Genomic DNA, 116,779 nt, shown 5'->3' with positions numbered 1-116,779 from the left:
TTCTATGTTATGTGAGCAGTCCTCTCCGTCACCCTCAGCCTTCCTCTGTGATGCCCCCGCGAGCAGACATTTACACCAACATAACGTGGCACAGCAAAGAGTAAAAGTCAAGAGTCAGGGGCAACCAGAGCAGTGTAGCCTGAGGTCGGCGGCAGGTGAACACTACCACATCACGGAAGCTGACAGCAGCCGAGCGACCCGCAGGTTTCCCATCTGCGCGGCTCAGTGGCCTCTAAAGTGGCGATAGAAATGGGTCAGAACCATTATCGGAAGACCACTCTAGACCAGGGTATCAAACTGATCCACAAAAGGGCAGCAGTGGGTTTTGGTTCCAACCCTGAAGGTGAACCAGTCAGGTGCCAGCTGAGCGGACCAGACTGACAATGAACGGATTACAGCCATCAGACGCCTGCTTGGTTGGAATAAAGCCCTGCCTCCACTGCGGCACGTTGAGGACCCATTTGACGGCCCTATTCTCGACCAGTGATTCTTAACCCTAGGGCCGAGGCCCATGGTTAGGCCACCAAAAGGTTTTTTGTTTTACACCTTTGGGCCACGAGAAGCTCAGTTTTAATACATTAGCCACATACGTGTCACTGCATTGACTTGGTGGCTGCAAATCTGTGATAGTTACCAACTATGGAGAAGTTAGAATAGAAAAATGACAAAGAAAGTGATGGCGCCCCCAACAGTAAAAACTGTGCGTGAAAGCACCTGTCGCAGTTCTCAAAATGATTTATAAAAGTTGCGATATTTTTCATTTAGACTACTTATATCGTCTTTGAAAATAAAATATAGTATCCATACATATATAATACCTTTATTATATGATTATTATTTTATTTTAAATTGTATTCATGACATACAGTTTTTTTTTCCATTTTTCTCAACAGTTCAGTATCAAATGTATTTTTTTATTTATTTGATGGATATGACTTTCACTTACTTCTGCTTCTGGTTGGACTTTTCAATGGCAAATAAATATCTTTGCTATGATCACATGGTTTCATGTCATTTCATATGGTTTTGGTTTGTTTACATGTGAGAAAATTAAATATGGTTATTGAACACATATGAAATCAAGAGTCATGAATCAGTTCTATTATCTATTACCATGTTGAAAAAGGTTCAGAACCCCTGCACTACACTGAACTATGACCTGGAGTGCACTGAGAAAACCCATCGACGGATGGCTTATATTCGATGACGTAACACCACTGAAGTAGTCAACGGTGACCCAAGGAAAGTCCGTCATCTCCAGCGAAGCGAGTCCGGATCCACCCTGATATTCATCATCCTGTTGCAGTCATCAATCAGTCCAGCAGCCGGAGGAGTTGTCGGCAGTCTGCGAGGCAATTGACGGATTCTTCCGATCATTATATAATTTGACGCTGATCAGGACGGGCGTGTCGCAGGATCACTGGTCGTGTGTTTACGCTCAAGGACTCCACACCCTCCTCACACTACAGTGTTTCCACTGTACTCCACTTGGGTGTAACAGGATTCGTCAAAACATCTTCAGCCATCAACAGCAAACTTGCACTGTCAGGCAGGATGGGAAACTCTTCCTTCAGAGAGGAGTTTGCTGAGGTTTTGGTCACGACTGAGGAAAGGACGGAACAAGAGATGGACAAGGGTCCACAGTGGTAATGGGCTGATGAAGCTTCACGAAACACCATCGAGGCTTACACCATGACCTGCACCAAAGAGGCGATGACTGCTAAGTCATGGAAGGATATTTTCAGAAAATGGGGCATGGAACAAAAGATTCGATTTTGGGATGGATCTGGACCACCGTTTGATCCGGGAACCTTCTTCAGGGTCCTTTAACCTTGGGAGAGAGGACCTCCCCTGCAGCTTCTCCTTATAGAGAGAAACTCGATGAGTGTCTCAGAGGACACCTGCCTAGTGGCAGGTACTTGGGAGGAGGCCCTGGGGCAGACCCAGAACATGACTCAGCAACATAAATTCATCCGTTATGTTCCCAGTCAGTCATGACCGAATGAGTCAGTTTGATAAATTCCTTTGTTCCCACATGAGGTCGTGAGGGGAGCAGCAGAAGCCTAAACAAAGGATGCCATTAAAGGAAAAAACCAAGGACAAAGTGGACGCTCGGAAGTGAGGATGGTCGACACTTTGTCAGTGGTTGACCTCAGGTCCAGATCTTAGCAAAGTAGACCAGTGATGCGTTTCCCTGCTCGAGGATGATGGATGTTCCAGCCACTTCTCCACCGCTGTCTCTGGTGAAGCCGTGAGTTGGGAACTGCAGCTCTGCTGTAAAACTCCCAAGAAAAGCCGACACAATTGAAGGACGGTCAAGTGGGACACTTTCCCGTGGGACCAGTTCTGGGAGCGTGTCAACATTCGGGATGAATACGAAAGAATAAACAGCATCATTAAGAGTGTCACCACCTGACATCAACTGGATGACCAAATACGAGGACTGTGGCAGAAACAATGTGTCACTCCTGCTGACAGGTTCCAAGATAAGCCCACCCTGGCTGAGCGCAGGTCCCAAGATGGTCTCGTAAAAGTCCTCACTCAGCTCGGTGGAACCCAAAGAGAGGAATAATTGCGCTGGATCCGGCTCTGCGACCTTCAGAGTGTAATTAGCCCGACTCAGATCCAACAACTCGCCTCCCCGCAGACTAAAAACAGGAGCGACAAACAAAAGCTCCACTTTGGTGCGGTGCCGCTGGCGCTTTTATGGAGTTGGAGAATTAAGAGGATTCTAAAATTACAGCTGTGAGAGACGAGGGAACGCCACTTCACTTCGTCGCTCTCAGAATAAACAGTCAAGAGAAACATTGCAAAACACAGATGTTACTTTGAAATGACTCACTTACGGAAACGACTGCCCCCATTTAAGATGGAAAGTGACTTGTTTGAGTCGTGCTGACTCAGCAACACAGTTATACATACAAAAGATAAACATTTAATTGTAATGTCAGTCCATTGAATAAAAGTCTTCTGTGAGATGTTTTCAGAAAAAAAACTGTAGCCAAGAATTCTGAGGTACAAAAAAATGGAATATTGATTCACTTCCTATAATAAGATGATCATTCTGGAGATGGAAGAAGAGTGAGAAGAGAGGATGGTTTAGGTGGAGGATTGAATGGGAAACAACCAACAAAGAAGACGGGTGAGTTTCTGAGAGCTGAGAAATGAGACCAAGACAAAAGGCCATGATGAGCTTTAAAGTTCCATCCGTGTTCAGCCCAAGCACCTGAGTCAATTGTAAAAGCGACTTTTGACACTCCCTCTTCTTCTTTCTCTTTGGGCTTCTCCCTTCAGTGGTGGCCACAGTGGATCATCTTCCTCCATCTCACCCTGTCCTCTGCTTCCTCTTCTCTCAAACCTCATGTCCTCCTTCACCACCTCCCTCAATCTCCTCTTTGGCCTTCCTCTCCACCTTCTGCCTGGCAGTTCCAACCTCAACATCTTCATCTACCAATGTACTGGCTCTCTCTCTCTCCTCTGTACATGTCCAAACCATCTCCATCTAGCCTCTCTGACTTGGTCTCCTAAACACCTGAGCACATGTGCTACCTCTGATCCTATCATCATCCTGCTCACTCCCAGAGAGAAGCTGTGCATCTTCATCTCTGCTACCTCCAGCTCTGCCTCCTGTCTTTTCCTCAGTGCCACTGTTTCCAAACCATCCAACATTGCTGGCCTCACCACCCTTTTGGACACTTTCCCTTTCATCCTTGCCGACAGCCTTTTGTCACACATCACACCTGACACTTTTCTCCAATGATTCCATCCTGCCTGCACCCGCTTCTTCACCTCTTTCTCACATTCTCCATGGCCCTGGACAGTTGAGCCTCAGTACTTCAAACCCTCCACCTTCTTTATCTCTGCATCCAGTAACTTCACCTGTCCACTTGGCTCCCTCTCATTCACACACATGGATTCCCTCTTACTGCGGCTAACCTTCATTCCTCTCCTTTCTAAGGCAAACCTCCACCTCTCCAGCTGATCTTCCACTTGCTCCCTGCTCTCACCACAGATCTGTGACAGTAAATTTAATAGTTACTCTCCGACGGCACCGACATTTGCACAGAGTTTAAAGCTCCTCCCGAGCGTTGACACGGATGCACACTGACTCGTGAGATCATGGGAACGACCTGCTGAAGGCCGAAAACTGCGTCACAGCGGGGCGACATGAAAGAGAGTCGGTCAGCCGAGTTAACGTCCAGTGGCGCTTATGAAAACACGTCTAAGGACACAGACTCATTGGTTACTGTGCTGGCTGTTGTCATAAACTCAGAGCGCTGTGGGGACTGCAACGCCACATGCGTGAGCAAACTCCCCTCAGGCGTCATGAGGAGAGCAAGTCTGCATCTGTGAACCCAGGAAAGCTGTGACTTGGCAAGAAGACAGGAATAAGCTCATTTCAAAAGGTCAACAGAACATTGTGTCAGGACTGGAAAAGGGTAAAATCAAATCAATAAACCATGCAAATGACATCATCTGTCCAGTGTTACTGTCAAGAACTTTGATCTCATGCTACATTTTTGCATCTGACTCCCAGCACATTATCAAAATTATCATTGTTTCAATTATTGACCCAGAACCCAGGATCGAACACTGCGAACTGCCTCATTTAAAAATTGTTTTTCAATTTATTTATTACAAAGAATAAAAAAAACATTGGTGTAAAACACAAATGCAAGCTTTTCATATTAAAAAAACCCCCATCAAATTAAATAACATTAAATTGGCTGACAATGTTTTGACATAATTCATCTAAAAATACATATTTTAAATTGACTTCTAGTAAATGATTTTGGAGAAATTAGATACAGCCTTTTGAATAGAGGTTTTATTTAAAATGAGCTCAGTATTATACATTGTGTGACCGTGAGCAAAAAATAAAAAGAAATATCTGAGCACATGAAAGGCTAAAATGACCACGCATCAAGTGAAGCTCAGCTCCTTGAAAACACATCAGTTTTTGTGGGTAAAAAAACAGACCTCTATTTCAGATGAACCTGTTCTTTGCTTGACCAGTCATAAGTCGCGTGTAACCAAAACCACTTTTATTTATTCAAAGCATCTTATTGTACAAATAGAAACAAGTTCTTCAGTCTGACACTCGACATCACTCTGATCCAGAAGTGTCAGCGGGGGACTCGGACTTGTCAGCTGCTCCGCCCACTGAGCGGCTGACGTGCGCGCTGGCATGGCTGACGCTGTCCTCGCCCAGTTCTCCTCCCCTCTGCTGCTGATCTTCGTCATCGCTACTGTGCGTCACCTCGCCCTCCTCCAAGTCTCCTTTCTCTCCCTCTTTCTTGGCCCGTTTTCTCTGCGGCGATACAGATTCCGGGCTGGTTTTCGAGGTGGCAGTGCTTCCTATGATATGAGAGCTTGGCGGTGACACTTCCTCCGTTTCCTTGCTCCTCGTCGTGTCAGTCTCAGCTGAAACAATATCAGGTGATTGGTACAAACGTATTCCAGCAGGAGCGGGGGTGGGGTGGGGGTGGGATGAGGTGAAGGGGGTGAACTGACATTTACAATGCAGCGCCAGGTTCTCCAGCCAGGTGCGTGAGGATGGACGCACTAGGATGAGCTGAGCCAGCAGGTCGGAAAATCTTACAAGGAAAAGGGAGACATTCTCCGAGTCTTCAATGGCTGGATGTCGCGTCCGTGACTTTGATGTGAACGAATCACACAGCTCTTTTATGCAGGCCATACCTTTTCGCCAAGTCTTTCAGTGGTTCGAGTTTGAATTGACCTTTTTAAAGACATGTTTATGCTTTAAAAAAACACATGTCTCAAGCTCCTATTCCTATGGAATTCTGGGAGCCAGAAGCAGGGAGCAGCCAATGGCAGGCAGCACTCATGGCTGCTGTGTAGAGTTCTGCTGTGTCCATCAACGTTCCTCCTCTTCCACTTCCCAGGAGGCGTGCGGAGATGGATCCGCTTCAGACGTGTTTAATAAAAGGATCAATTCTCGCAGGGTGAGATCAATGTTTGCTTCTCAGTTCCATAACTTCAAATCACATTGTTTACTCACTCTGCTCATGTTTACTACGACAAGCTTCAACGAAAGACTTGATAAAACAGAATGTAAATATTCCATTGTTATTATAATACTTCACATTTTACTCTTATTTCTCAATAAGGGCTTTTATAGCCAGATTTCACCCCAAAAACAGTTTGTGAAATTAGCATTACCTGGAGTTGGGAGACAAACAGCCAGGGTTTTAGAGGAAAAGGTTTGTGATCAGAAACTTATATCACAAACTAACATGAGTTTTACAACCTGGGAGGTCGACTCTCATCTTTTCCTCACCAACAACACATTCGTCCCTGACATTGGCTCAGAGCGCCCCTCCTCCATTTCCATGATACTGTATCCACTGTTTCCAATCGCCCGCTATCGCTTCCCCTCCCGCTGCCTGGAATGTCTCTCTGACTCACCTAGGAGCAAAATAGCTGAACAACAAGGCCTTATCAGGAAAAGCACCCTTGAAAATACCCTTATTTGTCATCTACCCAGCCTCTGCTGGAGAAGATAAAGTGTCTCAGAAGCAGACAGAGACCGCAAGCGACTGGGACGTGCTGATAAGACGGAGTCGGAGGGAACAAAATTCTGACAAGTTTCATTGGAAGTGACATTTCTCGGACTCATCCGCGCCAGGCTATGAGGTCTCTGTCCGACAGCATCGGATGGTTCTCTTGGCCGACGTCCGTGATGATTTGCAGAAAGTTTCCGTTATGATGGTCTCCATGGTGAAAAATAAAAGGGGCACAGGGTTTTTTTTTTTTTTTAGGAGGGTGAGGGGGAGAACAGGACGTGACACAGTTCTGGGGCAACCAGAAGCACGCAGAGGTCAGAACTCGGTTCTGTTTACTTGCAGAATATTGGATATTCATGCTTGGCAGGTTTCAAGTACAAATTATGGCTTCAACATGTCTGTGGTTCAAGTGGCTCTATTGTAACCATGGCGACCCCCCAAACTGTCTGAATATTGGAGCGGCGCTCTGCTGAACACATCGCATCATGTAATCCTAAATCAGACACTACGGACGATGGCTATCTCTGGGTTTTGGACGCGACTTCATGGCTCAGTAGGTGAGCCAGGTTTATGCTCCTGCCTGATCCTGTAGTGACATCTGCACAGCTACTGTGAATCCAACTGCTCCAGACCGTGTCAGTCCACAGGCCTGCTGCCTCCAGGCTCGAGCTGCCTCTGATATACTCCTCTCTGCTCTTGACCTTTCCATTCACACCGGATGAGAACCTCAAGCATCTTCAACTCTCACTCCCCTAACTCTCATGCCTTAAGTGCGGTCACCTGTTGAGTTTCAGCTCCACCGCAACCATGGTTCTCATGATGGCCTTGTGGGGTGAGAGGGCTCTCGCCATAAGGGAAGTGTCTCTGTCGCGCGGTTTCATTTGTAATGAAAGAGTCGAGCAGCTGCAGGTGGAAAAGCTGCGAGACACACGGCATGTCGGCTCTAGCTTCAGTTGTAGCCATGAGTTCACTTGTACTTTTAGCTGAACACTATGAAGACCTCAACGCTGAAGACCTTGACTTCGATACGTTGTGTGATAAAGACTCAGTAGACTCACGAGGTGACACTCAGTCAGAGGGGTTTGAGGGAGAGGACCTTTACCTGGCCCCTTCAGTGGATAGTCCCTCCAGTGTTCCCTCAGGACCACGTGCAGCACCGGGTACTCGATCAGCATTTTGTAGCTCAGATTGTCCCTCAAACTCTTCTGCATGTCTAACTGGTGGAATCTGTGGGAGACAGAATTGAAAGTTAACTTGACGTGACATGGATTATTTAAAAGAAGAGCACAACAGGTATTTGGGTGCTAGGCTACAGCACAACATTTGTCACACCAGATGGCGCCGAGTCTGGAAGAGATTGATGCAGATTTAAGTCATGGCCGGACACTTTGAGGATCGTGCTCCGAGTCAGACTTCAGAGATAGAAAGAGACTTTACGAGGATTTAAAATCATTTCTCACGAGTGCACGGCACAGCTCACCCTCCCCTCCACCCTTTTGTTCTTGGTTTCTATGACATCAGTCATGTGGTGTCTCTCAGTGACCCTGTCTTGTAAATCAGCAGCCATCAACGGTAACTGGATTTCTGGGAGGGACGGTGCTGCTCAGAACACACACACACACACACACACACACACACACACACGCTTCCACTCCCAGCTCAAAATATGATTGTACAACGCTGTTACTCAATGTTCTGTTCCTCGGACACGACAGCGGCTTCAACATGTCAGCAGACTACAGAACCAGAACCACTGTGGACCTTGATAGGAATCAGACAGTTTCTGTCTGGAACTGAAAATAGGTTGCACATTGTTCTGCCTTCAGGATTTCTCATGAAAGTTCTGCTCTGAATCCCTGTCATCCTGATCCTCACATTGTGATCTGAAGCTGTGTCAGGTGGGCTGGACTGAGTCGGGCCACGCTTTGTGTCGTGGCACACTAATGCCACCGTGAGAGACTGGCAGGTGAGCCGTGGGAAAAGATTTAACCTCATTTGTCCAGAGACAGAGGTGGGCGATTTTATGACATGAAATCATAACAATGAGAACGTGTTGAAGATCAACCGTGAGGAGATCACACGGATTCAGCCACATTCCTTCTGCACACCTTCTGATCTATGCGTCGACTCGCCATCACTCGCAGCAGTGCTCACAGCGAAGAGGCCGGTCAGATGTGCAGCATCCAGCTGCGACAGAACAATGGAGCAGCGACGCCAAAGACTAACAGAGCTAATGGCTAACGCTCCAAAACCTGGAGTTGGTTTTCCACATCCTCTCCTCCCTCTCTAAACCTTTTGTGGCAGCAGAAAGCCAAGCGCACATTTACATACTCCAGGGGGAGAACTTTGAAGAGGAAGCCTCCTAGTTTGGGTTGAAATATTATACTTTCTGACGCAACTCTGCGTCTTAATATTGTAGAACTGAGGGACACTCCCAGTTGTCAAAAGTGAGATCCAACTGTAGATAGGCTCTGAATGGTTTAGAACATAATGGCTGAAGAAGTCAAAACCCTGTGGCCAAGCGTTAACAACATATATTCAATTCAAGTCCTGCACCAGGTAAAAGACAGGAGAACAAAGGGGATAAGGAAGTGCATGGGTATGGTAAAACTGTGGCTGCATTACTTTTTACTTCAAAACAATCAAGAATTGAATTCCAACAAACATGACTTCAAGAGATCAAAGGCGGGCAATAAGAAGTGTAAATATGCAATGAAACCTATTGAAATATTTTTTTTCATATGCACTTAATTTGAATATAAATCTGCATAACTATGGACAAGATTTATTTCAAATTATATGTTAAATATTCCTTCAATGCATTTTGAGGAACAAGAAAAACACAAAAAAAAAAGAATGATTTGGTGGTGGTGACTAAAAGAGAAAGAACAAAAAAAAAGGCAGAAAAACACATCAGTTCTAGTTTTAGTCTGATGTCGAATGGGCCAGGAAAATACAGGCATCGGGCTGCATATGGCCCCCGGGCCACACTTTGCCCAGGTCTGCTCAAGAGGATGACCAGAGAGTCATTCTGTCTAATGGGTCACTGCACAGGAAGTGAGAGTGGAGGTGCACCTAAGCAGCATCTCAACATGGATGAGAATCAGTACAACCTGGAACTTGACCTTCAAACAAGCTCTCCACCCATTTATCATGAAGACAAGATGCTTTCAGAAACACTGCTACTGCGATCATTGGTTTCTATTTAATACCAACAGCATTGCCAATGGAAGCCTGTGGTTCACATAAAAGCAGGAGAACAAGAGCTGAAGGGCAGCAGGAAGGAGATCATCACAGAGAGAGAGAGGAGTTTCTGAAAACAGACCACTTTCTGGTTTTTAAAAACACACAGAGGTTTGCTTCTTCGCTTGGTTCTCCACGACAGGCGTGCACAGGGCGTTTCAGCTGACCAAGAGGGAAAGAGGAGGTAAAGCGGGAAATGAGCAAAGGGCTCGCAGGGCATGAATGAAAAAGAAAAAAACAAAACAAACAAACATCCCCAGGGTGTGAATGCTTCTCTTGATGTCTCCTTTCCAGTAAGAGGATGCTGACTGCTTACACTGAGATGTTTGGTCACGTACAAAGGTGCCGTTATTGAATGGGCTTCATTCGACGCCTCAAATGAGCCTTCCAATAAATACCGCCTAGAATGACGACGCGACTCTAAACATAATCCTCAAAAGAAGGTTTTTGAAGAGTCAGAGCTTCATAATTGCAATCCAAACATGACTCGAACTGACCCTCAGCTGCTTATTCATTTCCCGCCATCCACCTGAGCGTGTTCTCATACTCCACTCTTGAACTAATAACAGGAACTTCTTGGCTTGGACATCCATGTCCGAAGAGCTAGTACAGGGATCCAGCATCTTCCTGTCGGGTGCTTCTCCCATTAAGGATCCACACATCCTGGCTATGACCCGCTTCCAGGCTAGATTTCCTGGGAGGTTTTGACGGGCTCAGCTCTCTGTCCATGTCACTTGTCTTCTGGCCCCATCTGGTGGAGACAGAGACTTTTGGTCATGGCCTCCTCTACTGTGCCTTCATGGGATCTGGGTTAGGGTCCTGATGGTGGCGTGTCAGGCTCAATGGGCAGCAACAACAACTACAGAGAAGGAAGTGCTGGGTTGACATGATACCAGAATGAGTCCCTGCACCAGTGTCCCATCCATTCTCTCGTCTCCAGGACAACCTGGAAGGGTCACCCAGTCAATGTAGGAACAACTCTGTTATCCTCTTTGAAGCTCCGCTAAACTTGGTGTTGGACAGAAAAGCTTGGTTTTTCCAGTTCTCATTTTACAGTATGAAACATGGGGCGGACTCTTTTGGTTTGGACACGCTCGGCATGAATTAAATGAAAAAGCAACGAATGCGGTTCTTAGATTCAGTGAATAAGGACACTGTGTACAGTGACTAGACAGGGTGATCAAATGGTGGGAGGAAATGATCAAGAAAAAAGACTAAATGCCATTTATTCTTAAGATTGCTGGCTACTTAAGATTTAAATTCAAGCAGGGGTCAAAAGCCGATATCATCCGTGAAGTCTGCCTCAACTCTGGAAGCCAGTTCCATACAGTCAGACAAGTCTAAATTCACCTTCACAAACCCTAGAGCCAGCAGCCCTTAAACTGCCTGTTCACTGCAGGATGACATCATCAGTAAAGGTCAAAAGATATAAGAATCTCATTCATCAATAACTTAAGCAACATTTTCCTAAAACCCGATCCTCGCATGATTAACTACGCTCCTCTCCACTGGAGGGTGACGCCACGTTCTCCTCCACGTATGGAGCGGTGATGTTTACAAGCTCTGCCACATCTGCCTTTGAAGAGAATGAACAACAGTTTACAAGAGCACGCGGCAGGTTGTTGGTGAAATCATAAAACATCTGGACACTAGTCCTGCACTCTTCACTGTCACAAATGAGAAGGAATCCATACGAAGCACGGAAACTACTCATATGTCCAAGAATGCGAAGGCAACCTCCGGCCAGAGCTTATGTAACACTCCAGAAGGTCACAAGTTTGGTGCTTATAGCTGCCCCTGACGTGATGTCAAATATTCCTCTGAGAACGACTTTGAATTCTGCTGCCTGCAGACACGAAGGCAAACACGCTGGTCGAAGACTGGAGAGATTTGAAAACACCAGTTTCACTTATTCATCCGCATGATCACACCGATGGTGTCACGGCCCCACCTCAGTAACTTCAGTCTTAAAGTCGTCACTTCCTAACTACAGTGGCAGACTATAGAGCAAAGAGGAAATATTAGCCCAGGCTCCACCAACCCATCCACACTTCTCTCAAAACAGCACACCTCTTTTGTTCTGCTTTCACGAATTTTAGGTTCCAACCAGTTCACAGCAACAGTAGCTTACGCAGCACTATACTGTGTGGCACATGCTGCAGGACAAGATCACCTGCAGCTGCCGACACGCACGCGAGAAACAGTGCATTTTGAGTGTTTAATGTCAATACAACGCCTGTGATTTCATTGGATTGATGTGACAAGGCTCAGTATTTGGATTGTTGTCTCGAAATTACAGTGTATATTTCTTTTTGGGTAATTTTTTTCTGCTTCTACAGTGTTGATAGTGTTGTTGCTTTGTTTATGGCTTCAATGTTAGTATGCTGCCATAACAACTGTATTCATTCATCCCACAATTTCCCCATGGTGGGAAGAATGAAGGCAGCCGTATCTAATCTAACAAAAACAAACTTCTGCTCCTTTTATTAGTCACTTTGTTCTGCCAGTTGATAAGCACAACGCCTAGGCATCTTAGCTATTGAGGGACGTCCAGAGCAGCCAGGTGGTCTTCTCACACGCACTGACAGTCTCAGCATGGTTCTCAGAGACACTCATCCTAAAAAGGGCGCAACAACGCCTTCTAAATGAACCACATATTTTGTAACTGTTCTGAGCCGCAGCTTAAAGGAGAATGTTATCAACACCAGGTTTGAGTTTACTCATCTTTAGTGAGATTGAGACTAAAGATTTGAATCTATCCTAAATCAGAAAAGCACTCCAACAGCTCTCCCCCTGGCTTCCTCACAGTAAACTTTTGATCTTTTTTACAATATAAAAGAACATATCTTGAAGAGAACCAGTACCATTGCAGGTTATAAAAGTCAGTGATGATATAACAGAGTCTTAAAACAATCATTTTGTTAATGTTTAGAAGAGTCTGACTGTAACATGTCAGACAAGTGCTTGAACGAATAACATGGCTTGACAGTCCTGACGTCATGAAAGGAATCTTACCTCACAGAATTGGCTTTTCTTCCTTCTCCCTTCATGAAGACTCTGATGTCCTCACTCGGAGAATGGACATAGAGTTTCAACCTGTAACACAGAATCGCACAATGTAGATGGAATGGGCCAAACTCAAGCACAGATGCTATGAATATGGACCGTGGTGGACATATAAATCTGTCAGCCAAGTCAACACGGACGCGGAACACATGTTTTGATTTTAAAAGCACATCGAACACCCACCAAACTTCAGATGGGCCTCGCCTCGAAGATGTTGTCACAGCATTTTGCTTCCTAACATTTTACTCTTTAGGCTGTTAATGGAGTTGAACTCCTCTAATCTGGTTTGAAAGAGAGATGGAGTTTCAATTATGTGCCTCAGTGGTTTCATGCTATGTTGACTTTATAACACCCAGGAAACCTTAAGTAACAAAAAGCTCAGGAGGCATTTTGATCTTTCCTTCAGTGACCTTTTGAAAACACCCATCATTCCCCACTGTAAGAACCGATCTATTTGAGGATTTTATGGGAGAAGTGACCTTATTCATCTCATAGATGCCACATCGCTCCAGCAATGACAGTCAAACCTTCAAACTCTGAAGCAAAAATATGGAGGGAAATGCAAAGTGAGGGTTTGCAGAGAAGCTAACAAGTGGTTGGTTTAGGAAGTTAAAGGAGCAAAGGTGAAGCTGGTGTATTGCCACCACGACGGCTGCATGAAAAGACTTGACCACGGCAAGGGGAGCAGGTCAGTCATTCAGAGTGGATAAGGGATTGAAGAATCAGCAAGTACTGAAGAAGCAGCCACCAGAGACGTCTACAAGGACCTAAACTAATTGAATCGACATCAAGAACGCAGGGCAAAAAACAAATAAAGAAAACTCATTACACAACACTCCAGTTGGTTTTGATGAACATTGTGTAATCCTGCTAAAAGTACATCCAAACGATGGGCGGCCATAAACCTCCTTGGAGAAGGAAACAAAAACAATTGGATTTCTGCGTTGGCGAAAACAAGACCATTAAAAATACGGCATTCATTACCCCTCATCCATGTCAGTGCTCCTGTCCGTGCAGGCTGATCTGTAGTTAGCCTGGAACTGGGGCATGATCCTGACACCAAATTACAGGGGCATTTGTCTGGCATGCATGGGAAGGAAAACCAATTACATGTAATAAAAATACCTGCTGCGCTACCATCCCATTACCTCCTGGATATGGGCCCGTTGGTGTGATTTCGGGAGAGTCTGTTTAATAGTTTATCTTGAAAACAGAAGTTCCCACTCACACACAGCAACAACATGAAGATGTCCCACAAAAAAGCTGGACTTCAAGCAAAACTGGGCCGAGTTGTGTTGTCAGTTTCAAACTGACATAAACATAAACTATTATGTTTAGACCCAATTTGCTCTTAGGATGTGAAAGACTGACACACGGCTAAAAAAAATCTGTTGATGCTCTTATGACCCACAAATCAGCACATCATCTTTTGTCTTGTCTTACGTAACTCTTGCCTGGCTGGTCTGCCGGCATGTGCCATCTGACCTCATATGAAGCCAACGTGCACCAGTCCCAATCTCTCTGTGTGATGATACCAGTTGAATTGCGCTGTAAGGCGCTGTTGTAGCACCAATACCCGCGCATGAGCGATGGCTAGATGAGGTTTCATGACACAGGGTTGAAGGGTAGATTGCACTGTCTGCTGAAAATGTTTGGACTTGAAGAACTAATTCAATGATGCCTCACATCATTTCAAAACCAAGAGTGCCATCTTGTGGCCTCTGAAAACAGGGACACTGTTTCATCAACCCTGCAATACTGTTTCATGATGCCTCATCTACCCATCACTGCGGAGCACATCCTGAACGTAGTAAAGCCTCCACGGTGGTTGACTCACTTTTGAAGGTGGTACTGGATAAATCATTTGCATGCAGACATGCCATGAAATGAAAGGGTTCTTTATCTTTCAAGTTAATAAAGGAAACTGGCCTAAGAAAATGTGTTTGGTCAAAACTGTTTAAACAAACTGACTTCAGTTCCCAGTAGTGCACTGGAGTGAACCCCCAGCAAACATGTGAAGTCGGAGCAGGAAACATCAGTGACTAGTCAAAATCCAAATATTAGCCAACATTATGAAGTGCTACACTGCAGATTCTGCTATATAAATATACTGGGATCAGGTGGCCAGTGAATGAGCCTTGTTTTTCTCATCCTTTCACACACAAAACTGCCCACAAGCCTTTCGCTAACTCAACACAGCTTCACAGTTTTCAAACCAATGAGAGAAGTGAAAAAGACTTTCCTCATATTCCATCCAACTGGTGTTGATCTTTTGGGCACTTATCACATTGTTAAATTTTCTATTTCTATTTGTGCGACGGGGACTTAAATTCCTACACTTGAATGCAACACTAATCCGGGGGTTTCTGGTCTTGATCCCCTCAGTGGCAGGAAGTTTAGTTGATGGCTTCAAATAAGCCAAAATACTTGCAAAAAAAAAAAAAATAAAAAAAAAGAGTCACCGCAGGACTTTGGCAGCAGCAGATAAACCACAAGACCCTGGTCAGTGCTGGATACTCCCGGTTGCTGAGGGCGGGTTCAGACAGGCATCTTATGATCATACAGTATTCACACCTGTTCGATTACAGGAGCATGACTCACATGGTCAGTGGGCCGGGTGACCTCTGAGTTTGTCAAATCTTGTCAAAGCAGCAATATTACACTCCATTGATGCAACAGGAATGAAAGTAGGGTGAACATGGGGGGCTTTTTGATTCACTACTTTTCAGCCCCAGCTCTCGTAAAGAGCGAGAGCAGTGCCAAGGAGCTCAGCACACGCTGCTCGGATCATCTCCAAGTCCAGCACTACCTGGAGCATTAAAGTGTTTAGCAAAATAAAGAAGCACACGTGAAGGTCCACAGCTCTCATGAAATCTCATCCCGCAGGACTCGAGTGCAGTGGAGCCGTCACACCCTCCGGAGCTGGTACCGACGTGGAACCACCAGTGTTTTCTTTGCACTTTTGCGTTATATTTCAAAACCGAAACTTTATGCTACTAATTACATAACGCGACTCACTCAAAGAAAACACAAGTTCATAATAATAAAGCTCAAATATGACGCCTGTTTGCCAGATAATTACATAATCAGCAAGATTACATAATAATCCATGCAGAAAACAGATGGCTCAACGAGGACAGACGTAAAAACATTAAAACGATACAATGGTACTGGAGTCAATAATCCGGAGTCATGACTGGAGGTGAATTCTCCAAGTACGTGCTGACTGGCAGGGCTTCACAGTCTCACAGAACCATTAAATATAGCTGCGGCTTCCATTCAAATGAGTGGCAGGTCACACACTGTCCTGCTGTCCTCCTCCACCGCGACACATGGGAGCCTCTCGCCACGCTGAAAACACCACAACAATCACCACGCCAGCTTACTTTTGCCGCATCACAGGGTCCGACTCTGTTGGATGGATGTACCGGGTCAGGATCTGCTCCAGGCTCTGTGTGTCTGAAACCCTGAAAAGTAGTGTGGGAAAATGTGACAAGGGAACTTAAAACATTGTTCATTTTGGGTCAAACAGTGTGCAGGACTTTTCTGGAACCAGATCAGAGTCTGAACCAATGACGTGGCAATTTGCACAATTAGCGTTCAGATTAGAGCAACATCTATGTGAGACTTTTGCAGGGGTCAGTAACCCCACGAAGGACAGACATCCCCATAGATCGAAGGGACAACTGATGTAGCTTAAAAGAAGATCACATGGGTGAGTGATCTTGTTGCATTTGGCCAACGGTCCTCCGGTCAAGATTAGAGATGTGAACTCAAAACACACTGTTGGATCCCACCCAGCCCTGAACGGGGAATCCTGGCTGGTCCACTGCTGCAACCAGGGACACAGCAGAGCGCTAACATCCCACAGGGATACAACTCCCAATGAGGCAGAGGAGGTGACTAGGACATGAGGCATGATGAAAGAAACCAATAACTCTGTTCAGCAGCTTCCTCTGAGGAAGAAATGTTGGAGATGTGCATGAGCAATGAGGACGTGGAGAAGTTTGGAGACAACGTTAGGGAGGTTAGATGGTTTTGACACATGAAGACGAGAGACATGACTAGAGGACGATCAAAACTAGGGGTGTACTACAACATTGATATGCTCAAATAGCCACGATATTGTATCAGTATTTTTGCTGAAATATATCACTACTTGATTGTGGTGCCGTATTATCGGATTTACCTCCTAAAATGAAGGTTCTTATTCCAATATATCGCTGAACATACAGTATCACAATGTATCACATGTACCGTTGCCTTGCTGCAACTCCTAGCATGACATTCTGAAAGAAAATATCTTTTGCCTTCAGCTTTGCGAAGCAATTCTGATCTCTTACAATGACTCCTATACGCGACGACGTACTTTACAGTATAAAAGCAGGATGAATTAATCTGATGCAACATTGTGACACTTGCCTTTTATGATCATTATAAAGATCCTTTTTATATATATATATATATATATATATATATATATATATATATATATATTTTTTTTTTATAGAACAAATATGACAACTTTAACATTCTTAGGTAGCTGCTTTTCTTCTTCCTGCTGAACCAAATGACAAAGTGTAATACGGACCAACTCTAGTTCAGTTCACTTTTGTATATTTGAAGTAATAACAAAACAATGGCTGCCATCAGCAGAGAAACCGCCTGTTTACGTGACAGCGCCTTAGACGGCCGTGTGTGTAGCCATCAGGAATTATGAAGAGAATTGTAACATTGTGCAACTCACCTCCTCTGAGAGATCTCAGTGCTGCTCTGGGGAAAAATGAGCTTGAGGTGCCAGTAGAACTGCTTCTCTCTAAATGGGACACAGACACACTCATGTCAACGTTTCAATTGTGTCAAACGTACAAGTGCGTGTTCTTATTCTCAGGACAAGACAAGATGAGGTCACCACAACAGCATCTCCATGACGAGTCAACAAGAAAATCAGAGCAATGAGTCCTTTCATCCTGCGCTGACCAAGACAATGCGCCTGGTTGCCTCCTGAGATCCCGTCCATCTGTGTGTAAATTAATAAAGCCAGTAGTCATGGAGACGGTGACAAGCACACTAAATAGTGGGACACCAGCTGGCAGATATCGCAGGATGATCACATTTCCTGGGGTAATGCTTTGGCCCACAACATATTAAACATTGGTCAGGACTTTTTTTTTTTTGGGAGTCACTGGGCGTTTCCTACAATTCCACCAGCAGCTGCGGTCGTACAACCAAATGTCAATATCATGTTGTCATAGCAGTGTAATAATTGATTCCCTCCTAATCTGATCAAAATCATTTCTCCTTTCTCTTTTTTCATAACATGTTCTTCAGTACATCCAAGGACGGCCACAGGAGAAAGCCAAATACACCGAAACGTCACTAAGGATGATCAAAGGGATGCCTCTGCAGGATGCCCTTGACCTTTATTCTTTTGGACCTTCCCAAAGTAGGACAGAAGCCCTTGCAAAATCCATGTGTGAATCACAACTTGGTGCTTCCGCGACAGGTTCCTCACTTTCAAATAGTCAGCAGAATATAGTGGAACCATTAAGCCAACCAGAAACATGAGGTTTTGAAAGCCAGAGTATGGATGAACCTATAAAGATATTCATACGGTAGGTCTCCCATGTTTGGTGTTAACCTGGAAGAGACTGACAGATGAAACGAGTATTCTGCATTATCCACCTCTTTTTTCTTTTGTCTATCGGCATATGTGAGGTTGGCAATTGTGGAGAGATCATCACAGATTTTTGAGAAGTCACACCTACCGATTTTTTTATTAACTGACAGACACCTTCAATAGCTGAAACTTGTTTTTTGTTTACAGCAGTTCTATGCTTTAAAAAAGTGCGGCAGTATATAAAATGACATTTTAGAGGACAAAATAACAAAACTTGATAACTCAAATAACGTGTTCTAGGTGTCTATCAGGCTGCAGATGCTCAGTAGAGCCAGCAGCGCACCACTGAAGGTCTCAACTCCCACTAGCTTGACCAGCTGTAACGGCACATGATGACCAACGTGGAGATGAATGAGATTTGTTGATTTGATTTGCCGCCACTCCAGGAGTTTTGAGACTCCTGAAAAGGTGACCCTGCTCTTGTCCAGTCAAAAAAATAATTACATTCTTATTACCCCTATTTATCTTTATCTCCTCTGAAACACAAGGTTTTGATGGCCACTGAGTCATAAACAAGTGGAGCAGATGCCTCTCTGAAAAGAGTCTCTGCTGGATCTTGTGAAGGATGAAGATGAAAACATGACCTCAGAAATGGGCAGCGGATAATTGCTAGGCACCGAGGAGAGCTTGTTATTAGGATCCAGCACTGACCAAAGAGATGTAACCAGAAGGTTTTCTTTTAATATCTGCGAGTATTTATTTAGCGCCCTATGATTTCCGTGATCAAAGAACTGGGGACAGAATGGTGGAACTGGCCGATTAAAATGGAATATTGTAGAACGTGACATAATCTGCCTGACCAGCTGTTTATGAGTGGAAGAGGGATGTGTTTTACGGGACAATTACACAGAAGGAAACAAATGTGAAAGGCACAGCAAGCCTGCTACACAGACGGAGCCCTTTCCTTTTGTTGAAAAAAATGGAACATTGTAAACAACAGGCACTTCACTTTCAGAACCTTACGTTGACTGTTGTGTCACTCTTATGTGACTCAGTGTAAAACAGATGAAGACACTGGGTTGGACCCCTTTTCATGCTAAATATTAGGCTAAATTTAGAGTGCAACCTTACCAACATGCCAACAAAACATGTTTTCAAATGATTAGCATCTGTGTAACACAAAATATCGTCCCAGAGCCAATGCAATGGCCGTTTAAATATCCAGGAATTGTGCATATACACAGCTATCTCCGACTTAATACCATGATAGTGACAGGATCGATGCCAAACCATAAACACACAATAGGAAAGCAATAGAACTTTTGACTGCAATTGCTTTTGAGATTAGATGAATCAGTTGCCATGCATGGCAGTAATCTGCTGAACTGAAAGTTCAATGAAATTCATTTGGATTCAACTGATGGCCAGACTCTTTAATCCAAAACCCATCTCACTGTTTAAAAACCTCAACATGATATTCAAGAGAATAACTAGATTTGATATTTCAATTGTATGCTTTTTTTAAGAATTTGGGAAAATAATTGAAATATTATTTGAGAAACACATTTGGGAAACACATTTCAAAGGGCCCTATTTAGAGTTCAACGCTGTTGCAAAAGTCAATTCACACGTACATTTTCACATTGACATCTGGTTGCCATTTAATACTATTTAAAGACATTTGCATTGGTTATTTGTGCTTGTCACCAAGATTCTGGTGTCTTGAAATGGCCTGACCCATAAAATGGGCCGTAGGGGGTTTAGACAAAGGCGACACATACTACTGAGCTCATCTGGAAAACACTATGCACTTGACTGTATTTCAAAGGGGAGCTGCACATTTAATGAGAGACTTTTAGAGGAAGGGAAATGTCTTTATCACCAATAGCAGACAAGAGCAGGTGGAGGATGGAGGGGATGTGTACGAACCTGCCAAAACCCCCAATGACAGGTAGTAAAGAGAGTCTAGAGGGAGGGCTGCAGGAACTGAGGGGTATTAGGCTAGGAGGGGATTCCCTCCTACACTGTAGAAGGAAGCAGGCAACTCTCAACCCCTTCAAAGAATTTCAGGCTGAATCTCTCACTTCTTCAGCGTCTCCACGTGTACACGCGTGCAGGCTAGCAATGTGTTGGTACGTGCAAGAGAATGAAGGTGGAGCACCAGGTGTGATGCCATTATTCTGTCATGACAGCCACTGGAAACTATGTATCTCTCAATGGAAAAAGGGGCTTGTCCAAAGAGGCAGCTCACCATTTCTGACAAGGTCAAAGTGCACGGCAAGGATAAGGGTCGTCAATCATTTTAAGGGAGCAAAAAAGTAGAAATGAAGCATAGGCTACAGTTCGAGAGGAGTAAGGAGGAGCAAAACGAAACTTGGTATTTCATGCATCAGTCTATGAAGCAGTGATCACAGCTAAAGTCAGCATCAGTGAAACGTATCTTAAGACAACATTCTGTGACGCACTATCATGTCTTGGGGTCTGGTTCCTGGGAGGCATCATCAGTAGATGCCTGAGCCACCTCATACATAAATGTGAAGCAGATCGGAGTCTGCCATCGATGACCAAGCATCTATCGCCTAGACAGACAGACACACCCCGCAGAAGAAACTCCATGTTATCGGCTACATTTGTTCTTTCAGTCACTGCCCAAACTCTGTGACCACAGGTCAGCATAGGAATGTCAATAGACCTGTGAGCTTTACCTTTTGGCTCAGCTCTTTCTTCCCACAGCAGCTAGAGTCCTTGCGACTGAAGATGCTGGTGCTCATGAGCTTCCCTCACTTGTGTACCAAATGTGAATATACTTCAGCTCCTCCATCTAGAGAATGATATTTCCCTCATCTAAGATGCTCAACACAACATACGGCCACATTGTGGCTCCTACCCATCGATCAGAAAGAAAGAATCCAGGGAAGGCTTGGTTTCTCAGCGGGAGAATGAACTCTAACACCAAAAATAAGAGACCGTGGAGAAAAGGGATGCACAATACTATGACTCACACATTCAACATCACATTTAAGAACAACTGAAAACACGAGTGCTGCACTGTGATGACACATTCTTGGTCCAAAGAATCTCATGGATGATTTTAATGAATAATTTTGAGGAAAAGAATCATTAGCCAGGTGTGCTCCAAAGTGGTGGAGTTATGAATTATTCTACCCCCCACTCTTGCGTGTTTGGGCATGAGAGTATTGATGTGGTCTGTGGACAAGCTACTAACAATTGTCACATAAAAGCTGGTATTTATGACCCGAAATGTACAAGCAGTGACGTTTTGGAAACTACAGTGAGTCAAAAATAAAAGTTCTGTGTTGCACCGAAGATAAATAAAATGACTCCTGGGAGAATGCAGACCCCAGTCACTGTTAAAGCTGCATGTATGAGATTTCACTTCGTAAATGACTGCAAATAAATCCTTGGAAACTGTCTGATACTGTGCAGGATATAAAACAGACAGAAAAAAAAAAGAATTCATTAACAAGGACAAACATTTTGCCATCAACACTCTGGAGTGGAGACGCTGACTGGTGGTCTGGCACCGGGTGCAGAAATCCATCTGGATGAATTTGGGATTAGACCCATCCAACAGAACATACAAAAACATCTGTTCAGGGTATCTGCCCATCACGGGGGCATGCCAGGAATTGGGTGGCGAGTGGGTGCTGGTGGAATGAGATGACAGAACTCCAAGGCCTGCTCTGCTGAAATACAACAAACAAGGGCTGTTTGGCAAAGCCTTGGTTGAGAGACCTCAGCAGATGGCATGGAAGAGCGCGACGGGCGAGAGGCAGAGGAGATTACAGGCAGCTGCATCTTTGCTTTCCCTTGAGTTTTTCCTCGTGGTCGAGGCTTTGGCTTAAGACCCAAATACTGGACAAGTGTGACATTGACAAGTCAGGGGGTTTAACTCCCATCAAAGGCTGGTTTAAGGCGCAACACGTGTGGGGCACGAGCATCAGTGAGCACCTCATCACAAGCAGAAAACAAGCTCAAGCCTTAATTCAACACAGTTGAAGCAGCATGTACGTTTAATTGAACGGTTAACGTGCAACCTCAGTCACATAGTCCAATCATGCAGTCAAAGTGGAAAATGCACATATTCATTCAGCAGCCTGCAGTGGTCGATGTATCAGGAAGGCATTCGAAAATAAGCAGGAAAAATACATGAGTAACAGGGCTAAACTCAGCTTTCTTAAACATGTGTCTTACTACAAGAAAGAAAGGTCTTGTGAGTCCTTTTTATGAAATATTCTCAAAGACCATTTGAAGTACTGAACAATACTGACTCATAAAGCTTTGACAGTCACGTCGCAGTACCAAGATCCAAAGCAATGACATCCAGTTCTTTCTACAGCGGACGCAGAGTTCTAGACTGAAAAATCTACAACGAAGAGGCTGACTTCCTTCCATCACAGGAGAACAAGATCAATGAAGATACTCCCACCTGGAGAAGGATCTCATCTCCTGGACAGGATATCCAGCTGCTACTTCACTGAATTTTCACAAGCAATGATTACCACTAAAACCTTGTTAAGACAGGTTCAGTTTGAACAGAGAGGATGAGTGTGTGATAGTGCTTGAAGCCTTTAGTCAGTGAGGAAAATCTACTTCAAAATGGGTTTTTGTGTTGTTCCACTTCGCTCCATTTTCTTAAAATAAACCCAATTGAGCTCCTTTGGTGTGTCCAGGACGGCATTTTGGACTTGTAGGCGTGAACGGAAGTAAAAATTCAGAAGACGAGACACTCTCCACCCCTGCTCAGCTTCGTTTCCGTCAAAAGGGTGCAGTAAGCCGTCATAATAACAGACCAGACTGCAATCTCAGCCTGAGTCATCTGGCTCACTCACCTTCTCAGATACTGGAACTCCTCGGGGTTATGCACTCATCCCTTTCCTGAGAATGAAAACAAAGCTTTGATCCTGATCCTCGCTTCGCACTATGATGCAACAGGTTTCATTCCCCGGAATAATCCAGTCTCATTAGCCAAAAGGACACCAGCAGTGGGAACTAAAAATGCTCACTATGGAAAGGCTAACAAGGGCTCTAAATAAAAGGAGCGCCATCTCACTTTCTGCACTTGCGTGCCATTCAGTGATGAACAAAAAAATGAACTTCCCAAATGTCCTGTTTGGATAACAGAGGACATCTTGAAGGAAAATGCCCAGCAATGCCAGGCTGCTGGCCTCCAAAGCCTGCCAGTCCTCCTGCCAGTGACAATATACAATAGATGCTTGGTGACAAGCGTTTGCTCCGCTCCTGCCTTGTTTTTAAAATTACTCACCTCACCATCAGGAGGTGGAAAGAAAGGCGCTATCCTGCGTACAAGCACTTGGAGAAGTGGCTCGTGCACACGCTCTGTTGCCATGAAAGTCCTCGTGTTGGTGTGAACGTGTCACAGCTGCCGTCTCAGACATCTGCTTTTTATTTAACGTAATGCTGCATTGCAAGGCACGTTCTCTGTCCCAAGCGATGCATTGTATATCGCCACTCCTCGGCGGTCCACTCGGTGGTCTGTGAGGAAGACGTGATGTGGATGGCTGCGAGTCCACACGCCCAGACATCAGATGGGAAATCAGACTAAACAAAGACACACACTGTACAGCTGCTTCTGCATTCCGCTGATTCCTGCGCAGTTGTGGGAAATCTAGATCTTCGATGGAACATCAAGGAGAAGAAGTACACCCCCCCCCCCCCCCCCCCCCCCCCCAAAATTGAGAGTGTGACTCCATCCAAAGTTGGTAGTATCATGACTATTTCTTGCACGTACAGTCCAGGCCATGACATTGGAAGCAAGCAGCAACACAAACACTTGCGCTACACTCCCAGCAAACGCTCCATACAACCTGACTCTCAATACCAACTGTGCACCCGGACAGCTTCGAGAGGTGAAACAAGTTTCTGTTCAATGCGTAAAAACTACTGGCCTCCATCATATCGTCCCTGCCGATATTTGTCAAATGCGCCCTGTTAAGAATATAGCCTGTCGCTCATTTGTGCTTATCGCAAAGTGCACGTGAAATCTACACCCCTTTTGGATGTTTATGCCAATTCATGTTTTCATTTCTACCTTTCATCCTATAACTGTTGGCTAGGCCACTAACTGCATTACATGCTCCTTGTAAGGGTTATTGAACTGTTTTTGCATGTTCAACCCAAGCAATAAAACCACTACGCATAAGAATGTATGCTGTCTCTTTTCTCATGGAAGGTTTGTAAACAAATCAATATCTACACAATGTAATTTTCTTCATACCAAAGACACATTTGATATCGGCCCAGAATATCGGCCTGACATGAGTTACTGTCTTTCCTAAACCACCAGATATTGATATAAGTATCAGCCCTAAAAAATCATGTTGGTCGACCTCTAGTTGCAACCTGTTATGTTGATGCAAATGACTTGTATCATCTCCTGAGTTGAAATGATGGCGGCTTAAAGGGGTATGGTTCAGCATCACAGGATTTTATAAGGAAACGAAAGCTCTTCGGTTCAGGTTGAACAACTGAAATATCAAAAGTCGACAAACCCAGATATTTTCGATCCATGACATGTCCATGTTTTGGGATTATTTCTATGTCAGGACAGGGGTTGCCACAGCCCGACCACCTTAACCCCAACCTATCCTGACTACTCCCCACATTCACCACATCCATGAAGCTCACTGGCTGTCTTACTTTTCCAGCCATTTCCAACACTCCTTGTCCAACTCTGGCTCTCCTCTCCACGTGTCCAAATGTAATCAATACATTTACAATAAAATGACTTTGCCTCCTCTGATATGAAATGATAAAAATGAACTAGCCTTTAACAAGTACTTCTAGTTTAAAACTTTCTAGACAGAAAAACCTAAAAGCCCAAGGTCCCTCAGACTTTGGTGAGACAGTGCTTAACAGTCCACCATCAAACAGTTAGAAACCACCAAAAATGGAAAGAATATCACAATAAAACAACTCATCAGCCCTTGGTTACAGATATGATTCAGCCAACAATAAAAACTTTATACTAGAGGCCCAAGTGCATTTATTTTTCTGAAGCCATAATTGAGTCAATAGCGGTGAGGAGGTCGTCCTTTGTTGGTGTCACACAAAGGCTCGTGGAGAAGGTTGGCAGATTGTTTACAGACGCCCTGAAGGAACAGCACTCAATGCGTATTTTATACCTCAGGCAACTTCACCCCGACTTCTCTTTTTAGCTGCATCTAAGCGTCGCTGGGACACAGACAACAGCTGCCAGGGTTCTGCAAGAGTGCCATCCTGTGGCAAAAAGGGACAATGAGCCGCTCTCACAGCTGCTGACTCAGCAGGTCTTTCAAATTAAATTGCGTCTTGAGCTCAGACGTTCTGGAAACTTTACTGAGTGCATCCATTGTTGGTGGTGTATGACTCTTCGTGTTTATGAGGATGGTTTTGAAAACTGGTTGAGCAATCCACACGAAAATCTGAGTAAGACTGTTTTAAATATGGGTTGACCCACTTCGACAAACAATAGGAATCAACCACATGGCCACACACTTAAAATGTCAAATGTTTTGAGCAAACATGGAGCGAGTTTGAAGAGCACAAGTCTCGGAAAGTTGCCCTCCCACCTGAAAAGCACATTTCTAATTCAACTACATACTGACAGGAGCGGAAATATTACCCACAGGAACCGATTAATCTGCAACTACCCGTCCATATGATATTAAATCTATTCATCCTTTGCTTTCTGCTTCTTATTCCCCTTACCGTGGTGCCGGAGTTTAACCCTGCAACCAGGTGAGACAGGCCTATAGTTCATTACAGGACACACACAATTTAGTTCCATCAACATCTGCCTGAAAGACACCACACAAGCTCGAGGACAATCCACTACTTTAGGACAGGAGCCAGGTTTGCATCTAAATGAGAGAGACTTGAACGCACAGACCCCCTTCATTTACCAGTACGGAAGCGTGCTCACCTCAGATCTATTTCAGAAGCATTTAAAAATGCGCTTGAAGCAGAAGGAGCACGTCACACTTTTGAAACTCTCTCCAAAATCTACTTAGAAGAACAGTCTTCACTGACACTTTGGCTTCACCCTTAAACAGACATATTCACAAAAAAAAAGAAAAAGAAATAGAACATCATGACATAAATAGTGAGGAAAAGCACTGCCTCTGTTGGTCTTTGGGCTGAATAAAGTCGCAGTTAAATGACACCTGAGCTGAGCTCAGACACTGAAGGCCAAAGAAAGACCAGCTACGTTTCCATCCTTGTTCGAAGCCGAAATGGAAGGTCCGTTACTTACTTCTTATGGAAGAAGGTGGAGTTCTCTCGGCTCCTGGTGAAGGTTTTGGGGAGGCTCCTCAGCGTGATGTTCATGGACCGAGCTTTGGCAGCCAGATGTTTCCCCTGAACGCAACACAAATGTTACACATAAAAAAAAAAAATCAGACTGGTCAGAGGTGGAACGACTGGCATCCTTGTGAAGCCAGAGGAACCTCAAATGACAGTTTAGATGATCATAGACATTTGGAGAACACCAACCACCCTGAGCCCCATCAACCTGAGCGGCTCTACTGCGGACAGCAGCATCTTCATCTGATGAGGAACATCAGGTAGTTAAGAAAGTCTGGATGCACTTCATGGGTCAAAAGTCAATCCATAAGCAGGAATTGATACTGTTCCACAGCCCCATATTGGAGTCCCTCAGCTCCTCCATCAGAGCGCGGTGTTCAGCTGCAACTATCACAGACTTCAGACCTCTTCCAGCCCTGCATGACAGCCGAGTCGGCATATTTGTCATTTTAAAAGACCCACTAAGTCTCACAACGCCTCACACGAAATCCATGCAGGTGAGTACAGAGACTCCAACAGTGTCTCCCACACCCTGACAGACAATTTAATTCGACCATTTTAACAGTCTAAATTGTCGCAGCCTTCATTAACAAGAATGAGCCAATGCAGTCTGGAATATGAGCGTGATGCTAAACAATGCGTTGCCTCTTTTGCAGTATTGTGATTTATGAGCATCACTAACTGGATGATATTTCAATTCTAACTCTGGAAAGCAAAGAGAATCCCACCGTTTCCTGGGGCGTCCTCATGGAACCTGACAAAACAGGCGCTCCACTCGCTCTGGCTTCATGACGAAACACATCGAAAAATACCTGGTTTTATGAACGTGGTCTTAAATAAGATCAGGGCACTCGCCTGTAGAAGACCTGGAGCCACACTATCTCTGCCTGCAAATAAACTAGCTCCATTATTTTTGATGAACAAGCCACCTTAAAAGTCCCGTAAAAGAGAGCGCAGTATATTAAATATGAGTGTCGGGATGACCCAGCTGGAGGAACCGCAGAAAAATGGAATTCTTCTGAAAGCAGCGTGGTTGGGTTACAGAGCGTTGTTAATTCCCACATTTCCTGTCTCTGCTCTGTCGCTGAATGAGACGCATGAAAATAATCATTACATAACAACAGCCACGAGGCACATCCACAGAAGGAAGCACAAACCTTTGGTTCCCACTCTGACGAAAACAAGCCCACAAATGTCATGCGCTGAGCTTAAACAGAGATGTCAGCGGAGAGCAGATGACAATATCAATAATGGAGATGAAAACATTTGGCTGCCTCTGCGATAGGTCCAGATAAGTTTGACTCAAACACCTTAAATTCCCATTCACGCGAGGGTAAAATGTGCAATATTGTATCATATAAACTGTATATATGGGATATTGTGTTGATATTTTAAGTTGGCTATATTAATGTTTTATTTATAAATACTTGGATATGTTGCTGCATTTGCGTCATGTGTTAAATAACATTTTCTTTCTGAACCTTGGAGTTATTTTATTGTTTAGAGATGCTGTTTCCCTCTGTTGGAGTTCGATACTTAACTGAGAGTCTTGCTGGACTGAGTTCAGCTTATTTTGCCCCTTAAAATCAAGGCTCTTGTTAACAAATATTAATCAACATATTGCTGATCTTGCAGTATCGTAATCACCATCACCGCACCTCTATCACGATATGCATCATATCACAAGATACCTCACATATGAGACATCTCTTACTTGCATGAAGGAAGTAGACTTGTCAAACAAGGCTCAGCTCCAGTTCCAGTGGCTTGTGTGGATTGTAAAGCTCTGAGGAAAAACTATCAACTAAGCCTTAAGCTCATTTACCAGTGGAGCTGCAGGACAGCTCCGGCTCAGGACTGGTACCTATGGCACCACACGCCAGGAGCTGAGGAAGCTAGCAGACCTCCGTGACGCCACGGAAGCTGATGGGACAAGGCACACGGGTGGACGAGGATCTCCACTAACATCAGGTAGTGACTGGACTTCAAGTTCACAACAGAGCTCTGTAGTCACCTCTGAGGCCAACAATACCCTGTGCTCCCTCCCAGGTGATCACGCAAGAGAAGTAATGGAGGCAGCCGACGGAGAGGGTCATCAGCAGCACAGGTCCAAATATTTTGTTTGAATAATAAAGTAATAAAAGATGGTTTGAATAACCGTGATCAGAATTGTTGACACCATCATCCAACCAAATTTCAGTGTCTTACTCTGGGGTTGTCAGGTCGAGCTCTGATGAGTTGGTCTCTGTTGGCAGCGTCAGCAAACCTCCCAGTGTCCTCCAGGAACCTGTAGTCTACAGAGAGATGGCAAACAGGATGAAGACCGATTCATTTATTTGTCCCTGCTTCTACGCACTCACCGCTCAGGAGCGTCATTTCATCAAACTGCGTGAGCTTCACGAAGGCCGTTTTGTCTCTCACACCGCTGCACTTGGACGCCTCCTTGTGCTTCTTCACACAGTCGAAGCTTTGAGGAAGAACCAAGTCAGAAAAAAAGCATGGGTTTGGTGTTGGCCTTTTCATCTTTGCAATGTGACTATAGTTCCTGCAGTGGTCCAGTTACGATGGTACCAGTTTACTTGGTACTGGCACTAAGTAACAATAAAGTGACGATAGAGGAACAACAAAGCGGAAGGGAAAGTTTTGGGATTTACTGAATCGGTGACAATAAAAAGCTAGTTTTAAATCATGAGAAGTGAATGTGTCTCCAAGCTACAGACCGTCCCTTCATTTGTCCAGCCAGAATGCACAACTTCAGTTTTGCAAGCAGCGGACTTCCGTCATTATGTTGCTTTTGGGATTTTTCCGTGGAGAAACATGCCAAAAACCGTCACGATGTTGTCCAACTCCATGATGTGTCATGTATTTTCTGTTTGTTTTGATGTTTCCATTTCATTTTAATACGTTGGCTCACGTGAGATTTCATCCGGGGCAGACCAACTAGAGCAACTAGTGCCACATCATCCGCCATAAACCATAATGGAGGTTCAAACAAAGACAGCAGTGCAAGGTCTGAAGATTTGCTGCCAACCTTTGAGAGCCGAAAGAGCAACTAGAGCTAACTTCTCTCAAGATGAGGAGCACCATGGCTGGCGCTGATATGCCTGGCGGCACCAAGCAACAGGGTCAATAAGTGGAAGCCAGTGCGTGTTTGAGAAGGTCAGCATGCTCTAGCGCATGTGGCAGGAGATGCCCCTGATCTGATGTCAACCATCGTGTTCCCAATCCCATCGTGTGTTGAGCTGGAGCCCAAAGATGAGATGTTCCACGTGTTTCAGAACGTGGGAACACACGCACGACCATCCGGTGAACACGAAGAGTGTTCCCTATGTTTGGTGAGGTTATGTAACGGATCGTTTTTTTTCCAAACATATAAAAGTCAGCACTGTTTAATAGTGACTGACTGCTGGACAGTGATTCATCACAGATGGAATACAGATCTACCTCGGATGAATCGCTATGAGCTCAGTGCAGAGACGCAGCAGGAGGGAGAAGACTATTCTTGGAGAGTCATGCAAGACGACATTTGCTGTCGCGGCACTATCTTCAGGAATATCTGGGTATCTAGCGGATACTAGGAATATCTATCTCCAGCTGGAAACTTTGAGTCGAGGAAAGACATGTGCGTTTTTGCAGATCCTTCTGTTCGCAGTGGCAACAGTGTGGCGCACCAGGTGTCACGTCAGACCCACGTGTGCTACGTCTTTTATTCAAAACATGATCCAAGAAGTGTTTTGAAATGCAGCTCTATGAGGAGTTTGAGGAGCAAAAGTAACTGTATCCGTAAATGAGCTATGAAAGCAGACGGTGTTGGCTTGGATCGAGTGCCATTTGGGTCCATTATGAAAACCGTTGGCATGAATATTGTGGTTTGTAAAACTGGATTTGAACTACATAACTGAAAGTGCACTAATTGAATTTGAAGGCAAAAGTAATGGGCTCTATATATTAACTCAAAATACCAATGTGGCACTGAGCACCCTCCATACAACCTTCACTTAACCAGTAGGATTTTTCACACAAACTCTGGACCATAACGTGTGGTAACACAAGAGTGGCATAACTATAGAAAACTACAATTCATCTGAAGAAAGAAGCTCAAGGTTTGGAAGGTCAGACTGAGAGCTGGGATGTTTCCCAGCCGCTCTAAAACATCTAGTCAACCCTTTAACTCGTGAAGTACTCACAGAAATTTAAACTTAAATCTACATCTGCAACCTTTTGTTTCAGCTAGTTACAAGTCGACATCCTGACTAAGCTTCTTTGAGCACTAAGGTTCCCTCCCATTGTCCAAAAACAGGTCGACTCTAATTCAGCGTGTGAGTGGTTATAAGGCCAACTAGCACTGGGCGGGAACTGGCCACCTGTCGAGGGTGTTCTCTGCCTTTTGGCTCCATGTAGCTTCAGTCAACACTGCTACAACACTGGTACCCAGCAGCAAAATAATGACTGCATCACACTGACATCTTCCTCATGATTCCTTCGCAGCAACAGGATGTACATATATCCCTCAGTGTCAACTGTCCCTCATAAAAATGAGGGGTCTTGTAAACAAATATTACAATATATTGCAGAACATATATTTTGGAATGTATCGTATCACCACTCCTGTATAGGGATACGTATTGTATTGCAAGATACCCGTGGATAACAGCCCTATTCTCCTGCCCACACACGACGGTGTCACAAATTTAAATTATTGTGACATATGCAGGCTAATTTATCATAATGTCAGAATTACAAAGACTGACCAATTCAATATTTGTAACACACTGGCTGGCCAAAAACAAAGTTGAATAAATGTTTACAGATATAATTCATTGGAAATTTGATTCAGACAATAACATTGTTTTTATCAGCCATAATGACACCACTAAGACATTTGTGCTCAGATAGTTTTATTTAAATTTCAAAACTAGATATTAAAAACCTTAGAGAAACAATTATACGATGAGCTACCATACATTTGTACTGTGGAATATTGAGTACAGAGTATGGAATGGGGGACTGTTTTATGAATGGCAGGTCAAACACTCAATGTATATCGCTCACACTTATGCAACATAATTGAAATATTATTTACATGTTGCCCAAAATACAATCTCTATTGAACTATCTGTGCGACACCAACAAACACACAATACATGTCCAATAATTAACCACTGCTGAGCTTGACATCCCTTGTTTTGGGGGGCGACACATGCTCCTCAGGGATTAGGATTCGTAAAAGTTCAGTTCAGAAGTGAGGCAACTCTTACCTGCAAGAGTAAGTCAAACAACCGGGACACCTGTATTTCGCCTCATCGGAGCCACAAACTCCACAGCTGTAATAATAATAATAAAAACAAAAAGCAGTTAATAATGAAATCGTCATTGCACATAAGGCTGAAAGCTGAACGACACAAATAAACATTTAACACATGTTAACTTCAGCAGTTTCAAGACTTGAGGTTAAAAAGAGGATGAAACAGCTCGCTATTAAACGTCGCATTAAACGAGTGTTGTGTGATGGTTACTGTGGTATTACTCGAGTAACTTGGTGTCTCGAGTCTCCCACGAGAAAAGAGTAGAACCAGTCGCTTCAAACGATGAGTTATAGTTGTCTAAAAACTCACTGAGACAGCGCAATCTTTCTTTTCTTTCCCCTCAGCTCATCTTCTGGGCTTCTCTCCTCAACAACGGAGGACATTACGTCTGTTGTCGGCAAAGCGACAGAGCACATTGCTGCAGCAGAAGAAAGTCACGCCGGAGCAGCGGCGGCATCAAAACACATTTACTTCCGCCGGCGAACAAGAGGTAGATCCGAGTCACACTGCGCTCACCGGCGCCGCCGTGTGTCCGTAGGTCACAACTGCAAGAACAACATACAAAGTGGGCGTCAGTTGGTTGTTCAAATGAGCAGCGTTGGGGGAAATAAATCGGTACGCATTATGAATGACACGTGACTGTGTCATATCAGCGTGTATTAAAGCACTACTTCTGTGTGAGGCACCACACTTTTGCATAACTGACAAAAATCAAATCAGGATTTGGTGCTCTGTTTGGCATTAATGCAGCAGGTGATATGGTTTTATGACACCAGTGACTGTAAAAGCCAATAACTCTGCAGTATAACGGCTGCTATTATCGCTTGAGTCTTGTGTGATCATTATATACACATTTTTTAAATTTTTGTATTAGTCCCTTACATTCACTCCCATTGTAATTGCTGGGACTAACTTGAAAGACATTCAACTGTTTTCACTTACAAAAGGTCAACTGCTGTGTCAGCATTTTGGTTTTTAAATGATGCCTGTATGTGGAAGTTTGGTGACGGGACAATGCCTCCAGCAAAATCACATACAGGCATGTTGACATCCATTTATAGGGGGAAATTTAGCAACATTTCTGGGGTTTTGCATCATCATGACAGAGATGCTGTCAAGACTGCGTCAAGACCGTAGACCAAATGAATGCTTGTGCTTCGGGTTCCAGTTAGGTCTCAGTCTTGGTCCACGTGCTCCGGTCTCCACACCGTCTTGACTACAACACATTAACAGTATCTAGTAGTGACCTCGAAAATAGCCTGCCACCCATGACACACATCCGTGTACGCCATGAGGCGGTGCCACTAAAGAAGACGACTTCTCTTCTCACTTGTAACTGTTCATGAAAGCGTCAGGAAATGAAACACCACTGGTGGATAAAATGTGACATTTATTATTTACATATTCGACATCAACCTCTACAGACTTTAGATATTTGTGATATAATTTAAAGTGTGTTTTCAGGCCGTCTGTAGCTGCCAGTCACTCGGCCCTCCCCGCGCACACTGCTTAAATACTTTGAATCTGAGAGTATAATTTACTGCGGTACAGTAATGTGATAACACAAAGACAAAAGGTTATAAATTAACATACAGTATGTTGCCAATATATACACAGGACAGGTGAGTGATAACTGACGGAGGTTGCAGCACCAATGACAGGTTTCCCCTGAAGAATCAGAAACGTGACGTGTGTTAAAATCATAAATTACAAGTGACCAGATCAAAACAAGAACACAAACAAATCTCGATGTAACCGGTACATACAACACAGTTAAAATATATTTTTTTATGACGTCAGCAACTGATCCAGGAAGCACAAGAGCAGGTAGAGGTAGAGCGCCATCTGTCGTGACAAGCAGGACCGGGCGGGGCTGGAGACTGTGGGGAGTCGGTGGCAGCATGTCCACATGCTGTTGGCACTGAACCTTTGACAGTGCTCATCCGGAGGGCTCCTTCGGTGGCGGCCCCCTGCTTACGCCAGCGACGATGAGAGGTTGTTGTGTCACGGAGCTCATGTGGGTCCGTGTTCAGTCAACCCGAGCACCACTTGACTGCCAATGACTCAGCACGACTAACTGATAAATAGCGATACACACTGGTCTGTTTTGCTTCCACCGGGTCGTCAGTTTTGTCCAAAGCGGGTCCTGTAGAACATCAAAGGAAGCAGACCGGACCCAGTTCTATGCTTCGCTGACTTTTGGGGTGCGGCGTGAGAGGTTCCTCGACGCCGACGATGGGGAGCTGATAACTGTCCTGAGTGTGGAAGAAGAAGCGTGACTGGTGCCAGCTGCCGTCTCGGATCTGGTGAGGAGAGGAGCGGATGGACATCTGAGTCACTGGAAGGCAGGTCCCTTTTCGCAAACTCCCTCTCGCTCTTCTTACCTTGCACTCATCCTGCAGCACATGTGGTTCAAGTAGTGTGTCTTTTTCAAACATCTGTTTGTTCCAGCCACGAAACCGAAGTCTGACGTCCTCCGTTGGTTCTGGTCCAGTGGCGCTGAAGCTGTCAGTGGTGCTGTTGGCAGGATCCGCTCGGCAATGGAGCGTGATGCTTTGGCTGGCTTCGGAGCTCAGTAGATGGAGAAACTTCATTTGGACTTTCCCGGCAGCAAATACCATCTGCGGCAATAAAACAGACACGAGAGTCATTAAATTTGAATCACAAGACCAAACGAGCAGCTGCAGGATCACCTGAACGTGAACTGTTATGAAGCATTGCGCACAAAGGGTCTCCAGAGATCCAACACCAAAGACAAGAAATGAAGACCCTGAAAGAGGCTTTGTCCATGTTACCGCTCTGAAATAACCACCACAGTGTCCTGTCTTCAAATAACAGAAGACTCTCAGTCGGGACACCTGGTGCTCCAGGGTCAGGTTGAAGAGCAAGAGTCGGCTGCTTCACTGCCCCACATACACGTGTAGACAGGACACAGTCACATGGCGGCTCAGAAAACCAAATCATTGTGTTAGTCCGGCTGAGCTCGGACTTTTAAAATGCATGTAAACAGCTTAGTACGACGACTGGAGAGAATTTTGAATTTCTCTTAGTCGCACTTCGCAACCTGGATAATGGGATTAATAGCTGGACTAAGCTAGCATGTAGCCAGTAGCTGGACTAAGCTAGCATGTAGCCAGTAGCTGGACTAAGCTAGCATGTAGACAGTAGCTGGACTAAGCTAGCATGTAGTCAGTAGCTGGACTAAGCTAGCATGTAGCCAGTAGCTGGACTAAGCTAGCATGTAGCCAGTAGCTGGACTAAGCTAGCATGTAGTCAGTAGCTGGACTAAGCTAGCATGCAGCCAGTAGCTGGACTAAGCTAGCATGTAGCCAGTAGCTGGACTAAGCTAGCATGTAGCCAGTAGCTGGACTAAGCTAGCATGTAGTCAGTAGCTGGACTAAGCTAGCATGCAGCCAGTAGCTGGACTAAACTAGCATGTAGCCAGTAGCTGGACTAAGCTAGCATGTAGTCAGTAGCTGGACTAAGCTAGCATGCAGCCAGTAGCTTGACTGAGATAGCATGTAGCCAGTAGCTGGACTAAGCTAGCATGTAGTCAGTAGCTGGATTAAGCTAGCATGTAGTCAGTAGCTGGACTAAGCTAGCACATAGCCAGTAGCTGGACTAAGCTAGCATGTAGCCAGTAGCTGGACTATGATGGGACTGGTTGATGTGCCAACTTCAGCTACGCAGTGGAAGTAAACAAACTCATCACGGGCCAGTGATGTCTGATAACCTCCTAATCTATACAACGGGCCGATGTCTGCGGTGATCACATGACAAACCCGATATCAGCTGTGTTTTGGAACTCGCGATGATGATGATCAGCTGATGTGGAGATTTGTCTTCAACTTCCTTCACTCAGGTTGTTTTTATCGTTTGTCCTCACAAGAAGATTAGAGGACGTGATTTGTTGGTTTAAGGAGACGACATTACCTCCATGTTAGCAACCGTTAGCATGTTTGCTAAGCTAGTCAAGACTCACACTGGTGATCAAAAGTGCAGCTCTGTGCTTCAGTAACTCCACACCTATTATTCTTGGGACACAAAGACAACAGTGTCCTGAATATTTAATATTTTTCAGAAATTTATTCCACAGATGTGCTGAAGGAAGTGTGATGATGATGACGACAGCTCCATGACGGCAGTCAACCGTCGATCCGAAACACTGATTCTGGCTCTTAACTTAAACTAGCAGATCAGCCAGCACGATTGTCTGTCTGTCTGACACGTCTCCTCGCTACCAGTTAGCTCTTGGCCTGTAGTTCTTCCACTGACAGCAGAACCAGAAGGACTGAAGAGCTCCTGGCGCCGCACCTCATCACGGAGGTGCGTTTTGAATGATGTCTCTATGATCGAGTATGGCAACAGGACGATACCTCAAAGTTGAGCGAGCTCAGACATACATTTAGCCATTTCAGCGATTTTTCTTTTTTAATGTAAAACTCAATCTCTGTGAAAGGTCCCAAAAGAGTCCGCAACCAAAAGTTACCACAGAGAAACAAAAGCTTTGGTTCCATAAAGACTGACCGAGAGGCGAGCGAGTCCTTCAGACACGATGGAGCTCCACTGGACGCTCAGCATTGGGCGACAAACCTCGCACAATTAAAAGCGTTGTCAGCTCAGACGCGCAGTCATCCATCAACGAGTAAACTCCAATTATTCAGTCAGCGTTCTGTGCCGCGCCTCTTGACTTTTCCATATGCCAGTGGGAATGAATTTCACAGACATCGCATTAAGCCCATGAACTCATCGCTACGGCAGAAAACACGCATCTCACCGTCGCCTCAACCCTTTCATTGTATAGCGGTCCAAATCCGACTTAAGCAGAGTCGGCTTTTCCCCTCCACAAGTGACCTACATAAAGAAAATGCTTTTAAAACCGAGGTGGCCCTGAAACAGCACTTTTAAACTCCATACAAATCAAATCAATTGAGGCCAGTGATTCTGCCTACCGGCTCTATAGCAACACATTTTGGCACCACAGTCACACAAAGGTTCATGTATTGATTTGGATTTAGTGAGTCCATTGATTTCTGTGTGTTGATAAGTCAAGCGGTGAGGGACCAAAGCCATTAAAATCCTCGTGGAGCTAGAGATCTCCATCAAAATTGCCTTCTCCACAGCTTTAGATCCACATCACACAAGGGCTAACGTAGCTGCGACAGTTTGTGGCCTACAAATAGTTGTGTATCTGCAATTCTCGGGTGTGAACAGACCTTTCAAAACTGACAGCACAAGAACTTTGGCTCCCTCCGCCACTTTGTGTCGGCTCAACATACCCAGTAGGATAGACCACCCATAGCAATAGCAATACAATTCTCGATAATATCTCTGCCTGTTTTGACTAGAGCAGGTTCCAAAAAGAGCAGTCTAAAGGCCCATTTATGCTCAACGTTATGTACCGATCTGGACAGATCGTTCTGTGCTATCCGTTCCCTCCTGCATGTTTCCAGCTCATGGATACGGACCAAACAGAGCGGTACCACGGGAAACAATGGTGGGCAGTGTTGCTTTTCCTCCCCGATACGTAGCTCTAATGAGACATGAAGAAGACATAACAATGGTGGAAATTCTCCATCCTCCAGTCGCGATATATTCAACAGCCTCACCGACCACCACCTCCTGCAACGCTGCCTCTGTTTCCTCTTTTGTGCGAGAGCTACATGCTCTTCCACAGTCGCCATGTTGGTTTTGGAGTTTGCTGTTGTCATAAACTTTTGACTCTGGGCTGCTCCCCCTGGTGGATATATTGGTGAACGGCAATACCAACGTAAAGAACACATGAAGAATGTGATCTGTGACGACAACATTGTTTGAAACGGACATGTACAATTTCGTACATCAAGGGAGCATAAATGGTGTCGAGTGGAATGATAAGATGCACAGATTTCCTCAATCCCATCATCAACTCTGAACAGGTCCGACTCTCCAGCAGACAAGAGCCTTGAACAGAAGCGACATGCTGGTGTGTGTTACCTTGTTGGGGGCCAGTGGGTGCACACAGGTCTGACCTCCTGCGGTGAAGTTGCAAAAGACCTGGAAGGCGTCGGAAGTGCAGCCGAGATTTGGATCAATCCAGAACCAACCTTCAAGTCCCCAGGGAGGGTAGAAGAAATATGAGGAAAAGGATGTGATATACTGGACTTTTGTTGATGGTACTTTCAAATATTCCACTTTATCATCCGTGTAACAGCTTCGCAGACAACAAATCTGTCGACATCTGCTAAACCCACTCCGCTCTCACCGTCTTTGGGCTTGTGATGACAGTCCATCAGGTCTTTGCACACCCGGGTCGGGTTCTCTCGCGTTCCCACAGGCTTTTTGATACTCTCGATCACACTGCTCAGGTAGTGGAGAGTCTTTAGGATCTCTGAGTTTTGGTCTGGTAGACTCATCTCAGTGTTCTGGAAATTCTGGCGGAACAAAATGTCAAGATATTTAGGTGAACATGACCCCTCGCCAGCGACATCCTTAGACAGTGAGGGGAGAAATGCTAACAGATAAACCTGTTCATTAAAAGATATTTTACCTCCATCCTGTGTGCAGTGGTAGAATCAGATGCGCCGTAGAAAGCAGACTCGTCGTATAACAGCCTCTGTGGATTTACAATAAATGCGATTATGTTCTAAAATAATGCTTCTCTGATAAATCCACCATTTTTCTCAGAAACCCCTTCATAAACAGCACCATGAGCCCTGTATCAATAAACTATCACGTTCCCTACTTCATTCAAGGGAAGAAAAACACATTCCACATGGTGTAAACATCATCACGGGTCCAGATAAAAAGGCTTTCGCTGCAGCTGCCTCTCCTGCCCTTTTTTTTTTTTTTTTTTTTTGAGAAGCCAAACGCTTAAAAATATCTTGGAGTATTATCTGATAAGCAACCAGATGAGCGTTTTTATTACAGAGCAGAGAAACTAGTCGCTGCAGCGTCTAATCATGAGATTAGGTTTGCAGCTTATTTGTGGAATCTTCCATCCAGATGTGGGGTTCTATTGATAGCTTGCTTGTTATCGTTCAGTAGAGAGTGTCAGACTGAATGATTCCAGAGGGGCAGTTTAGTAAATTGCTGTTAGTAATCTCCCGAAAGCCCATAGTTAAACGCTGGAAGCAAAAGATAAGTGGCCAACAGAAGCCCAAATGTAAATCACAGTATAAGACGAAGGTCTTCATTTCCTCCTTCTCTAATGCCTCCACTAAGAGCAACACCTCAAGTGCATCTCTTCTGAGCGATGAGCACTTCACAGTTTTCAATATGGATTTTGCTTTGTTTATTATCTTATACCAGAGAAAAGCATTAGGACTTACTGATGGACCTGGAGCTCCAGGGGGGCCCTATGGAGATAGAAAAAATCTATAGGTATTGCAATAGTCTTTTATGAGAATCATAATCAGGTCAAGTTAGGAAAACATAACAGACAAGAATCTTGGGGACATGCAAACATATGGGATCAAAACAGATCACTGTACTTTACTTTAGCCTAACCAAAATACCATGAGCATCACAATGCACATGACATTGAAGTCTTTCTAAAGCAAGGCCCGGATTTATTTATGGTCACTTCTTGATCCAAATACTTGGCATACTGCAAAAAAGAAATCAATGTCATGTCATTTTTTAGATGTATATGAAGAATTTCCTTCACTGTTTTCTGACTATTTTCGTGACTAAATTTATGCCAGAGCAACAGCAACATTAACTCGTGTCTCATTTTGAAATTGCATGACTTTGTCTCACCCTTGGTCCAGGATTGCCTTGAGGTCCTTGAGGGCCCTGCAAAATAAAAAAGGAAGCCAAATGTCACATCTGCCGATGAAGATTTTACCCGACCTTTAATTACACAGAAAGAGGCAAACCTCTCCACAGCGAGCTGCAGAAACAGTGGTCAACTACTGCCCCCTATGGCTGACTGCCTAACACTCATACTGAACCTCTGGACGTCAGTTTTCTCAGACCATTCCTGATCATACACCAAATATTTTGCATCATCTCTGAGGGAGAATGACGAGGATAGTAGACCTTGTGTACACAGGCATGTTTGTGTGTAAATGCAGGAGGATTCAGGCCGAGCTGGGAATTTCATTTTGGTTTACACTACCCACTGGATGCTGTGTTAATATGCAGGCGGTGCTGCAGCAGCTAAGCATTTAGACCAGGCATTTCCTCACTCGTGTTTGCACAAGAGAGAACTGTAAGGCCCCAAACTGAAGGGAACCCATGCAGAAGTGAGCTCTGCAATATTGTTCCTTGACAGTTATTTTCTTAAATAGTTGCAACAGAGCTGTGTGCAGGGATTGTCCCAGCGAGAAGCCTGTGAACTATTCAACGAGCTATTTGCTTGTTTTGTGCTGTTATCTGGAGGCACCTCATCGATCCCGAATGGTCATTTCTAGGAGAGTTCCCAGGTCAACAGAGAGACATAATCTCTTCACCCTGCAGGTTCCACCCAGGTCCCCGCAGCACCTCACCAGGGAGGGACACATCCAGACAAGAGGCCACCTCCACCAGCTGCTCTCTACCAGCTGACTTTATCTCAGTCGCTGAGTCCAGACACTGTTCCCACCTGGGTTTCCAACAAAAGAGGATACATTTCCTGATCGAAACGTATTCTACCAAACCCAGCAGAGGACTGGCAAGTCTGACCAAGCAACAGCTCTGCCCAGCTATTGTCACCTCACATTCAGCAGCCCCAAATCAATAGTGTAAAGAAAGTTCTCACCATTTCACCACTGCCTCCCTTCGGTCCTCTGGGGCCCTTCAGAAAACAAGAAGAAAACACGTGTTAAAATGAAGCGTTTGACTTGTGTGACAGGTGGATGAAACCAATGAAGACACGTACAGGCCTTCCAATGGGGCCCATGACACCTTCAGGGCCAACCGGTCCAGTGAATCCCTGAGGCAAACAAGAGGAGAGTTGAAGGTCAAATTCGATTATGATCGTCAAGAGATTTCAGTTTCACGTAAAGATTTGATGGTGAAGTTTGCTGTTCACATCACCAGTTGCACGTGAGATCAGGTCACTCTCCTGTGCTTTTACGATTTGCATGATGAACCATGGTCAGGAGCCAAGCTCAGTTCATCCACGATTGAGAACAGGCTCAGGCTGACTTCAAGAATTAATGAGGTAGAATATAGAAATATTTTCAATGGGTCATTCAAGTGTTTTCCAGACTAGAATATTAGAATTTTTGTTGTGCAAGTAGGCAAACCCCAGACCACATCAACAGTGATGGAGGTTTGCGGCAGCCCTGTGCCGCCTCATGCTACGTGGCGACTGACTGGAAAAGTAGCAGCGGTGTGAGCGATGCTGCAGGCAGGAGCGTCTCATGTTGACTCTCCGCTCCACTGCACTAAAAAGACTTCACAGCGATGGATAATGAATAGTACACGACGCATGTTTAGTTTAGGTCATGACAACGTGAAACACTTTATGAACTAACTTTACATCGTGTTGACTGTGGATCTGATGAAGTCTGAGGACTGCGACTCTCACGCAGGTGAGGCCTTGGCACACCTGTGCTGTTACGTATTGTTTAGGTTTCAAAGTTAAGAAAAAAAAACCACTTTTGGTGTGAGACCGGGTTTGGAAGTTAAACTAAACTCCATGTTTCGCTACTAGATACGCATTCAAACTTTGAATATGAGATTGTGTGTGATCTACTGCCGTCAGTTTCTCAGTTATGATAGCATCATTTAACTCCATCCTCTGAGTATTATCTATCAGGTGGAGATTCGTGACAAGATATTTCGGGGTGACTGATCACCCAAATCATATGACATTGCTGAGAGCAGGTGAGTCAATTTTGAACCAAACTCGCTCAACTTGACTCCGGAGGGTATTGAGCCGTGCCATGAAGGTAATATAGATGGGTTTATTAAGCTTACCAGAGGGCCCGAGGGACCTTTGGGACCTGGAAAACCTTTCAAACCCAAATCTCCATCAGGACCCTGATTAAAGAAAAACAAATGTTGTTGTCGAAAGACGTCAGAAAAGCCCATCATGGTCTGTCAATATTTGGTTAAATAAGATTCTCACCTTTGGACCCGGAAAACCTTGCAAACCAACCAGCCCCGGATCACCAGCCTCTCCCTGCATGACAAAATTAGATTTCGTTATTATCGCTTAAATCAAGATTTGGAGTGGAGCGATAGGCCAGAATGGGTTCGCAGTGTGATTTCTCAACCTGTTATAAAACAAGTTCTCGTGGAAACACAGAAGTTTGACCTCTAAAACTCCCCATCCATCTGAATAGAAGTGGGACACGCACACAGGGGTTCATGTCTGGGTCTACAGAAGCACCATTCCGCCTTCACACAGCAGACACACACTCTGATAGGGGTTTAAGTGTCTGCCCTTGATCCTGTGTCAGCCAGGGTGGCAGCCGCTGTGTTTGCACAGCGAGTCGTCCACATCCTCTAGACAGCTCTGCTTTCGGGCCAGCAACTTGGCAAAGCAGCTCTATTCACCAGATTCTGTTAAGAGAGCTGACCCAAGGGCCCGAGCCGGCTCTCGGATTCTTCTGCATCAATGGAGGCAAGCAGATGGAAGGTCAGGGGAGCGAGAGATTGAATGTTGTTTCTCTTCTCTTCATCTTTTGAAGACTTATATAAGTAAAGTGGAGCACCTTTTTTCGGGTCTCGAGAGTGTGAGGATCTTACATAACCTGGCCCTCATCTGTGAAATGTTTCCATTCCAAGCCTAGCCCAGATAATTTGTTACATTCTGGGTGGAAAAGTGTCAGACAGACACATTTTTAACCTCACCGCAGATCAACTCTCTCAGCCCCTCAAGCTAAATTTAGAGAACTATTTAAGAAAGTCTGCTCACTTATAAAGACTTCTTTTTGCAAGACAAACATTCCAAAGGATGGTATCAATTTTAAATGGCCGCTGCAGAAACCAAACAGGTTATTTAATAAAATATGGAACATCCTGCAGGAAATAAAGGCGGAGTCAGCAGATTCTTTATTCAGACTACAATAAAACAGTTATATGGGTCATTTTTTTGTCCGTAATTCAGAAGAAAATGGCAGAGTTCCAGCCATTACACTGTGACAAAGAAGGATCTCCGCCTTCTGAAGAGTGAACAGCTCCTACTTCACGATGTATCTGGTGCTTCCCTTTGTAGGAGCCTGAGAAAAGGCCTGGAATCCAACTTCTCAACACTGCACACTGCTCTTGATGTGAGTTAACAATGCCCCTGGTTCTCATTCAGCACAGTCATTTCAGAACAACTCTCTGAAATCTGTTCTTCTGTATCAAATTTTCTGTGGCCAGATTTCACGAGGCATAGTGATACACACTGCCAAGAGTGACACCTTCAATCGCAGAGCTGTCCCCAGCCACTGATCAGACTTCTTCATGTGCACATGACATTCATTTTAACCCTCATAAACCATCCTGTCGCTGCGGATTTAACAGGCATTTCAAACATATCACCACTCAAAAGTGGATACAATCTCACAGTACAATGATGACAAGGGCATTCACCAATGGACTGAAAAACTGAATAACAGAAGTCCAGGTGTCAAAGTTTGTTAATCGAAGTATGTAAAATATTTATAAGTCCTCATCGCAGCATGCTTCATGACGTCATTTCAGAATTTCGAACTACGTTCTAAAGAGAAAACATTCCAGGTGTTTATTTTGGTTTTTGTCACCATACCCAGAGTCATGGTGAAATGTGGGAGCCTAAACACACTACTTTTTAAAATATTTTTTACAGTCATAAAGCCAAATGAAACTCAGGTATGTGTAGTGGTGAAAACCATAAAAGTGTTGTAGGACTTACTTGTTGCCCCTTTGCCCCTGGGTCTCCCTTCCTTCCCTGATCACCAGTGGTCCCCTCTAAACCTTTAAACCCTGCAGAACCCCTGTCTCCTGGCAGGCCAATTGCTCCCTGAACAAAAGACAGGCAGTTGTTATGTTTCAACAAAACATTTATTTTAAGTCATTAGTTGCACCTTCTGTCCAGGTGGTCCGACATCTCCAGGTGGTCCGGGGAGCCCTGCCTCTCCTCTTGGACCTGGGCGTCCAGCAGGTCCCTCCTGTCCCACCAAACCTCTCTGCCCCTGCAAACACCATTGTGAGTGGTAAAATGTGATCCAGAAACAGGCTGATGATTTAGCATATGCTGATTTGACAAGCTAAAAATGCTGGTACTACAGTAAGTGCGGAAAGATGCATGAGAAAACACATAAACAAGCATGTAGTCTAGGATACATGAAGCCTGCTGGTCTCTCCCGGTCATAACATTACTCGACAGTGTGCTGTAAGAATGTTCACATGCCATCGACTGCCTGTCACTGAGCTGCTTTCTTGCACCGCAGACCATAGCGGTTTCCTGCTCCATCGGCAGTGCGGTGGAGCAGAAAGGGGGAGCGAATGATATTAGAATAACAGACTGAGTGGCTCGACACCTCACATATGGCTTCTGTTTCTCCATCAACAGGAGACGAGAAGATAAAGCGCTTGGAATTACAGCGAGAGGTTTACAGGGCGAGTCCCAGCCCCAACCTGTCGACAGCGCGGCCCTTGCATAAGAAGTCGGTCGGCCTAATACCGTCACTCAGAGGCGTAATTGCGACTGACCCCATGTTCTAACCCTAAAGGCATGTGTGACAATGAAAAGCAAAAGACTTTGATGCTGCTGAGAGAAGAATCAGAGCAGTTAAAGCACATTCAGTTCATCAGAGCAACACTGGTCATGTGTGACTGAATTCAGCATGAAGTCACTGATGTTTACACGAACAAGATCATATTGCTAGTTGTTGCACTCTCACATATTACGCTGAGATGAGATGGACTGCTTCATATGTGATGGAATGCTGACTATTTTATGAGTAAGATATTCAAAAATGGCCTGGTCCTTTGTACTCACTACAGTTGCAAACATGAAATTATAACATATAAATAGCAGAATTCTGCAAGCGGACACAACGCCTACACAATTTAAGGCAAGTGGTCATTACGTAGCTCACCGGAACTGACCGTTTTCTTTGCCTTGGTTCAAACCTTTACTGACCCACCCAAATTGCTCAGTTCTTGTCAGATAATTTGCATCTACACTTGCATGGCATACAAATCCATGTGTTTGTTTACCTTGCGTCCTCTTTTCCCAGGGAGTCCAGGTAAGCCAGTCAGTCCTGGTGGACCATCAGGTCCAGGGTAACCAATCGGTCCCACCAGTCCAGGTAAGCCAAAAGCCCCCTGCAGGAATTCACAGTGTTTTGTGTGGATTGATCAGTTGAAAGCAAATGAACAGAGTAGAATCTGGAATTAATATGCTATTAAAAACCTTCATAGTATTCGTATGTTTTAGTTTTGAGCTAAATCATCACTCATCCCCTTGCTTAATTGAGACAGTTTAAAAAGACATGTTTCTCGTAAAAAGAAAAAATAATCTTGCCAAGCAAATTATACTTAACTATACTCTTCCCTTATATGCTTAATATTAAGAAAATATATCACTCTCTTTCTTAGATATGAGCTAATATTGAGCATCTGCTTAAAGCAAGCAACAGTTTCCATGAAACCACAGCAGAGGTTTCAATCTTTCCCTTTTAAGACAAACAACTTCTTAACCATTTCATAGACGTTTTAAGGAGCCAAGCAAAAGTTATTCTCTTTATTTATTTATTTTAGCTCAAATCATGTAGAGCATTTAGTTTCCACCATACTCAGAATTCAGAGAGTGATTTCTGGTACTTGATCAATTATTCGAGAATTTATTTCAAGCCCAAGTTAACAAGAGACTGTCACGGCTTGACAGATAATTTCACTTTCCTGCTGGTAGCAAGGTTTATGTCTTCCATTTTGGCCAAGCTTTGGAGATGGAGCGATGTCATTGGTCCTCATGTAAAATAATATAGTGCCCTTAAGCAACAAATAACATCATGTGCATCATGGAGAACGGGGGCCATTCATTCACAAGCATGGGGTGAGCATAAAAACTGTGCACAGAAAGGACTCCAAGCTGGAATCAAACCCATTACCAGCAGCTCTAACCACTCACCAGCCCACTTAAATATAAGTCACGTTGGCTGCTGACGGCCAGCAAAACACAGAATATTTAGTGACCCAGTACTGACACTGGCGTTTGCTGCTTCACGCACGATGTGCTCAGCAGCACTATGGGAGGCATTTGGGTTTATTTTCACATGAAGTATTTCAGAGAGCCATGTGCTCGGCCAACGTGATGCAATACTCACTTCAACTCCTGGTGCTCCTCTCAATCCCCTCGCTCCTTTCTTTCCCGCTGAGCCCTGCATAAACACACAAAAATGAATCAAACAAACACAGACTTCTACCAACACTCGCTGGGTTATATCCCTCGCTGGCGCCACCACCGAGGACAGAGACGTATGGAAGCGGCAGCTCAGGACAATAACAAATGACCCTAATAGGATAGAACTTACTCACAAACAAACACAAGCGAATCTCTCTGTGGATGCTGCTCAGTTGTGTACTGTATATCCATTAGTCAACAGCCCTTTGCTGAAATTAGGCCGACCGAACAACAGATCCCACAGTGGTCAAGGGATTTTTGGCGAAGGCATTTGATGCTCGAGTGGAAGAAATGAAGTCAATCTCTCATATTCAAACTTCTTATATAAGCGCACGCACCTGGCCTCCAAGCAATTCTGCATATTGCACATAGGGATGCGTGATATCTGCCAGGACCTCGCAGTTTGAACAGTCACACGGACCTGATCAAAGGTCACGTCTCAAGACAACTTATGTAACCAGACTCTTGGGCGCAGGCTGGAGCCTACATTTAAACAAGAAGTCATATCACTTCAGGAACGACCTGTTTTTACCAAAACATACTGAGTTGAGCGCAGAAAGCCAAAACGTTTGACTGTGGTTCCAAACATGTCAGCAGTATCTTTGATTAACATCAGGAGATAAGGGAGAACTGAGGTGAGCGTGCTTCTTCATTCTGGGAAAGAACTGGCAGAACCTCTGCTTTTCATCTGGACTCATTGTTCCTCAGTTCAAATCCGATTTTGACCTTCTGCGGTGATGTCGCGCTAAACAGAAGCGGAGCAATTGAGCCCACTCATCCCACAATCCGCTCATTGTTTTCGCTTTGATTTGATGGAGGCAGCAGGTTTGTGTTTCTGCCTTGTTGATGACTCATTCTCCTGTTGGAATAATTACAGTTTACATTTCAATCTGCATTCATCTTCCAGCTCAAATGACCGTCTTTCTGTTTGGCAGCTGTGAAGATTATGCAACACTGGTTGAGGAGCAATCAGAACTGGAGATGATTCACTAATTCATTTGTTTATCATCAACCACTTATTCCAGAAACCAAGAATATGCTGTGGAATTTATTTCTAGCAGTTTGCACTTGTACAAGACAAAAACTGATGGATTTCAGCAGTCAAAATATCAGAACTTCTTTTGTTAAACTCGGAAACAAACTTCCATGTTTGAGGCAATGGTTTAATGATTAGGACGACACACCTCACGGAGACAAAGAGAAATGAGAAATGAGATGTCAGACTCACCGAAGCACCAGTTTCCCCTTTAGGACCTTGTTCTCCTCGTAACCCAGGCGAACCCTGAGGTTGAAAGAATAAATGATAAATATCTGATGGATGGACAGATAGAGATAAATAGATGGATGGATAGATGGAGAGATGAATGGATGGATAGATGAATAGGTGGACATAGATGGACAGACAGACAGACAGACAGATAGATAAATAGATAGATAGATAGATAGATGGATGGATAGACGGACAGACAGACAGACAGACAGATAGATAGATAGATGGACAGATGGATACTTCCATACCGGCAGGCCTGGTGACCCAACAGCCCCTCGAGGTCCAGTGACACCAGCATGACCCTGAAAACAAACCACGAGGTGGGATGTTTACATTTCAGCTGCTGGCCTTGTCAGTTCAGTGTTTGATTTTAAAAACCTTTTCACCACAAATGTGACAGAGAAAGGACGACACTAAGATATAGTGTAAGCATAAATAATCGGGAGATACAAAGGTGCATGAGATAGCAGAGTGGACTACCTGGTAGCCTTCCTCGCCAGGCTCTCCACGCTCTCCTCGTTCACCTGTGGGCCCCTGCATGGACACAAGACACGGTGATGAACTCAAGTGCCCTGTACGTATGAACCCACATGCCATGAGCTCTGCCTCGCAAACTAAAGCAACAGACTCCTCAGCAGATCCAAGTGGAAGAGGTCATCACACATGAATCCTTCCATAAAGCTAATGGGCATGTCAAAAAACAGAGCCCCCGATTGTACAGAGCGGCCCATGTCATTACCTTCTTCGCCCTAGTGGATCACCCAACTCTAATTATATGGTTGGTAGTCATGCAGTCAAGTCCAGGAAACATAATTGTGCAAGATCAGTTGACAAATAAGGACTCGGAAAAGATGTCTCAAAGTGTTGTTTTCATCCTTTTGGATTTTTCTTCAGTACATTCGGGAACATTCAGGGAAGTTCACATTGTGGGTTTGGTCTGTTCATAGAAAAGGGAATAAAACATAGCTATTTTATATTAAACACTTTACATTTAGCATTGTTTATTTGTTAAATGTGCTTTTGAAGTTGCAATGTTTTACAACAGTGTTGTTACTTAGTAGGTTAATGCAAAATGGCCACTTTAATCGTGACAATCGATTTAATCGTGACAAAAAAGGAAAAATCAGTGTTGGCCAGTTGGGATTTAAAAAAAAAACTGTGACAGTGTAACTTTTCAACTAGCAGGTGGAGACTCTAAAATGACACAATTACGTTTAAATTGAGATTAAAATTGAGATGACAAATTTGAACCTTGAACTATTCTGCACATATAAAATCCTAGACTTAGGATCCCAGTGGATCCCAGTGGATCCCAGTGGATCCCAGTGGATCGGAGCAACATCCAGGTGTTTTGTGTAGGTGAGGTAGGACCGGAAGAAGCTCCTGGACCAAACCTGAAACTAAGATCTCTTGATGCTCGAGTTTCACAGGCTCTTGCCTAAAACTGTGAAACAACACTGCCTAGTTAGAATACTGAGTAAAATGAAATGACTCTCGACTCACTTACAAACTGAATTAAAACTCCAAAATGTGCGGTGCAACTTTCTTTCCAACACTACCCTCTGTCTCTCAGTGACCTGCGACTGTGTGTTTTTAGCATGTTTCCAACCGCATTATGCATGTGCACGTCACACATCATTGGAAAGCTCTCGTCTACTTTCAGCAACCATTTGCGCTCTTTCATTCGTGCTGATCGATCAACAGTTATTTCACTGAGAAGCCTGCGTGATGCGACACACATGCAGATGACTCGGGTCTATGTTAGAGCAGGACGTGTGTGTGACTCGAGTCAAATCCATAGGATGCTGCACCTCCGATTTTACCAGCTACACATTCACTACACAGAGAGGATGACAATAGTAATTGGAGATACACCAGATCAAAACTTTGTCTCAGTGAAGACTTTCGTATCTTGCTGTTTGAAAGGCCGAGGTATGTATGGTTGCTTAGCGACATGTGCAACAAGAAGGGAGGGGAGGTGCCTCCAGGCAGGTGCAGTAGAGTTGGCCTTAACGAATGAACAGCCCCATATCTGTGTTCAGCTTAGCGCCATCGGTGCGAGGCACAGGGAGAGAAAAAAGGTGACCTTCCTGTATAGCGTTCCAGGCGGGGATCGCACATCAGCATGGGCAGCGCATGAGGTGGGGAGACGTACGGAAGCTCTCCTCATTTAATCATTTAGGATGTCAGTAGCTATATCTAACCACTGAGGTGCCTCCTCCTTAGTGATGGTAGTCACCCTGACTAAAACGTACAGCCGCTTGACTGGCTTCAAATAGCAATAGCCTTTTGCAAAGCAAAAGGCTGACTTTGACGTCAGTATAGGACACAAAGGTCCACTTTCCCAAGGTCCAAATATCACGACATGGGAGTGAGAACACGCCGGTTGTTTCTGAGCATGAGTAGGATGTCAGATCCCGCAGAGGAAACTGATCACTGGGACAACCTTTGGCACCTTAGGTTTTTTGGCAGACTTTGCAAGAAGGAGGAAGCAAGACCTACTGGTTCACCTAAGGGCCCTGGAGGTCCTGGGGTCTTATTGTCTTCTCCTGGATAACCCTGGAACAAAGTGAACACAACCAAACACCATCTTGTCAGCGTGCTGTTTGTTTTCAGGCAGATTTAAGCATTTGGAAGAATCCCGCTGGAAACAAAGCAGGAGATATCCAATTACCTTTTCACCTTTAGGCCCAGGTGGTCCGATAGGCCCGGGCTTGCCAGGGTGACCCTATAGAAGCACAGCTGATTAAGCAGTGGCAGACTTTGAACAGGATAATGCATGTTCTTTCCGGATGCCTGTGAAGGCTGTCAGCGTATTATTCACAACACAAACTCCGAAATTCTGTCACCTGCAGAATCCTGCATTGGCCTTCTTTCAACTGTCACTCCTCACATTCAGAATGAAAGAATTTGATATCCAAACAGTCCAAAACCAACTTGAGGTGGCCTGGGGAAGTTATGTAACTGAGGCATGGTCCTGCTACTGCAAGGGGGGAATCAAAGTGACCTGTCGAGACATTTGCCTTTGAAATACTGAACTAAAATGTGTGTCTTCTCACCACTGATGATGCAGATACATGTCAACAACATTCTAACCAACTACATGCCATTACTGTCTTGTTGCTAGGGCTGCTCCACGCTACCTCCTTCATGGTGGACTTCTGTAGAATTTGAGACGTGTTGGCTTTTATAGCCACCACCATGTTACGGTGCATAGAGCTCATTAAATTTGGGGCAGTCGCATTAAAAACGTAGGTAGTGGCAAATTATCATGGCGGATAGGAGACGCTGAATTGGAGTCCGATATCTGCGCTGAACGTGTATTGAATTGCCAAAGGGTGTTGGGGTGAGTTTGTGAACACCAGCAACTACTTCATGTCTTTTTCCATTCTTCGTCGTGTTGATGAATTTCCACTCTTCAAGTCTGTCACCACAAAATGTCCAAAACATGTTGGATTCCACGCACCTTACTGCTGCGCAATTGCGCTTCATCACACCTCTCCATTGACTTCACGAAAGGGTGTTGATCAATCTTTATTTCAAATTTCAACAATATTAATGCAGGCACCTTGAAAGGTTCATGGATCCGCACTAGTGCAAAATGGAATGGTCAAAACTAATGAATTCAGCCACAGAACAGAGGAATTTTTGAAAAGGTTCCTTGATCACGGGTCACTAAAAGGAGAATATGCGAGCGCTCTCACGGTTGTTCAACAAATGTGAATGCTTTGCACCGTCAGATCCCGGTCTTAAGCATAATCACATTTCAAAACTCCACTTGAAAAGGTTCTGGGCAGAATCTAACACTGCTGGCATCATCCAGTACACACATGTCAAACTTAACTCCATTCCCAAGAATATTAAATCCATGCTCCACTGCCTGCCTGTCAATCAACTTCCAAAAATCACACAGTCCAATATGGGTTGGAGCTGCTTACCAGGATAAACCAAGGACAAGCGTGTTTTCAATCTGAGGGGTATCTAAGGTTGACAAAGCTAAGTGGAACCCTCCTACTTATCATAAGCTTCGGAGGAATGTGAGCTTACCAAAACACGGTAAGTAATAACACCCACCATTGTTTGTGTTGCTACTTTCTCTGACATATTTTCTGCACATTGTGTAAGGGCTGCGGTTATGAGAGCCCAGGTGGAGGGAACTCACTGCGTATCCTGCCAGTCCGGGCTGCCCCTCCATCCCCATGACTCCAGGCTGGCCCTTGAAACAACAGAGAACACACACACCAAATAAACTCCACGCCGTTTGTTTTCCTTTTCGACTCCCGTTTGGCTAAATTTAACCCAACGAGACACACGTGTGGACTCTGACCAGGGACAAGATTTGTTTTATGATGTAGATATAAATCTGTCCGCGGACGTTATCTCACCCTGAACCAAGATGTTTTGAAGGCAGAGCAGGGAGGTATATTTTGACTTTTTTTGACTAAGATTTATCTTTCACTTCATCGCAGACGAAAAATTCACTTCAATATTTACAGAAAAAATAAAAGTATCTTGATCAAAATTTGCTGTATTGTCTGAAACAATACAACATTCTTAAATTGAGTTTTAAGAAAAAAGAAGAAGTAAAATTCAGAAGTTGGACTAAAAAGTACTACTGTCACTTTGTGTGTTGGTGCTAGGACAAATAAAACAATCGATTCCGTCACTAATTTTACTCATTTCAATCATTTAACTTGATATATAAAATCAACTTATGTTGGATGAAACACAATATAATGTCCAAGGGTCACATGAGTTGTGTCCATAGATGCAGGCACATGCTCATTCACGGCCGCCGTTGGGGCCTTGTGAGTTAAAGAGTGGTGCCCTGAGGGTTGGCCATGATGTGCATGTTCCATATGAGCAGTGTAGCTGGTGCCTTCCTTAGCTTAAAACTATATTATATACTGTAGGTGTTGGTTTGTCTTATGACCTGCTGAGGCCACCCTTGATGGGACAGTGGGTGTAACTCGTGTTCTAAAACTTCACTAAAAATGTGATTCACGGAAAACATATCACAACATGAATCTCATAACAGGTGAAAGCGGAGGCTATCTGCCTGTCCCTATCTGTTCCGAAAAGGAGAAAACTGGGACACTAACTGGTGGTCCACGAGTTCCTCTGGCACCTTTCAGCCCAGCCTCGCCTGGTTGGCCGTTTTCACCGCGGTCACCGAGTTCACCAGCAAGACCAGGAGGACCTTTCTCGCCCTGAATAAAGGGACAGACACCAAGAAAGCTGCTGAACACTTGCATGAAATGCATGAATATCTCTCTTCAACGCACCTTCTTGCCATGCCGTCCTCTATTTCCTGGGGGGCCGAGTTTTCCCTCTGGACCCTGTGACCAGACAGTCATCAGACCATGACCACAAGTCATCACAAACTTAAACGGTTTGAAATGTAAGGATTAAAAAACAACAAAAAAAAAGAAGCATATGAAACCGATTGCTTCAAAAATGGAATATAAAACTGAAAGAGACATCAATATGGCAACATTAGTATGCAAGACTCAATTATCATTAGCCAAAAGTGTATTCATTGTTTCGTTTTATCACACACAAGTTTGTTTTCCCGACTATTTGCAACCATCTTGCTTTTGTCAGAAAAAATAAACTGCATGAAAGATGATTTCATAAATGACATTTTATACTGCAAGACAATGAGTTATAAGATTATTATAAGTATTAATAAATAATAATAAATAAACCCAACAAAACAACAAACTGCCCTGTAAAAAAATGATAATGCAACCCTTTCTGTTCACAGTCTATTATTTTATTTTCATGGCACTTACTCTGGTAAAACTTAGACTATTCAAGTAGAATTACATAAGGGAGCAATAACATATAACATATTTCGTCTGGGATGACATTCCTTTGAGGCTTCCAGGAGAGTTTCAAGATTGTACATGCCTGAGATGAGCTGCAGCTCATTACAAGGCAGACAGTAGTGACCCCTCGTGGCCCCCAACATACATGACTAGATCAAACATTCTTCACAACATGTCAGCACTGTGGGGGGATGACGGGCCTCATCATGGATATGACATTCTCTGTGATATGCACAAGGAGTCAAGCCTTTCAGAAGAGAAGACTGACCCCTACTGGCAATACTAGGTTATGATAGTTGTAGTCAGATGTCCTCAGTGGCACACATTCAAACTAGGAAAAACTTCTTCTGTGTAGTATCTCTTAAAAATGATATTAAAGCAGTATTTGTAAGTAGAACAAGCCTGGACACTGAGTCACATCAGCTGAATATTTATGGTTATATGCGAAAAGATCAACACTGGGATAGATTCAGGACGTTAAACAAACATACACGAAAGCCTTGTTTGCCAGGCTCCCCGGGTGGTCCTGGAGGTCCGGGGTCACCTTCGACACCCTTGTCCCCCGTCTCTCCAATCGGTCCAGGCTCTCCGGGCTCACCCTCACAGAAGAAGAAGAAGCAGACGGCGGTCAGTGAATACAGAGATGGACGACCATGATCTGGGAGCACAGAGAATAACAGAGTTCCCAGCACAGATGCGTAGACGAATCAAGGCTTACCTTTGGTCCATCTTTCCCTTGTGGGCCATCTTCCCCCGGAGGACCAAGAGGACCCTATAAACAAAAACATTACTGAACCAACCTGCCCAGATTGATGATCTTCTCATCTTCAAATCCATACATTTTAATAAGACCTGTAGTTATAACTCCTCCAGAGGTGGAAGACGTAGATTAAAATGTTACTTGAGTAAATCCGTGAAAATATTACTCCAGTAAAATGAAAAGTCATGATAAGCTTCTGTACTTGAGTAAAAGTAAAAAAACAACAACATATCAAATGTAAATGTTTTCAGCTTAGAAGAAATCTGAGAGGGTCCTGAGCTCAACATGACTCAGACATGAAGACAGGAAGTGTAGAAGTTTAGAGAAAAAGTAAGGAATGTCAGATAGACACGAGGCGAGGGGTGGCAGAGTTGGTCCAAGGGTGTTGGAGATGAAAGACGAACAACCAGTGAGGATCACGGACGCTACAAACAGGAGGGATGAGGACGCTCAAGATAGGCGAGGAGGTGGAAGAGGCTGACATGCTACGGCAACCTGCTTCTGTCAGCAGGTTCGCACTCACTCTCAGCCCCTCAGATCCCTGCTCTCCTTCTTCTCCCGGGGGACCTTCATTACCCTGTTGGAGGGCAAAAATGCAAAGGGGTCAAACAAATCACCGGCTCCACAACTGTAAAAATAATGAGGACCTCAGACATGCAGGTTCACCTGAGGCTACAATTATGTACAAAAAGAATCCTCAAGTTCACGGCCATCCCTGTTGCCATAGGAGCTAAATGCTTCAAATACTTTCAAAGGTTCAGCACGCGTGGCAAACAGAGCTATGGTTAATATGAACTCTCAGTTCATGTTGGCTTCCTGTCGTGTATCATTCTCAGCTGTATTCATGTATGAGACATATCCGAGAATAAGTGGGTGATTTTAATCAAGACAGCACTGACCTTTGACCCCCTCTCTCCAGCAGGACCCTGTTCACCCTCATCACCTGGTCCACCCTACGAACAGACAATATTCAGGCTCATTTTCGTATTTTCATCCGCTGCTGTCTATTTCATACACAGCTTAATGAAACCAATCGATTGGTGGCACAAGGTGAGAATAAATAAAAGATATACTTCAGGGCCTTGCTCTCCATCGGGTCCTGGCTCTCCCGGCGGGCCTTTGAGTCCCTGTAATAGGACAAACGTCTTCAGCGGGATCCTCTCATCACCGCAGCGACTATGTAAACTGCTGATAAATCAGCAGAACAGACAATAATATACAAGTCCGACAAGAAATGGAGAGGACAAACACATGAGCGGAACTCTGAACCAGCCAAAACAAGACGCAACCCATAACATAAACCCATGGCCTCACATGATATCTAAACCTTCCGACCGGGCAAATATTTGTATCGGATTGTTTGACATTGGCAATTTCCCTTAGGGAGTCGGCTCATTTCCAAGAAGACAATTTCAGCTATGCCAAAGTCTGACTTGTCTAAAAGCCACTCTTGTTGTCTTTTCAAATCACAGTCACAAGGACAGAGTCAGGCGATACCGTCACACCTGGTCATCATCAGCTATCTTTGCATTTGTTGTCTTGAGCTAGGAGGAAACTTACAGCTTCGCCGTGGGGTCCTCTCTCACCAGTGCTGCCTGGAATACCTGGCTTTCCCTGGAAACAAGCAGAGTCATGAGCGCTGTCTCAGCAGTCATGCACCAGTCTGATCAGAGGAAGCAGGCACATGAAAAGTCTTGTCAAAGTATCCTTTTCTTTGGCATCAACAGCGAGAAAGATGAGTGTGCATGACTGAAATGTAACTGGCAGAAAATAGAGCAGCTTTGTCAGAATGATTTTGATGTGTTGCAGTTTAATTATTACCAAGGCCATGCAAGAAACAGTTCATTCAAGAAAAATATTGTTTATATTGAGAAGCAGAAGGCATGGTTTATTAAGTCCAAAATGATTGTCATGATAAGACAGCAGGAGAAAACGCTTGCACTTTTTGTTGATGCATCAATAAATAAATAGACCATGATAAGTGCTACCATTTTGGAGACAACATTAAAACTCTTGATAACCAATTTTTCTTGCATGTGTTTGACACTTGAAACTCTTGAAACTTGTTGAAACTCTGGAAACTCACGAAACTTGTTTATGTTTAAATATAACTGTTGACTAAATGTGGAGATGGCACTTGAATATTTCACTCTCTCATAGAACCCAGTTGTGGTCGTAACCACACAGACTGCTCTGCCAGTTTTATTTTGGGGTTAAATTGTGCTGTATGCCTGCAGTTTACTATAACTTTGGGCATTTTGATGCTATTGAAGAAATTTTCAATAGAATTATATTGGAGAAATTACTATGCTTAAATGTCAGTCTTTTTTTCTATTGTGACAAAAAATATTTTCATGACATGATTGATGTTTTCACAAATAAGAGAATTTGTGGATGGTCCCTAACTGATGGCCGCCAATGCAGGAGCAGATGTCGGTCGAATATCCAGATATTTTCACTGCAATCTTTTGTCGAGGTGACAGTGCACTGGGAAATCCTGTACGTATTGATATGTACAAAGTCAGAAAACTGAGCCAGAACTGGACTGCTGGATCGAACAAAATCCTGAGACTCAGATTCTACTCAGGTCATTATTGAGATCATGCACCTAAGTCCTCCACTCTCCATGAGTGCCACGATGGGGTCTGTTGTCATATCCATGTATGCAAGCCCAAAGGTGCAAGCGCTCCTGGAGTTCATCGACTTCATCATGACATGTAAAATTCTCAACGTGGGGATTGTTTGTGGCTGTAAACCATGTATGATAAGTTCTCATCCTTCCCTAATATGCATTACATTTGAAGGAACATGCAGTTCAGTATAGTACTTACTGGCTTTCCAGGCGGTCCTCTCTCCCCTTGACCACCAGCCTTCCCCTACAGGCACAACAAGGATAGAGACAGTCAGAGGTCTCTCATATTAGCTAAGCTTAAATCCCTGCAGATGCAAATGACTAAACCTACGTCGACACCTGCTCGACCGTCATTCATGGGGATTTATTCGGTCGGCAATTTTTTTTTTATTATGATAATTTATATTATTTTGGATCTTGAGTGAAAAGAAACATTTATAATATATCCTGTCTGTAGTGTTCATTTTGTATTTCTGCACGATTCCACAAAGCTCAGAGATACGGACCAAACAGAGCAGTACCACTGGAAACCATGAGGGGCAGTGTTGCTGTTACTCCCCGAAATGTAGGTCTAATACGACACGAAGAACACATAACAATGTCTCCGTCCTCCAGTCGCGATATATATTTAACAGCCTCACCGACTACCACCTCCGACAACGCTGCCTCTGTTTCCTCTTTAGCACAAGAGCTACATGATCAATACTTGTTCCACAGTTGCCATGTTAGTTTTGGAGTTTGTCGTTGTCATAAACGTTTGACTCTGGGCTGCTCCCCCTGGTGGATATATTGGTGAACAGCAATAGCAACGTAAAGAAGGCATGGGAGTTTGTGATTGTTTGTGAGAATAGTAACAGTGTTTGTACATAAAGGGAGCATACATGGGCCTTTACTCCTTTATACAAGTGAATTATTAACATGTGCTCACATGTTTGTAAAGTTACGTCAATGGCGCAGTTAAGACTAAGAGAATCAGTCAAGCCTTCTCACGGCAAAGAGATTTCCGACCCTGAAATCTTCTCTAGATGAGCGTCATGAGGGAAAAAAAAACATTTGGTTCAACCTGAATCTGTGTGTTCAGCCTGCCATGAAAGCAATTTTGGTTTTCACTAGCACAAGCTGGTGATTACAGTGAGTGGCGAATGAAAGCTCACACAGAGGTGAGATGTCGCAGTCTCACCCACAAATAACTGAGTAAAGGGCGCTCTCCACAGCTTTACAGGCTGCCTGCGGGGGCTGCCGCGGGAGCGAGTGTTCGGAAGTCGACCGTTGCATGATGCGAATGTGCAGGATCAAAGGAGCAGTGATATAAATCAGCTGCTGAATGATGTCAGCGTTTCTGGTGATTCAGCCTATACCTTGTCTCCACTGAAATTAGGAAGCTTGCCGTTGTTAGTTAAAAAAAATGAAACTTACAATGAATCCTGGCTCTCCTTTAACTCCCACGTCACCTCGCTCCCCCTGCAAAGACACGTCTCTAGATTTTTCTTGTGCACACAAGCAACTCCCAATTTCCTGGAAATAAATAAATAAATAATAAAAAAGCAATTACCTTGGGGCCCTCAGGACCAGGCTCTCCCAGGGGCCCATCTGCACCTCGTGGTCCCTGTGAAACACAGGAAGATTGAGCTCATCTGGCGATAAGGCAGCTCAAACACACAAGGTGTTCTGGCACCACTTTGCAAGTAAGCAGTCTGATAAGATCTCGACTAAAAGCCTGTCATTGTTTTGCTCTCTGGAGTGTTCATTTACAGGCAGGTGTCAAGTCTGTCAACTTTGATGCTGTGCATTGTCAAGGACTCATCTCCTTCAACTGACAGCTTGCAGGCACATGTGAAATGCTCCTGTGTCTTTGACAAGAGAAGTAAAACAGTCTCAAAAATGAAGTTATACTTAGGCACTGCAATAAATTACAGCACAAATGCAAACATAAAAACAAACTAAATCTAGTGGAGCATTATATCGTGTAATTACATTCTCTGTGAAAATTTATTTGGCTCTTATCTCGGGATGTCAAGTTGAATAACAACGAAACAGAATCCCTAAATCTCCCCTCACAGTGAAACCTACTATGATGACAAATGCAAACTAGTCCAACACAAACACCATTACTTGAGTGACTTTGGACGATCTGTTTTTAATTTACAACTGTTGAGTGTTTTGAATAAAGACCGTACCGTTGCATGCAGCACCAGCGCAGCTGATGCTTACAACAAGCAGAACAAGACAAAAGACACTCTGACTTTGAGAATGCATTTCACTTAGAAATGCAAAAGTACAAAAGTAAAGCGATTTAATACACCTAAAATAGAAGTGGAGAATAAAATCAAAAACAGCCCAAACTAGTCTTTCAGAGTAAAGACTTCTAGTGCAGATAATAACAGACCACTTCATGATTTATATTTGTTTTAAATGTCCCCACGCGTGTTGGTTTGAAGAGAAGAGGTGGTAAACTGAGAAGTGAGAGAGAAGACGAGATGTGCCTGTGGGGCGTATGAAACATGAGCTTGAGTCTAAATAATGGGATTAGAGGCTGAAATGACACAAAGTGACCTAATGCTTGGCCATGGATAAGTGGTTGGTGTCGTACTTCGTTCTGCCACATGGTGTCTCACCAGCATTGCAGCACACAGTGTGACTTCAAGAACCGCTTAAATAAAGGAGAACTATGATGTCGCAAACACATGAGCAACGTCAATGAAATCAGTCTTGCTGCCAAACTTGGATGAAAAATGAAAAACAGCTGCATTTTGAAGTTAATCTCAGGTAAACTCAGGTAGCTCTTACCCTCCTTCCCTTTGGCCCTGGGGTCCCTGGGCTTCCTCTCTGACCTTGTGGACCCTGTGACCAGATTCAGCAAGATTATGGAAGGCAGAAGGTATACAAACATGATAAACATAAAAATGAGCAATTACTCAGACTACAGAACTATGGATTATTAAATGCAATATCCGTATTTCACAATGACTCTTGTGGCGCTGGATTATTATGTGTTCACGAAAGTCAACCACTGCAACATAATAATAAACTGCAATAATAAATCATATTTTGCAAACAATACATTGACAAATAAAACAAAAGATAACTATAAATTACAGCGTTGAAGGGAAGCAAAGAAGAAGCAAACATAAAAGTGTGGATGATGTGGGAACATTTGACAGGAAGACAATGATGTGCCATGATCCATGGGCTCAGAGAGACCCAGGAGTCGGAAACGAAGGCACTGTGCGAAAGGACAAGGTGACGAACAACATGGCGTGGAGAAGTTTGACGTCAAAATTCAGGAAGTGTGATGGTTTGGACACTTAGACCAAGAATGACTGAGGACATGAGGAGGATAGGTGTGAGTAGAGATGACGATTGAGAATGGGTCGAGCCTGACTTGTTGTGGCAACTCCTGATGAACCAAGGCAAATGTGAAGTAAACTTGTCTCATGCGAGGATAATACTTACCGGTGACCCTTGCATTCCAATGTCACCTGGACTTCCTGGCAATCCAGGATAACCCTGGTGGATATAAACAACATTTTTCACTACGCTGGATTTAAAGACTGGTGAAATGATGGGATGTTTATATTACATCTTTCTGAGAGTGCAATAAAAGTGCCCAATTCAAACCTAGAACTCTTGGAACGAAATGGCTTCTTATTAGCTCATTAAAAAACTAGTGTGGTAGAATTCGGGATCTGTCTCAAGACCACTTTTTTACAGTCTTGGTCTCAAATGTACTTTACTTGGTCTTGTTTCGAGGTGGTCGGACTGTGGATTTCTATTCAAGACCAGTCACGAGCAACAGAGAAAACATCAGACTTTGTTAGCATAACTGGTAGAAGAAGGATTCTGGTTTTGTTGGGTTTTATTTGATACTTATCCATGGTCCCGAACTGATCCACAAGAGGGCCTCGGTGGGTGCAGGTTTTTGTTGCAAGGGTTAGGGTTAGCTTGGCGGATCAATTTGAGACCCCTTATATATACACCATCTTGGTCTTGTCTCCGTCGCTATGGTCTCAAATAACAACGATGTCTTGGTCTTGGTTGGTGTGGTCTTGACTACAACACTATTGAAAAGTGCTCCAACATAAACACCAGTTACGTTTTGGTCAGGACTCACTTCCTCCCGACTAAATCGCAGGTTCATGTCAATTGATGAAATATTAAACTCCTCTGCATCACAGCCACTCAAATATGGCCGCATCACACAACCAGGAGGCCAATGTTAACCACAATATTCCCCAAATTCTCCAGCGGAGATGTGCAATCAGCAATCACCTATTGAGCCATGGAATGACTCAAACGTTAAGTGGACCCATCAGTCAGCCGGTCTGGCAGCCACCTGGGCCAGTACGGTGCCTCATTTAAAGCAAGCACAAAACCTCATGACAGTGTGCGAGCCGGGAACGCTCTGGAGTGTGAGCGCATTACAGAGCTGTGTTCTCAACAGTTCTGCCAACACAAATGTTAAAATTGACAAACTGGCTGTCACCGTTTTAATAGCTGTTTCTATAATCCCATATTTTTGAAACACACTGACATACTTCCATCACATTACATGCCATTTAGCAGAGGCTTTTATATAGTGTCTTACTGTGGATCGGTTAAAACTGCCAAACTGGCTGTCACCATTTTCACAAGCCTTTTCTATAATCCCGTACTTTTTGAAACACATCTCATTGAGCAGAGCGTCTTACGTTGGACCAGCATGTTGTGGCAAGGACCCCGCCCAAAGGCCCAAAATGGTGATCTTTCTAGGCTAGGAACACACAACTTTGCAGGCAACTTTCTGCTCCATGGGAGTTCATCAGAAATACTGCACGCTGGGGACACAACCCGGGAAGTGTAGGGCCAAATGGTACATTTGTCTTTTGTAAGTATCGTGTTGATGTTGCGTTGTTTCACAGTAGTAATGTTGGAAATGTTGGAAACTTCATGCTTCTTCATTTTCCAGCAGCACTTGGCACTTGCCAATTTGCCGTCAGCTGGTTCAATGAACGAACATGCTGTTACTGGGCTTGTTGCCGGACCGGAATACCACAGTCAGCCAATGGCATATCATCAAGTGGACGAGATCAGACCCAACAATGAATACCACCATTGGAAAAGGGCTTGGGCCTCCGTTCGATCGACGAATCTGGAGTTCCATTTCAGTGAGGAATCATCATCAAAAAGTTCAAGAAATAAAGCCTTGAATTATTACAGATGTACTTCACATTATAGTAGACAGTGAAACCCTTTCCAGAAAATAATATTTCTTATATAATGATGTCCTTATTTAAGACAATATATATACATACAAAATTTGTAGTGTTCGTCAAAAATGTGATGGAAATAATGGACTTTAGCTAGTCAGCAGTGGCAGCACAAAAGTACAATGAGGTTTACTTCTCTTCAAGGAGAGTGCTTGAGATATGACTTACCCTCGGACCTTTCTCCCCAACAGGGCCGGTCGGCCCTCCTGGCCCTCTGTCACCCTGAGGAGAAAAAGACAGTAAAGTGAGTAAGGCTTTAAACTATGACCTCACTCCTACAGTAGTACATTTCGCATCCACATTTAGTCATAGCAGGTTCGTGAAAGCTGACAGCTGGTTGAGTCAGGTTTACAGCAAACAGGTACTCTAGAATTTGAGGCATTCTGAGTGTTAAACCTAAAATGAACCCAACTGCGGAGGTCTTGCATGTTACTTGTCAACTGTTCACCAAGGTGTTGATCAATTGTTTAAGATGGTCTTAAACTGTCAAAGCTAAACTGTTAAATCAGCAGAGTAGGAAATGAACAGTCAGATGTAGTGTTATCTACCATGAGTTATTGATGTGGAGATGTTGCTGTGTAAGCACATGTTGCGCGGAGAAGAGTGCACTCAGGTCATAACTTGTTCTCCCACAGACACGTGGGCATGTTTGAATAATAAGAGAAGAGAGGAACTGTGATTATAAAGAATGAAGAAATGAGAACGGGATATTAAAAGAGCTCTTAGAAGTGTTAAAAACACTGAACACAATATAACTTTAAACACTAATAAAAAAGAATGAAGGATCGAATCATAAACCTTAGTTGTTCCGTCAGGAATCATAAACTGTTAAATGTTTCTCTGACAGATCAACGTTAATGGCCATGTACCAGATCAGTCAGTTCCGTCTTTTATTTTTGTATTTTGTTTGCTGTCTAGTTCCTGATCAACTGATCCCAGTATTCTGAATTTGGACCTCTTCCGTCTTTCTTCCTGGATCTTGGCGGATTCTGCTTTTTGGATTATTTGTCTCTGGACATTGATTCTTGAGTCTTATGCAGCTGCCGTGTTTTGTTCCGTGAGTTGACATCACATTTCTTTGATTTTCTTTAGGCACATGGTATACTAGGCCTACCCCGGGTCTTCCTCCCATTCGAACAACCAGACAATGACACGTCCAAGAAGCTTTTTCCCTCAGCAATTGCAGGGTTTCCGCTACATGTAAACAATGGTGAGATGCCTTCCGAAAAATGACCTTTTTTTATAAGAGGAAATCATGGGAAAACGAAGTGGAAACATCAGACCAAACGGATGACGCACAACACATCACGGAAGTGGACATGAATATGGTGGTTTTTGGCATACTTTTGTTGTTTGAAAAATCCCGAAAGAAGCATCATAATGACTGAAGTCTGTTGCTCGCGGAACTCAAGTCGCTCCTTCGGCTGGACATATGACAAGACAGACCATGAGGGCAGCAGTAGATAAGAGAGAGATTTACTTTTCATGATCGAAAACAAACTTTTTTATTGTCACGTATTCAGTAAAAGTCTCCCTTTGTATCATTTTTCTCTATCACTTCTTGAATGGCTACGTTCCATTTGAGTTAGTGGACGGGAGGGTGGGACAGTTTCAAAGAATAAAATCCTGGCGGAAACACTGGACTGTACGGTTACCATCAGACCCAAAGCAGCCTCAATAGGTTTTCCATGAGAGGTTCAGCCATTAAATGTAATGATTCGCCTCACATCAGGGTCTGAGGTTGCCAGTATGATAGATGGATGGATGACACTGGATCATCTAGAACCATACGGTTGGCAATGAGTGACATCAATTCAGTAGCAAAAATTTCTAACCTGTGTAACTGAAATAATGACCTGCTTATCAGCGCAGTGAAGTTTCCTTCATTCCTGTTGTTTCTTGGAAGCATTATCAAAAATATATGAATATTGGATCCAAACAAGTTAACACTTAACAGCAAATATATTCACATTTTAGTTGAAAAAAAGTACAACCAGCACCAGAGAGTGAATTAACTGCAATGAAATATTAGTAACAAAATACTGTTTTTACATTGCAACAAATAAGGTCAAGAAACAATACAAATATTGAAATAACGTGCAACATTTCTTCATGTTAACTGAGCAATGGTTGAACCTGCTACAGCTCTTATTGAACAAAACACAGAGCACTCACATTTGAACAGCAGCTCATTTGACTTCTGCTTTACCTATAAAAATCCAACAAACCGCGATCATGACCTATTTAGAAATGAGAACATCTCCGTTCTTGCAAGAGCCACAATGGCTACTGGATTTGCTTCCACTCTATCATCTGCCGTTTTGTTTGCAGCAGTCTCAAATAATAAACGTCTTTATTATTAAAATCATTATGCCGTGATGAAATGTGATGCATTATTTTGCATTACTGGTACAATCGATTGATCACGTTGTAAAAGGATGTTAGATTGACGTATGCAGTTAGAAAGGGCAACCTGCCGAGCACAGATTGTAGGGATATAAATCGATACATCGCTCTACAAGATGGTGTGCTACTCCTCTAAATTCTTATTATGTCACATGACATTTCCCATATCTACATGAAAACAATGGGCGTCTCTTCAGTCAGTGGCTTTTAACCTCACTTTAAAAAGCTAATAAAAATCCAAAACAGATAACGTTTGTTCGTAAGACTTCAAATAAGGCAGTCAGCAGGCGTGATGCTCTGATGATCCACATTGGGAAGACACTCTTTTCCTGTCAAGTAGACCACAGCTTACCTTCTTCTAGAGGGGTGATGCTCCGTGTTTTCAACAGTGAACACAAATCAAACACAAGAGGTTATAAAAGGAGTTAAGTTAAGGTTAAAAGAAAGTGTTGAACATGAGGTCCAGTGATCTTAAAAAAAACTTCCCTCGAGGCAAGTGGGCGACTGAATTGAGCGCACACTTATACAGCACATGTGCTCAACGCGAAATTGACCAATTATTTCAGCATGTCATTTCCACACTGCCTTAAAATGACTCGGGAAGAAGGCGGGGCAACAGTAAAGGAGACAAGGCTGTGACGCACGCGTGATTGATGGGTGAGTGTTGAGTGTTGATCTAAAGCACGTGTCTCAGAGGCCTCCTGGGCCCAACACCACCCTCATTATGAGCATCATGTTCTGACACTGAGTGACAACCTAATGACAGCGGAACACACGCCTCACCTTTTCACCAGGAACTCCTACGACTCCAGGTACTCCAATCAGGCCCACGGCACCCTGGAGTGGAGGAGAACAAATCCATCAGACACGGACACGTGTGAGGGCCTGCTATTACACATAAGCTTTTGATCAAGAGTTATGTCCAACCTTTACATAATGAGTGGGAATACAGTTCAAATAAAGCTGGGCTTAAGTTACTAACAATCCTGGCCTATAAATGAGAAGAGGAATCTGTGCCACGCATTAGTTACCCACTGGGTATACAACACTGAACTGGGATTTTCCATGACATTTCACCAAAAGCACACAAAAAGGTTTGCTGAACCTTCTCACGCAACTAAAATTACTCTCACCGTTTAAGTTCTTAATGTACTTTTTGTACCAGTGTGGCAGCACATCTGGACCTCAGCAAAAGGTCACCATCGTTGTTTACTTTGTTTTCACAAACGCAACAGAAAAATGACATATTAAAAGACTAGAAAAGCAGATCAAGATCAAAACAGAATACAGATCATGTTTGTTACTTGGCTCTGCCCCAGAAAATCCTCGTGGAAAAGCATGCAGACCGTGGAGAAGAGCCATTCACAGCCAAGAGGATACAGTGTGCTAGGCAGCCTGGTTGCACAAGTCCACAGGATCCAGATGGCAATCCAACAACACCAAAATATCCGGACAATAAGAGGCTACTTTTTTCTGAACCCTGCCGCTGATGAAAGCCACGCGTCTAATATATGGAACTAGACAGGCTTAAGAGGGTCTTGCCGCCAAAATATTTAACCTTGTCACATCAAACCGATGAAATCAAAGGCCTTTTATTTACCTGACAGCAAAACTAACCTACATCAAATCTAGTTTATCCTCATGCAATTTTAAGTCAACAGACTTAACAGACTAACAGACTGCTGCGGTTTATGTATGAACAATTTATAATTTACTTATCAAGTGTAGTGGGTGTGGCTTATGTTCCTCTACTCTACAGTCTGGAATTTACGGTAATCTCTTCTGTGTCCCACTTTCAACATTTCCTGAAAATGTCATCCAAATCTCTTCATCACTTTTCCAGTTATTTTGAAGGGAGGTAGATAAATGGTTGCAAAAACCCTCCCCATAGTTGAGATTAAAAACACCATCTGAGAAACCCACTGAATTCCAAAAATTTGTTACGTATAAAGTATATAAACAAACAAGCAAACAAAAAAACATGTCTGTCACCAGAGATGAGAGAATGTGATTATAAAGATCAGACACAGTAGAAATGGACAAACTGCGAGAAAGGAACACGGAATTAAAACAGCTGCGGAAAGAACAGAAGTATTTACGACCATTGTGACCATTGACTTTTAAAACAGATGTGCATCAAGCTTTGAAACTCAACCGGAAATATTTTTGGCCCACACAGAGCCAGCGATCGTTGGACTGCACGAAGAAGCGTCTGCCTACCTGGATCGCTGATGAACATGGAGAAACGTGATGTTAGTTAATGGCTAGTTCACCACACAACGTGCAGTTCATGTAGGTCAGGGTGATCACAGAACATGGAGTCCAATGGCAAAGTTCTGTCTGTGTCATGAGTGTTGAGCCCAACTAAAATCCTCTAGCTGCTTTGACAGCATCAGAAATTATTTAATTACTTTGTAATAGCGAGTTAACAGGGAGGCAGAATTTTGGTTTTTACTATAAACACGCATGTTATCTGAGAAAAAGAAGACACCAGCAGAGCAAACATGAAGCGTTTACAACTCAGCAGCACAGAAGCTATATCACCATCAAACCAGCAGAGGGAGATTTCAAGACGAGGAAAAAGAAGCTGATATGGCAGTTCAATTACAACCCACTTGGCCAACTTCGCTTCAGAGCGAGGAGGAAAGAGGAGCCGGAATTAGGAACATTACACGATTCCTCAGGAGCAAAACGCAATCCAATGGAAATCTATGAGTTACTAGAGGAGCTTAACCACTTCCAGATTGTCTGAGTGAGGGGCTGCGGCTGGGGCCAGTGCCAACATTCTGCACTGGAGAATTCAGATCTTCAGACGATCGGCAGACATCCGGGATGCTCACGCACACACACACACACACAGAGAAAAAAAGGTTCTGTGCGCAGCATCTGGGACATCTTTTACACCAGAAAAGACAAACAGTCGGATTAAAGACGAGAGAAAAGCGCTGATGCGAAGAAAACTGTCGACTCATCCAACTCCACAGCGTGATACTGAAGAACAAACTTTGGGTTACCCGCAAAGACACTCTAGTAAAGTCATTCTTTATGATACTTTAGCAGTTTATTAAATGAGAAAATCACAATGAGAGATCGCACCCAATGCAACAGAGGCTCAGTATTTTTCTATGAGACATTCAAATATAAATATTGACGGACATTTCAATGTTGCACAACAAAGTAAAAAGCAATCGTAGCAACATATATGCAATATATTGGTCTTAGGAAATCTAACTATACTTGGACAAACTGTACTTCATTGGCTGAACAATTTCCATTCCTGCGCACAGAGAAACCCATCCTCACTCCCATGGCTTATTAATGATGATGTTGACGTTGGGAAAGACTTTTGTGTCCTGTCTGACGACAAATGCAGCCGTCAGCGTTGCATGTTGATGCACTAGGTTTTCAATCGGGAATGGGACACGTAAAAAAAAGGATGGAGGTTAAAGTCCACTTTCCCAACGTCAATATATAACACCATGGGCATGAGGATGTATAGTGAGGTGTATCAAAGAAAATAAGCTTTATTTAGCAATGAATGTGCCTTTGTAGGTTTTTGTAATACTGAATAGTTATGTATTGGTTTAATGTTGCATGTCTAAAATTGCCTGATCATGTTTCCTCAAGAAGATGAGAGGCCAGACGAGCTCAGCGCTTTGACACAGCTGTTTGGTTTTCCTTACGTGTCTAAATGCCAGCGGATTTCATGATTTCATTTTCATTTTCAAACACACCACGCCACACAGCAATGATTCAAGGTGAAGAGGAGAGATCTGGGTCTTGGTTTGGTAAAAGTGTACTACTCTTGGGGGCAGATTACTACTTGTAGTACATCACCCGCACACTAGTACTCACAAACACACTGGTATATATCAGAAAATATAACAATGAACCAGCCTCCTAGAACGTCACTCCACAACATGATCATCGAGGAATAAAAGAAAGTGAAAACATGGATACCTTATTAAACTATTAAGTCACAGTCACGACACTCTTCAGCAGCTTTTCACGCCAGAAGTAAAACAGCAGAGAAACATCTTACTATGGCAGTCAACCGACTACTACAACTAGTGATTTGAACATGAAATAAAATGCTACCTTTAACTAGAGCAGCATTCCTTGAGATAGAGGAAACATGTGGGGAACAGGAAGCAAGTGAGGTGATTAGTGCATCACTACGATGAATAGAAAAGAGCAATTTGTTCCATCTAATGGTTCCAAGATGAGCCGAACAGACGGACAAACTCAGCATGTCAGTGTAATCCCTGCACGATATCATCCTGTTGGATGCGGTGAAAGAATCCATGGATTACTGTGAGAGTGTCTGTGAGGAGGTGCAGCCTGCAGGCACAGGGATGGGGCCTAAATTGACTTTAAATCCTTTCATTGTGAACTGTGGTTACATTCATCATTTAACGGTAGGATGTGGTTGATGAGGCTTCCCATGTGTTTCAGGGCTTTTACTGTTTACTGTTTTGTATAGACGTGGAGCTCTGCGCGATCCTTTTGGTGCTACTGGAACACACCACAAAATCATATTCTTCATTTCCAAGAAGCATAAAAGGAACTCGTGAGAACTGAGAGAGGGATTTGGGTGAAATGTTTTAGTCAGAGTTCAAGTGGAGAGATTAATCTCCCCTGTTCTTGCTGCCTGCCTTCCTCCAACATCTAGCGACGTGTGTCCAACTTAAGGCCCTGGGACCAAATGCAACTTACAAAGTCAATTTATTCGGCCCACAAGAGCTTGAAATGAGTATAGCTGGCTAAACTTATAGATCGTAATTCATGTGAAAAATGGGAACGCAGATGTAAGCCTTTGCCTCCTGGAGAAAAAGACCGTGTGACTTGTCGCAACCAGCTCCAACGACATGCCAATCTGCTGTGACGGTGTGTGCAAGTAAGTTCCTGAACACTACTGCCACCTGCTGTGCCAATGAGCTCAAAATGATCTGCCAACAATTCAAAGGAAAATGATTTTGCATTCAGTTTAGACTCTTGATTCCTGGTCAGGGGGTGCAAGTTATAGCCACAGTCTTAAGATCCTAGCATGATGCAGTTTGAGAACCACACACTATACTATGCACAGACACACACTGATCACATTGTTTCTGTGTCCAACACTCACACACAAACCCTGTAAATGGTTATCAGTGTAAACCTCAAAATGATTTGAAAGGGTCACAAAAGATGGAATCAATCCACTACGTCCTTTTCTTGAAAGTGACACCTCTCTTTTATTTTATTGTCGTCTTTTCTTACATGTTATAAACCATTGTATGCATCATTTTCAATCATATAATGCATGTACTTTGTAAAATTTTTAATTTGAAAAATAAAAAGTGACACCTCTCGGGGTGGGAATGGACTCAGACTCATTGACCCAAGATTAACCCTTTCCTCCGGCCGTACTCATAGACTTTATTTCCACAGTGATGTCATGCCATCGCTGGAGTCTCTGTGTGTTTCAGGGCTTCAAAGAGCTCTCTTCCCTGCAACTGCTTAATTCTTCTCATATGTGCACTGCTGCAAGCAAGTCCAACAAGGCCGTCTAGAGTGGCGCGACTATGCACAGAATGCAAATATTAACATTACAGGGCCTCTCGGAAGAAAATCCATACTTAAGATATTGCGAATCTTTTCGGTTTCGTGGACGCTTTTGAGCAGTAAAGCGTCATCCAAGTGGAAAAAGAGGAGATCAGAGAATGAAGTTCTGGACCGCCAGAAAAAGAAGCACTCTGGAGATTTGGAAATGTCAAACATGTAATCCAAATGAGGTCCTTAAGGGGGTCTCTAATTGGGGTTCATTTAGGTTTACTGGGTTGTTTTTTTCAGACACTGTGAGGGAAACACTTCTTGTGTGAGTAGCTCCAGCTTTTTTGCAACAGAAGTAGGTCAGGACAACAGCAGGATGTCATTAAATGCTCTCGAAATGCGTTCAGTAAGAAATGACAAGACTCATGGCTCAAAAGAAGTTCATCGCAGGAAACACTTAAACAAAACGCACCACATATAGGGAAGCAAGACAAAAGACTACTCACTTGGGGTCCAATCTTCCCAACATTTCCCATGTCCCCCTTCTCTCCCTGGAATCAGGAAACATCGAACGAAACAGTGAGACTCAGAACACCTCTTGACACATTTCTAACACAGCATTAGAACAGACGGACATTGCTGCGCATCGCGGAATGTTCAACTTACCGTAAATTCCGGACTTACGAGTGCACCGGAATTAGCCACGGCCAGTACATTTTTTCGAACGGAAAAAAGATATTGTCGTAAGTCGTAGCGGTCTATGAGCAGTGGTGCTGTCTGAGCCATATAAAGGTCTTGAGGATCACTTCTAGACTAGTTTCGATAACGGCGTCCAGCATGGAGACTGACTCATGAAACAAACTGGACAAAGTCCTGAACTTGAAACATCAACTCCTTGCTGAAAGCCACAATAAATTCAACAATAAATAACTGTAGGCTGCCTTTGGTTTGTGTTTCACTTGAATGCACTCATAAAAGGATCGTATCTCCTGGGTTGTTGAAGCACTCGGCTACCTGAGTGGCGTATTTGAAGGGGTTACTTACAAGCAGACCATCAGGACCAGGTTCGCCAACGTAGCCTTTCCTTCCTGGTCTTCCCTGAAAAGAAAGCAACATAATGTCAGCTGCAAGTTTATAGAACAGGCATCAGAACAGTGGCCTTAAACAGATGAAGAAGACGGATGAAGTTGTCCAGGTGGTAGAACAATGTTTCATCATTACTTGCTGGTTAACACCCACAGCTGCCTAAAGTTTCCTGGCCATTTTCTCACCGAGGCCACACTCATATGACATTATAGAACTATCAGAGATAACTTTAACTGAGTGCAAATTCCTTCTGCCAATGAACATGCATTTTGTCTGACAACACACAAAGAATTTCTGAACAAACAAGTCATGTTTTAAGAAACATGTTAAGTGCAGCGCTAGAAAAAATAGAGTATTGGAAATAATTACAGTATTATAAGTACTTCGGGGCAATTGGGATATAAAAAAAAAAAGCTTCCCGAGTCAGTCGCCACAGATGACAGAGCTTCTCTTGTGTAAATGAGGGGATCAAATGTCTCCATTAAAACTTAAATGAGTCCCAAAACCATGGTTAAGAATGTTAATGTTCAGGTTCCATTATGTGTATTCATTACAGCTCAGGTTGTAAATGTCATTTCGAGTCCAGGAGAAGCTTAGAGCCGTGATGGTTGGCAGTAAATACCCATCACTAAATACAGCTGGTTAATTCCCTGGTTCCGATTCCATCCAGCAGCATGTGGGAGTCTGGCAGACGTATGAATGTAGCACACTTACAGTTGGGCCGGGACTGCCTGGTGGGCCAAGTGGTCCTTCGTCACCCTGCAGACAGTCGGCACAGTTGAACACACGCAGCCTCACTCTCTCGCACACACACACATCTCCCATCATTCAAAGCAGCTGTGGAGACGAAAACCTTTAACTCATTAAAACCAGGCCCTATCAACTGACCACCTGACATGTGAACAGTGGAACAGTCCAATAAAGTTTCTGATGAGGAAACATGTTATTCTCACAGACGCCTTTCATTGCATTTTGATACCAATGAAATATTCAAGTGTCCAAAACAGCTGCTGCCCATATTACTTATACAGAGACACATGTGTCTAATGATTTATGACTGAATGAGAAAAAGAGTTTAAAAAAAATCACGCTAGAAAATAATATTATCAAGCATTTCTAAAACAGCGATTGTTTTCTTGTCATTCCTCTTTGACAATGTTAAATTCAGCTACACATCTCTGGTCAAATGCACATATTGGGACACATTAGCTCTGTTGTTGGTTGTCTTCAATGCAAATTCAAATTTTTCCTGAATTACGGGTTGTCAGCCACTATCTGTTTAAAGTTGTCAAAGATAAGCATTGTCTGCCACACATCATTTTTAGAACCACAATTCCCTTCTTGATTATTCTTCACAGTTTAAGTGTAACTTTAAACGAGTTGCAAGAGCTCATCTTTGGCTCCACATAAGGGTTTGCTGCAACACAATAAACAACTAAAGTGGCTCAAGAGCACCTGCCAAAGGCTCTTGTATCTGGTTTCCAGGGCTGAGGAACTTTCAGACATGTTTTCATGAGGGATAATGACTTCATCCTCTGGACCATACCTCAGAGACAGCCTCAAAGACAAAAAAAAACTCTATATCCAAGCAAGTATTATAAACTATGCTGACTCAGAAATACATTTTCAGTTTGAAGAATCCCCATTGTTGAGTGCAGAATGCCAACCATTCTCGTGGCCTCACCTCAGTGCCCTTCGGCCCCGGTGGCCCTGGGGGACCTCTCGCACCAAGCAATCCCTGAAACACAAACCTGGTTTAATTAAATGCAATTGTGTGCCAGAACTTTCTAGAAAAGTGACGTGAGACATACCTTTGGTCCAGGTGGACCATTTGGCCCTGGTATTCCAATGTCTCCAGGAAATCCCTTTCAACAAGACAGATTTGAGTGGTTCATGAAACTGTTCGCACTCGATATACTAAAGCAAGTCTCCAGAACTTCTGGGGGGTTAACGCAGAGAGGAGGTGTTCTGCTCCTCTAACCGAAATCTGTAGGTCCACTCTGATGTAATGACAGTGACTGATCACTATTAAGCAGCTGGAAACTTCATACCTTCACGCATGTCTGCCTAAACAATCACTCACTGGAAAATACATTCCTCTTGGCAGGTCTGCGGTCGTGTTCTCGCCACGAGCGCCTAGTTTTTGACAGCTCCTATGTTTTCGGCAGAATCTGCAGTGTGTTCAACATCGTAAACAACTAGATGGTTCAAGACACGAACCGCTTGATGAACTGAAAAAAACGTAAATGCATAAAGAGGGTTGTTTTGATTCAACAGCTGCAACGCCTGCTTCCTTCAGTCGAGGCTTAAGGACATTGGTTGAAAGCTGTCATGTTTGATTGAATGACTCATTGCACTCCTTCCTCCAACTTCACATCACTGCTGAGGTGTTTTATGAGCTTGTAAATATACCACTACAGAATATAGGGACCATCTTCTCTTGGCAACAGGCCCATTTCAAAGTATAGAGCAACATTAGCATGTGAGACATATAATGTACTGGATCATGTCTTAGAACGTCAATTCAAACTTACTCTTATCCACTCCTGTTAATGATGCTAACTTATCCAAAACACAACTGCTCTTAAGTTTCGGATGGTTCTGCTTAAGTCTGAAACTTGAGTGTCCTTGTTTTTACTTTACACTGTAAATAAGGAAAATAAATGGAATGGATTAGAAATGACTACCTCTGGTCCTGGAGGCCCAGGTGGTCCCTGCAGGCCCATGTCTCCAACTTGACCCTGTTGCAAAGACAAAGCAGAGGGGGATCATTGAGGAGATAAGGAACACAAGTGTCTGGTTGGGAAAACAAAACGCTGTTATGCAGTGATGAAACATGGGAGAATAGTGAGTTATTTTCTTCTCCACCCATCTATCAGGGTTTGACACAGATGATGTATGTCGATCATCCTAGTCCCATCTACCCTCTTCACGTCCGCACATTTCTCTTCCTCTAACGTCCACCATCAGTCCTCCAAACTTCTCCACTGATGTCCTCATTTCTCATCTCCTTGCTAGTCACTCCCACCGACAACCTCATGATCATCATCGCCGACTCTAATTCAGCATGTTGAGTCTCTAAACCAGTGGTGTCCAAAACGGACAGTGTTTCGACAACTAATTGTTGAAGCTGCGTGTGCTCCATGGGTCAGAATCCTCCACTCCTGCCCTCAACTAAGCAGCATGCCTTAAACCAGAGGGTTTTGTTACAGGTAAATACAAACACATACTGCAAGTTCTTTCAACTGAACGAAGAAAATGACTTGATGTTTAAAGATGGTATTCAAGTATCATTTGTAACCCAAAAGCACTAGCACACAGCATCCTTCAACCGCCACATGTCAAGCTTAGACATGTTATTTACAAACTAAGAGGAATCAGAGCACCTGCTGTTGAAACTGAGATGAGCTCCCTGCACATGCTCCTCAGAAAGGCGCAACTACAAACTGTGAGTCTGGGTTTTATTCCTGCGGCTGTTCCTGTACGTTTCATTCTTGAAGGCCTGATCATGATGTGGAGCAAAAAGTTGGTTTTCTTTGACCTTTAAAGTACTGTTGTGCTCACTTGAATGTATTGTAGGTGTGACAATTTAACAGCCACAATTTCAAGAAAAAGTGTCTTGACTTAAAGGTAGAATGAATATGAAGAATAATTTATTAGGGATGCACCAATAACAGTTTTTTCCAAAATAGGTAGCGTACAAGTACTTGCATTTGAGTACTCGCAGATATGCTACGCCATTACACATAATGTTACTTTTTTCCATGTATCTTGTTTGAACAATATTCCTCAGTAAGTTTTTCTTGTACATGAGTGACGGTCACAAGTTTCACTGCAGAACAAACACAAACTTTACAAAATTGTCATAAGCTGACATTCATAAACTGGGTGCCGCCATAAAGTAGTATTGATTTAGTGGAATCAGCAGCCCTTTGATGAGTATGGTATTGGACGGATACTTGATTCCGGTATCGGCACATCCCTCCCCCCTTGATTTCAAGCCGATATCATACACACATACGACAACAAGAGCTGAGAGAAGAGCAGGTGTTATCATTTCTGCCCCTTTATTCCGTATTTTCATTTCCCAAACATAAGTGTTTCTAAAGAATGATTTTGACTCTCAGAGTCCCGTAAGTAAACTCAAGTGTAGACTGTTGGATACAGCAGTAACACAAATGTCCTCCGTGGCATATCCTGACTCAGTGGGCAGTGTGTTGCATAGAAAAAATATGGTGTGAGGCTTAGCCATGGGATGGTAGTCCTTTAGCACTGGATACTATGGTGTGTCACTTGGTATATAAAGCGCCTCAAACACCATGTCACGGTGACTCATCGTCAGTAAGGAGGAGCTACATATATATAAGTGACAGCTCAAGTTATATATTGAAGAGCACTTCTGATCCTCTTCCTCTGCTAGCAGTGCGACAAGGGAAAGACGGAGTCCCTTCAAGATAGTTGCTATTTGATGCCTTGTAAGAGAGAATGCGTTGAATGGGCTCTTTTAAAAATCTCACAAGTCGGCCATCGCTTTTGATCCAAAATACTATTTGGACGCTCACTAAAATGGTGGACATAAAGACAATGATAAACAGATGAAAACAAACAGCTTTGTAACACAGAAATTGCTTTCCCCGTAAAACACAATTCATGAAATCAACTCTGATCATGAGGTAGGACATACCACAGGTCCAGGTTTTCCTCTTGGACCAGTCAGACCAGGGAGGCCGATGGCACCCTACGACATGCAGACAGGTTTGAACAATGCTTTGTCGATGGACATCAAAGGTCATTAAAAAGAAAGAGTGGGATGGGACGTGCTATTGATCGCTTCCATGCTAACTGACTTACCTTATCGCCTTGATAACCCATTTCTCCTGGTTCTCCCCTATGTCCCACTTCACCCTGGATTCACAACATCAGAGTAGAAACATGACACAGCACAATGACATACGTGCACATGAAACACGTCACTTCTGAGACACAAGTAATCTTCCCTCCTTAACAGGGAAAGAGAGCAGTAAAGCACTACAATAATATAAATATTTAGATCACCTTATCACCTTTCAATCCAGGCGGGCCAGACCGTCCTCCCGGGCCCTGATCCAGAGAGAGAAAAGATGGGAGGGGAAACACATCAAAGGAAAGAAGCAGAGGAAAGTTGTTTAATTGCCTTGAGGAGGAAGCAACAGTTCCACTTGTGTTCACCTACCTGGGGTCCACCAAGACCAGGGAGTCCACGCGGTCCCTCCAGGCCCAGGTCCCCCTGTGGATAGGTGAAAGTGACGCGGCATTACAAGTGTGATCCACGGCCCACTTCTGCACCTAGACAGTCAAGTGGAAAATCTTATCCTGGCAAACAACAGTAGCACAGGCTGCCTTTTCCTGCAACGCGTGCTTGTCACAGGTTTACAAAAGAAGGGCAGCTGTTTCGCTCTGGGCTCTGATTTCCTCACCACTGCCAGAAGACAACAGCCACTGTGATTTATTTCAATGCCTACCACGTTATCTATGACAAGAAAATTGTTTGAGGTGTGTCAGATTTGTTTATAGATTAAACAATGCCACAAAAAGATACTAGCTTGTGCTGTCTGTTCTTAGTGGTGAAAAACATGAGTTTAAATCGAACCAACTCCATCTTCAGGTTCAGGTACCAAAGTCCAGAAATGTTTAAAATGACTTGGATTAAGAGAAAAACAGTCATGTCATGTCAGTAAATGAGTGATTTGGGAGGCCACAAAAAGTGATTCTGACTCAAAAATGATCAAGTTTAAATCTCGGTGAGCACAGTATAAAGGTGAAAAGTTATAAGCCATGATGACAATTGAAACCAATTTCCTCTGTAAGCACGAACTTCATGAGCATAAAGAGGAGGCAGATTTTGTCATGTCAGGGATAAGCAGCTTCCAAATATCCTCGGGGCGTCTGCAGATAACATGCTAGACAAAAACGGCGGGGTTGGCAGAAATATGACTAAGTGTTATGTCATCACAAACATGTGGTTCAAACTATCGCACACGTGGATAATGTCAACTGTAGCTTTACTATTGTTGTGAAGCAGCATCGATACAAATCATACTATCGTCACATCAACATAAGGAAGAGCTCAGTTGTTCCAGATCCTTCCAGTCATATTCCTGAGAGACTAGAAAAAGGCAGCACTGGACTCCTATTACAACCAGGAATAGGAGGTAGAGGGAATCTTAAAGGGAAAGGGAAGTTTAAAATGCTTTGTTTCGCTCTTCAACTGTGTTTTTTCCTGGATTATCCATGCACACATGTCACAGCAGCTTCAACAAGGAGCGGCAAACTTCTCCCGGGCAAAGTCTGCCAGCTCTAAATAAGAGATCCCAAGACCCTCCCAAGCCAGTGAAGAGATATAATCCCTCCACGTGGTCCTGGGTCGACCCCTCGGTCTCCTCCAAGATGGCCGTGCCTAGAACATCTAGAAAGGGAGGAGCCCCAGGAGCATCCTCATGAGATGCCTGAACCAATCAACATGGAGAAGCCGGGGCTCTGCTGCGAGTCTCTCCCGAGTGACAGAACTCCTCAGCCTATTTCTAAGGGAGAAGCCTCCGGGATCTCGTTCTTTCCGTCATGACCATAGGTGACGAGGCTTTGCCTTTTGGCTCAGCTCTCTTTTTCTGGATTATTTGTGTTGTTCCCTTATTTTTTTTGTCATGACTACTGACAACCAAATGTATTTTTATCTATTTATATAATCTATTACCTTGAGTATGGATCAACCTACCGTTATGGAATTAAGACATTGAGATCTTGCACATGTTATGGAACCAATGAAGTGAAGTAAGAGACCTTTTTTGGGTTTTGTCCCAAGTCACTGGGATAAGTGCCAACCCTCAGCTAACACACTTTTCAAATGGTGCTATACCTAGAAGTTAGGCGTCGCTCAGAGTAGTCGAGGAAAGTTCAAAACTTCCCCTTGCAGTTTGAATGTCATTTTGCGGCCATGAATTTTCTGTGTCATTTTGTTGCGCTAACATCACAGTGTAGCGTGCAAAAGATATCTAACAAAAGTATGCGGTCAAAGTTCTCAACGAACACACCAAAATAAGCCATCATGCCTGAGAAGTCACATTATATTTTGGTCTGCTCAGTGGAGACTTTTTTGGGCCGAGGGTTCTCTTTCAGGTCATGAAAACAGTGTCTGGCCTCATCACATTTGTTGAGTCACACATTGGCATGGACATCAAGAGCATTCCTGAATGAACACTTGCTGCTTTGTGTCGACATTCTTGCTGAATAGTAAACTCCAAGTATAACTCTTGAGTAATGAGGATTCAATAAGTGAACAAGAAATCCATGAGAGGAATGACTGACAGAGGGGAAGTTTGCCTTACACATCTAATGAAAAGTCTGCTGTTAAGTTTGAACAGCAGCAGGAAAGCTCTGCTGGAAAGTTGACGGCTTGAATCACTTCAAAACCTGGATTAAAGGGTGTCATTATTTTGGCTATCATGTGTGATTATTCAGAAGTACTTATGGGCGGTAATTGGCCGATGTGGAGACACGCAGCAACTCTGACAACCCTAATTCTGAAGTATAATTTGACGGGGGAATGTTTTAATACGTTCCAGGTAGACAGAATAAAGGTTATTGTGCGGACGTTTTTTGTTCATTTAAAGATATATGGCACCAAATTCAGCAGGTCAGCAGAGACTGGATTTTGCCTGAGAGCTACTTCAATGTCAGCAGTAAATTTGACCTACAAGTTATTGAACTTAAAGTAAGCCCGTCCCTCCAGATGTCAGCGGTGTGACTTTGTGACCCTGGAAGAATCCCAGCCTATCTTCCTGACACAAACAAAGAACTCAGTAACAGCTGAGTTTTCAGGGTTTTGTTTTAAGTTCAAGTTGAGGCACCAAGTGGACATCTCCTCAGTGGATCCAGGAACTTTTAACTGTTCTGCATTGACCACTTCAAACTTTGCAGATCGCACTGAGTGGAATACTGAATTTGTGCCCCTGTGAGGTCGAGGTGTCAGCATCACCTGACACCTCGACCTCACCACACCTGTCCACATCAATGGAGACCTGAAGGCTCCTCCTCTTCACGCATGTGAACCGCATGCTCTAATAGAATCTGATCTACTGCTCTCCTACTCAGCCGGCTTCCAGGACGTCCAGTCCATCAGCAACACGAGTCCTCCAGAGTACTTGCACTGGTATCTCAACCAACGTTGCCACAGGTGCCTTGAAAAAGTAATCTGATAACTCCTGTAAAAACAAACCAATGTACTTTACTGATAACCTGATTTTAAATGTCACAAAGCTTGCACTTCGTCTTGACAAAAATTACAATCTGCACTTTGACAAAAGTGTATTTCAAACAATGATGTTAACATGTCAACAGTTTGGAGCTCAGAAACACTCAGCAGGTACCAAAGAGTAGACAACAAACCCGAGCCCACTGGGCTCCAGGGCATCACCTACAGTACTTTGGATTTTATCCTTAAAGCTCACCATAAAAATGACCTTGCTTTAGTTCTCCCCTGACATGCCGCATTAACACACGTGCGACTAAAAGACGCACAAAATACAATAAAAAAATTCTCCCAGTGTAAAGACAGATAAAACGTCTTTTTCAATAGCCTTTCCATTTTTACAAAAACAACAGTTATACAAAACAACTCATTTGGAAATGCAGGGAATACCTCTGGTTTATTTGATTAATGATACATAAAACTATAGAAACAGATGGCACTTATTGAAGTACTTATCAGCATTTGCTTCATCTCAAAGAAGAGCTGCAGAACCTGATCCACATCCAGTAGTGTGTCAACTATTGAAACAAAGATAGATGACTAGACAACGTGTGGTGTATATATTTTCCACCTGAAAAAGAAGAACCTCCATTTCTTCCACCACCATAACATGACAAAAATAAGTTATATTAACAAGATCATTTAAAAGGTATATGACTTTGATAATGCGACAGAAATGGACATTTTCCTAGGCTACTTTTTATCTCTATTTGTAATCGGTCATTGCGTTAACTGTGCAAGGTTAATATTGTCATTTATAGCAGACAAATGCAAAAAAGAATTTGCATTTCCAGCAAGAAAATGGGCATTTCTCTCCGTCTCCCATTGTTTATGTTTGGTTGGTGGCAGGAAGTTGTCCTCACACTCAAAATGTGACCTTCTCTCTACATGACATCACGCTCCAAAATGACATAGAAGAAAGTAAATAGATATGTTTACTGAGGCGTTAAGTTTCTAGCTGAAGAAACAAGTGGATGTATAAGAAGACACATTAATTGGCAACATGGTATCACTGACCACAACCCTCACCATCTCAAGCACCGGCATCAGTTGATCTAAAACAACTGAGAAAAGACAGCAAACAAAGTATATTAATGTGACATGACAGAACACTGCTGCTTACCCTCAAACCCGGAAAGCCACCGATTCCAGTTCCACCGACGGGACCCTGTGAAACATCACGGCAACATCTTAAGTACACAGGACAGGAGACCTACACACATTCCACATTCCCGAGGCAGCAGGCAAACTGTTCCAAGTGTTAAGATAAATCATTACCAGCTCATTATGAACGCTATTGAACAAACTAATTCTGTCCAGCAACTGAACAAGAGCAGAGTTGAGTGTGACGGCACACGCATGCATTGACCTGCAAAGCATTGGAGCCAGAAAACACAATGATAAAAAGCTCAAAATACATGAGATGCGAAGGGTGTTAGCTGACTGAAATAATCCTCTTTAATGAAAGGACTTATCATAATGGGAAATGTGCAAATGCTGCAAGAACTGAGATCAGTTTTGTGTTTACATAATGTCCTTCATTCCAACTGGACGTCTGATGAGACAACAAGAGCCAAGTAGGGTGTTTAGTAATTAGACTCTGGAGTGTGAAGACATTTTTTCCTGCTCCTGGGGATTACTGAGCACATGACGAGGCCAGGAGGAGCAATAGATAAACAGTATATTTCTGCTCACAATCACTGCAAAATATAAACCGTACTGAAGCTTCTAATCATCTTCATTCAAAACACCAATGTAGGTTTGGAATAAAAAGAAAAAAACACATTATTCCAAACATCTGTTGCCTTATTTTAACTTTGTAGGAGCCATACAATTATATGAAAAAAACCAAAACGGTCAAGGAAACAAAACAAGTCTTACCTCTTTGCCATCAGGACCGGTAGGACCCCTCTCCCCGACATCACCCACCACACCCTGGCGAAGAAAACAGACTGTCATTGGCTGAAGGGTAAGGCTCATTCTAATTCTGTCATGGGAATTACAGTGAATGAATGAGCAGCTTCTCACTGTCAAGTTGTCAAGTGAGTGGGACTAAGAGTCGGAGCTTTGTTGGATAGTTGGAAACTCCTTTCCTAATTTATCTGTTCAGTCGACTGTCGCTGAGGTAAGTCCGGTCATCACCAGTCTACTGATCAGTCTTACTTCTGGTTTTGCCAGTGTATTCTTCATATATGCCAGAAGGGGACTCAATAAGGATTTTTTTTTTTGTTTTTTTTAAACACACATTCCGATAAAAGGTCTGCCTCACAGCAGATCGAGAATCTTCCGAGCAAGAAAACTCCCAAAACCACAACAAGCAAAAAACATAACTCACAACACGAAAGTGCATCAGGTAAAACTCATGGTCACTAAATGTGACGCCCGGACAGATTAAGGGATGGAGCAGGTGAGTACGGCTGCAGATTGGTGTGAGACTTACTTTTCATGATCTCGCAAAAGGTGCATCAGGGTTTCGCCCATTTAAGGGAGTCGGGTTTTCGGGCAAATTGAGATTATCTCAGTACTTAGAAATCGTAGTTTAATTCAGGCGGATGTGTTTTACCAAAACAACTTTCCATTCTCTGGAAAGCAAAGTGTCAAGCAGCAAAAACATTTATCAAGCTCAATTTGTAAGACATGGTCAGCGCTGCTGCTTTATAATGACGCCAGATTAGCCAGTGTGTGAACTTGCAGACTGGCTTGAAGCTGCCCTCGGGCCACATACTTTGATCCAGCTAGCCAGACTGCACTCAGTGTTCCAATCATAAAAAAAAAATAAAATAAAACGGATGAATCAGACACTGGGCTGCATGCCTGCTTGGCAAGTGTCCGAGAGAAAAGCTTAGACATGTTTTTAAAACAGTAACTTATCACAGCATGGGTGCCCCAATATGCATATTCCATCTGCTTCTATCCCTCAGCTGCTTTTTTTGATCATGAGATTATCAACTTTGGAACGAAGACACCATCGGAGGTTTTCCGCTTTATAACATAACATCACAGTAAGAAGGGGGAATCTATAATGCTTGTGAACCACACTGGTTGTTGTGGACTCAATGACATCATCGGACATCAGAAGTCTTGCTGTGCCAGTACTAGGATAAAATCATTTCATTTCACACAAACATATCTTTAGTAATGGTGTTTCAACAGCGAGGGATCCATGTAAAGACAGGATCTTCAATGCCAGGGTGGTTATGTTCAATGGAAGAAATTTGGTCAGATGTCGGGGCTCTCTGAGTGCTTCTCTTGTTTAAGCAAGAAACATCAAGCAAATTCTTAAATGAACCAAAATCATATTTACATGTCTTCCTTTGGGGCCAGGTTTTCCAGGGGGACCAGGAATTCCCTATAAGAGAACCATTTGTTTTTTGTTTTCACAGCTTCAAAAATACTAGTTACAGATCATGGAAACTGAACGTACTCTCTCGCCTTCGAGTCCTGGTGGCCCAGATACACCCGGAAGTCCAATAAAACCCTACAACAGAGAAGCATAACTTGAGTATATTTAGATGCTTGACAAGTAATGCACAGCAGAAAAGGACAAAATACCAATGCTACCGACTTCAGAGACATATGCAGAGTCTGCGACTACTTTGACATCATTCCTGCAACACTCCACTGCTACGCTCCTTCTCCTTCATTTTTTTGGCACAGCAGGAGGAGCAAATGCACATTACTGACCCTCACAGGTCGCAAGGTCGTTGTGGCCCCTTTATTTAAAACACATAGTGATACAGAAGACAACCTCTTTGAGTTTAAAGCCACAGGGAGCCACTGTTAAGCAGCTCACTGGGAAGAAGATTTGACTCTCTGATAATACACCTTGCACTGGGCAGCTCCTGAATGGCAGTTTTCCCTCTAGCGAAGAAATTGGGTGAGAATACAAGCATTGGTACCTACACGAATGCCTTTCGTCCCCTCCATCCCTTCTGGTCCAGCTGCACCCTGCAAAAGAGGAAAGACTAGTGAGAAGAGATGAGTAAACAGACATAGGACCAATTCTCAAGTAAGTCTTTACCTTAAACCCTAAATAGGTCCAAGTCATTTCTTGGATAAGTCAAGTCACCTTACTTTACCTTTCTCAATGAATTGAAACGACAAGACATTAGTAACGTTCAGCATGTTATAAAACTGTAGGGACACCTCTCAAAAAAAAAAAAAAAAAAAAAAGTATACATCCAATAGAGAAGCGATAGAGAAACAAGGAAGCAAATGGGAAAGTTTTTACTGAATTGGAGAAAATAAAAATGCTAGTTTTTAATTAAAGTAAAGCCCTCTCTTAGCATCAGGGGTCCATTTCTTCATATGTCTGGCCAGAATGCACAACTAAAGTTCCACAAGCAATGGAGATTATGGGGTTTCTTTTGAGATTCTTCCATTAAAACACGTCGACCAAGACCTCTTATCTGCATTGAATAAAACCATTCAACACTCAGTCGTCATCCTAGTCATTGTGTCTGAAGTCGATTCAAGGCTTACCTTCCAATTCAAGTCTCAAGTTTTTTGTCATTTTTTGTCAAGTCACGAGTCAAGTCAGCATCAAAACAGTGACTCAAGTTGACTCCCTGTCTCGTAATTTGGCCTCAATCATTTGGAGTAATGGTAAGATATGTAGGTGGTTAAGAAGAGAGTGCAGGCAGGGTGGAACAAGTGGAGACAAGCCTGACGTCCGAGTGAAACAGCAGTAGCAACTGTCATGACCTCTGTTAGGAGTTAGTCGTGTGAGAGATGAGGATACTCAAAGGTAACTGGTCAAGAGACATGAGCACGTCAGAGGGACAGCTCTTGTAGAGAAGTTGTGAGATAACGGTAGGGTGGTGAGATCGGACATGTGGAGAGAAGAGACAGTGTTGGACCAAAGATGACGGAGATGCCAGATGAGGAAGACAACCAGAGGTTCATGGCCGGATGTGGTGAATGAGGACATGAGGAGGATGAGTATAAATAGGGAGGATGACAGGAGACAGGAGGTGGATGATGAGGCAGACATGCAGAGTAAAAAAAAAAAAAACTTCAAATAAACATGAACTAATGTGAGAAGAAACATTTTTGTAAGAATCATTTTCATACACATTTTTTCCTTGAATCAGATTGCAAGGACCACTGATGCGATCAGTCAAGAATTCGAAATTTTTCTCCTGCAAACTGTAGCAAATGTCTTCAAAAGCATCAATCTGAGAAGAAGCAAAGGGTGAGACCCATGTAAAGCCTTGCACCTAACCATCATTTCTGTCATCCTGACTAGAATGATAATATTACACCTTCAACATGTTAAAATCGTAGCATAGGAAGCACCACTACAGTGTATTTATTGTAGTATTGATGTGAAGGCAGTATGTTATACACACTGTAGGAGAGCTAATATGCAACAAAAGCCTTGCTACACATTTTCCTGAAGCATAGATGAAAGAAAATCTGGAAGCGTATTTTGGTATTTTCACTGCACCTGCCTGCCAGGGTAACCTGCAGCCCCAGTTTCCCCAGGAGGTCCTGCTACACCCTGTGGCAGAAACAAAAAGGCAAAGTGAGGGAGAGGGAGTGAACAGTGAACAGGGACTTTAGATGGACAGATAAAGTGAAAGAGGAGAAACATAAACCTCCAGCAGCATCGCCAGAGGAGGAATAATACAAGCACTGTTCCTTCTCTCCATCTGCGAGCTCTGCTCTTGTTACATAGTCTTTAAAATACATCTTACACCTTGAAAATACAAACTACCAAACAAGTTGCCTTGGTGGAATCTTTAATAATGTTAAGGCACACGACAATATAAGAGCAATGAGTGAGCTGCTTGTACCTCTCATTGTCAACACTAGTTCAACTGAAAAACCTACACCAACAATGGCTCTTCTATTCTGCGACTACGTTTGCGTACATGTACTTTTGTTGAACTAGGTTTTGGTGATTCAGGTCAGCCAAGTAACTGAGAAATACAGGGGCAGCTTTGGGACAATCGCCACTGTATTGACAGTTGGCTAACATCCATTCTTAAGATGGATGAACAACAAGCAGTACTGACTTCTGAGTCAAGCTGCCCATGAGCTTCATAGAAAAGGAAAAACACTGACAAAACGTAAAATGAGTCGGCGTGTATTACTATATAATAAAAGCTTGGTGTTATCCTTCGTCATAATGTGGATCAAATAGGGCCACACTTACTTGCTCGCCTGGCAGGCCGGGTGGTCCTTGATGACCTTTAGGACCCTGCAGATCATATACAATGAAGTGATTTAACCGGCTGAACGATTTGACCGAACAGGGAACGTGAATCTTAAACGCAGAAGGTCATGGCTAGGTCAGTATTATTTTGGAGTCGTCTGAAAAGTGCCATTGATTCCATTCTGCTTTCCAAAACTGTGACACTCAACCATTCACACTCAATAAAAGAGCCACTTGGGGGTGAAGAGCGGAGACTCTGACCAAGTCATTTCCTCTACAGGGCAGAGTTCATGTCCAGGACATATCAGGTTCAGCTACTGCAAACACAGCGCCGGCCTCCCGGGAGGCAAGGTGAAGGCCAGCTATGCAGAGACCAGAGTTGGAGCAATCAATGAGAGGGTGACTTGGATGAGCGGATGGGTCCAACATGAGGTCAGACTGATGGAGTCCCCATTCTGAATTCCACTCAGGCTTTGGAAGAGATACACTCACTGCTGGAGTCTGCTTGAGAATTCTTCAGTGATAAATGTCACAGATGACTCCGGTCACGGGTCAGGGTTTGGGGTATCATCATTGTCATGGAGCCGTGGCCCTCAGCAGGGGTCTTCCCGCTTATATCCAACCTCAAACAAGAACCTTGACGGCCGCAACTCCAGAGAATCACAGCTCAAACTGAATTATAATTGAAAGTCTATAAATGTCGAAAGACAATAAGCATTGAAGGCTCGCAGAATGAGCCAATAAATACGTGTGCACTGCAGATTACTCAGATATCACACTTTAAATAAAGTTCTGTCGGCAGAGGCTGAGAGACAAAAGCTCACCGGGAGACCTGGAAAACCTTCTGGACCGGAAAGACCCGGTGGACCCCTGTCGCCCTGTTGGAGCAATGAGAGTTTCAAATCAATCAGTCATCAAAGTCAAAGAATAAAAGCTCAATACACGCCAGCCTCCCCTTCACCAGGTGCTGGAGAGAGCTCTGGCCGACACTGGCACAGGCTGAAAACGAAAGACAGACCTGGAACAGCTCGCTTAACTTTAGTCTAATCACCAGCAGTGTTCACACAGCTGTTCCCATTCACCATCGTACCTGAAGAAGAGTTGTGGGCTGCCAGAGTCAGTTGGTCTTTCATTCTAGTTATCCAACACTTTGTTAGTTTTTCCTTTTTAGTGTTTGCCGGTGTCAAGGCTGGCCGCCTAGACAGGACTGGACTGGACTATGACCATCCAATGTGTGTGTTTTTGCTTTATTCTTTTGTCATGAACTTTGAGTACTTCTTAGAATGTCTTGTTTACACCTTTGGATTTAAGTCTGTCTGTGGCACGATAGATAGATAGACAGATAAGTCGAGAGACAGACAGTCAGACAGACATGTATGCAGCCCAACAATGAGACACGATAGATAGATAGATAGATAGATGGATGGATGGATGGATAGACAGATGTATGGATGGATAGATGGATAGATGATAGATAGATAGATAGATGGATGATAGATAGATAGATAGCTAGATGATAGATAGATAGATGGATAAATAGATGGATAGATGGATAGCTAGATGGATGGATGGATGGATGGATGGATGGATGGATGGATGGATGGATGGATAAAGGCAGAAACACCACACTAAAAATGCTCCATTACCTTGGGTCCCTGCGGCGCTTGTCCTGGACTCAGTCCTGGATCACCCTTCGCACCCTGCAAGAGTTAATGCAAATTCAGGACAGAACAGATTAATCTACATTATGCTTCTATTGAAAGAACCTATTACTAAATCAGACCATTTGGTATCCAACAGACTGGGTCAAGGCAGCTTTTCAATGTTCTGAGTTAACAGATAGTCATTTTTAAATGGGGTCTACATGTGAGTTTAACCCAGTAAGATGATACTTCTGACAGAACTCTCACATTATACAAGTAACCACTTTTGACAGCCAAAAAGATTGGAGTGACCTAGAATGTCAAGGCAATTTTTAGTTTGCCGCCTTCTGGACATGTCTTTATTTTGGCATCTGCAGCCCCGGAGTGACCAAGTAGGACAGTAAAAAGTAGCGCAGTAAAAATGTAGCAATGCCTGAGAGAGCTCCCTTTCTGTGTACTTACTGACCACATGTGTTCCCACAAAACAGAGAACAAGTGGAAGCCTGCGCCAGAGTGAAGCTGATGTCACATGTGTTCCAAGAGAACTGGGGAATCATATTTTCTCAGCCAAGAAAGATTCAGTCCAAAAGTGCTTCGGAACTAGAGCATCAAATCGAGAGTGTTGAAGAGAGGCCCTGAAACATTACAGCTTTTCAACAATTGTGTTCTGGGTGACTTTGATTTGATGAGAGAAACTTCAGAAACAAAGGGCTGACAAGTGAAGCTGCAGAGTGAAGAGGAAGAAAAGTTGACAGTACGTTGACTTTAACTCATGTGTGTATTCCTGATGGAGTAGTACTGAACTGAACTTGTGCAAGTCTGATTTAAATGAAAGGGATGTAAGATGAATGAAATAGCCAGACTACTATAAAGCAATACTTTAACACAAGTCCAAGAATCTTACCAGAAAATGACTTGGTAAAATACATCTTTAAGAATGTTACTTGAGTCAGAAGCAGCTAAAATGTATTCGAACGAGTGTCAAAAGTAGTTAGAAATATACAGCAACAAAATACTTACCACTTCAGTGGTAACAGTAGTAGCAGTAGTAGTAGTAGTAGTAGTAGTAGCCTAGTCTTAAAAAAACCTCTGGTCTAATGCAACTTTACGGGAGAACATTTGGTTTTCACTTCGGATTAACGAGGCAATATTATCTTTTTTTGAATATCATGGTCATGTTTTGTGTGCAATAAACAACGTTGGTTCCGTTAAACTTTGGCACAAAAGACACCTGCTACTCGCTAGCTAGCACACGTCAAAGTGACCACCCTGGTAGCTAAATATGCGTCTGTGACGATCAATAAGTGTTAAATGACGTTACCATGACGGCGTTACTGAATAACTTGACTGTACTTCTATGTGCTCCTTCAAAATGGAAGCGTTTTGAGAGCCAACATCATTTCTGGGAGGCCTGACAGGCACTTCAGTAAGTCGAGTTTCAACGCCAACGTATGAAAACATCACCTTCAAACTGTGTGTGGTACCGACACAGTCATCACTTTCAGCTAGCGTCAGGTTAGCAGTCGCACCGGCAGCAAGAGGCGTGACCGGCGTGACGTCACCAATTCCAATTCGACGACAGTAGTATATATATATATATATATATATATATATATATATATATATATATATATATATATAGATAGATATAGATATAGATAGATAGATAGATAGATAGATAGATAGATATAGATAGAAAACGGTTTGGAACTATCTGCGACAGGACAGCGAAGAAGGCTACATAGAAAAGAAGGCCTTGTGGCACTAATAAAATCGGGCCGAAATCTTGTACGCTGTACCTGGTGTGCTTGAGATCACTGTGTCACAACACTTTAAACAATACATTTTCAAAACACACTTATTTCCTAATCTCTCTGCAACCAGGTTCATGTTTTTAGGTGTTTTATGAAGCAACAAACAACAAAGAGGACATTCGATATATTTCGAAATGTGCTTAAACATGCTGACCCAGAACTAAGACACTGACATTTACTTTTCCCTTAAGGTGTTGGAAAGATTTAACACTCATTCTCAACAGCTGTCTGACCTGAAAACAGTGGTTGGACTGGAATATGATATTTCACCCAGTTTTGACTGACAGCCATTGAGGCATGCAAAAGCTCAGCCGGAACGTAAAAATCCAGCTACACCAAGAGAAAGAAAAAGACCCTCCCGTTCCACTTGAAAAAACAGTCAGTAGTCCATGAAGAAGAAGCCAGTTCTGCCTCAGATTCACATCATCCATACTTAACCTTCGAACTCCAGAGACAAGTCTTTTGCACCTGTAAATGGTTCATGAGGTCTTGGTTTGTGAGACTTCATTCTTCAAAATATAAACTGTGTGCAGCATGAGGTGCAGCAGCATTAAACTGTTTTACCAACTGTTCTCTTTTGCACTAGTCAACAACAACTTTTAGTACTTAAAAATTCACTTTGAGACGGGAAACTAAGCCTTTCAGTGGATTTAAAAAGAAGTGTGTGGGTAAACTTCTGAGCACACCAGATAATGCCAAGGACCGCTCTGTGATTCTCAGTGATCGACAGTGATTCTCAACTGGTGGGTCACGACTGAAAAGTGAGTCACAGACGAGCGAGTTTCAGGCCCTCGCCTATGTAATAAACAAGCTGCCTCTATAAAGGAAATGTATTTTTAATGGCGTAACTATATTGTCTTGCTTGTTGACCTGAGACGAGCGGGACAGGCACTTACACGACTGATCCCAATGAGCAAGAGCGCTTAAGTACTACAGTGCCGTCATGTGCTGCTGTTCAACATTTGGAAATATATGCTGAACAAGTCTTTTATTTTGAAGCCGCGCACAGATCCCCTTCCTGCTGCTGCCAGAAGAAGACCATCTCAATTCAGGATGAAGGCAGTGAAGTCTCAGCTCAGCCATCCTGTGGAAGCGTCCTGTTGCAACGTTCAAGCCAAGAGTGTCAAAAGTGTCCATAAAAAAAGTGTGAACCAGACCTCACAGCTCATCCTGTTTCCTGACCGACCACCATCTTGGGAACACTGTAAATGCTTGACAAATAATCCTGTTCTCTCAAACAAGTTCCCTTGTTTGTTCCTTCAGCTGTCACGTTCATTATGATACAGAGACACTTCTATCTTGTCATGTAGTTTAAGCTTCAGAGCGATGAATGACCCTAGCCATATAAGACGTGTCTCATGAGCTGAAGCTGCTCATGACTGAGGTCAAGTGAGTCCCAACCAGCTTCACTGATACAACCAGAATGCAATCTGCCCCTTGTGGGGACTGTAGCTGTTTTTAATGAAGTTGCAGACTTACTTTTGGTCCAGGTGGTCCGGGTGCGCCTGGGTTTCCATGAGGACCAGTGGGGCCCTAAAACAGATCAGACAGAATTTACATTTTTAGCACAAGAATTGACCAAAATACAGAATCACTACTGCTTCAGACACAAACTATTCTGACTGCACCCTCACAAGCTGCTTCATCTGGGTTAGTAAAATCTGTTTCTGAGAACACGTACAGTAATAATCTCATTACATGTCTTTTATTATAAGTAAAATAGTTCTGTATAAATGGATCTAAGGTACCGACTTAACTTCCCACCTTCAGTGGTCCTGTTTGGATGGGTGGAAAAGTGTCTGGTGCATTGACATTCAGATAGTATTTCATCAATCGAAGTTCAAATGTCAACAACAAAAGCATTCAAAGGGCCTTCGCCAATAAAGAATAAATAAATAAATAAAAAAATCCTTGACTGGGAATTGAACCCAAGACTTCCAGGGAGAATGGAGACCATTCGAGTGTGTATGTACTTTGTACTGAAAGGCTGAATTGATGGTTAAAAAATGATTTGGATCACTCCCAATATTACAGTTCCTGAAAATTTCATCCAAATCTGTCCAAACCTTTTCAAGTAATCTTCAACATGGACAGACAAACCAGAGGCAGGGGACACACTGAGCAGGTTGCTGGCCCATCATTGGGCACACAAACAACCATTCACACACACACACACACACACACACACACACGCAAGCACAGTAAGAACTGTGCATGCGTGCTGGAAGCTGCGACCTTCTTGCAGTCTGGCTGTGTGCGGTCAGAAGACTAATCAGTTTAGAGCGAGAGAGGACATTGACAGCACATAAGTAACACAATGCCTTGAATGAAACCGGTTTGATTTAGGCTACATCAACATGGAGTCACACATTTTCATATCCAAACATTTTCTGTGCCAGTTCACACAGATTCACTGGAAACTATTGGAAATGATGTAGTACATCTGCCAGGACTGTAGAGGCGCTCTAATGCTCTGGCAACAAACAAGAAGACGCACACACAGTGCATACGCAAATGAAGTTTGTGCGCTGATCATTGACAAGCAACATTGGTGTTCTCAGACGGCTCAGTTGAGCTGCGATTCAAGTCAACGAGAGCGGAGGGGACGTGTTTTTAGCAGCTCTGTTCTCACATGCTTCGTGCTTCATCGACACCATGGGGAGTCATCAGCTGGTATTACAGTTCCACAGGTTCTTGTTTGGCTATGGTGTGAGAAAATAAACAAAATATTCCACTGCTGTTTGTGACTGGCTTCTCTGTAGAGCGAGCAGCTCAAATGTCTGCGGCATGTCTGAATCACAAGGAGTCTGCTGCTCATTACAATGATGGTGTAGCTGAAGATTTCCTGTTGATATTAACTATACTATAAACAGTTGTTGCTGAAAGTATAGAAGCTGGAAACATGAAACAACTTCTTCACGTGATGTTTGACTTTGATAGTCAAAGTTTATGGATTGAAAACTTCATAAACACACAATGCAGAGTGACTCGACATTTGTTTTTGTTTTTTTATCTACTTTAACTGGACTTGGACTGAATAAACAAGATTCTCAATAGAAATGAAGACGAATGATGGACGCACAGGTCACACATCCGTTGCTTCCATTCCAAATGACCATCATCTGCTGTATTTTAAAGGCTCATTATTTAGATGATCAGACGCAGGATAATGCTCTGCAGTGCGGTGCAGGCGCAGAGAAGGCACCACCGCAGCACGGCACGGTGCCCTCAGGTTCTCACCACATAATGATTCCAGGCTTCCTCCCTAACTGCTCGGTGATTTACAGAGTGAGCATGTGCTCCCCAGCTCTGCTTTATCTTTCAAGCTTTAAAGAGGCCAATCTGCTATACAAACACACGGGCGCAAATCACCGCACGACACATCTAACCACTGGATCCAAGCATGTTTTTATATCTGCTCATAAAGACAAATGCAGACAATCCAAGTTATTCTCCACTGGACGACAGAGGAGAGAAGTGAAGTGGATGAATCAGCACCACTGTTGAACTTGGTATTAACTTCTTGCCTAACACATACCATCATGTTAGCAGAATGTGTCTTGTTCAGTTTAAAGATGCCTCGAGGGTCTCGGGCATGATTGAACAATTGCATCATGACAACCATGGAGGTTCCATTCAAGTCCACGGATCAGAATGAAAAGCCGCTTGTTCAGCAACTCTTTGTGCATCTGGAAGTGCTCAGTCGCTTAACCTTGATGCTGCTGGAAAAGATTCTGTGGTGTCCTTGTTGTCATCTCGACAAAGCAGTGCATGTGTCTGTGTTCAATCCTGACTGGAGACGCCGTGTTTTCCTGGCCAGAGAGAGCAGGATTTCTCATCACTGACGCTACCAGCAGTAAGAAAGTCATCTCGGATGGTTATCATGTTGTTAAACATTATGACATCAGTTAATGTGCTGACAATGTCTCTGGTGAGCGCAGAGGAGATCAGTGAATTATGATTCACCCTGTCAACTGACAGCGTTAGACCTGCCAACTGGAGGAATAACGGCTAAATTGCAGGCCATCATGAGAAAAAATGACTAAATGTATTCACTCAGTCTGGGTCAGTCTGTAAAAAATAAATAAATGAATAAAATAAAATCCCTGCCTTGTTGCACGCACTAAATAAAGACTCCATTTCCAAGTAGGGCAGCACAGTCACTCACTTTTTATTTGATCACAGTTATGGCTGCCATGATCAAACTACACTGACCACGCCGCAAAAAAGAACTGAACTGAGAGGAACTGGTTCAGAACCTGGAAAGTTGGTTGGACTCTAGAGAAGTCATCATAGGTGGGTGTGTCGTATTCTCCGTTGGCAAAATGAGAAGGAAGTAGACGAAGTGGTGGAGATTCAATTCACTTAGGCCTTGTTTGCTCTGACAGTGACATGAACTCAGACCACAGTCGCCTCTACTAAACATATCGGCAACACACACACTTGTTGCGTGCCACATGCATCCGACGTTATCGTCTTGTCTCTTCATGATCAAAAGTCGTCACATGCTTGATTTTAGGATGACATCAAATAGCGACAATAGTTCTCAGAATGTCAACTTCTTTACATTCCAAAGCGTGAAACTTCATGTGGGGGGAGGGGGAGCGCCACGGGTCTGCAAACATCCATCGGTGGGGAGAGGAAGGTACATTGATACCTTTTATTTGGACCTCAGTGGTTGTCAGAAAATACATGACATTGCCTTTGCATCAATCCTGCTTGGAAATTCACAGGCTAAATTGTCATGCTAGGGCGATATGCCAGGTGGAAATAGAGAGGCACATGAGAAAATTATTTGCTCTCCTTTTCTGCAATTGTTTCTACTAATTGCACTTCAAGATTGCACTCTGTAATAAAATATTTATTCCGTAAGCCCTTGATACACCATAAAGTTTTGATTAATACATAAAGTCTTGTTTTGCATTGAAAGCAGTTTCCACTTATTTTGCTAACTAGCAATAAAAATACAGATGTTTTCAATGGCATCATGAAGACTGGTGATGGATAATTGTGAATAGAAGAATTGATCAAACCATGTGTTTATTATTTTGCCCACAAATGTAAAATTGCTTTCAAGTTGGATTGTCATGACCCCTCCCACCATGCTTTTATTTTGACAGTGACTTCCTGCTCCTGTGTGTGTTTTTGTCTTTCTATAGTGTCAGGCGCGATCGGGAGCTGCAGTCAATTTTCATTGATGACCCTGTTCAGGAGAAGCTGGAGGTTGATGCAGCGCCCGATCGTGAATGTTTCTTCCTCATGGCATGCTCCCGTTCTGAATATTATGGACTTTTTACTTCAACATATTTTGACTTCCTGGTTTGCCCTATTTTTTTGCCTTATTGCCTGAGAGTTTTTGAAGTTTATTCTAATTTATGCTTTCTTGTTTCTGAGTTCCTCAGCGTGTTTTTGGACCTTTTTGCTTGCTCCCTGGATTTTGGTTGAGCTTGCTCTGTTGGAGTCTTCCTCAGTTATTTGTTTTGGACTCGGGCTGCATCCCATTTGTGTTGCCTCTGACATTTTTGTTATAAACTTTGAGCGTTTCTTCGTGTCAGCCTCTCTACTTCCTGCTCTTGGGTTCTCCTCGCTGTCTGAGCAGTCACATTAATAACTCTCTGATAGACAGGTCAGACTATAGAATCATAAATGAACTATCTACTTGCTTCTTCACTGTTAACAGTCAGTAAATATGGCATTGTTTTGAGTGACCATTCTGGTGGGAAAGTTGAACAAGATGCTATAGTGATCAACAACTGGCTAATATGCTGCTGATACAGTGAAGAATAAGTTGTTTATTAATGTAGCATAATATGGGGTAAATATCAATTCACATTTCATCCTCTCAGAACACCGACAAGCAGAGCAGAGTTCAGCCGAGGAGCTCATTTCATGTTCATAAAACACAGCATGTAATCATATCTGTCATGTTTGGCTTCCATTTTGACACGTCCTCCTGTGTTCCCCCCTCCTCTGTCACACCTGGAACCACTTTCCCATCCCCACCTGGTTAATAGCTTCCCTGTTCATGGGCTGTGGGCCAGAACGTAAACGCTCCAATTCTGGAAATTTACTCCTGTTAGTGAATCTTTTCCTCACAATCTCCATTCTAGTTCCCTTCTTTTGTAACTTACGCTATATCCTGGAGCTAGTTCTGACTGCCACAGGCATGTTTCTCCATTTGCGTTGAGTGGGTTTTTGTTTTCTCTATCGTGCTGGTGTTCCAGCCTCCACGTTGGCTTCTGTTCCACTTCTATACTATTGTCTCCTCTGGTTCATTTCAGACCGAATCGTCTGTCAATTTTTGTGTGTTCACCTTCATTAAAATGTTTAATTTTAACCCTGAGTCAGAGTCTCTCTGTGTCATAAATTCTAGACTATAAGCCGCTACTTTTTTCTCATGGTCTCAACCCTGCATCTTATATGATGCAGCTAATATTTGGATTTTTACATGTTAAAGAGCGTCATGCTACCAAAATATTGAGTATCTTCTCATCAAAGCGATTAAATCACAGGCATTTTATTGACCTTAAAGCGCTCAAAATGCGCTGTTTTCGCCTGCGTGTCCGCAGCTCCGCCCACAGAGCCGATCTCCTGGAGGAGCGGAGACTAGAAGCAGCAGCTGAGACTGGCTGTGTTGTCGGAACTTGGGACACATTCTGAGCGCTTTAATGTCAATAAAAGATGTGAGGAGGTGATGATTCCAGTTGAGAACATTGGCCAGTTTGTTTCATGAGTCAGTCTCCATGCTGGAGCCCGTTTTCCAAACTGGTTTAGAAGTGATCTTCATGCATTTTTAAGCTGGGTGCATCACTGACCTTTCTACGGTGAAGACAGCACCACTGCACCCACGGCTTATAGGCCGCTGCGGCTTATGGATGAACAAGATCTGTTTTCCTTCTTAAATTTAGTGGATGGAGCTAATATTCCAGTGCACTCTCTAGTCCGGAATTTACGGTAGATCTATTTGAGACACAACCTTGCAGATACCTTGTTTTCCTCATGCCAATCTGGGCTGTTCGTGATGAGGAATTTCTCCGTGTGTTGATCACGTCCAACATACCTACTCTCAAGTGTTCACATCTAAAGTTGAGTAATGACTCTTTAAGAAATGCAATGTGAAAGTGGCGCTTTTGTCTTGTCACAATGAACACATCGTGGCTGCGATCCTCTTCAGTCACACGAGTGAAATCCCCACACAAAACTGCCAGGTGAAAGGGGCTCCAGAGACCAGACTTCAACCACTGTGTCAACGCTGAATGTTTGAAAAGGTGAGGGCGGGAACAAGAATAATCGACTGCACATATTTTGGATTCTATCTGAGCTGTTCCCTGACACTGTGCTCCAGTTTCCATGGTCGTAGTGAGCTGGTTAAGAAAACAAGTCAGCGTGATCATACGTGCCTAACTTTAAAAGGTTACTCACCCGTGAGCCTCTTTTCCCGGGAGGACCAGGTAAACCGGGCGGACCTGGAGGACCCTTGATTCGACAGTCGTGGGAATGAGAGCGAGGGTGAAATGGCAAGACACATGGGAAGAAAAATGAGAGGTAGTTAATAACAAGCAATAACACGCAGTTGACTGCCCCTGCCTCCGCTGTGTACGTGCTATTTTTAAGACGTAAAGGACGCTTCGGAAGGTTCAGCAAAAAAAAAAAAAAAAAAAAATCTATTAGATAATCTCTTCAAAGAAGAGTCAGCGATTCCAAAGCTTCCTTCCGAAGTCTAGAGTTCTACCACAGGGCATCTCGACATGTACCAGCAGGGGCATGTTGGAAAGGACGAAACTAATAGGTGTAAAAGAAAATAAAAAGGATGAGGAAATAAATTAAAATCAAGTGTTTGCCTGGGAGCCTGATGGTAGATCAACGGACCTTTACAACTTAACACAAACCCTGACACATATTGTAGCTACTACACAGGCACTTTTGGTGAGGGTCACGTCTCCCCAGCAAGTCAGTGTGAAGGCAATGTTGTGTAGCTTTAGCGCCTCTGAATTGCTTGAATTACACATTCTCTGGTCAATGGACCAGAACCTCAATAGTCCTCTTCTTCCCTTGTCACTCACCACTGTCTCTCCTCTCCACACGCCTCCCTGACTTTGTCTACACCCTCTGAGATACTCATTTCTGATCATGTCCTTTCTAGCCAACAACAACAGCATCATAATCTTCACCTCAGACGTCTCCTCTAAGCCGGCAACTTCTATCCTCCTATTGCTGCTGCAGTTCTAAGCATCTCACTTGTCTTTAAAAGGCACCAGAAAAATTCTCCTCCATAGTCTGGTCATAAAGTTCACTACTGTCTCTAACCTCAACTGGAATGTCCATCATCAGTTCCTTCAATATTTCCACCTTTTCCTCAAACTCTCTTCACACAGTAGACTAACATTTCACTATCATTCCCATCCATCTTTCCTCCATTGCTCCGTTGTTTGACACATACTTTTCGTCATTTATTCAAACCTCTATCAACCACAACAAACCCTAACCGTTTTAAGACACAAACGTTTTAGACAAGCACTTAGCCAGCTGTGGAGAATCACATGTTCCCAGGGAACTTTGTAACTCAGTGAGACTTTCAAATGACTCAGCCAAATCTTTCAACAAGCAGCTGTTGTTTTATCATTAGATTTGAGTAAGTGTCCTGTGTGGTGTGCGGCACGGCAGCAGAACAAAGACGGATAGAAACAGGCTGGACGTCAGGCGCGCTGGCTCTGTGGTTGGCATGAATCTGCACCCTCAGGTGGCAGAGCAGAGGACACAACAATGCCAGTCCCCCTCCACACACCCAGAGGAGCCTGTTCAGCCAAAGACTGCTGCCTCTCAAGCACAGGACAAACAGGCTTTAACAACCCCTTTGTCCCGAGGGCCATCAGACTGTACAACTCCTGTTTCAGGGGGGAGGAAGAGTTACGGGAAGTCGAGGGACAAGCAGTCGACACCTCAACTGGGTTAGGGTCTGTTCACATGTTTTTTATTTCTAGCATACATTTTTTTATAGTAATATTTATTTGGCATTTTTTATATTGTTCCAGATCTTTCACATCTTTTATGTATCTTATATATCTGCATCTCTATGCTATGCTGCGGGAATTTTAATGTCGTTCCCATAGGATCAATACAGTTCTATCAAAACTAATCGAATCCAACAAGTGGTTGAGGGTTTTAAAAGGAAGCATTTATTATTAAAGCCAGTGTCGATCACTTGGATTGTAGTGAGCTGCCTTTTATTGGACTAGTCCTCAGAGTTTGTACCGATATATGTCGGTAATATTACCAATGATTAACAGTACCTACACTGAAAAGTTACCATTGGAAGGTGGACGAACCCAAATAAACATTACATATCAACAGACACGTAAAGAGACACAACACCGCTTTCAACATGTTTCAACATGTTATTTCATGCTTCTCATTTTAACTATATTAAAATCAAAACCTTTATGTGAAATAAAAAGATTTTTAATAAGAGACTGGAACGTGAATCTCCCTCCTAGACCAAACACAGTTTATGTACATCGCATTGGCACATCAGCAGTAGCAAGCCTGGCAGTGGCAGCAACCCATGCTGGGCAGAGAGATGTGATGCAGCTGTATAATTGTGTATTTATTCTATTCCTCATGAAACGTCTTTAATTCTCACAGAACAATTACCATTAATAAAAGAAAAAGGGCCTATAACAACAAGGCAAGAAAGAGAGGCGCAGATGTCAGTCTGACTCCCACACATGGAAACTGTGAGCGATTCCTTCGCCACAACAACTGAGCCTACATGAATGGAGAGCGTGATCTGGTGCAATGATGAAAGCCAGTTGACCACAACTGAGTCTCAAGCAGCTGTTTCAAGAAAGACCCCTCTGAAAAGTGAGGAGAAACATGTCGGACAAGTCTGAGGCTTTGGGAATGTCTTGCTATCAAAGAGTGAGTCACAAGTAGTTGCAAGGAGATTAAAACCATCCTCTGTCATCTTGGAAATGACGACGATTTACTTCACTTCAACTTTTAAACCAGTGTCTTTGAACCTCAAGCTTGTCCCCAAACTGGATTTCCAGGTGACGAAAAAAGAGAAATTGTCATTATATTTCACCTCATAGCCGATAAGATCGGAGACAGAAACTGAAAGTCAAGACCTAATCTGTAACAATATGTGGCAGTCTAAGAACAAATACTGAGCCAGTAGTTTGGTCTTCAGCAACAGCCATCTTACATCATCTAAGCGGCTTGAGAATCGGAGCCTGAATCAAACACTCTCAACATTCTCACTAGCTTAACAGAGCAAGTGCCTGGCAGAAAGTCAGCGAAGGGAATTACGTGTTTCCTTTTAAACCAGCCGCACTCAACATGGAAAAGGAGGGCTGTTTGGACATGCCTTTGCCACTAAATCAGTGCTTCACCCTGCCAAAAGTTTTTTTTTTTTTTTAATTTCCCAGGCGTTTATCAAGTGGAACATTTAAAAAGGCTCCAGCGGTGTGATAATCATAAATTACCTTTCCATTTTAATTGATGCTTTCATACCAGAACAACAAGGCAGGTGCTTACCGGAGGACCCGGCTCTCCTTTGGGACCATTTAAGCCATACTCGTAGTCGTAGAAGATCTCTGGCTCCTCGTATCCATAGTCATAGCCGCCACCACCGGTGTCTTCGTAGCTGCCGTCAGGATCAAAGCTGTCCAAGGAGTCATCCTGATTTTCACGGTACAAAGTGGTGCCATTCAGTCTCCGATGGGTCTCCGAAAACTGGTGGACAAGCTGTGGTTCGAAGCTGGAGTCAAGTGGAGTTGAGCTGTTTCTGAGCACTTCCTTCACATGATGCTGCCTGACAGGGGAACTCAGGTCTGGGGTAGCATCCGCAATGGCAAGCACCCCACTTCCGCCTTCAGTGTTGTTCTCCAACTGCTCATGGGTGTTGTGGGGTTCTTCGCTTGGCTTGACGCTCGGCACATCCTGCACGCCGACAGTAGCTAAAATGGGGGTGTCAGGCTCAGTCGAGGATACAGTGGAATGGATGACTAGTTCCGAACTTGAGATGTGACTGCGGTTTCCCAGACTGCCGAGAGAAACGTCCCCAGCTTCAGTAGATGTTAGCGGAGTCTGAAAGGTAGCGGCCATTCCGAGTTGTGACGGCAAAGAGGGTTGATGAGGGGGATCGGTTACCTTGGCATCCAAACCAGGATTCATCGTGGCCAATCGGTAAGTGTCGGCCAGCCGGCACTGTTTTTTAAGGTAGTTGCAGTAGTGTGCAGCAGCTTGTGCTGAGGGATAGATATCCAGTTGGCAGACCCGACCACCGAATGGCACTGCTTTGGAGTTCATCCTTCCTAAAGTGAAGAGACCCTCCGAGTCCCACAGAGTCTGAGCTCTCCTCAGAGTCTGCTCTCTGTAGTGCACTGCTCCACAATCCGCATAGAAGGACACCGAGTGTGCGTGAACCCCGATGGCAAAAGGATGCTGGCGTCCATCCTGCCAGTTGTAGGAGAAGTAGATGGAGGCCTTGTCTGCAGTATAGACCACCACTCTGCGAGGCAGCAGCTGGATTCCAAATCGCAGTCCGTCCCTGCTGTCTCTGACGCTGAAAAGAAAAGCATTGTTTGCTCTCCAGGAGCTAAGGCTGATGACAATGGAGAACTCTGCACCAATGTCTGGCGTGAACAGACTTGGGGCAGGAGCCTCATAAAAAGAGTTTGAGTCAAGAATTATTCCATATCCAGAATGCGGGTTGTTCAGAGACGGAACTGTGGTGTGAGTGGTGGTCCCTTCGTAAGGATCGCGTCCGCTGCTCTGCTCTGTGAGCCCCAATCGAGAGAGGATGTCCACTCCTGAAAGATACAGAGGCACAGGGGGTTAGTCCTGGGAAATGAGCCAGTGTCACCACATTTATGGGCGATATGATGAACGATTATGAACAATAAGAGCGTGTTGACGATCTAATCTTAATGCTGATGCGTCGACTGGTTCATGACTCGCTGCAGTGCTGCACATGGTGCTCCCCTTCCCTCACACTCACAGCGGAGAAGCCGGTCAAATGCAAGCAGACGTGCCTCTAACTTGAGCACACACGTTCACAACAGAATGATGGAGCAACACTTGTTGAACCTGCGACGTCAAAGTCCATCTGCGCAACAGAGCTAACAAGAGCTAATGGCTAACGTGATGTCTCACTTTAAAACTTTATTGACACTCGTGGAACAAACTTAAATACTCATTTTTTAAATAGAGGTACCAGTTAACTACTTGCTGAAATTCTGTTCAACCAATCATGTTTCTGTGCATTAATGCGCATGACTATTCTTCACATGCACTTGTTTTAGTTGTTTTGTCCGTACACACTGAACAGTGTTCTGAAAGGTGTCACTACAAATCACCTCTGACTACGATGGTGATGATGATGATCATTATGACACCATAAGATCTCCACTGTTACATCTTGAGGTCTGTATTTGTGCAGGAACAAACCTACATCAACAACGTCCCACTTCGCTTCATGTGCTGTAATGCTCTTTGACGACTGAATACCTAGCGAGATGCTAAATGATACTGTGTCTCAGGTGATACGCCAGGTATCTGAAAGAGGTCAGTCAGAATGTCGGCCGGATTCAACTGCATTCTCCTCCTGACTGTTCTTTAACACGGAATAACCACACATCGGAAGTGTAAGTCCATTCTCTAAAATACAAAACACAGAGCTGTAGCAGCTAACATTAGCATTGTAGCTCTTACTCGACTGCAAACATAACCCATCTAAGACTATACAGTTCAGTCTCCAAGTCATCAGTTAGCTTTCTCTGCTCCTAAAGACAGGCAGCTGCAAAGCACATGAGAACACGGGACCCCCCAAAAAAGGGGGTTACCCTTGGCTATAAGGAAACATTTCTTTCATGCTTTTTGAATCAATCTGCCACCAGAGATTCATGAGAGTCGCTGTGCTCTGAGGGATTGCCATTACTTTCCATCGCCCGCAGGTAAATCTTCCAATAACTTATGCTAAGCTAGCCCAGAGTGAACGACAGCTTCGTAACAGACACGAGAACAAATATTCCTTGCAGGTTCAGATTCACAGAGATTGTGAAAGACAGAGAGTTATGCTGGAGGGCAGCAAGTCACGAGTCGCACATGCAGGTGCTGAGCAGTGAAAGTTGCAGAGAGACAAATGGCTGACACGTGATCGCGCTGGGTACAATGAATTAATCCTTTTCTTAAATACTGAGGATGAATGGAATGAACGAATACGAAAGAAGGACAATGTGATAGTTCATGTGCCCAAAAAAAAAAAAAAAATTAAAAATGATAACTTAAAAAATTGATTAAACAGTCATTATTAAAAAAAAGAAATGAAAGAAAATAAAAAGTGTTATGAAAACATTTGTCTAAAATTAAGAATGATGAAATTGAATGAAAATGTTTTAACGCAGAAGGCCGCAGAAGTTCAGTCCTGAAAAACTCAACCAAGTTCACTTTTTACTTCTTGGTTCCTGCCGTGTTCAGATGTAGTGGGTCAACTTGGGTCTCCAGGTGCACCAGTATCATAATGTCCACACCAAAAAGGTGTGCCTTTTAAAACAATAATCCATGTTTTAACCCCTGATTGTAGGTAAAAACAAACAAAGAATATTTCTTCCTCTTGGGCCACACAATATTATTGGCCTGTCATTAAACTATGCCATGTGCAAGCAGCTGTACCCGAGTTATCCCGCAGCCCAGGTCAGCTGCTGATCCAAGCATGCATTTTCTTGAAATTCTTTGCCTCAGGAGACGTCAGCCTGAATTCCAATTAACATGAGTCATATGTGAAGGCGAGCGGGTCCTGCACTCGGGTGGCTTTTCAGAGGGTTGAAATAAAAATATGGCCTCCACTCGTGTCAAAATGACATAAGAGGAGAACTAAACTGTCTTTCTCCAATTAAAATAAAGGCCATCCAGATTCTTTTAAAAAGACAATAATATCCATCTGTATTTCCAATACAAGTGAACAGCGAAGCATGTGAAGTCAGCCACAACCTGGGGTCACCTTATCCTCTGCATCTCATCAGGTACGAGCATGAAAGCGAGGTTTCCTCTTCCCTCCCGTCTGACCAATCCCTGCACTTCCTCCGGAGTGTCGCATGCTTGATTCTGAATTATTTTGGGTACAGCCTGACGGGCCAGGGAAATAGATAAGGACCAGAACAAAAGATGAGCAAAGCAAAGCAGCAACAAAGCTTTAAAAGGCATTTAGCCTATGCGTTCTAATGCCTGCCGAGCAGGCGCGGACATGTTGTGGGAAAGGTTAAAGAAGAAAAGGTAAAGCAAAGGTTCGGCTTGCAAATGCTACTGGACACGTGAGCAGCTGTCAAAACCATTTTCATAGTTCCCTCAGAGTATAGCACTTATCAATTTCATGTGGAGGACAACATGTTTCTTGAGCTATGGAATAAGTTGTATTTATTTATTTTTGTTCTCAATAAATGTCTGGTATTCAAGTAAGTTGTAATTGACATTTTGAGTTATTTCACTTTATTATTGAGCATTCACAGATTTTTATTTATGTCACTAGTGCGAAAGACATTAGCTCAAAACTACTTGTATGACAGGAGAAACAATGTTTGACATCAAACCTCCATAAAGTCTTTTGGTGCCAAAATGTACACGACTGACATGGCATACCTTGGACAAGGTGGCTGTCTTCTCCAGATAGTACTGCTGAGCATACTGACAGGAGCAGGAGAAGGTTCCACCTAGAAACAGGAAACACAAAACAATCAGAAAAAAACAGCCTTCATTTGATATACATTCATTAGTTTCTAAAATTGCAGCTCCAAGAGTGACAAAACTGCCTAAATCTTAAAACCTCATTCAGCTATTTGTGTGGTAGTACTAGCTTATTTATACACTTAATGTATGATTCGTTTTTCCCGTTAAAACATTTCACTTTTCTTTGAGCCCCAAAGGAGTTTTTTTTGTTTTGTTTTTTTATCTAACTATTTTATGGAACATGAGAATTCCATTTATTCAGGCTGTATAGCTGTTGTGTAGCAAAAGAAAGAAGATGCCCTCACAGCTCCGATGTAGTTATTCCTCAATTTGATGAATAAAAAACTAAATAGAAAACTTTACTGACATTACACCAGTTTATTTTCAAAGACTTATTCATTGATTATTCATAAACAATAAAATAGTTTAACTTAAGAACCAGAATCAGCGCTACGGAGCAACAGTTGAGTTGTTTTGCTGAATGATATGGTGAGACTGTGATGGTTCCTTCAGTGGTCAGTCGATCAGATCTACAGTAAAGAGAAACTCAATATCGAATACACTAACACAAACATCACACCCAGTTACATAAAGAAGACAGGACAAAAACAAAGGCAGAATATAAAACAAGACAACATGAATGAGAATGGTTTACTGTATGTATCAAAAATGTAATTTTATACAGAGAAAATTGGGTTTTCAAGAAGTTTATTTAAAAAATAAATAAATAAATAAATAAATAGTGAAAAATGAGTCCAGTGTTGCCAACTGAGCTGAATCAAGTCAGAAGCACTGAACCTTTCTCACACTGTGGATAGAGCAAGCTGTGTGTGCTTACTCAACACTACTACTTTTCGACTCTGGCAGCTTTACAAGCCTTTGGCTTAATCAAAACATCAAGTTTACGGTTTTGACCCTCACAATTGCACTTTTCCACTGTAAACGGTCACAGGCTTTATTCACACTACACACAAGTGGGCTGGCAACCCATCAGTGAAGTGTCTCTGTGAGTCAAAGCTCATTTAAAACAACTTTTATTTATGTTGCTATCACTAAGAGTATTACCATTCAACTCAAATTTAATTTCTCTATCACAGTGATGAAAATAAAACTGACGTTTTTGTTGAGCGAAGTGACTGACCTTCAGTGACCTCACCTCTAGGTGGCCCCTCCATTGAAACTAAACTAGAAAACAGCGATCAATTTTTATTGGCAAAAAGTATTGTTAAATACAAGAAACACCTGTTTTCACCCCAAAAAATGCTTCGCATAGTCCACGCAAGCCTCTCGACAATAAATATAAAACAAAAGACAAAGGTTGTTTGCTGAAAACAGATGTGCAGCTTGGAGGGAGACGAAAGCGAGCTGAAGCGTTATAGCGGAAGCTGGAGTGAATCCCCTGGTGGACCGAGGTTATAATAGCTTTGGATTCTTGTCTTTCAAATTCAGTTCGTTTTTAGAGTTTGAATTACTTTCAGTGTTTTTGAATAATGCCAATTTATTCGTTTTCGCGCTAGTTTTTGTTTTTGTTTTTTCCTGCCTGAAAGAAAATGGAGGACAATTCCGCAATATTTTCAGTTAGCTTGATTACTTTTGTCAACTGACAATGCAGCTTCAGTCATCGTTTTTTGAAAAAAAATTAATCTTTATTTTGTTGTTCAGGTAAACAAATAGTTTCACAATTCTAGTTTTATGAACTAAAATAACATTGTCACTCAGTCCCTTTGTACTGAAAACATACTTTCTTAATGGGAAGAAATGTGCACATTTTATTATTGTGAATATGACTGGAGTTTTGTTTTCAGGATGACAACAACCAACTCAGCAGGAACTCGCCGTCTGGCCACCAGGCCACCACAGGGAGGATAAAGACAGAGAACCACTCACATCCATTTAGGAGTCATATGCAGTCAGCGCTTTATGTTTTTGACCTCTGGGAAGAATCCAGAGTTCTGGAGGAAACCCACACCATCACAAGGAGATGCAGCCGCTCCAATAGTCTGCCCCAGTTCAACAATAATGAATTAACAGTATTTCATTTCCTTATTTCAGACTAGTTGATCCTGGACCAGTAGTCAAAGTGATCATGAATCGGAAAGATGCACCAAATATTGGAAACCAAAATATATTTCCACTGAATATTGCAAAAAATAAATAAATAACAGCCACTTTTAGCCTTTGGTGGAGGTGTGATGCAACCAAACAGCACAGGAAAAATGAGTTCACTATGACCTGACGTTTCATTTCATTGCATCCCTAAATAATCACATGAAGTGTGTGATTCAAAGTAGTGTTTTATCACTGACAGGTCATTGAAGCAGCACATTTTCACACAACCTAAAGAAGCCACCTCTCTCAGTGTTTACGTGACATAGCAACCTGAAAACGCAGCTGTCAGTCACAGGCTCGCAGCGTCAGGTCAGTGATGTCGAGCGGCGGGGTTGGACATCCAAATACTGTTTCCATGATGTTAAAACAAAACAATGCTGTATATTCCATGGGGTCTGTTGGAAGATATATGACCTTGTGTTTGTGAAGGCAAAAGCAATCCTGCAGTCATGAAGTTCTTCATTTGTGAGACAGATTTTTCCATCGCAAGTTCATGTACCTAGTACTTTGCTTTTCTCATATATGATGAATATACTGTCAACAAGAACATGTGAATACAGGTAGTCAAATTACAGTAAATCATTTGACTTGTCCCACATTTTATTTGCCAAAAGTGTCGCTAAACTCTGTCCATGTATCCACATTTGCACCCACACTTTATTTCCCTGTCATGACAACATGCGGTCAGAGGTCTGTTTTTAAAACATTTGACAGCGAAAAAAAAAAAAAACTTTCGTAAGATCTGAAGATTTTTAGGTTTCAGATTTATTTCCTTCATTTCATCAACAAAAGAATACTCGTGGCATTTCATTCCAGTCTGTGTGAGGAGGCTGCTCTACTCCGAGTCACTCGTGGATGAGCCTGTTCAAGCTCCTCTTGTATTATGTTTGGCATTCTGACCAGATGGTGGCATGCTAACACCAAAGGGCTGCTTTTTCTTTCTCATCAGAAGTCCGCCTCATCCTCCTGTGGTCATCCTCTCCTGTCACACCTTGACTTCATGAGATTTAAAAAAAAAAAAAAAGAAAAGAGAAAGTGGGGATGATAAAACAAAAATAAAAACAAAGGGGGGTTACTCATTACAAACACAGGGAGGTGCTGTCACCTGCTTCCCATCAAGCAAGTGGTGCGAAATTCCAAGAACTGGACCACTAACTCGTGCCGGAGAGACAAAAGAGGGAAACAACAGGAAAGAAACTGAATCCGTCTCATGTCCAGAGAGCAAAAAATCTGACATTTACGAGCCAGCGTGAGGCTGGTTCTGCTTTAAATTTGGCAGGGTTTATAACGCTGACCAAGAAAAAAGAAGCGAAAAAACACTCAAGATTCCCCATTCCAGTGTCAAGTGGGGCCATCTGATGCTGATTCAGACATCTCGGTCACACAGTTCAGAGCTATTCCGGGGCTTCCTCGCTGTGTCGTCACTTACAGCGCGGGAACATTCTGACTGTGAAAAGGATCATTACGCGTGAGCCAGCCATACAGGAACTAATGGAGCCCTTTCAGGTCACACCGTTTTTAACAGACCTCCATATATCCACAGGCAAAGTGACAGCACACTATGACATGCTTCCCAGTCCCTGCAGTTAATGGAAAAGTGGGCTGAAAGCAAGACAAAGCTCCCCAAACACTGCTCTGTTGACAAAGGGAAATACCACTATGTGGGGAGTGGGTGTCATGTCAAGTCTATAAATAATCACAACTCTCCTCTGAATCCATTCAATCCCTCAGTAACCGATCTCTGTCCGTCTATCCTCGAAATGAGCTTGGATCTCCAACAATGATTCATTCAGCCCAGTAAATGCGGAGGTAATGTGCTCAATTTGACTTGGCAAACACCAGCAGACCCTCTTAAGTTCTGTTTACAATCCACCATAAGCAGAGGAGCAGCAAGGGTCCCATATCCGTCAGGTGGCGACTTCAGCAACTTCTCCGCACGTTGTTTACAGTCTAGTTTGGCAGGCTGCTCGACACATCCATTAGGAGCAACCAACCATGGGAATCTCTTTCCCTGCTTACACAACCATGAAATGTTTAAGTCGCTGGCGGCATAAGTGGAAGGCTGTTTGAGAAAACCAGGTCCAGAGCCAGCTCAGCTGCGGGAGACTGGGTTGCCAGAATGAGACCTAATGACACTCACCCTGGATGAACTATTCAACGCTTCAGTCGTGACGAAATGGGAGGCTCAAGGACTTGACCACGCAGGTTATCTAGCTTGTCTTTAGGAGAGACCTTTGAAATGCGATGGAACTCTTGGCTGGTGAGGTTTAAAACATGCTAAGTTGGAGACTGTTCAATATATTTGAATGGTTTATGATAATTCATTAAACAAACCAATATATTTTCCCGTCAGTGTTGCATTCTTCACTATCAACAGCACATTTTCTGCCTATATTTGGATGCCTATTTTTATGTTTAGGCGTTAAGTTTCACGCTTGGTAAAATAAAAGCCAAACTCAAGTTTGCACTGTGTTGTGGTCTGAATGACTTTATTGATCTGTGATTGTTTAACAATATTGATTTCGACACATCACTGAGGTCAAACCTGTTTGACAGTTGACAAAACGGCCAAAAGCAGAAGTCTAAAAGCACGATGCCTCCCATCGTACATGGGAGCAACTGCTGTCAGAGATGTGTGAAGAGGCTACATTACACATTGGTCCGAACACATGACCGTGCTTTGCGTTCATTTTGTCCATATTTCTGCACGATTCCACAAAGCTTACTGATACGGACCAAATGGAGCAGTATAACCAGAAACCATGGAGGGCAGTGTTGTTGTCACTACTCGATGGCTATAATGAGACACGAAGAAGACATAACAATGGTGGAAATTCTCCTTCCTTCCGTCGCGATATATTTAACATCCTCACCATCCACCACCTCCCGCAACGCTGCCTCTGTTTCCTCTTTAGTGCAAGAGCTACATGATTAATACTCTTCCACAGTCGCCATGTTGGTTTTGGAGTTGTCATAAACCCTTGACTGTGGGCTGCTCCCCCTGGTGGCTATATAGGTGAATAGCAATACCAAGGTAAAGGACGCATGGAAGCATGTGATCAGCGACAGTTTGAAACGGCCTGGTACAATTTCAGACTTAAAAGGCCGCTTAAATGGTTCGAGGAATTTGATTGATCCTTTCTCGGAATGTCCGGCCGCCACTGACACAGGAAGTTTTTGGATTCATCAGAGTGTGATGAAAAGATTAAACTCCACAGTGAGTGGATTTGAATTAAAAGGTCAGGAAGGAACTGAAGACTGACAGAAAACCAATTGCAGCCAGGTGCACTTTGCCTGGTCAACAGCGATGTTGCTCATCACAAGACCAGCAGCTGTGACTCTCACATAATGTGTGGACTGTGAGTGTCTATAAGTGCACCAAACTAAGGTTTTGTTGTCGTCCCATCAGGGTTGACTTACCCTTAGTCCCCACATTCATATCTTCACCGACCTCATCGATGATGCCCACTCTGCTCCCCACATGTCCAAAACATCTGTCCACTCTCCGGCACCATTTCAAATTCAAATTCTAGTGAAATCAGACGAAAAGTCATGGTTTATCTGGTAAATTCTAGCGACCCTGATGTGCTGCTCAGTAACGTAATGTTTTTCCACATCCATGACAGTGATACACACAGGAGGAAGAATTCCCCAACAGATATTCATCCAGGCTCTTATTATCACAATGAATTACATAACCTCTGAGGCTTATGCTCAGTTGACACGTTGACTTAATGGAAAACTATATATGCAATTTCCACAGCTGAGGTGTTGTGTTCCTGCACGCTCTGCTTCCGATCCCAACCCAAACATTCTTGCATCGGAACATGGAGCCAATATCTGCTTCATCTGGCCGCGCTTCAGCGCCTGTATCCTGATCATACAGTGACGCCATGTGGAAAGGCTGCTTTATCGATAACGCCATCAGGATCTCTTTCTTTTCTCCATTCCACTTCCACTTCAGCCACAGCAATTGTGTCCGGAGGCCACAAGCCGAGCATTGTTTTTAACTGTTGTTGTTTGTCTGCCGGCTCAGGTTGGTGCCTGGAGTCAAGAGGTCACCGCAGGGCAGAGCAAAGATTGACTGAGTCCACAAGGCAGCGAGCAGACAAAGAGCTGTGAGTAAACTTCCAGCGCCCTTTATTGGTTTGGCCTTTTCCTGTCGCGGGAGGATCTGCAGATGTTGGTCGGGTTAAATACATTCACTCACACTCCAGACAGACTAATATCACGGGAGTGGTGAAGGTGAGTGTGTGCGGAGAGAAGGTGAAGGAGCTGTGATCCTTGTTGGGAGATAATTGGACCACAGGGGAAGATAAAAGCTGGGACACTCTCATGGTCCACCTGAGGGGAGAAGGTTGGGCTTCACAGTTTCACGGGCATTCTTCACACTGAGTTCGATATACTTCAGAAATACTCTCAGTACAACTCTTAAAGGTCACATAGATCACCAACTCTACACGTCCAAGGTTAGCATTTCAGTCATGTTCCTATACCAAAGACACATTCTTCTAAGAAACTGATGTGAGGAACACACAAGGATTCGACCGAAACTCAACTTCACTAAACAAAGTGATTCATTCTATAAGCTGAAGACAGCAGCCTTAGTGAACATTTGTTTTTGCTTGTTTTATCCATTACTTAGTCGTCAGACAATTCACAATGACCTGACAGACAAGCAGATGGAAAGGTCTAAATTTGAATTGGACACAAGAAGGAGTAAAAGTCAAGATACATGTGGGAATGAGAGAGATGCAGGAGTGTCAAGGTCAGCCACTGAAAGACAGAAGAGAGAGCAGGCATCATGGAACCTGTGGAGAGTATCAGCAAGAGTGAAAGAGAAGTTTTAAAGTCCATTCAGGCTCAACGTTACATGTCCATTTCTGCATGTTCCCACAAAGCTTACGGATACGGAGCAGTACCACTGGAAACCACGGGGGGCAGTGTTGCTGTTACTACCCGATACGTAGCTCTTATGAGGCAGGAAGAAGACATAACAATGGAGGAAATATTTGGTCCTTCAGTCACACTATATTTATCCGCCTCACCAACCACGGCCTCCTATAACGCTGCCTCCGTTTCCTCCGTAGGATCAAAGCACTGACTGCCATGATGTGTGTGGTTTTAGAAGTCACGAGACCGAGGTCAGAGACAATGATGCTGATATTGGGACTGACTACAGAGAACAAGACCAGAAATGAGAACCTGTCACCAGAATAAAACGGCATGGGAAACATTGAGTTTGGAGTATGGAGGTGAGGGAAAAGGTCGAATTAGCGTTTGAGTACTAGATTTATAATCCACCCCTTGTGCAGCACATCGACAACATATGGGTTAAGAGCCTTGGCTACATGGAGTCCTCATCATTGCCTCACAATGATCTGGTGACATCATTGACCTTGATGCTGGGAAGGTCGAGAAGGACACCTTGAACATAATCATGGACAGCAGCATCTTTAGTTCTTGGATTCTTGGAACAAATACAGCATATGCTCCAGTCAACCACCCCACAGCTCAGCACACGTCCCTCGTGCATACACATGAACATAAAACAGTTACCAGAAACACAAACTTTTTCAAGGTTGAACAATGACCCATAGAGACATGCAGGCAGAATGGCACCCAAAAGCACTTATTTAGCTGGTTGTTGGGCATATTTTGGAACACAGAAGATAAGCAGAGTGGAGTTCTAGTCAACAGTGAAAAGATCAAGACAGAACATCCTGCCATTCCAACAACACCTGACTGAGCCTTAGCCAGTGACAAGCATGGAAGGCGTAGAGCAAAGCTCTCTTTGGGTGTCATAACCCAAACCACAGTGAAACGAATCTGAATCCAGCGGGGGGTTTTGTAACTTAGAAACAGCCTGAAGGCCACGGCTACCTGGAGAGAGCAAGGTGTGCAGCAGCGTCGCCAGCAACAGTGGGTGATTGTCTGCCGCTCAGGAGCCGGTTCACCACTGATGCAGAGACACTAAACCCTCTCCAAAGAGGCCACACTGGCCTCACTCTGCTCCTCCACGTGGCTCTCTTTACACTTTTAGGAACCAGGAAAGTGAAGCTGTCTGCACTGAACCAGAGCGCAGCAGCGGGATTGTGGCTCCTCTGTCCGCTCATGACAGCTCAGCACAAACCTGCACGCTGGATGTCAGTAATGCACACGTCTATGAGGAATGTGGGTTTAACTGAGCTACACTAACTTCAACCCCTGCCCCCCACTTCCCTCCACCCCCAGCTCCTGACCTGGGTTCTTCCTCAGCTAGAGTGTTGCATCATATGATCGGCACTGTTTCAGCAGTAACCTCCGATCACTCCGGATGAACGGGGCGGGGGGGACACACTGTTTCACCTGGAGCGACGACGTAACTCACGTGGCAAACTCAAGGTTGAATGACCAGTTCTGCACCAAAATGTCGAGACAGGAACCCATGGGAAATGGGTTTGAAGCTTAGTTTTTGAGGAAAAGAAGTTCGTAATTGTCAACACGGTGTCAGGAAAATCCTAAAACAAATACAGGAATACATTTTAAAAATATTTATGACCAAAGAAGTGATGAGAAAACATATACGTTTGTGCTCTAAAGAAAACTGATCTCCTTTAACATGGTGCTGAACCTGTAACAATTGAAGAGGAGACTGGTATTATACTCCACCACTGCTTTAATAAACACACGTTCCATTTTTTGCCTCTTTTAATCACTATTCTCGTTCACCATCGACAAACAAAAGTACTCAAAACTGAGATCATGCTTCAAAGCCACAAACAGAGTAACTAGACTCGGTCCAAACATGCTAACAATGCTAACTACGTTGCTAACCGCTTGGAGATGTCAAGCTTCATTGACCAGTCTCTTCCTTGGAAGTATAACAGAGTATATCATGGAAATGTATTGTTTTTTTTATGTACATGTGCAATACGACCGTGGCAACACTGATGGCATTCAGATGTGCTACTGCTATTCATTTTCGGGAGAAAAGCTTTCACCTAAAAGAGGCTAGCTTGGTAGCATAAGAGGAAATTGGTCAGCAAAATTCTAGACAAGATGCTATGTGATGTTGCACTCAAACGTTCTTTGAAGAAAGATTGGTAATGTTTGCCTTCAATAGAAATATTTCCCCAGTCATTATTAGAATGTGTTTTTTACGCCAGTCAGATTTTTTTTTTTAAGATAACAGCAGAGGATCACAGATAGGAAGGTTAGGAGGACCATCATCAACAAATACACATCCAACAACAGTTCCTAGTTAGGGATCTATTTGTGATACTGTCTCGATATTGAGTTCATAACAATAAACTCATCATATTGTACTGAATTTTATCAATTAAAACAGTGGGTCTTGTCAACAAATATTACAATATATTGCAATACATCGTAATGTATTGTGTCATCAATCGTATCGCAAGACACCTGCCAATACACCGCCCTGGTGTTACATACTGAAACAAGAAGAAGAATCTACCAACATCAGACCTCCGTCCACAAACATCTCCAACTTGTTGGTGAAGGTCTCGCCACTTATATTAATGTGCTATGTTACCAGAGGCGGACGCCTACAGGGTGTTGATGATACGAACTGCGCGAAAAGTGAACGTTCCGGTCAACGTCGCTCTCATTCCAACTGGCTTGTCTTGATACCATGGAATTATGACATAAGCAACGGCAAGGAACTGGAAGGACAGGTGCAAACGCAGCTCCATTGGAAACCAATTTGGTCAGTTATTCCATTCACAGTCGGCCATGTTGGTTCCAGCATAGCTCAAGATCACAGTCCATTCATGAACATGACAGCAGTTCATCAATTCAACCTCTGAACATTCTCTTACCAGAGGGCAGATTCTTTCTACACGCTTCCAACACGGCTATATTTTCTATCATAAAACCATGCACTTCATCATTCGGCTGTAGATTCATTAATTTCTGACATAAAGCAGACCATTGTTCTACATTATTAGCATTATATTTTGAGCTCATCTGGGATTTAATTCTCATAGAGAATACATATAAATAATCCTATTTAAAATATAGAATTACCACTTTAATGATAGTTATAATTATATATACATTTATGTATGATATTATTATTATTTCATTTCTTTTAATAATTGATTTTCCTGTTTGATTTTAGAAAAGATTTTAATCCACCTGCACATCATGCTGTCATTTTAACAGCACAATATTTCAAGTTTAAATCCTTATTTACATCATAAATAAAGCAGAGCCACGAGCTCCACTTGTTCTTCGTTTTAGATTTCACTTCCATTTTTTATTTGACCAACTAGAAGACTTTTTTTTAAATTGACATTTTACTTTCTGTCGTGACAGCCAGCATTTCGTCCTTATTTTAACATGGATTTTTGCCTCAAATTGCATCTTTTTTATTATATTAGTCCAAACATCCATGAAAAACCATATGTTACAGAATAAAGGTCATATGTTCCCACTATATTTCACAGTAAATTTCCTCAACATTAAAGGTTTGAGTGGGCTGAATTGCTCTGATGATTCTGAGCTGAACATTCTATACTCTGAGGAGATTAGAACAAGGTGCATCTTTTGAAAGTATGCAGGGTCGACATCGGGTCCATATGCGCAGCTGGACTGCAGGTTTGCGCTGCTCTGAATTACTGGAAGTAGACAACGCGAGGCAAACGCAGAAAGTGGATGTTGATCATGAGCTGGCACAGTGAACGTGCACACATGTTCCACATATTCACACTCGGCCGAGGCTCCACTTACGTTGCTGCCGCGGAAACGTGTCCACTCCTTGTCCGTTGAGCTCCTAAATGCATTTGTATGCATTTGTCCAGGCAGCAGAGATCAGGGTGAAAACAGAATCGCACTGGAGCGGACGCCTGCTCATGAGCAAAGCCGTTTCACGTCTGGCAGCCGCAGGAAGACAGAGAACGCCACCTCAGAGTTTCCACATCGTATCTGGAAGCGCAGATCTCCGCGGACCTCAGATCATCTGCGCTCCGCGGCGCGCACTCCTCCGGCTCTGACTGTCCAAACCGGGGACGCGCAGCAGTTGCATGGAGGAAAGGAGCCGAAGACGCGGCGGAGGTGGAGTGTCACTCGCGGCCACCGCTTCTCTCTCGAGAGTCTCCCAGATCCGCGCGTCTCTCCCTCCAGGCGCTGGCTCCTGCTATGTGCCTTGACTTGCACTAGTGATGCAGCGGGACCCGAGTGGAGCCAGAAGTGCTCCAACCAGCTGCTGGTGTTGGGTTTCACCGGCTACTCGTGACATCACGGACACCGTCGGGCTCCTCTTCACTGTGGCGGCGCGCTTTGTTGACACAATAACACACTTCACCTCTCCCCATATTCAGTCTTGAACTTAAAGCTGCAGTCAGTAGTTTTACACGCTGCCCCTTGATAAAGGCTGTTGTTTTACCGAATAATCGATCAGTTCGCATCGTTTTAACGATATATCGCGACCAACTTGGGCGTGTCTTCCTGACATTTTAGATTTTTAGAGTGAATGTAAATAAATGTATTAAAATTAATTTTAAAAAAAACTATATGAAACGAGTAGTTTGTCATAGAAACTAAACCATTTAATCATTAAGCATAAGCAAAGCAAATACATAAATGATGAATAAAAAGTTTAACATGAAAGAAGACATATTTCAATATAATTATGAATGAATTATGAATGAACAAAAATGAGAAAAAATGTAAAGACTAGAAAAATAATTGTAATTATGGTATAAAAATCAAATTCTAACCATAAAACAAAAAAATATGAGGAAAAAGAACAACAATGACCTGAGACTTCAGTGACGGCGATCACTATATGTTACTAAAACGAAACACATTAAAATAATTTTAGATGTATTCATTTTTTAATATTCAATTCCCCCTGCCGTGACACTTTGCTGGCATGTTGAAGATGCACAACTGTGATGTTGCCAACAGACAATAATGCTTCAGATTCAATAGCCACAGTTTGTTTTTCCAGACAAAATGTTATACAACTACTTTTTTCCCCTTTGTTTCATAGAGACAAGCGAAGATGACTTGTGACTAGAACTAGCACGAGACTGTTCTTTGTTTGTTCTGGTTCGTGGTTTGTTGTTGTTGTTGGGAGAGGATGTCGTGCATCCTGGCGACGATGAAAATCATTTACACTTCAAATACTTCTCCTCAATCCTGTTTCACGGAGCAAACGTGTGGTGGAGTGAAACGCCATACAGCAGCAGTTTTAGAAGTTTGGGCAAAAGCTGCACTTGATCATCCTTGAACATGGAGCAGAAGCAAATCAATGAGGTGATAAGTAGGTTCATGAGGGTCAAGGAGATGCTTTAAAGAAGAGGAGAAGAGTTGTGTTATTTTGGGAAAGAGCTCTTCGTGTACTTGTTAATATTTATATTTGAAGATCAACCGTTACTTGAACGGAATAAATACTTTTAAAAAATGAATTAAATAGTAATAATAAAAACGATAAACAACTTTCTTCCAAAAAAAAAAAAAAAAGAAATCTGAAAAAGGCATGTTTTTGTTTTTTCTTCTACCCCATTCAAAAAAACAAATTTAAAAAATTCATGGCACATTGAAAGTCTTGTCACATTTCCAGATGAGGAGGAGGAAAATATTCTGCTTCCACCAAGTTGCACTTCATAAAATAATTATTCCCCTCACCTGCACCAAAACATCAGTGCCATGATTGAGGACCATCTAAATTGAAAATAGGTCTGTTGGCAGGAAGCCTGGCTGCCAAGAGCCTCGGTGAGTGCCGTCATTTCAACTGTTACACATGAGGAAAATTGAGTTATGAGCTGACTGTGGTACAAGTTATGAGTACTTGACCAAACGTATGAAATCCATGTCAGCGTTCCAAACAGTGATCACAGACACCACTTCAGTCCAGTCACAGCAGATAAACTAAAAGACCTGACATATAAAGGA

At 43.3% G+C, this 116,779-nt stretch overlaps 2 protein-coding genes across 3 annotated transcripts; both read right to left on the bottom strand.

Annotated features, from left to right (window-relative positions):
* Nucleotides 1-4,710: 4,710 nt before the first annotated feature.
* znhit6 (zinc finger HIT-type containing 6) lies at nucleotides 4,711-32,546 on the bottom strand. Of its 2 annotated transcripts, XM_053854264.1 has the most exons (11): nucleotides 32,397-32,546; nucleotides 32,040-32,105; nucleotides 29,142-29,248; nucleotides 28,990-29,075; nucleotides 26,732-26,835; nucleotides 17,584-17,652; nucleotides 16,223-16,303; nucleotides 12,786-12,866; nucleotides 7,630-7,754; nucleotides 5,392-5,424; nucleotides 4,711-5,313 (listed from the first exon to the last, which is right to left on the bottom strand). In XM_053854264.1, the coding sequence occupies exons 1-11, from the start codon at nucleotides 32,501-32,503 to the stop codon at nucleotides 5,108-5,110; spliced, it is 1,065 nt and encodes a 354-aa protein (XP_053710239.1). In that variant the 5' UTR covers nucleotides 32,504-32,546; the 3' UTR covers nucleotides 4,711-5,107. The 2 variants fall into 2 exon arrangements, with proteins under 2 accessions (XP_053710239.1, XP_053710238.1); XM_053854263.1 differs by having other exon boundaries at nucleotides 4,711-5,424; nucleotides 32,397-32,545.
* A 923-nt stretch (nucleotides 32,547-33,469) lies between these two features.
* Nucleotides 33,470-115,129, bottom strand: LOC128748777 (collagen alpha-1(XXIV) chain). The gene is made up of 60 exons (XM_053847768.1): nucleotides 114,611-115,129; nucleotides 103,679-103,749; nucleotides 99,578-100,854; nucleotides 96,464-96,517; nucleotides 90,521-90,574; nucleotides 87,231-87,284; nucleotides 86,409-86,462; nucleotides 85,585-85,629; nucleotides 84,874-84,927; nucleotides 83,328-83,372; nucleotides 82,849-82,902; nucleotides 82,729-82,773; nucleotides 81,306-81,359; nucleotides 80,548-80,592; nucleotides 76,353-76,406; nucleotides 76,196-76,240; nucleotides 75,992-76,045; nucleotides 75,825-75,878; nucleotides 73,828-73,881; nucleotides 72,952-73,005; nucleotides 72,825-72,878; nucleotides 71,855-71,899; nucleotides 71,099-71,152; nucleotides 70,561-70,605; nucleotides 65,306-65,359; nucleotides 62,285-62,338; nucleotides 60,324-60,377; nucleotides 59,658-59,711; nucleotides 58,423-58,476; nucleotides 58,287-58,331; nucleotides 57,070-57,114; nucleotides 55,799-55,852; nucleotides 55,312-55,365; nucleotides 55,138-55,191; nucleotides 54,762-54,815; nucleotides 54,197-54,250; nucleotides 53,970-54,077; nucleotides 52,933-52,986; nucleotides 52,750-52,857; nucleotides 51,810-51,863; nucleotides 50,322-50,375; nucleotides 50,150-50,206; nucleotides 48,128-48,181; nucleotides 47,896-47,949; nucleotides 47,606-47,659; nucleotides 46,301-46,354; nucleotides 45,192-45,299; nucleotides 44,054-44,161; nucleotides 43,882-43,989; nucleotides 42,127-42,180; nucleotides 41,976-42,038; nucleotides 40,930-40,983; nucleotides 40,810-40,845; nucleotides 39,828-39,863; nucleotides 39,398-39,424; nucleotides 38,617-38,682; nucleotides 38,332-38,500; nucleotides 38,064-38,173; nucleotides 34,472-34,708; nucleotides 33,470-34,390 (listed from the first exon to the last, which is right to left on the bottom strand). Exons 1-60 carry the CDS (start codon nucleotides 114,661-114,663, stop codon nucleotides 34,244-34,246), a joined length of 5,076 nt encoding a protein of 1,691 aa, XP_053703743.1. The 5' UTR covers nucleotides 114,664-115,129; the 3' UTR covers nucleotides 33,470-34,243.
* Nucleotides 115,130-116,779: the final 1,650 nt, after the last annotated feature.

This window comes from Synchiropus splendidus, chromosome 1 (genome assembly GCF_027744825.2).
Source record: "Synchiropus splendidus isolate RoL2022-P1 chromosome 1, RoL_Sspl_1.0, whole genome shotgun sequence".
NCBI lineage: Eukaryota > Metazoa > Chordata > Actinopteri > Syngnathiformes > Callionymidae > Synchiropus > Synchiropus splendidus.
The sequence above is the reverse complement of the archived record's forward strand: the minus strand, read 5'-3'. Positions and strand labels throughout refer to the sequence as shown.

Coding starts and splice junctions, on each gene's coding strand:
- znhit6 (XM_053854263.1), bottom strand. CDS start 32,503: ATGTGCTCTGTCGCTTTGCCGACAACAGACGTAATGTCCTCCGTTGTT. Junction 26,836..28,989: donor CTCGACCTGACAACCCCAGA/GTAAGACACTGA, acceptor TGTTGCGTTCAG/GGGAAACATCTGGCTGCCAA. Junction 17,653..26,731: donor TCCACCTTCTTCCATAAGAA/GTAAGTAACGGA, acceptor TGTCCCATTTAG/AGAGAAGCAGTTCTACTGGC.
- LOC128748777 (XM_053847768.1), bottom strand. CDS start 114,663: ATGCATTTAGGAGCTCAACGGACAAGGAGTGGACACGTTTCCGCGGCA. Junction 54,816..55,137: donor CTGGAGAGAGGGGGTCAAAG/GTCAGTGCTGTC, acceptor GCCCTCCAACAG/GGTAATGAAGGTCCCCCGGG. Junction 47,660..47,895: donor TTGGGTCACCAGGCCTGCCG/GTATGGAAGTAT, acceptor TTTCAACCTCAG/GGTTCGCCTGGGTTACGAGG.